The 144,179-nt window shown below is 43.1% G+C and overlaps 6 protein-coding genes across 8 annotated transcripts; 3 read left to right on the top strand and 3 right to left on the bottom strand.

The window, feature by feature from the left end:
- The first annotated feature begins 7,208 nt into the window (after positions 1 to 7,208).
- kcng4a (potassium voltage-gated channel, subfamily G, member 4a) lies at positions 7,209 to 21,682 on the top strand. Its single transcript, XM_018739256.2, has 3 exons — positions 7,209 to 7,936; positions 10,029 to 10,971; positions 19,779 to 21,682. The coding sequence occupies exons 2-3, from the start codon at positions 10,222 to 10,224 to the stop codon at positions 20,652 to 20,654; spliced, it is 1,626 nt and encodes a 541-aa protein (XP_018594772.1). The 5' UTR covers positions 7,209 to 7,936; positions 10,029 to 10,221; the 3' UTR covers positions 20,655 to 21,682.
- Positions 21,683 to 42,820: 21,138 nt separating this feature from the next.
- On the top strand, positions 42,821 to 57,851 carry LOC108926544 (monocarboxylate transporter 13). Its single transcript, XM_018739279.2, has 6 exons — positions 42,821 to 42,988; positions 49,300 to 49,399; positions 50,496 to 50,714; positions 55,143 to 55,286; positions 55,520 to 56,338; positions 57,631 to 57,851. The coding sequence occupies exons 1-6, from the start codon at positions 42,821 to 42,823 to the stop codon at positions 57,849 to 57,851; spliced, it is 1,671 nt and encodes a 556-aa protein (XP_018594795.2).
- An 8,280-nt stretch (positions 57,852 to 66,131) lies between these two features.
- Positions 66,132 to 83,662, top strand: wfdc1 (WAP four-disulfide core domain 1). The gene is made up of 7 exons (XM_018739272.2): positions 66,132 to 66,583; positions 77,758 to 77,953; positions 78,324 to 78,407; positions 80,151 to 80,291; positions 80,439 to 80,489; positions 80,665 to 80,750; positions 81,055 to 83,662. The coding sequence occupies exons 1-6, from the start codon at positions 66,482 to 66,484 to the stop codon at positions 80,718 to 80,720; spliced, it is 630 nt and encodes a 209-aa protein (XP_018594788.1). The 5' UTR covers positions 66,132 to 66,481; the 3' UTR covers positions 80,721 to 80,750; positions 81,055 to 83,662.
- A 134-nt stretch (positions 83,663 to 83,796) lies between these two features.
- Positions 83,797 to 95,425, bottom strand: utp4 (UTP4 small subunit processome component). The gene is made up of 17 exons (XM_018739264.1): positions 95,238 to 95,425; positions 94,501 to 94,672; positions 93,650 to 93,838; positions 93,432 to 93,516; positions 93,151 to 93,240; positions 92,680 to 92,891; positions 91,348 to 91,519; positions 91,035 to 91,126; positions 90,545 to 90,641; positions 90,267 to 90,331; positions 88,900 to 89,019; positions 87,651 to 87,807; positions 86,038 to 86,144; positions 85,809 to 85,904; positions 84,476 to 84,661; positions 84,186 to 84,296; positions 83,797 to 84,058 (listed from the first exon to the last, which is right to left on the bottom strand). The coding sequence occupies exons 2-17, from the start codon at positions 94,657 to 94,659 to the stop codon at positions 83,942 to 83,944; spliced, it is 2,055 nt and encodes a 684-aa protein (XP_018594780.1). The 5' UTR covers positions 94,660 to 94,672; positions 95,238 to 95,425; the 3' UTR covers positions 83,797 to 83,941.
- A 2,664-nt stretch (positions 95,426 to 98,089) lies between these two features.
- On the bottom strand, positions 98,090 to 109,208 carry has3 (hyaluronan synthase 3). Of its 2 annotated transcripts, XM_018739480.2 has the most exons (5): positions 109,111 to 109,208; positions 108,256 to 108,479; positions 105,419 to 106,021; positions 102,890 to 102,991; positions 98,090 to 102,475 (listed from the first exon to the last, which is right to left on the bottom strand). In XM_018739480.2, the coding sequence occupies exons 3-5, from the start codon at positions 106,019 to 106,021 to the stop codon at positions 101,546 to 101,548; spliced, it is 1,635 nt and encodes a 544-aa protein (XP_018594996.2). In that variant the 5' UTR covers positions 108,256 to 108,479; positions 109,111 to 109,208; the 3' UTR covers positions 98,090 to 101,545. The 2 variants fall into 2 exon arrangements, with proteins under 2 accessions (XP_018594996.2, XP_018594997.2); XM_018739481.2 differs by lacking the exon at positions 109,111 to 109,208 and having other exon boundaries at positions 108,256 to 108,745.
- Positions 109,209 to 116,190: 6,982 nt separating this feature from the next.
- tango6 (transport and golgi organization 6 homolog (Drosophila)) lies at positions 116,191 to 141,867 on the bottom strand. Of its 2 annotated transcripts, XM_018739468.2 has the most exons (18): positions 141,770 to 141,867; positions 140,484 to 141,133; positions 138,138 to 138,254; positions 137,900 to 138,056; positions 137,498 to 137,622; positions 137,021 to 137,180; positions 136,184 to 136,251; positions 134,397 to 134,509; positions 134,010 to 134,186; positions 133,197 to 133,323; positions 132,093 to 132,299; positions 130,029 to 130,163; positions 128,874 to 129,422; positions 127,764 to 127,821; positions 125,568 to 125,726; positions 122,240 to 122,391; positions 121,050 to 121,163; positions 116,191 to 116,828 (listed from the first exon to the last, which is right to left on the bottom strand). In XM_018739468.2, the coding sequence occupies exons 1-18, from the start codon at positions 141,819 to 141,821 to the stop codon at positions 116,652 to 116,654; spliced, it is 3,297 nt and encodes a 1,098-aa protein (XP_018594984.2). In that variant the 5' UTR covers positions 141,822 to 141,867; the 3' UTR covers positions 116,191 to 116,651. The 2 variants fall into 2 exon arrangements, with proteins under 2 accessions (XP_018594984.2, XP_018594985.2); XM_018739469.2 differs by lacking the exons at positions 116,191 to 116,828; positions 121,050 to 121,163; positions 122,240 to 122,391; positions 125,568 to 125,726 and adding an exon at positions 126,021 to 126,085.
- Between the last annotated feature and the right edge of the window lie 2,312 nt (positions 141,868 to 144,179).

The following is a 144,179-nucleotide window of genomic DNA, read 5'->3' as shown; positions in this document are numbered from 1 at the left end:
ATTTGCCAACACTATATATGACCTTCATAAAACCTTCATTGGCTATGTATAATTTATGAAGGTGTGTGTGTGTGAAAGCTATCATAAAGACCTAAAGTAGTTTCTTTCATGGAGTGCGCTGCCTTGTAGTCTGCGGTTGCTGTCTGGTATTTATGAGTTTTGAGATACATGACTTGAAAAGTCATTATATAAGACCCTTCATCTATAATTTATACAGAAGTACAAATATTCTACAAACACACACAAAAGTCTGTAATGGCCTAAACTGACCATTTTATGTATGATTGTAGAAAACAAAGGCAATGCAACATCTGATAAGAATAGTGACCCCCCCTCCTCCCCCCAAGGTAATGTTTTCCTGAAAAATCCATCGTAAAATAAATTTTCTTAAGTTAAAAAAATAATTACCATTAGTTGGAATGGCCAAAATTTCTGTGATTCTGAGCTCCAGAATCAGCATCCGTTTATGCAAAAATATCTCCAAATTCCATTAAACAGACACAGTTATTTCAACAGGGTTAGTTCTCACAACACAACATAACAACATACATAAAGCACTTTCCCTTCATTAATTACTCCGTAATGCTGCATCCCTGTCTACCTGCACTTCTTCAGGTCTTTCGTAGCCAAGCATGTTTTTTCTCTAGGTGCCCTCACTTCCCCCACAGTCCAAAGACGTGATTGTAAATTGCATGTAGTGTGTGTGTGAACGTGCGTGTGTGTTCAATTGCTGAACTGTTCACATGGGTGAATGGTTCTGGGGAGTTTAGTATATCTCGTCATTTTGGTCAAAGGCATCAGCAAAATACCAGTTAATAATCATGGTTTGTTCCTCTGGAAAAAAGCCTCTGAACCATTCTGCATTTTAATGTATTGTGCTGCTCAGCCACCCTGAGGTATGCAAAATCGAAACTTGGTCTTCGTAAGTACAAAGAAATGCCTCGTAAGCTAAAGTGGAGGTATTAAAGGAAACTCCTTGTGAAGTCAAGTTCTTATTTCTCAGATCGGTGTGTCTTGTGGGATGACTGTACTGTCTTCAGCATCCTTCTGGAAGTATTACATCTTTATTGATTTAGTAGACACTTTTAAATTCATCCATTTAGTTGACACTTTTCACCAGAGCAACTTACAATGTTAAGGTTACAATTATTTACCCATTTATACAGCTGGGTAATTTTACTGGAGCAAAGTAAGTACCTTGCTCAGGGGTACTACAGCCAGAGGTGGGGATTGAACCTGCAACCTTTAGATTTAAAAGCATTCACTGTAACCGCTACACTACTAGCTGTCCTTTTTGTTGATGTAACATACAACTCAGAGTAAACAAAGGTGCATTTCACAAAAAGTTGTACCTGCAGATGCAGACAAACGATAGACATACTGCATTGCTTACCGAAGTAAACACCAAATTTCAATCCTTTCATGGACATGACTTCTGGACTTTAAAGTAAAGTACTGTACTGTGGTTAGGGTCTCTCAAGAAACTGATTTAACCCTACAAAATGAAAGTTGTTTTGCTTTCCTATCCAATAAATAATGGCCTCACTTAAAGCTTGGAGAATTTAGGGAGATGGATATTGGATGTGTTCTCTTTGGTTGTAGATGACTTAATTGCTCCCATATGGCTCCGCAATTTCTCTCCATATGGTCAATATCCCCCGACCCCTTTGCATGTGTTTCAGGGAAGGAGTGAACGAAAGGTGTAAATCATTCTTGCCAGTTCTGCTAACTGCCTGGCCCAAAGTCATACGTAGCACGTGTGCTACACGTCAGAAGGTGAGTGCATGGCTCTCCTTGACCTTGGTGTCACTCATCAACCTTGCCTCCCCATCTCTTCACCCCTTCCTCTCATCAGCTGACCTCAGAGATCCAGAAGTAATAAGCACTGATAAGCACAAGACCTCTACGGTGGACCCCAGAAATGATACGGTCCAGGGAGTGGTAAGGTGGAGGTGGACAAGAAGGAAAGCAGAGACATGGTATGTGTCCACACAATGACTCTGAACGATTGCTAACAAACACTATAGCGTCAACAATTGGGGTGTCAAAATGAATGTATCGGAGGCAATGTAATGTAATGGCATATTGAGGTGTTCAACAAGCCACAGTGGAGAACATTTACATTTATTCATTTAGCAGAAGTTTTTCTCCAAAGTGATATACAAATCAGAGTAAACAAAGTACATTTCACCAATAGCTGGAGAGATGGAGATGCAGGCACATGATTATCGAAGTACAGTTGATTAGTCCAATACCACAATTTTTACTGGAATACATTATACTGTACATAGAAATGACAAGGAACAAGTCTTTTTTAAACAATTTATGAAGATTTATGGTGCACATAGGAGATCAGGAGACAAGTGAGTCCAAACAAATTTTGAGACTCTTGAATATTGAGAGGGATTCAGCAGTTCTGAGGGAGAGAGGAAGCTCATCCCACCACAATGGAGCCAGAACCAAGAACCTTTGCAGTTTATATGTTTGACTGCTAGTGTGTGTGACCACCAAGCGGAAAGAGGTGGAGGAGGGTAGTAGTCTGGTTGAGGCATACCATGTGAACAGGTCTTGTACATACAGTATTGGGGAGCAATCTCGTTGTTGGTCATTTAGGCCCTAACTACAGACTTGAACTTGATATGGGCAGCTACAGGAAACCAATGGAGATAGACAAGGAGGGCAATACATGGGAGAACTTTAGCAGGTCAAACACAATTCACACAGCAGCATTCTAGTTGTGCTGTATCTGACTAACAGATTCACACACAGCACCCAAACCCAACAGTTTTACAAGGCAATGGCTAAAGTTGGAGAACTCTCTACTGTTGGGCTTGGGGCAGGATTTCTCTCCAGTGTTCTCCTGTTACATGTAACTTTAGATGTGAAAGAAGAAGAGTGAGGACTGAAATAGGAGAAATGTAATTAGCCCTGGAAGCAATGGTGTAACCAGAAAGTATCATGGTCCTACCAGCAAAGCAAAGATAAAAGATGTCAAATAATTGATTTGAATGGAACGTTGACAGATTTAAATGACTTGCTTATAGCAGTTGAATATGGTGCTGCTGTCAGTGTTGCAGAAAATGTCAAGGGCTTAATGAGGGTTATGCTAAATCAGTTACATTCTGCACGAGTGATGCCTATTACAAAAATTTTTAATGGACATCATTCATTTGAAATTGATTTATTATACAATTTCCGGCAATCTGTCTGCAATACAAATGCATACAGCTTTCAGCTTGTAGTTGTAGTAAGACTATATTTTACATCTGAGACAAATGCATTTTATATGGAATACCATGCCTCATGCAGTGCTCAGACCGCACCCTTTAAATATGAATATATGATGCTATTTCTGATTAGCCAGCCCTGAAAAAGCTACCAGTAGGACTGTAAATTCCCTGTATCTGTAGCTAAATCTGTGATTTTCTACAAAGATACTACTTCAGCAATAGGCAGCCGCATTGTTCATCACTGAAATGAACCAACTTCTTCTTCCCTTTCAGACCTTCTTCACTTGTGTCCCACAGAGCTCCTTGCTCATGTATACTTATGGGATTTATGCCACTCAATGAGTTAAGGAATGTATTGAAAAACAATCTATTGCCGAGAGAACAGATCCTGGGTGGCAAGCAAGTCTCCCTGTCTTTGTCCGTGTCTTCCCTCTTTACCTACTTCCACTGGACATGGTGTACCTTGGTTTCTGCACGGGTGGACAGGTACTGCCCCGAGGCATGTCTGCTGAATGCTGAGATTCCGAGGCAACAGAGAAGCATTGCATTGTAGACAGTGGCAAGAGACCCTAAGGCAGTGGTGGATCCACAGTCATTAGAGCAATGCATTATTCATCGCTTACCAGGTGCTTTTCACCAAAGCAACTTCCAAAGATAACAATTTTGCTCTTCTACCGGTTTACGACTCCTAGATGTTAACTATTTTGTGTTTGTCCTTCACCTCTCTTGCCATCTAGACAGTTGTCTCTTGACAGGTGTCTCATTCGCAGGGGTGGAAAAGGGGTTTGGAAAAGGGGTTTGGAAAACGGCGAAAGCTAAAACATACCCTCGACTCCAAAATTTGACTTTCTCTCTGTGGTAAAATAATTTATTTATAAACTTACTTTGCTAACAACTAAACACTTAAGTTTCAACTTCAACTTTTTAAATCCATTTCTGTTACTTAGTCACCTTTGTGAATAAGGCGTGTGGGCTGGTAACACTACATAGTATCCATTGTAAGTCGCTTTGGAGAAAAGTGTCTGTTAAGTGAATAAATGTAAATGTTACATTTATATATATTTAAAATATTTTCTTTTTGTGTATTCTGTTACATTTATTTATTACCAGGTGCTTTTTCTCCAAAGCGACTTCCAATGAACTCTATGTAGTATTATCAGCCCACACACCTTATTCACCAAGGTGACATACACTGCTAGATACACTACTTGCACTGGGTCACTCATCCATACATCAGTGGAACACGCTCTCTCTGTCACTCACACACTATGGGGGAACCTGAACAGCATGTCTTTGGACTGTGGGAGGAAACCAGAGCACCCAGAGGAAACCCACACAGACACAGGGAGACCATGCAAACTCCACACAGACTAAGTGGGGGTCAAACCCACGTCCTCTCACACCACCCAGGTGCTGTGAGACAGCGGCGCTACTCGCTGTACCACAGCTGTTGTTGGGCATGTTTCTTTAGTTTGTGCTTCTGCAAGATTTTTTTTGGAAGCTGGAGGTCACAAGGGGAAATTTTCTGAATGTGGCCTACAGGGCTGTAAAAGCACGTGTCTGTCAGACGTGTCTGTTTTGTTTGTTAAACACAGCCCACAGCAACAAGAGGATACAAAAGATTCATGTGACTAAGGTACTCTTGGGACTTTTTTGATTCCGAGTAGAAGGGTAACATCTGGGAAGAAGCATTATGCAATGAATACCTCTTGAATCCAAGCCTCCACGTCTCATCACTGTGTCTCCGAAGAATTGGGATTCTACATTTGAGTCCACCATCCCAGAACGCAGCCCATGCCACAATCCATGTGCTTCATCAGAAGTTCATCACTTGATGTAGTGTCAAAAAGAAATTTGCAGGGAACACTGAATAATGATCATGAGGACAGAAGGTGACAGAGCACCTCTCTGGGCATCAGCTCCAGCATGCAGGTGGAACAGCAGCCACTTGCTCGTTGTAATCTGCGTGACACTGCTGCTGGAGAAACCGTGCCAATGAGACCTGCCGCTGGACCAGGCCACCTTCACTCAAAGTCAGCAGTGTCTGCACCCGCAACCAGCGCCTCGCTGTTTCGCAGACCCTCAGCATGCTCCCTGCCATCAACTAATTCCCCACCGCCAGGGATTATTGCTAAGCCCTCATCTGATTTTTATCAAATTGGGGATCTGTAATTCAAGAGTGTCACCGTAATGAGAGCTCACTGAGCCTGAAAAAAATGGAGCGGGCATTTTCATGCCTGAAAAAGCCATGGATGAGCTGTCACTAGCTTGTGCGTGCATCCGTGTAGCACGAGCTGTGTCAGAGGTTCAAGCAATGCCACACTTGCGCTCTTCTAACTATCTGTACACGGTGTGCTCCATGCGGCCTATCTAATGTGTGTACTTGACATTTACATGTATGTAAATGATATCATATGGGCTGTACTGTATGTGAGGGTGCGGAGTGGAGTTTGTCTAAGTGATGTATATGCAGGGTCACGTCTAGGGTGCAGCTGAAGTCAGATACATGTTGTTCTGGGGTAGCTGGTCCTCATGATTTACATACGTAAATGTAAGGTTTGTAATATCTCTAGAAATTCCAGAGCAGAACTTTGAATGCGAATGTAGGAAATAATTAAGATGAATAGTATCACATTTATATTTATTCACTTAGCAGACACTTTTCTTCAAAGCACTCTACAGGTATTACCATGTAGTATTTGTATACTAGTACCCCAGGCAGGCCCCTTCGCTCGTCTACTTCTGCTCGCTTGGTGGTCCTGCGCACGAAAGGTAAAGCTCAGAGGTTCTCGGTTCTGGGTCCGTAGTAGTGGAATGACTTTCCCCCTGTCACTCAGAACTGCGGAAACTCTGTCTGCATTCAAGAAGGGTCTGAAAACTCACCTTTTCCAGATCCACTTCGCCCAAGATCTCTCCAGCTCATTTACAGTGTAACTGCTCACGCATCGTAATTCCATAAGCATCCCCAGATACAACCTTTATTCAGCCACTACTCTGGCATTGCATTTGCTTATTTGTGTATCTTATAATATTTTTTAAAAAAAAAAAAATTGGTGGGAGGGTATCAGGATTTGTCTATTCTGTGTTTTATGCACCTACTCAATCGATGAACCTCGGTGCAGCAAGTGGTAGGTAACGAACTAGGTTTGCTTGAGACTTTCATGTCTGCAGCTATGTCTCCTTCTCTTAATGTAATGCATAAATTGTACTTTTGCTGATATGTGTGTCGCTTTGGACAAAAGCGTCTGCTAAATGAATAAATGTAAATGTAAATATTTAGCTGACACCTTTATCCAAGGTGACTTATCCCAGGTTAGATCCTACAGTAAACTCCCTACAGTCATTTACCCTTCTATACAGCAGAGCAGTGTAACACACACATACATAGGCCTACACGTGACACACAGTACATTGTGGTAAATGTGATCTCGCACATCCAGAAAAGTTTAAAATGAAAAAAAATGAAAAAAATTCCTATGCTATTAATATGACATCATCGTTAAGCATGAAGGCCCGTGCAATAAATCGAGTGTAATCACTTTCTTCAATTTTATTTATTATGGACATTATTTTGGGGGGGCTGGGGGTCCGTGGCTCACAAAAGGTTAAGAACCTCTGATGTAGATTCTGATGCAAGTATATGTATGACTCCTCCGACTACTATTAATAACACCTGGAGAGGTGTTACCTCGCTAATAGACTAATGCAAGTTTCAAAGCCGCATCTCTTCGCACATGAATAAGTCTTAAGGCGGACTTGATGAGTATTCAAAATGCAGCTCCCACCCAGGCTCCTCATTTTTCGAATGGAAAAATTCGAATCAACACCATGTGAAAGTATTACGCGTCTTCTGTTTGGAAGCAAGAACTGCGAAAAAAAAAAAATGTGCAAGATGAGAGGTGTAAATGTAGCCTAAGTGAGACGTTGTTCGTCACGATGTGTTTCCACGTAGCGCTAGAAATGCGATAATCCGCCGCCGGATACGAGGGAAAATCATCTCTTCGTTCGTGCGCGGTAAAAGTGCCAAATGCGGTGAGGTGGGGGTAAAAGTTTCGGTGTTTCCTCGCCTTCTTTGCCGTGTTCCGACCTCAACGGCTCCTCTGCAGGAACGGATGCGAGCGCAGCCCCGCGCGCCCCCGGAGCTGAAGTGGTTAAGATTCCTCTGAAGGGATAACGGCTCTGGCTGTGGACGGGGGGGTGGTTGGGGGGGAGAGGAGCGCAGCGGAGCCGTCCTGTTGACGCATCTCCTCGGGATGGGACTCGCTCGGGTTCGCCCAGCTGCCCATTCCGTGGCCGGTGCTGATGGGGAACGGAGGGGTCCGAGGAGGTGAGGATGGACGCGCAGCTGGACGCACATCTGGACACACCGGCGGCGACTGCCAACTTCACCCCGGCGGAGTAAACGGACCGTATGCGGACAGTGACCGCTGGACAACTTCTTTTATTCTCACAGAAGTCCTTGTTTCGTTACGCTCTTTATTTTATTCTTTTTATTTTACATCTGCAAATACGGAATGTTACTAAATCGGTCGATGCCGAAGAAGCGAAGCGGTCATAGGAACTACTTCCTCCTGAATGGACTCTCGTCGTGTGGTTGGACTGGAAATAAAAGCAAAGTAACAAACTAAATAAAAATATTTCATAACATATATTTCACTTCACGTGTTCGTGTGGCGGTTGGCGCGCGGAGCGCTTCAGCGCACGCGGTAAGAAATAACTTTCTTCTTCACGCACACCCGTCCCTTGCTTTTTCTGTTCCGCGACATTGATTCGCCTCAGTTCCTTGATAACCACCTCGGTACGTTTCCTTGGACGTTTTTCGTTCCAGACGAGTCGCTAATTTCGCAATTCCATCACAGCACGAAATATAATGACATAAACATCCAGCTTCACCGGGGAATTTAAAGGATTTAAATAGTGCAATTTGATTAAAACATCCGCGTTGTCTAATCCGCGGGGGGAGATTTTGTGTATTCGGGCAGCGATATTGAGTGGATTTGTGAGGAAGAACAACTAATAAAGCAGTCAGTGTGACACACGCAAGTGCACTTATTATATAAAGTTATGGTTGAGGAGTACAGAGTATGTGTGAGATACAGTCCCGAAATAAGAATAATAATCATCATGTCTCCTGTCGCAAGCAGGAGAACCAAGTCTTAGCGCTCAGTCTCACTAACAAAAATCATCATGTATCGACGGTTCGCCGTCGTCTAAGTGTTCAGTGGGGACCACAGTTTCGTCATAAAACCATATAGCTTCATGTTCAACATTAAAAAGAGATAAAGGGAGCACAACGTTACTTTGAAAGCGACGCTATGAATGTAGTGATGAAGTGAACTTAGTCAGTGCTGTGTGCTGTTTGCTCGCGAACGGTTTCTGAACACGAACTTCGTACTGACGAAATAGCGCTTCTCTCACACACAGCTCGCTTTTTCAGTTAAACTCAACCGGTTCTGCTTCAGCTCTAAACCCGCATCTGGAACCTGTGTGTTGAGAAATTACCTCCAAGTTTTCACACGCGTCAATAATATTTCTGAGCTCTTGGACACTGACTATGCGGCTCTCCTCGTGTTTGCAGTAGACAGAGACATGGGGCGGTACGGCTCATGACTAGTAGTTTATCCTGACCCCAACTCCTGGAAATGTGGGGGAATGGATGGAATTAAAGTCCACTCCTCATAGATGCCAGCATTACATTTATTTATTTAGTAGATGCTTTTCTACAAAGCAACTTCCAATGAACTCTATTTAGTTATCAGCCCACACACCTTATTCACCAAGATGACTTACACTGCTTGATACACTACTTACACTGGGTCATTCATCCATACATCAGTGGAACACACTCTCTCTCTCTCTCTGTCACTCACACACACTATGGGGCAACCTGAACAGCATGTCTTCAGACTGTGGGAGGAAACCCACACAGACACAGGGAGACCATGCAAACTCCACATAGACTGAGCAGGAATCAAACCCACATCCTCTCACACCACTCAGGCACTGTGAGGCAGCAGCACTACTTGCTGTGCCACCATGCCCTCCTTTAAACCTGCACTTTGTTAAAGGGTAATATTTGAGGGTGCGATTCCATTATTCCGTTAACTCCAAAGGGACTCACAATGTTAGGACATCAACTTTTACAACGATGAACCCATTTATACAGCGGGGTATTTTTACTTTACTCATTTAGGGTAAATATCTTGATCAAGGGTACAACAACAGTATTTGAAGGAGAAAAATTGTGAATGTTAGGAGATTACCTTAACCACGATCTGCTGCCCGGTGGTTTGTAAACGAAGCACAAATGCTTTATTCGGCTATAAAGCAGGGATCAGTTATAACCATGGTTATTGATAATGCCACTATTCTACTGCATGGTTTGTGGTTTTGTTAAATTTTTTTCTGTAGGTATGACCAGCTGTGGACCCTAACTGATACTGACTGATCTGGAACTTTGTTCTTGCCCAAGTCAGCCCTTACCTGTAATTAGGGTTAGTGAGATAAAACCATAACCTCATGTTGGCAGGACTTCTGGAGACCCTGTTCAATAATTCTGTTAAATCATTTATTCCATATGTGAATGACTAAAGGGTTTGATTTTCCTCCCCTTGAAAAATTAATCCGTATGACAGCTCAAAGGAATTCTGGAATTTAGCGCTACATCATCGTACCTGTGAAATGCTGTAACCATTTGCCCTTGTTTTATGTAGAGGGTTGTAGGGTTGTATGTTGTGACTCAGTGCTGTTCTGTTGTTCAAAAAAATCTTTATCATTTGTTCCTCTTTTTTCTCATAGGATCTTGATGTCCCTGTTTGCCTCTGTCACCGTTTGACTTCCTGGCTCCAGACAGTCCAAACGCAGAGCTCATTTGGTCACCCCATGGCACATTAGCCACTACTTCAGCTTCGCACCACCTTTGAGTTTCTCGGTACGCGTCCCCCAGGCGCTCCCTGCTTTAAGCCTACCTGCTGCCAGCTCTCATGACATCATGCCCATCATCAGCAATGCCAACCACGACTTCAGCAATCTCTCGGTCAGTGATGACAGCAGCCTCGACCGCATGTTTACTGAGATCCCTGAGACAGAGACAGTCAAGGGGGTCTACTACAAACGTGCCCAGCTGATCCACCGGCCCGAGGACTTACGCACCATTGACCATGGTCTGCAGGCCATCATTAATGTGGGGGGCAACCGGTACACCTTCCCATGGAGCACACTGGAAGAGTTCCCCCTCACGCGCCTGGGCCGTCTGCGTTTCTGCAGCAGCCTGGAGGAGATTGCGCAGGTATGTGATGACTACGATGAGGCGGCCTGTGAGTACTTCTTTGACCGCAGCCCCTCTGCCTTCCGCGTCATCCTCAACTTCCTGGCGGCCGGGAAGCTTCGGCTGCTGCGGGAGATGTGCGTGCTCTCGCTGCATGACGAGTTCACCTACTGGGGTGTGGAGATGGCCTACATGGAGCACTGCTGCAAGCGCAAGATGTACACGCGCCTCGAGGAGGCAGCTGAGCAGGAGCGGCGGGAGGAGGAGCGGCGGCAGAGGCGTACACAGGTGCGCCCCCCAGTGGATGAGACGCGCTACCGCAGGCTCATGAGCCGCCTGCGAGATGTGGTGGAGAATCCACATTCGGGGCTGCCGGGGAAGATGTTTGCCTGCCTGTCAGTCATCATGGTGGCAGTGACAGTGGTGAGCCTCTGCATCAGCACCATGCCTGACCTTCGGGAGGAAGAGGGCAGGGTGAGTGGCTGGGAGAGGAGCATGCATCACACTCAGCGGCTGATGGGTTTTTATCAGTTCTTTAAATAAATTATTTATTTTCATAGGTTTTACCATCTGTTGGAAAATATTTCAGGAAACATATTTCATATATTTCATACATTTCAGGGAGTGTTTCCAAAGACCAGTGTTAAGGTTTCCAGAGACTGTGTTTTAATAGTCTGTTTCGTACCAGGCAGGGGTGATTTGCTGTTCTACTAATCCTCATGAAACTGCCTGTATAAAATTCACCGTGTTCTGGTTTCTGTCAGTTAGATCAGTTCAGCAGAATAGTTTTCATTTTCTGGCCTCTGCATCATGTGAGGTTATTCGCTGATTTTGAACTCCATAACAATGACCACTAAAGGACCATGCATCTCTGGTTTTCGTGTCTGGTAGACTGACATTTCAAGGAACATGGTTTGCTGGTTTTTGTAGCCATCAGGATGACTGTTCTAGGAACGTTTTTTTTCTTGTTTTCGCTTTCTTTCGACAGCTGAATTATTATATTTCAAAGAACCACTGTTCTTTGGTTTTCATCTGTTAGATCAGCTATTGTAGTCCTATCGTTCTCTTGCTCTCTTCTGTGAGACCAACCATTAAAGGAACGTAACTCTGCTGTTTTTCATGAAAGCAAAGTGAAAGCTGCTCATGTGTAGTGCAGGCTTGACATTTGTCTTCAAGAAATGCACCCCAATGGTCTGAATCAGAATAATTAACCCTGGACCACTGGAATGTCATAAGTTCACAGTGGCACGATTCATCTCCTCAACTTAGAGTGCATCCTAACACCCAGACAGTGTCTCCTCCTTGGCCTCAAACTCAACAACATCTATTTGTTTCTGGCAAGAGCTTCTGAATTGTAATGCGAGCGAGTGCTTTAGGGTTGACTCCTCCATGCCCTTCGGCGCTGTAGATTCATGCAGCTGTGTGCATGCATCGGTGTGTGCCATTATTGTCCACGTGTACAGGAGCAGGTGTGCTCCACCAGATTCTACACAGTCTAAAGTCATCAGCAGTAGCACCATCAAGGAGCTGCATTTCCCATCTTAACCCATCTCATTTCCCATTCCATACACTGTAAGCCTTTCCAGTGTTACAGAAGTCCAGAAGTAATGGCAGCAGCTATGCCATCTTCTGGAAGCTCCTGTCTCTCCCATACATTGGACCACATTTCTTCGGTTGTTGCCAGGCTCTATTTATGTTCTGGGTGAGGCATGGTCAACAGAGTGTCCAGCTATGCCCTGGTGACCTGCCTTTACAGTCACATTTCCTTCCATCATTTGTTTGCTCGCTCACTTTGTGCTCCCATCAGCACCTAACAGATCGGAATCATGGTTCATGTGGAGCAGCACGATGATGTGACCCGCCTAGACACGCAAATATGTTACGGAATTCACGAGGAATTTCCTGCATCAATGTTAATGTGCCCGCAACATTACCCGTCTGAATGCATGACGAGACACGTTCGTTGAGGCTATTATCCTCACAGCTTGAGTACCTATTTGGCTGTTGAGACATATTTATTCTGAACTCCTTGTTTATTTTTTCCAATGAATCTAATTAAAACTCCATAAAACACTTTGATCCCAGCAGGCCTACATACGCTAATTGCTTACCCTCTGGAGTGCAATTTTCAATACAAATAATCACACAAAAAGGGTGTGAACATTTGAAACTAGATGCAGGGCACACATTCATTGCACATTCAGAGAGCGCAGAGTTACTTATAGATGCAGACCTCGTTATTAATCAGATTCCACCCTTTTCTCAGTAATCCTTATCTAGAAATGAAATGTATGTTTTCTGCATTCTGTCAAAGACTTGTGATGTTTACAGTAGTTTAAGAGGCTCCCAGTGAATTTTGAGACACACTAAGAGAGTTGTGGGAGTTCACAGTGACTCTACCTGTCCGCCAAATTTTCCCAAGCACCGCTCGCTGGATCTCGTGGCAGGAGGATGTCGCCCTGATTTTCAGGTGTCTGCGCTCCCTTGACTGCAGTTCAGCAGTGCAGACGACACCATCATTTACAATTTGTGTTTCTCACACTATGAGCACAGTGGAGTACAGTACCATACGGTAGTGAAACATATGTAAGAAAAAGTGCAGAAAAATATAAGTTTTGTGTTGATGGGTATACATCATGTAGCAGGCTGAGAAGCAGGTGGTATAGTGTTTAGAACCACAATTTTTTTGGACTGGAAGGACATAAGTTTGAAGCCCACATTCTGCTATAGTACCCCTAGGGAAGGTACTTATGCTTAACTGCTCCAGTAAAAAAAAACTACCCAGCTTTGTACATGGGTAAATCACTAGACTATCACTAAGATAGATAGATAGATAGATAGATAGATAGATAGATAGATAGATAGATAGATAGATAGAGTGTAAAATAAGATAATGAACTGGATTCTTGCCTCAAAATTCCTTTTGCGGACTAGCTGTTATGCATGTCTGGAAGTACAGTCCAGGAGCTGGGTGTAAGACAACACTTTGGTTTTGTTATTCCAGTTACTCTGGTTTGTGGCTCAGTAGCAATGTTCATCTAAGAGAGGATTATGTAAACACTTGTAGTGCTTAGTTCTGTCACATAACTGCAGATCTCAAAACAACCCTGAATCACACACATATGCGCACACATACTCTTTCTCTTCTATACACATCTCAGTCCTTTCCCTCACGCATAAACTGATATCTAGATATCTGATATCTAGTTCAATAACGGGGTGTGGTGGTGCAGCGGGTTTGGCCGGGTCCTGCTCTCTGGTGGTTCTAGAGTTTGAGTTCTGCTTGGGGTGCCTTGTGATGGACAGGCGTCCCGTCCTGGGTGTGTCCCCTCCCCCTCCACCCTTGCGCCCTGTGTTGCCAGGATAGGCTCCGGTTTGCCACGACCCCACTCAGGACAAGTGGCTTCAGCTAGCGTGTGTGTGTGTGTGTGTGTGTGTGTGTGTGTGTGTGTGTGTGTACTATCTAGTTCAGTGTTCTCTTTCTCTCACGTACTTTACACATCCCTCTCATACAAACTACGCATTGTCTCTAATTCAGACACACTATCACTCCAGCAGCCTCTGTCTCACACACACCCAGTCTCTCCCTCTGTCATACACCTACATACAGGCACACTCACACCCGCGCAGCTGCACTGGGACTGCAGATGTATAGAATAAATGAGTTAATGAGGTGACACAACCGGAGGAGACATAGCTCCTCTTCACTGGTCTTAACTCCACATTGCCATCAAATTTGCTGCAGTGACCTCTGTTTATCTCCTTCTCCACAATTCTTTGTGTTTCTGAAACACTTCAGAAACATCCACGTTTGTACATTTGAGTCTTTTGAGTGCATCTTTTGTGTTGTGTGTGTGTGAATGTGCATGACTTACATTATTACATTTTTTCACTGAAACAAATGATATGAATTGTTGTGCAAATATGAAAGGGATTAAGTTCCAGATTTAAAGACAAGTATAGACTATGGATTTATATACCCTGGCCTGATACATGATCAGCAGCAAGAAAAAACATAAAGCATAATATTTAGTTGGCTAAAATCATCAGCAGGCATGAAAAACAATCAAAGTGGAAAATCTGAATGCACCACAAAAGGCTGTGATCTGTGCTGTTTACTTTTTCCTTTTTTTTTAAATTTATTGCTTTATTTGTTTATTGATTTAGTAAGTTAGTTAGTTTTATTTTATTTTAAATCTGGGGGGGGTGCAGCAACTCATTGAGTTTGGCCTGTGCCTGCTCTCCTGTGGGTCTGGGGTTTGAGTCCCGCTTGGGGTGCTCTGCGCTGGACTGGCACCACCCCCGGGTGTGTGTGTGTGTGTGTGTGTGTGTGTGTGTGTGTGTGTGTGTGTGTGTGTGTGTGTGTGTGTGTGTCCCAGCCCTGCACCCTGTGTTGCTGGGTTGAGCTCCATCTTGCCACGACCCCGCTTGGGACAAGCAGTTTCAGCCAGTCTGTGTGTGCGTGTGTGTGTGTATTTTAAATCCGGGTTGGTTTTCCAAGGCAGGCTTCAGTCAGACACACTCTTTCTGTGCTGGGCTGTGCGCAGGTGCAAGCCCTTGGAAAGCCACTGTGTGCACACGTACAAATGACGTTGCGAAGCTCCAGGCAGCTCTCCGGTCGAACACGCAGTGCATTGCCAGGTGTGTGCTGGAGGCTCCCCAACCCCCCTGGATAAATGTCCCATCGCTGTCAAACAGAGCTAGTTTCTTAAAATCCTCTGTGGTGGAACGCGTATGAGCACAAGATATTTAAATCGAGGCATCCGTCTGGCAAAGAGGTTGTGTCCGTTCTTCTAGGCAGGACGTCTTCCACAGCCGAATGTGCTGGAGCCCACAGAGTGTGTTGCTGAGATGGGGGTGGGGTGGGATACTAATCTTTATTCATGTATCTCCTTATACAGGAATATTCCTCTGCAACCATGTTTTTGATACATTTTCTTACTGTGCAAAACCTCTGTCAGTTTTTCTCTTCTATTCCTTCATTTTTCAAAAGATCCTGAGATCATTTCATCAGTTTGTTTACCCAGACAGTCCTTTGTAGTTCAGATATATCTCTTACTTCCTGTACTATTTGTGCAGTATAAGACACAAAAGTGCGAAAGAAAAATTCCTGTATTGTGCCTTTTTAGATTTTGACAAGTCCTCTCACTTTCATGTCACATTTAGGCCTCTCTTATCTCTTCTCTTCATCACGACATCTTGATAATTGCTTTCTATGCAATTTGGGAAGTCGTCTTGTAAAAAGTATTTTGAGGATGGGGCGAGTCTGGCTAGTTCAGGCAATCTCCCTAAGGGAAAGAAGAAGACAGCTAAATGAGAGGACAAAATACAGTATTTCATTAAAAAACAATGACCAGAAAACCTATAATAGTTCAAGTCCTCCATAAAATCTCCTATATCTGATACCCTTTAAAGACGACTTCTTTGTGCTATAAATCCCATGTTTAATGTATTGAACCTGGAGAGAATAAGAAGTTTATATTGACTGGTAAAGAAAGTTTTAATTTTAAGATGATTTTCGAGTATGGTTAATTCTTGAACAGGAATTAGTGAGAGAACATCTGTGATTAAACAATGAATCAGAAGCGGCAAAATAGAACAGTGGCGTTTGTCCTTCCATCCATTTTCAGTAACCCTTGTGCTACAAGGTCGTGGTAGTCCGAAGCCTATCCCAGAAGCATTGGGTGTATGGCTGAGGGTGAGGACATCAGTCAGTACATTCGCTCACCCAGTTGCACAGTATGGGCACTTTAACATCACTAGTCCACCTGAACTGTATATCTTTGTACTGTAGGAGGAAACCGGAGAACCTGAAGGAAACCCACGGGACACAGGGAGAACATGTAACTCCACACACACTGAGCAGCATTTGAATCAATACCCAAATAGCCCGAATGGTGTGAAGCGGCAACATTACCTACTGCACAGTGACATTTATTATTATTATATTTAGCACTTTTCTCCAAAGTGTCTTGCTCTGTAAAACCATTTATACAGTTGGGTAATTTTTACTGGAGCAGTTTAGGCTAAGTACCTTGCTCAAGGGAATTACAGCAGAAGGTTGCATTCATACCTGAAACCTTTGGATCCAAAGGCAACGGTATGATCCAGCTTGCTGCCAGCTGCTCCAGCCTTGTAAAATGTTAAAAATACTGCACAACATATATATATATATATATATGCCTTTAAAATTCCACAAGAATGTTTACACAGTAGGGGGCGTGGTGGCGCAGTGGGTTGGACCGGGTCCTGCTCTCCAGTGGGTCTGGGGTTCGAGTCCTGCTTGGGGTGCCTTGCGACAGACTGGCATCCCGTCCTGGGTGCGTCCCTTCCCCCTCCGGCCTTCCGCCCTGTGTTGCCGGGTAGGCTCTGGTTCCCCGTGACCCGTATGGGACAAGCGGTTCAGAAAGTGTGTGTGTGTGTGTTTATACAGTACTATAAGTGTGGTTGGCTGATGAAAAGTCTTCTGTGATGGGCAAACAGGTATGAAATAAATGCAGATTACAGTGAAAAGAGGTAGTTCCCAACACAACACTCTGGGTGTTTTAGTCAGTCAGTTCACACTGAGCTCCGAACAAAGACCACAGCTTGACTCTGCTGGAGCAAAACCTTGAGCATCGTGTGCTGGTAGCAGTCCAGGACTCGCCCACCGTGCCTTTGTTTCCTGCCACCCAGTGGATCAATTAAAAGCATCATTTGCATTTTAAAGACCATGGATTGGTTTTTGCAGGTGCAAGTGGGCCATTTTCAAGTCAGCTGCTAATATTTGCCTGCGTAAGTCAAGTCATATTATATTTTTTCTACCCAAACAATGACTTCAGTTAACCTAGCTCCTAGACTGAAGAGAAAGGGCTTTACAGTCCATAGCAAGACTACACAGTTCTTCCAGAAAAATCCAGATGCAAAGAAAGGAAATACTACAGTTCAAATAACATCACCACTATAAGCCTGAGATAAATATTATGCTTGAATCTTAAGCTTTGCATGTTAACATTTGTTCCTAAAAAACAGAGAATCCAAAATGCTTTAGTGGGTATTGGAAGCGAAAAAAGACAAAAGTGTTTGGGATGAGGGTGGCCAACATACTCATGAATACGAAATTAAGAGGTAAACTGTTTAAAATTCGATCTAAACAACCTTTAATTTATGCACAGCAGGATTAACAGTATGTCCATAAATCACAGGATAAGTGCAATAATTGCAGCAATTAAATATGTTACAACAATGAAAATAAAACCTTAAAATTTCTTCTGTGATCTTGAGGTAATGAAACCATTAATGAAAAAGTTATTCAATGATTAGATTAGCTGTGTTATTCCGTCGAAAATTAGAACGAATAGAGCAGAAACATACCCATAATTTTTTATTTAATTCTAAAATCTGGTTTGCTAATAAGGGGGGGTGCGGTGGTGCATTGGGTTGGACCACAGTCCTGCTCTCCGGTGGGTCTGGGGTTCGAGTCCCGCTTGGGGTGCCCTGCGATGGACTGGCGTCCCGTCCTGGGTGTGTCCCCTCCCCCTCCGGCCTTACGCCCTGTGTTGCTGGGTAGGCTCCGGTTCCCCTGCGACCCCGTATGGGACAAGCGGTTCTGAAAATGTGTGTGTGTGTGGTTTGCTAATAGTATTTATTTTATTATCAGTCCCTTTGTTCAGTTCCATCCAAAATCCTAAAGACTGTTTGCACAACAGAGCTTTGATAAAATACGACCAACTACAGCTGTATTATGCAAGACATTTTCCGTTCCTTTCTCAATAAATGCTTTATGTTCATGCAAATGTGACAGCTGGTAGGTAGCAGTTGGAGTTACTGTCTTTCGATTCAAAGGTTGCAGATTTGATTCTCACTTCAGGCTTTAGTACTCTTGAGAAAGGTACTTACCCTAATTTGCTCCAGTAAAATTACCCAGCTGTACAAATGGACAAATAATTGTAACCTTAACATTGTAAATCGCTTTGGAGAAAAGTGTCTGCTAAGTGAATAAATGTTTTATTTTCAACTTTGCAAGCTTTTCCATTTTGGAAACGCAATTCAGTCCAATGAAGTAATGTCAGTTGAAAGTAGCAGAGAGAGCGACTCAAGGTGCCCTGACCTTGAATAACTTAATTTTTCTAGGAGAGATGAAAAAATGCACCACGGATAGCAAATAAACTGCTGAGTCTCAGGAAAAACAGGGATGTAAAAAATGTGGACAATGAAATAGGATAACAAAAGAAGCCATTCATAAAACACAATACATTTCTACAACTTAATCCATAAAGAATAATTCATCCACTCCCTGACATTGCTCTACACCCTGGGCCTCTGGGGGTACCACTACTAAAGGGCACAGAAACTCCTGGGTAAGCAAGGGCCAGGCAGAGTGTATGCTAAATTATGCCACACTGACACACACATTACTGGTTTATGAAATATGCAGATGTCCAGCCAGTCCTCACATTCTTCATGTTTATATGCTGTATAAGCATTCTGTCCCGAGGCCATCTGTTGTGTCACAAGGAACCGTTGGTAACGTTAGCCTGTGGAGAAGAAGAAAAGGTATTGTTGTCAGAGGAACAGATGTTTTAAAAGCGTGACACCAATTCCAGACCACAGCGGAGAAACAGAAGTGCAGTGGCAGATGGATGATGTTGCAGAATTGCAATACTCTGGATACCGGGTGGACCAGGGATGGTTTGAGTAACACGGTTCTCCCAAACCTTCAGCCCTCTGTATTGTGGAGCTGTTGTGAGGCCACCTTGAGACACACTCCTTCAATCAGTTCTGTGTTCCAGCAGAAATCCTGGCTTTAGGCTGCGTGTTTTCTGCAAGAGAGTTCTCGACTGTGGCAGACCCACCTTCAGGTCATATTTACTATGTCCAGGCTGCACTTGGTGGCCCCACAGTGACTTGCTCTGTCCAATTCCCGTGAAAAATCACAAAAATTAGCCTTATCGTTATGCACTATTATCACTTTGATAGCTCATAAGGTCATAAACAAAGTTATTTATATCAGTGCATTATAATCTTAAATATGCTTGTGTTTGTTTCTTCAGTTAATGTCTTTAATAGCTTTCTTCCAGTGAGACTTGAGGGCTCCAAGGAATTTTTTTTTAATTTCTGGCCCCTTTCCAGCACATTATCATCGAGTTAAACTTCTAGATCTGCCCAATTAATTGATTCTACTTTATTTATCTCCAAAGCAGCATGAGTAATAAAAGGAAATGATGTGATAGTTTGTTTCTCACTCTCTGTTTTTCTGTCGGTCCCTCTCTTTCCCAATGGCCCCCATCCACCGTGCACAGGGCGAGTGCTCTCAGAAGTGCTACCACATGTTTGTCGTAGAGACAGTGTGTGTGGCCTGGTTCTCCCTGGAGTTCCTGCTGCGCTTCATCCAGGCTCGGAGCAAGCTGGAGTTCCTGCGCGGACCCCTCAACATCATCGACGCTATGGCCATCCTTCCCTACTATGTGTCCCTGGTGGTGGAGGAGGACTCCCCTCTGGAACGGGAGCGCTCGGGTGGCAGTCGCGGGTACCTGGACAAGCTGGGGCTGGTGTTGCGTGTGCTACGGGCGTTGCGCGTTCTTTACGTGATGCGGCTGGCACGTCACTCGCTGGGCCTGCAGACGTTGGGGTTGACCGTGCGCCGTAGCACACGGGAGTTTGGCCTGTTGCTGCTCTTTCTCACCGTAGCCGTGGCGCTGTTCGCCCCACTGGTGCACCTGGCCGAGAGCGAACTTGCTGGCGCCCAGGACTTCAGCAGTGTCCCTGCCTCCTACTGGTGGGCCATCATCTCCATGACAACCGTGGGCTACGGCGACATGGTTCCGCGTAGCGTCCCCGGCCAGGTGGTGGCTCTGAGTAGCATCCTCAGTGGCATCCTCATCATGGCTTTCCCAGCGACCTCCATATTCCACATGTTCTCGCGCTCCTACCAGGAGCTCAAGCTGGAGCACAAACGGCTGCAGGAGGAGGAGAATGCTGCTGCTCTCACTGCTTCCAAGCACGAGGGGGAGGAGGAGGAGGCAGAAGAAGGGGTCAGTGCCCCGTGTTCGTCTCCCGAACGTCCATTCTTCCCTGATGTGGACACAGCCCTTTCCCAGGAGCGCTTGCCACTAGTAGAGAGTGGACAGGAATGCTCCGGGACCAATCGACCGGGCCTCCCTGCTGGACCCTTCTGACCCCAGAATGCTGCCAGACAGTAGCACAACTCCTTAAACTGTTGACAGCTTCCCTTCGGTCCAGGAACACTGGAGAGCATCCCCCACTTCTCAGTGAGAGCAAATGGTGTGGAGTACCCTGGGTAAAAGCATGATAGGTTTCAGATGGGAGTCCAAAGTTGTCCCACGTCCCTTCATGGGCCCTCTCACAGGTTCATTTCTCTCTTGGTGTGTTTCTGCTTGCACATCACTACATGAGGCAGTGGAGTGTCTTGTATCCACATGCTGCCAACACAGCAGTACCTCCAAAGAGTCCATTCTAGAGGAACTCAGGCAGAGTGAGTCTTTTCACTTGGAGACAAAACTGAATGTTAAGGATCCAAATAAAACATAAGCCATTGAAAACACTTGCATAGGTCTTGTGATCTTGTAGACTGTGTTCTTTGAAGAGCCCTTTAAATCTCTCCTAGTCCAAACATAGGTTTTTAGAGCGAGGTAAGGAGGTTGTTTCTTGCCATCTGCTCGGTGGATAACACAAAGAGGGCGGCACATGTTGCAGGTCCTCGCATCCATGGAACCGAGCAGAAACACTGCAGCAAGGCAGGTCTGCTAGCAGCTGCCGTGTGAAGTCGTCTTGTCAAAGAAGTGCAGGAGCAACACATGTTCCCTGTCTGTGGACTGAAAGAATGCCAATGCCACATGTCTGCAGATGAACATTCACATGTCAGGGATCGTGGGATCATCTTTAACTCCGAAATTAGAATGTGATGGTCAGGGGGCACAGCTCATCACCAGATGTCAGTGTGATGCTGATGAACAGGGGATTATGTCTAACCTTAGTCCTCACAGAACTGATATTTGCTGATTGCTGCCATGTAGCTGTAAAGCAAAACTAAAAATGCGTTAAATCTCCGTGATCATTTAGAGATCTTTTCCAGACCATGACTGAGAGTGTGACCAATTTAAATTTATTACATTGTCTTTAATAACCATAATTAGTGCCAGTTTAAAGGACTTTTACTGAGATAGAAAGGTCAGATGTTTAATTAGGGCCCTTTTTTATCCAATTGTAGTACAAACAATTCGTGAAGTCATTGGGAAAGTATTTATTCTTTACCTTAAAGTAAAACTACCTTACAGGTGAACACATATATCTATCCTTTTTGAACAGTAACTTATCCAATCGGAACTGTGTTTGGATAATTAAAAATAAATTAATAAATTACATTACTGTACATTCATATGTGTGACTGGTTGCATTTGTTTAATATGCAGTTTCTTCCAGCAGCATTAGAAACCTTAAACACATACATATATATAACTTTTTTGTTTTTTACTGAAATATATGATGTTTGTACTTTTGTGTAAACATGAACTATAAAAATGCATTATTACTGCTGTTAACATACAGAAGTCCAATCAGTCAACATGACAGATTCATACATGGACTTGCCTATTATGGACACAGTGGGACAGAAAGTAGGGTTTAAGTGTTGCTGTAGTTAGAGACTGGTTGACTTGGGTGGGGGGGGGGGGGTGGTACAGTGCATTATAGACATCCAAAGCACAAATAAAGTTAAATAAAAAAGACACGTAAAGACTGGGGCCTGGCAAAGCTGTGCAGGAGATGGAAACACCAGGAGTGGTGCGCAGACCTGCAGGTGCACTCAGAGGATTTCTTATGCATTTTTAATGTTGTGAAGCCCTAACGTCCCTCTTATTCAAATTCCACTCATGGTCTCCCCAGTGGGCGGGATGTGGACGCCTGGTACTGCCTCGCCGGTGCTCCTTTTAACATTCATGCATACAGTTAGTCCCAAAACAAATCATGTTCCCCGTGACCTCCTTCTCCCCCAGGGAGCAAGTGTTCTTTAAAAAATACGCTGGGGATGGGCTCGACTCGGCACTGCCATGTTCACGGTTTGTGGACATTGTGGAACAACGAGGAATCCACAGATCCCCTTGAGAATGGGTGCGCCCAGTGCCAACCAGCACCACCGGCTTACATGTACATGTATTCATTTAGCAGATGCTTTTCTCCAAACCGACCCACATCTCATAGAAAATACAATGTGTGCATTACATTAGCAGAAAGAGAGACTTAGATGCAGACACGTGATCCTTAAGTGCAGTTAGTTTCTTTCCACCATACGAACCAATGTTTAGCACAAGTATCTGCATAAAACTTTATCAGGATATCTATGATTCCTGACCACCTTCCTAGTAATAATTACTTAATTTTTTTTTTTTTTTGAGATATGTATAAACATTTATATTATATTACAGGATTATCTGTGTAAAGGTTTATCCGGGCATGATCTTAAAGTTATAGTGCAAGAACATTTACACCTTACATGAACTTGAGCGATCATGGGTGAAGTGAGTGTGGAAGAGGTGAATTTTAAGACCCTTTTTAAATGTGAACAGAGATTCAGTAGTTCTGAGTGAGAGGGGGAGGTCGTTCCACCACATTGGAGCCAGAACCGAGAACCTCCATGCTGTACCTTTCGTGCATGGGGCCACGAAGCAGGCAGATGTGAAAGAGCATAGCGGTCTGGTTGGTGTGTAGCAGATGATCAAGTCTTGTATGTAGAAAGCTTCCATCTCAGGTTCTGGTACAGCTACTCTCCCGGATTCTTTTCATCGTCGATGCTTTGTTCTTCCATTCAATATCCATGTCTGATACCAAATCTCACTATTGTGCCACAGTTGGTTTGCCCCATTAGTGATTTTAAAGATTACTGTTGGGACCATTCACTTACTCACTCAATAAACTCAATAAAGGTTAGCTGTAGATAATTCAAAACTCGGTTTTGGTACCCACACAGTTTTCCACATAGATTTCTTGGTGACAAAAGGGGGTTATTTTTCATTTCAGAACAAAGTTGTGTTTTTTAGGATGTGGGTACTGATGAAATAGTGAAAAGGATTTAAAAGGGTTCTGAGCTGGAGTAGGAAATGGTCATTCTCTTGAGATTTAGAAAACAGCCAGGATGGACCAGGTGGGTCTCCTCCATCAGTGTGGGTCCTCTTCCTCATCCTCCTGCACCTCCACACCTACAGGACCCAGCAAAATCAAACTGCTGGTGGGCTGTCAAGCCAATGATGATCTTACTCATACTGTACCTTAAATGTGCAAAGGAACCACATTCTGAACTGCATAATTTTTATGTTCTATCATAGTATAGAATACACGAACTTATAGCTGCTGCCTTTTTCCAGCATGTCATCCGGTTGTGGATTGTACATCAAGGGCGTGGATGTGCTTAAAGCTCACATAAAATCGACTTGGCAGACCTGACAAATTTTAAAGGCAGTGTAACTGTGACATGATGAATGTCATTCTCTGGCAGGACATAAGATCCATTTCTGCCTGTCTTCATTTCATATTTGTCTGTACTTTGCTTGTTTATGTTGACCATTTCTGCCACTTTCATGACTGGCATACTGACTGAGGAAATAATTAATTTTCTGAAACAGGGGCGTGATCTTTTTCTCCACTAATTATGGTAGTAGCTCCATACGTGGCACAATAATGTGGTTTAGTGACCTTCACTGAGGGAAGGTCCTGCTCACTGCAGATGGCAGACATGCCTTAAACTGGAACTGTGGATTACATGTGGATTTAATATGTGATCAGAGTCGAGATGGGGGAGTTAGTGGTTATACTCACTGCAGAACAGGCTGTGGCTTCCCATTGTCCACTGTGGGCAATTTTTACATTTCCAGCTCAGAGAAAAGCTAAAAATGTAAATGAATGAATGAATGAATGAACTTGCTCTTACACACTCACTTCTGCAAAAATTTTATCCTGGTCAGGATCATGGTGGACTGAACCCTATTCTGGAATCCCTGGTAACAAGGCTTCTGGGCCCACTCTGTATGGAACACCAGTCCAAAACAAGCTCAAAGTCCTTCTCTTTGTGCAAATATTTTTGCTAGAGCAGGAGGGGGCATTCGAAGTTGGTGCCGTTAAGCAGAAGGCAGCAGCTCTAACCACTACACGACATGCTCCCCCATCTCCTTTTGTCACTTTACTAGCATCTCTTACTACTGTATGAAAGCGTAATGAGACATTTTGGGAATGATTGTTTCGAATAATGTCACTTCAATAGCACAAAGCAAAGAGCGATTACAACGTAGGAAAGCACCAAGATCAATGTTTTACCAGTTCCTCATAGATCATTGCTTAGTGTCTCGAAAAGTGCGATACAGCATTTTGCACCAACCACGAGTGTCAGGGACTGGTGGTAAACATTCAGTCAAAGGCTGCATTTCATTTTGCTGTGCATTGATGAAGACGCAGGCCGCATGTAGGTTCTTTGTGCTCTCAGCATATTTACACTGACCCCTCGCAGTATCCTTGTTTCTCTCTCTCCTCTTGAATAGAGGTCAGTGCAATATACCATACCCTTCTACTTCCTTAATTAGCTGGATACTCTGTGGCACCACCACGGTAATTTGTTGGTCAAACAGTAAAGGACCACGATGTTGTCTGCCTTGGGCTGGGCTGCTTGCTTTTTCAGTCAACATTTCAGAGCCCCAGTGTTTTCAGGTATTCGTTGGTATACGATATGTACGCTTTTGTTTAAAACTTCCATAAGCTTCCTATAATATGCCATCCCTTTGAGTTGTCAAGCACAGTGAGGGTTTTGGTTTTCACTGATGCGCTACTGAAGTTTTTCAAGTCCACCTTTGCAGTGAGCAGTACAACGCTGAGTAGATCCTCCTCAATCCAACCTGCAGCCTACTGTGTCACACCTTCAGACTTCAGATCTGTCATAAGTTATATACATCAAGGCGGAATAATTCATTGCATTCTCAACAAGACTGGCATGAGGAAGGTAAGGTCCAAGAGGAAAAATGAAGGTAGTAACATTGTATTGACCAGTACCTAAGCCAACAAAGGGTGGGACTGTGCACTAAACAGTGTTTACTCTTTATACCAGTGACTACATGCCCTCAGACTCTCGTGAGTTTATCTTTCACTTTGTGGTGGATTTACATGACCACACCTGTGTGAACCGGATGTGATGTGTGTCCAGCTGAAGTGGACCACTTTGACGAGGGTTGCAACACTCCCCTGGGGACTGGATTTGCTTTTTGCTCTCAGCACTGCTGCCAGACAAGAGATCTTTTGTTAACTGTGTGTTCCAGTCTTCTGCAGAGAGTGGAGATTAACAGGAAGAAGACCTGGACCTGTCGTTCCATCTAATGGATGAAAGCAGAGGCCGTTCTTCCATTAGCCACAATGATGTAGCCCACAGGAGCTGGTGACCTGGAACTGTGCAAGAAAAATCTTTTGTAGAAACAGGTGAGAAGGCATATATAAACGAGCAGGTCGGTTATCATTTTTACCACTTTAATGTTTAAGGGCATGAGCTGTTTGAAAAAATACAGCGAGTAAATGGAAATACAGTTCACCCTCACATTACTGAGTAATAATGGGAGATTGGGGGTGTGGTCGTGTGATTTACCTCTCATTCCAATGTATAATATATGTGATAAACTGTATGTACCTTTTCAGATCATTTTAACATCATATTAATTTTGTTATGAGCAAACAAAATGTTTTAACAAAACACAGCATAAAATAAAATACAAAATCATTTTGTAGTAATCCGGTAATAATTAGCATTTACAATAACTTTATCATTAAAAAAAAGTGTATGTAAATCAGTCAGTTCAAAAACTGAAATAAAGTAATTTTTTGTTCCTATTTTTTTAATTCTGAAAGCTATAGTAAAAATAGCTCCACTGGAGATGCACTGGATTGTCCTTTCGCTCCAATTTCAGGTCACCCAGGGTGTGGTCGTGCACAGATGTACCGTAGGTAGCGGAATCCCTGTCCATTTGTTCTTATGCAATTTTATTCCCATTAATATAATTGAAATAATGATTTAATTCCCCTATTTCCCCCCTGTGCAGGCAGACACCAATGTGCGGCTTGACTGTCTTCCCAAAGGTATCCGCTGTGGGTGGCAGTTTAAGACTAGATCGGGGCAATGCATCAAAAGTCTTTTTTTTATTCAGAGCAGTTTAAGTGCTGTATACTTAGAGAGGACAGAGGAACCCTATAAAAGACCCATGTAAAAGAACATCATATTTAATCATCTGCCTATTCTACATTCACGCACCGTTAGATATGAGAGTACCATTTAGTAAGTACGCCACAGCAGGAACCAGTTTTATTTTTATTTATTTCACCAAAATCTCTGAATGTGCAAAATGGAGCTGGGCTGTGATTCAGATCAGAAAGAGTAAGTTGCTTAAGAGCACAACAACAGGACCATCCTGGGGCGTTAAAGAGGACTTTTAATGATTTCACCAACATAGAATTGTAATTATTAGATAATCACAATAATTGTGGGAGAATTAGGTAAAATCAAAAGACATCTGCTGTGAAGAAAATTATCCCTGTTGTGAAATTTTAATTTTAAATTGAAGGCTGATAATGATAAAAATTGTAGGGGATTTTTCAAAAACACTGATTTAGACTTTAGTCTAGTTTAATATTGAGAGCTGAGAACCTCAACAGAACATGCAGTTTTGGAAGATGGATGGATGGATGGATGGATGCATGGATGGATGTGACATGGGATGAAGGTGTGGCATGAGGCCGTGTCCAGTTAAAACTGTGTTTATGGAGCCCAAATTAAATTCTACACATTGCAGTCATTCATTATGTTTAAATGTTAATAAAGTGATGTGCATCTATACAGTGTAAAGCTGTAAGTTGGTAGTTTGGCGCAGTAGCACGGTTTCATGTAATTCCGACCCATTTCTATGCCATGTAATGTGGTTTTTGAGACAGTGTACATTATAAATGCGTACACCCCAAGAACAGCTGGTACTTTTAGGTTTATGTACAAAAAGCAACAAAATAAGAGTGCTTATATCTGTGTTTTCCTCTCTGCTGTGCTCGGACTACCAATGACCTTTATAAGCTACACACTGAAATCAAAATGTGCTCTCAACAAAATGGAACAATAAATGACAATGAAGGATATGAAGATGATAAAAATGATACAGCGTTATTTTCAAGCATCATTTTATATTTTATTTCTCATCAACATAACATTTTGTAAGTCTTTTTATTATTAGCAAAACTATTTGAATATTTAGAAAGACTAATTTTGAACGTTTTTTACTTTATAACTGAAGGATTGCATTTTCTTTTTTCTTTTGCTTAAGGGATTTATTAAAATCATAAGTTTTAATCTTGTTTTATAATGACAAAAATGTCATTCTTATAATCATAAATTATACTGAATAATTTTAATGTACAGCATTACATGAATGCTATTTGTATACAGTATGTAGCTCTAGACACACTTTAGTATTTTTTCCGCCACAAAGAACAAACCTCCATCCTCCCAGGAAATACTGCACTTCTATGCTGTCATTACAGTTCCAGTAGCTACTTCAACTTGGTCATTAAGTCCTTCATACACCAATTCACAGACTTTCATGGTGTTCCACTCCTCTTGGCTCAACAGTGAATGAACTGCCATGTGACCTATATGTACAAAAGAATTATGAGTTTGGAAAACACAAAAAGAGGTGGTAACCTTTTGCTGTGAGGTGGACGCTTTCGAAATGACAAAGAAAGTGCTTCCATTTTTTCCATAGCTGGTGCTAATGGGAAATTATGTGGTACCACACCCCAGGAACAGACCTGCTTATGTAACAGCAGCTGAACTGAGCAACACTTATGGTCTGCTGTGCGAAAAACTGAGAGATCAATAACAATTAAATCAGAAGTTGTGTTAATGAGGCATTATGTAAGGGTCGTTTCAAAAGTTGCTCCATTCGGAATGGCAACATTTCTCAGTTATGGTTCACACGTACTTTAATCAGGAAAAAATAAATGTTAATTGTGCAAGAAAGAATTTGGTAAAATTGCTTGCAAATTGCAAAACTTTGCCGTAACTGTGTGTTACAGTTTAAAAATTTACAATATGGTCAATATTAGATTGTCTTTGATAGCATGTTTAAACCAGCTTTTCCAGACTCCCCTCAAAGCTGATTTAACACTGCATATTGTACAGTATTCCAGATATACAAGTACAGATAGTATAATGTAATAACTTACTGTCAAGTGAGTTTTAAAATTATTAGATGACCAGAAGTCTGCATACGTACCACCTCTATGCATACAGTATATACGTGTAACAAACATGATGGATTACAGACAGGTGAGAGGAATGAATCCAGAGGTGTGCGGCTTCCTTCCTCACAGGTTGTAGGTTTTAGATTTAATTAACACCAGGTGAACCATTTTATTGCAGTAATTATATCAGAAAAGCAAAAGGAAAATGCTGTTTTGAGGCTATGAACCCAGCTTTGCCTGCAGCGGTACAGCAGGACTGGCATTTCACACCCTTGGGTTATTACTGTTTCTTTGTATAAGAGTCAGCCTTTTGTGTGACTGGGATTTTTTCATTATTTATATATTTTTCTGTTTAGAGATGGTTGCAAGCAATCACCACTTGTGTGTGGTGGTTTTTTAAGCCCTTTATCTCATTCATTCATAGCAAAGCATTGTGCTTTACATATCGCAATAGTTAAACAGCAGCCCAAAAGTATTGGTTCAGCTTATTCATTTTCTTTGGTTTACTTTATTAAAAAGTTTGCTCTCACTCTTTAAATTACTATTCCACTAGTTTTATAGAACTGTGTTTTATAAAAGGGAGGAAAAAACATCGGGAGGCGGTTAGCTGTCTTTAGTTGTTTCAGGCATGAAGGCATATAGGGGAGTCATTCTCATCATAAGCATGTTTGCAAGAACACAACTCTATATTCTTGTATCCCTCAGGAACACCATCCACTGAGACTGCAACAGTGAAATGTACATCATTCTCTCTTTCTATAGCCCTTATGTGTGCTAAATGAATAATATTTAAAGATTTTAAAATTGCTTGAGGTGTTAAAAGACAAATTACAGCCATTTACCACTTTTATGTACTTATCTACTAATTGCATAGTCCTAACCATTTGAACTCAGTTTAATGAGATGTTGAATGTGATTTCTTATCACAACGTAATGCAATGATGCTACGTAACAACATTTTTTAGCTTTCATTTTGCAATAGCCATATATTTTCCATGATATGACTGTTGTGCTTATAAAGCTATACTCTCAGCACCTAATGCCGTTTTACATTTTTTTGATATTAACCTTCCTGAGCACACTGAGAGTTTCTTTGTCAATGTCAGGGGAAGTCCTTGATATGCATCTCAGAACAGTACTGTTGTTCTCCTGCTCCCTCTGGCACCAGGCATCTTTACTGCTTCATGAATAACTGCTGTGAAGGAACATGGTTCACTCTTCTTCAATCAGAGGTCCCACTCGGCCCTGTGTTTCCTCTGCGTGGATCCTGGCCTCCTGTCATGGTCTCCACTTTCCACACCAAACATCACTCTTATTCTTTTGTTATTTATTTTCCAGTGCATTGCCTTTGGTTCTCCTGGCCTTGGCGATGAAGGCAAAAGAAGAACAGAGAGTGATACAGTATAATTGGATGGCACCTACATTCCACACACAAGGATGTAAACACTTTGTGCTGTTGGCCCTTTGTACATCAGTGTCAAATATATTTTTTGAAAGAAAAAAACTTTTCAGCACAACACAAACTTGCTGAATTGAAATGAGCCTGTGAGCACAAACTTTCAGAGGAGTCAAGGACAACCCCCAGGGATGAGGTGTTGGTCAGCTAAAAATTTTTAAATTGATGTAACTCCTAAGTGGACTAATGAGCACAGCTATTATTATCATGTTGCTTAGCCAACAGTTTATCCAGAATAGCTTACACTTTACCTGTTATACAGCTTAAAATTCAGGGCCAGCATTCTTCTTAGCAGCAGGGCTATGCCTGAACCCTGAGTGTCTACTTTCACGTTAGATCTCTGTGTCCATTTCTACCTTTCTGCCTCCCGTCCTTCTATATTAAAAGTAAGTACAGTAGTACGGGACTCTGCAGGATAGAGAAATTGGAGTTTAACGTAATTATGAAATCCCTTTTGGGGGCTGAGTGTTCCATGCACTAACATTCAATTTAATTCAATTCATTTTTATAAAGTGCTCTTCTCAACAGAGCAATGCACAGTGCTCAACAATAGAGCACCAGTAACACAAAGATGATGATTTGCAATGGCTAAAAAAGACAACTGGCAACTGAGGAGAGGAAAACAAAAAAAATCCCAAACCAAAGATTAAAACTCTGGGGGTCCAAGTACCAGTGACTGCTCACCTTTCCACTGTATTCCAGTATATTATATGGGAAAGATCATTGGAAAGAGTTTATAACAGGGCACGTATACAATATATTTTCCATTTTTAAAATCTATTCATGATACTAGTTTTTCAGTCGACTGTAAACTCCATTAAATAGAGTGACAGTGATTACATATTTCGACTCGGATTTTTCTTTCATTTTTTACAGGAAGCAAAGTAATTTTTCAAAATACACCTACTGGCTATGCAAAACTGAAGATTAAAAAATGTTTTTAATTCACCTTCTCAAAGTGCTCATAAAGATGTCCTGTGGCAAAAAAATTATTTCTAGTGTCTTGTATGACCAAAGTCTGCTGGGAGCTTGATGAAGTTAGATTTAATTAGTTCCAATGAATAGTTTCATAGAGCAGATATGATGAATAATATTCCACCCTTTTTTAACTACTGAGGTAGAGTGGATAAAATGGCTCATTAAGTTGACATCCACAATAAAGGCAGAGGCTTGACCAGTTTTTATGCATTAAACACTGAAAGCTTTTTTGTTTTTCTCATAACTAAATGCTTAAATGCATAAAGCGGGAGGTACTCAGTGGTGATGTCACTTTGGCAGATGGGAAAACAGAGCAGTATTTTTGTTATTTTTACTTAATCCACAGTGAGTTCAGTGTTGAGTAATTTCAACCATCTGCATTTGAAAAAACATGGAAAAACAAACATTCCTCTATGATGTAGATGCCAAAGATTGTGGCCTTTTAAAAATCGTTGTGTATACTTTCTTTCTTTTGTGCCATTTTCTTGATGTGGTATTCGTTTTGTGTTTTAAAGATAAATTTGAATAATATTTTTTCATTAACCCTTTACTGTTGCTATTTATTGGTCCTAGATTTTAAAAAGAACAATCTGCCTTCCATGCATGTCTACAGTGAAGAAATAGAATCCTTCTTTGACAAATGACACTTGTCAAGGTCTGAATTACAGCTCACTGACCAGAAAAGAAAAAAACATTTCAACAATGAGTTTCTGACATGTACAGAATATTCTTAATATACTGTAACGTCACAGCAGCACAGCATGAATGGTAAAAAGGCTTTCATATAGCATGCATTCTGTGACTCTACACAATTTAAAATGTGTGTGGGCCTGGTAAAGCCCACCCATACCTGTAGGGCAAAATTTAAGAAACCCCACGCATGCCTTTTAAAGTTCATCCATACCTCATCCAGCACACCAGTACCTGAGAATTTCACTCCAAAAAAACCATATCCTTTTACAGGTCATAATGCCATTTCATCCAGTAAAAGGTGTACTTTCCAATATGACTAACACACATGACAAAGTAGATTGTAGTCGCTGTAGTAGATTGTAGTGGCCTTCTGTTGGAAGTTCTATTCTGTATGCTCTCATCTTGATGACATATTGATCACATGACCTTTGTACGTGATGTGTTCTGATGAAGCACATATGTAAATAAATGTTCTTCTCTTCCGGTTTAAGGAAACCGATGGTGTGAGCATGTACTTTGTTACCTCCATTAGTTGTGATTAATTTACCATTTCTCTAACGCGTGATGGCTGCACCAGCACCTTCCCCCAAAACCGAGTGTCACAGTGTCAAGCAAGTTCCAGCAAGAGACCTCGAACAATTCTCAATGAGTTACATTGCTCTATGACAAAAATGTGTAGGAGAAACTGTACATGAGAGAATAGCATGCACAGTTCATAAATCTGGTTTGTATGGCAGGGTAGCAAAAAGAAAGCTGTTGTTTAAAAAGAATCATATTTCAGCAGGAGCTTAGCCAAAGGCTTGTGAGAGACTAAACAACTTACAAGAAGATTCTATGAACTCGATGCCAACAGCTATATTTGTCCCAAACCTAACAAAGAACATTACACTGAGAACACCATCGCTAAAGCGAAGCATGGTGGAGGCAGCATAATGCTTTGTGGATTGTTCTCTGTGTCAGGGACTAGAAAATTCAAAAAGATAGAAATAAAAGTAAATGGAGCAAAGGACAGGAAAATTCTGGAGGGAAAATGTGTTGCAATCTGTAAGAGCAACAGGACAATGACGTGAAACATAAAGAAAAAGCTTCACTGAAATGGCTTAAAATAAAAAAGGTTAATGTCTTGGAGAACCCAGTCAAAGCCTAGCCCTCAATCAAACTGAGCATCGGTGGAATGACTTAAAAGTTGCTGTTCACAGACGGTTCCCAGCAATTTTGCCAAGAATGGACAAACATTCTGCTGCCAACATATGCAATGCTGATAGAGACTTACTCAAATAGACTCACAGCTGTAATTGCTGCCAAATATGGTCCTACCAAGAATTTACTAGGAGGGGGAATGAATACTTGTGTTTCAAACTATTTTTGTTTTTTTTAATTAATTTAGTAAAATGTCTGGATTTTTTCACTTTGACATTTTAAAGTACTTTGTGTTGACGAATGTCAAAAATTCTGTCAATAACATAACGGTTCCTTGCTGTAACATAATGAAATGTGAAAATGTCCAAGGGAGTGCATACTTATTATGGGCACTGTGCATAAAGGAATTATGCTGCATGACAAAGCATGGAGAAAAATCGGAGTGTTTCCCAAAAAATGATATTTCTTCACCAGTTCTGTCAGAGAAAAAAATGTCATATCTGTAGCATAAGTTTATGATACTCACAATAGCTTTGAGAAATTTTCATGTTGCTTTTGTGCTTTTCTTCTTGTTCTTGTTACCCTTCTAAGAAAAATTTATTTTTGCAATAGGCAAAGGCCACAGACAGACTGGTGTCCCATCCTAGGTGTGCCCCTTACCCCCTCAGCCTTGCACCCTGTGTTGCCAGGTCAGGCTCTGGCTCGCCGCGACCCCGCTTGAGCAAGCAGTTTCAGGAAGTGTGTGTGTATGTGTGTGTGTGTGTGTGTGTGTGTGTGTGTGTGTGTGTGTGTGTGTGTCTGTGTCTGTTTGTGTGTGCGCAAAGACCACATTGATCAATGGATGTAATGGTATGAAAATTAAGCCTGTAAAAGCACATCTGTTGTGAATAAGATTTTAGCTAGAACAAAACCCTCCTTTATAGCTATAGACAAAGTATAATGAAGTGTGAAGTTTTAGATATTCAGTCTCACATTTCCACATTGTCTGGTACGTAGACCCAGTGTCGCCCTCGTCTGGTGTCCTCCTCCGGAACAGTCTGACAAATAGCTTAGAAAAGGGAATCGGTTCCTGGAAGAAAGGATTGCTGTGAAACTAATGCTGTAACCTAATCTGGCACATTTCACTGAGGTCAAATTGTGCAGGAAAATGTGTTGAATCACATAAGGAGTGTGAAGGAAGTCAGACTGTCAATGTCTATAAGATCTGTATGAGGCATCAGACCATCTTAACATCCGCCGGCGAGAGGAACAGACATATAAAAAACTTTAACTTCGTCAGATAGTCTAGGTCCTTGTTGAAACCACAATCCCTAGGAGCCCTCTACTTTGGTACTGGTCAGTCCAATGTTACTCTATTCATTTTTCCTCTTGGACCTTACCTTCCTCATGCCAGTCTTGTTGAGAATGCAATGAATTATTCCGCCTTGATGTATATAACTTATGACAGATCTGAAGTCTGAAGGTGTGACACAGTAGGCTGCAGGTTGGATTGAGGAGGATCTACTCAGCGTTGTACTGCTCACTGAAAAGGTGGACTTGAAAAACTTCAGTAGCGCATCAGTGAAAACCAAAACCCTCACTGTGCTTGACAACTCAAAGGGATGGCATATTGTAGGAAGCTTATGGAAGTTTTAAACAAAAGCGTACATATCGTATACCAACGAATACCTGAAAACACTGGGGCTCTGAAATGTTGACTGAAAAAGCAAGCAGCCCAGCCCAAGGCAGGCAACATCGTGGTCCTTTACTGTTTGACCAACAAATTACCGTGGTGGTGCCACAGAGTATCCAGCTGATTAAGGAAGTAGAAGGGTATGGTATATTGCACTGACCTCTATTCAAGAGGAGAGAGAGAAACAAGGATACTGCGAGGGGTCAGTGTAAATATGCTGAGAGCACAAAGAACCTACATGCGGCCTGCGTCTTCATCAATGCACAGCAAAATGAAATGCAGCCTTTGACTGAACGTTTACCACCAGTCCCTGACACTCGTGGTTGGTGCAAAATGCTGTATCGCACTTTTCGAGACACTGAGCAATGAAGGAACTGGTAAAACATTGATCTGGGTGCTTTCCTACGTTGGAATCGCTCTTTGCTGTCCGCTACTGAAGTGACATTTTTTGAAACAATCATTCCCAAAACGTCTCATTACGCTTTCATAAAATAGTAAGAGACGCTAGTAAAGTGAAGAAAGGAGATGGGGGAGCATGTAGTGTAGCTAAAAGGCACCACCTTAAAGGCACAAACTTCGAATGCCCCCTCCTGCAGCAGTACCCAAAGTACTTTGAATTGCTCCACTAAAAATTGCCCAACTGTTTACATGGATAAATCTTTGTAAGTGCCTTAAAACTGTAAGTTGCTCTGGACAAAAGGGTCTGCTAAATGAATAAATGTAAATAACATTCATAGCAGGAGCCCTTAACCTTTTCAAGGCGAGATAAGAATCCGGTGAAAGCTAAGGACACCTCCAAGAAAAATGTCTATCAATAAGTTCTGGGAAAATATTTCTTTCAGTTTATTGCACTGAAAACTGATTATGTTTTATATAGAATTATGTCATAGACAGTTGCAGTATAGTAAAATTTTAATTGTATTTTAATTTTATTTTAATTTGAGTCAGACAGCATTATTTAAATCAATCCTGTGCTTCAGAGACCCCCAGAAACTCTTCTATGAACCCCACACTAAAAATCTGTTGTCTAAAGTCTTGAATATATTCACGTATATTCATGTATGTTCATTATTTTTCTGTCCCCATGTTTAAAAAATACCTATTTCACAAGGCCTGTGTAGGTGAGAGAGACCAACAAGAAATGCTCAGCATATCAAAAGGTGAAACCTGGAGGGATGAATGTAACATTTCATCATTTTACTATTTTAATATGCCCTGAGGTGACAACACAATTTCTTGTTCTGTTATTTGGCATTAAAATGACATACTGTTTCATCCAGGGGGGAGCGCGGTGGCGCAGTGGGTTGGACCGGGTCCTGCTCTCTGGTGTGTCTGGGGTTCGAGTCCCGCTTGGGGTGCCTTGTGGCGGACTGGCGTCCCGTCCCGGGTGTGTCCCCTCCCCCTCCGGCCTTACGCCCTGTGTTGCTGGGTTGGCTCCGGTTCCCCGCGACCCTGTATAGGACAAGCGGTTCGGAAAATGTGTGTGTGTGTGTGTGTTTCATCCAGGATATCTCTTTCAGATTGCGCATAACAGTCTCAGTTGCTTCTCTTTCTTCTGATGCGGAGGGGAAGACGGGGGGGAAAAAAAATGGTTGTATGAAACTACTGCTGGTTACCATCTAAGTGTGCCTGTCAGGAGGAGCTCCTCCTAGATGACCCTGGAGATCCATTTATCTTCAAGGCAGAGAGTAAAGGAAAGCGCCTTTCTTCCGTCTATCTAAACCACGGCCCCGGCGATCTGAGCCACGACAGCTGGGATTGACTCTTAATTAGGTGAACTATCGGAGCAGATTGTGAATAAGCCTCCGATGGGGTTTAATACCCCTCGGTGCAGAATGAGACTGTCCGTCTGTGCTCTCCCCTCGCTGCACTCAGTGACAAGGGTGAGCGGGGCTCGCGGAGAATCCCAGCGGGAGTGTGAGCACGGCGGCCAGTCCTGGCCGGGTTGGTGAGTCGCTCAGCTCCAAAGTCACGTGACAAGCCTGGATTGACGCAGATGGATTCAGAAATCACGTGGTGAGCTCAGATGGAGGTAAATTGCTGGCCTTTTCTGAGGTATTTTGTGGCTGTTTAGGGCTTAGCATCACTTATAGCCATATAGTCTTGGAAAATGTGTGCATCTTGTTCCCCATTTATAGTTCAGCAGCATAATAAAACCCATAAGGAAGGACATGTTACTCCTTGCTTCAATACAGACTTCAATGAAGCAGCAGATTGAAGAAGAACATCTACACTTGTTTTATGTTTATGTGAATATGGGTTATGTGAAGGTGAATTTCACATGAGGTTAGGATACAAGTTTGTGCTTTAGGATAGGAAAGGGTCGTTAAAAAATAACCTTTTACCAATTCACTATTGTGTGTAGGAGAATCTGATGTATTTCTGAATGTTGCTTCTGTATCATATTCTAACAACGGACAACTCATGGAACCAGCGTTTGCTGTCTTCGCGCTTTTATTCATGCACCAGAAAGCAAGGTCTAGGCACAGGCACTAGTTCTCCTACTGAAAAACATATAAACCCAGGTATGACATGAGATGCAACATAAGACCTACACACTGTGAGAAATCAAATCAACTTAAAAGGAAATTACAAAAACAATATAGAATCTGCCATGCAGCCAGACAGAAAGTGAAAATAATTTTGTTACCTTTCTGAACCGTGCAGTAATTACCTTGCTGTAGTCAAGGAAACAATTCCCAGATACACACACACACACACATTTTCAGAACCGCTTGTCCCTCACGGGGTCACAGGGAACCGGAGCCTACCCGGTAACACAGGGCGTAAGGCCGGAGGGGGAGGGGACACACCCAGGACGGGACGCCAGTCCGCCGCAAGGCACCCCCAGTGGGACTGGAACCCCAGACCTACCGGAGAGCAGGACTGCGGTCCAACCCACTGCGCTACCGCACCCCCCAATTCCCAGATACTTTGCTGGAAAATGTGTTTGACGGTGTAACTTGCAGCTTCTCCCACTGGGAGCATAATGCTGCTTGTTAGGTGGTCGAAGCCACTCACACACCAATCTCTTCCACGTCTTTCTCACACAACAACTGCTTTTTTCTGAAAAATTGAAAAACTTTTCCAACTCTTCACATTCATGTACACTTATTATTATTATTATTATTATTATTATTATTATTATTATTAAATGAATACAATAAATAAATGTAGATAACTTAATTGCTCACTTTGAGTGGTTAGGTGGCACATCAAATACCTAACAGCTCCTGCGAATTTGAATCAAGCTCAGGGCATGTGGACTTTGCATGTTCTCTCCATGTTCACATAGGTTTTAATGTGGTTTCCTCCCACAGTCTAAAGACATGTGTTTCAGATGGAGTGATGATTCTAAATTGTCCCTTGTGTGTGACTGGGTGTTTGAATAATTGCCCTGTGATGGACTGGCATCCTCTCAAGCGTGTACCTGACCTCATACCCCATGTTGCCATAATAGGCTCCATAATGAGTGATTATTGATAATGGATAGATGAATACATAATTCCTAACTTTGTAACAGCCTAGATGCTACAGAGGGAGAACAGCCTCCTTCTAAAGACTGATATCATCTGCTGAAAGCCACATTCCCACATGGTCCATCAGTTTGTGGGCTTGTGGGAACAAACCCAGTTTATAAATGGTACTTTGTAAGTGGAACTTCTCCCTACCCCGGTAAATGCCCACATGGCTCCACAGAGCCATGTAACTCCTCTCTCAGTGCTGTAGTTAAAACTGTTTCTCACTTTTCCATTTACGTGTGGACCTGCAATGTAATGAGAGACCCTCCTCCCTCCTGTACAGGATCAACCTCATCAGGCCTCATCCATCACTCCTGCTCCTTGGTCACCAAATGCTCCACACACCTTGCTCTCATTCCTACTCTGTAGTGGCTATAGGAAGATATTATGATTGCACTTTTGAACCTCTGATCTCCTATTCCTCCGCTGACCGCTGATAATTTGTGAAGAATGTGTTAACCCTTCCTGTGTGTGTTCTGTGTTCAGACATCTGTTTTCACAGTCAAGACATGTCTTATATTGCATTCATATAATAATGACTATAAAATGGATACAATTTAAAAAATCAATCTAAACTATAATTTTATGTATTTTATTCTTTAAAACTGGTATTGTACTCCAAATAATTAATATGCTTTAGTGCTCGTGTAAGTGTTAATCCATAAAACATTAATCTAAGTAACATTTTAAATGAGCCTTGAATTATCTTGCTTTGAAAAAAGAGTCTTAAAAGTAAAGCTTGAGGTTAAACCCATTTCATAATGATCCAGCCAAGTGTGTGATCAAATCAGATCAAGACATGCTTTAAGGTGTGTCTAACATGGTGATTTAAGCTTTGAATAGTGCTTTTTCACACTCTAATTTCTGCTCTGTTCATGTATTTTACATCGCGTTTTAAGATCGGAAGCTTTTCTGCCATCTGTTTAACATGATAACTTCAGTGCTGTTGTCAGGTCTGGAGAAGGGTGATAATGAGACTCTCAACGAAGCTGAGATCCTCAAGTGCCTTAATTAAGACCCAAACCTGTCTCCCAGTTGTTTACCTGGGAAACATTCGCAGAGTGTAGCAGAATTACTGCCAAACAGACAGGCAAGCCTCCTGCAGGTAGGATGCGCTTATTTTCCATCACTGTTGTGCAGCTGGGCCCGCTGTGAGATCTACTGATTCTGTAGGCTCGCTAAGCAATGTCAACTGGTTACCATCTACTGAAGAAATCACGTGCAACCAGTTTTGCTTTAAAATGCCTTATAATTACTTTTAGTTTTTACATGGTTGTAATCTATTAGGAATCATTTAATATATATAGCCTTTTTTCCAAGAGTTATCCTAAACCTTTTTTCAATAATAAGCAAAGGAATCATTTTTAGATGTTTTATGCCTTTCTTGAAAATCTCTGTGATTTAAGAAGTGAATGTGACATTTCATGTATTTTTACAGAATGATTGTTATGTCCTATTTAACTGTATTATACTGTACATCTCAGTCTTAAATTGCCCATCGTTTGGATTTTTTTAATTCACTCCCTGATAAATGGTTTTCCTTGCCATTAAATTGTGGTTTAAAATGACTCAGATCACCAAGCTGCTCATGATGGCCCTGTGATGTATTTCTGAAAGAAAGTCAGTTAATATTTTAAGTGAGAGGTAAAGCATCGTTGAAGGTGAATCCACCATCAGAGCCGAGAGACGGGGAGAGTCGCCATGGTCACATGGCCTTTCTTAGTCACTCCTTCACATGTAACATATTTTCGACACATGGCCTGGAAGGAAATATACATCCTCATCCTCTGACATTACTACACTAAAATTCTTACAGAAATATGGCACAACTGAGTTTTCTGCTGTTGCAAATGTGCTATTCCAGCCCACTGCTGCTGAGCATGCTATCTTGAGCTTACCCCAAAAATGTGTAATAAGAAGAGGATAAGAAAATGTATCAGTCATTTTTCAAGCAGGGACATTCTTCTCCACACAGCTAAGGTGGATTATTGTTATGCCGTTTACTTACATTATTGGAAAAAAACGAGATACACCGGTTCTTCCTATAAGAGAGTTAATTTCTTCTGTGAAATCACCCTGTTCGTCAAATTTCCGTTGTTGGGGATTTAAATTAGCATTATTTCTTACAGGAGAAACCAATCAATGGAAGGGTAAAAATGTGAAAAATATTATTTGTATCTTGTCTTTAAATTAATTATTAAGAGTCACGGTTGTCGAGTCCGTCTGGACAACACGGGACAGGAGGCAGGGCCCACTCCGGATGGAGGTATTTTCATCATTTTGCTCATCAATGTTTATTACATAAAAAAGTTCACAAGATCACCCCGTATATCTTACAGTCTATAAAGCACTTATACAGTAGTTTGATTTTGTTATGAAAGTGTGAATGTGTTAATAAACTGCCTGATGGAATAGCTGTCTTAATCCAGAGAGGAGTCCAACCCGTTCCACTGAAGCTCTACTGGTACACAAGCAGGCATTGTTTTAAGGGTGTTTTAGAAGTTAATACATTAGATTTAGGCAGAAAATGCCACAGTGACACCACTGAGAGACAAAAGACTTTTGGGTTTGAGACACCAAGTATCTATCTCTGTTCCAAAATGTATGATACAAGCCATTTTAGAGAATAAAGTATCCACTTTGGAGGCAAAATGACCACATAACAGTCAAAAATGCCGAATTATAGGTCCATTTGATGAAAGAGAGTATACATTTTCCCAAGTAATTGTAGTGGTTTTTCATTGTATGACAAGCGTCATAGTACGCTATAGAAAAGATGAGCATTGTAGGTTAAAACAGCACTGTAACATTGCTGGATTCTATATTAATGGAAGTGGGATTTGAATCTGGAACCTTCAGATTAAACATACAACAGACCTAAACACTAGACTTCCTGCCATACCCATAAAAGAGCAAAGAGGGCCAAGCCACACTTCAGGAGACCAAAATTAAAACTGGCTTTAGAAAATGATCAAATACTATAATACATCTTCAAAAAATGTTGTCATAAACTGCTTACAATAATCTGGGGCAGTTGAAAGCACAGTGATGAAAGCCACAGCTGTAGTACCCTTGAGCAAGGTACTTGCCCTAAATTGCTGTAGTAAAATTTACCCAGTTGTATAAATGGGCAAAGAGTTGTAAGTATCCCAATGAGAACTTAAGTTGCTTTGGTGATAGCCTCAGCAAAATGAATAAATGTAATCGTCCAAGACAAAAAATGCGTAAAAACCCCAGAACAGGTGAGAAAAACAAGGAACGTGGCCTTGGACCAAATGCCTTCTGCCTTCTGAGGGTGGGAGTCAAGCTGGCGCAGTCGATCTAAGCTCAGAGGTGAAAATCAGCATTAAGCCTGGCTTAATGTTTACACAGGGGAATGTCTGAGTCTGTTTTCTGAGAGATGCTCGCTCTCCGTGGGTGTTCTCCAAGAGGGACAATCAGCAACATTTCTGATAGCTGTTGTGAGCAGTTTTGTCAGCAGTTCCGGACTCCCGGAGTTTTGCATATTAATAATTCCCACTCAGCTAAAAAAATGACCTCATAGGAGGATCACAATGGGAATGTGTGCTGCAGTGAAAAGAGGAAGAATATGACGCTGTTTGGTTCTCTATCGATTTTTTTAAAACCCATGACCTTTTTGGCATCCTTGAGGGACCAAGGTGTTGGCTCAGTATTTCTGCGGGGGGATTTAATGTTTGCCCCGTTTTCACTGCATCTCTTACATACCCTTCAGCAAGGACAATTTCATCACAGGCAAATTAACATGGTAATGAAGCTGGAAATTAAAGCAAGCATCCTATTGCCAAATCTTAATGTTTCAGAACAATCCAAGGGTGAATGCCCATCACACTGCAAATCATTACACTGCAGATGTACTGCATAGACTCTGATTAGCCTTCAGGGCAACCCTCTATTGCACACTTTGCCATACCCTTGTCATAGCGATTGGTTTGAGTATCGTCAGATTTAGTGTTTACCCCAACATCTACTCTAGCTATCCTATTGTAAAAGTTATCCATACAACAGCCACATGTTCAGTACAGGGCTGTGGTGGTCTGGAGCCTATCTCTCAAACATAGTGTGCAAGGTCGGGTACATCCCGGACGGGATGGAACACAAGGGCAATCATCGGTCAAAGGGCAATCATATGTACAATCATTCACTCTCTCACACACACACATACACACACAAAGGGCAATTCAGAGTAACCAATTCACCTAGAATACATCTTTGGACTGTGGAGGGAAACCCTTATGAACACGGGGAGAACATGCAAACTCCACACAGACTGAGTTGAATTTGAACTCATGTCCAAACCCAGAGCCCAGGAGGGTGAGACACTGACACTAATTGCTGTGCCAGTGTGCCACCCTTGTATTGTGATTATCACAATGATTATGATTTTTGTTGTTGTTGACTGTATGTGTCATGGTGAACGCAGGGAACCAGGCGGACAGACTCAAATGCAGCTGCTTTTTTGTATAACACAAGAGTCATAGTCACACACAAAACAGAGGGCCTCAGAAGGCAGGTGAGGAGAATGTCTCTCAGGTTGAGGTTCGGCGGCCAGGTGTCCGGAATAGTCACGTGGGAGGGTTGCGGTAGTCGTCCAGCATGCAGCTGTTAGGTGCACGGTTGTCAGGCATGTGGTCATCAGACATGCCAGTGGCAGTACCCCCCCAGGGCGCCAGCTGCCCTACGCCGGGAGAGAGGATACCCCCTGCGACGGGGCGCTGGCCGGTCCAGATGGGTCTTGTGGAAATCAGTGATGATAAGAACAGGGTATAGAACATCACGTGCATACACCTAACATTGCTCCTCCAGGCCATAACCCTCCCAGTCCACCAGGTATTATAGGCCCCCTTGCCGCCGACGGGAGTCTACAAGTGCCCGGATGGTATAGACCAGGGTCCATCAACCTGAACCGGCTCAACCGGCAGGGTCATCAAGCACGTGCTCTCCAGGCATGCAAGTGACAATATGATATTTGTATATACTGTCATCTCTCGCATAACTTCCTATATACATTCTGAGAAATAGGACATTGTACGATTTGGACGTTGCTCAAACAACTCTTTTGTTGTTATTGTACGGAAATAGTAAGTTCAGTCAATACCTGTACAACTTTATATTACTGTACAGTATTGTAATTAAGCATGGTAATAGAGATTAAAAAGGATAAAAGACATCATCTACAAGTTCTAATAACAGTATGATTTAGTAAAATTATATACATTACAGCACAGTAATACAATACAGTATACAGTACACTACAATAATACGAACAAAATACCTTTCTTTTTTAAGCTTTTCATTTTTATTTCACTTAATCAGATTTTTAATTTGTTTCACTTGAAATTTTTAAACATAAAACATTGTCACGCCCGCACCACAATCAACAGCATGTAAAGATGATCAAGCGCCTGATAACAATTAGAACAGTCGGCTTTAAAAGGCCCTCCTCGGCTCCTTCACACTCGCGGAATCTCAGTGAGACAACTGTCCTCCTTAGCGCTCATGTCCCGATTGCCTTTGTTCCCAGTCCCTGTTCTGCGTTCCCCAGCTTCTGACCATTCGCCTCATCTCCTGACTACATCCATGGATCTTCGCTCCCACTCTGACCACCGGTCGACCAACTCTTCGCCCATCCCTGATAACGAAAACCGACCCCCTCAGTTTCTGACAAACGATCCTGCACTTGGGTCCAGCCGTTCCCACGTCCTTGGTTCCGCGTGACAAACATAAAACACTTACATTAAATATAAACCTTTAAAAAAAATTCTTCTTTAATTTCTATTTTCTTATGGGACCACGGACGTATAAGCGAACGGGGGGAGTTCAATAGGACTTTATGCAGGGTATGACTGCACTCCTAAGTTACTTTTCTGTTTTGTTCCTAAAAAGAAATTTTGAAAGTGAAATACATGGTTCCTGCCTTCAGACTGCAGTGCTTCTTGAGGGGACAAAACATGGGCTCTCACCAAATGAAGCGCATGAAAGAGAGAATTATTTAAGGATATCTCACTATTTCATAAACGTATAATCAATGCAGGGTTTCACTGGTATAATCTATTATTTAGTTGAGACACTAGAAGTGGAAATATAACTGTGTAGTCTTACCCACAGTCACAGATGGAATTTATGCTTGTGAATACACAATAAGATTGTACATAAGAAAAACAGAGTTAGATCATTTTTTTCAGTAATTACAATGAAAGCTGATGGAAGAAGCTAAAGATATAATTAGGAGTTTTTTTTTTAACATTGAAAGAGGTAAAAAGGGGAACGACAAGCATGTTTGGGGTTGGTACTGAGAACAAGCGGGATGTTTGTAGGCCCATATTCGCAGGCCATGTTAAGCAAGAAAATAAATGCAACAACACAAGCCCATCCAGGGGAGTTGTAGTGTAGTGGTTGGGCCTGTTGTCTTTGGCTTTGAAGGTTATAGGTTCAAATCCTATCTTCTACTACAGTGCTTTTGAGCAAGGTGCTTACCCCATGTTTGCTGCAGTAGAAATCTTCAAGTTGCATAAAGGAGTAAAACAGTGCAAGATGTTTTGGAGAAAAGTGTCAGATAAATGTAATAGACAATGAGAGCAGTAATGACTTCTGTGCTCCCTGGCTAATATGAATAAATCACAATGCCATAATTAACATGACAACGTGCTCTGTGAATACTTAACAAAGGAACACTATCATGGGTTCAAGTTGGGGGTCTTCCTCAGATTGAGCTCCTGTGCACTGTTCCTTTAGAATATCTGAATCCTCACCAAAGTTGTAACATCAGTCCTGGGGGGTGATGTATTCTGTTTCAATTCCTCTTTTACCCGGTGCATGTGACCGCTGGATACTGTGTGGACCCTGAGCCTGTAACTGTAGTTCTACTGTGATGGAACATGATGCTTGCTTTGGGCACAGTGAGAAAAATACACGCACACACTGCTCCTCCTGAATCTATCGCCATTTCAGCCTTCAGCCACATTTATTACCCTTCTTACACCATTAATTGAATCGATTCCCCCACAAGCTCATGGTCCAACAGGCAGGTTTGCAGTGTACCATTGACACTGTTTCTACTGGTCCTTCTGTGCTGTACTGAGCTCTCAAGCTGTCATCATCTTTATTTATTAATTTCTCATTTTTGTCTCAGGTGACCTACAATGTAGCAGCTTTAGAATGTTTTACACATTCATACAGCGAGGTACTTTTACCATATGAATTCATGGTAAAAACCGTGATCAAAGGTAATACAACTGAGCCACAAACACCATACTCCCTGCTGCCACTGATATGTTAAAATGCACTTTTCTGAGAATATTATGAAGATGTTACATAATACACTGCAATTAAACAGAATAAACTTTATGTGTACCATGACTGGATCCTTGCCCAGAAAAAATATGTTAGGCCTATTCTCATTTAACCTGAAATATAGAAAAACCTGGTCTCTAAAACTATTTAGTAAGAATTTTAATTCCGTTCCCTTAGCATAACACTGATGGTTACTTCAAGACAAATGCACCTGGCCAATGAATAAATGCAAATGTGAATGTGTTGACTGCTTTGGATGACTGGCAGGAAGTGATCAATGAGGGCTGTGTAAGACACCGACAGCATGCGGCCAACATAGCCATCCATCAAACACGGGAAACCATTATTCAGTACAGCTACATTTTCACACCCACTGTATAATCTGACTGAAACACCTCACAAGAACTGAAGGAAATGAGTGCTGAAATTGATCTTTTCAGGCAATTTTAGGCTCCTTGGAGTATCAGTAACGAGGTAAAAATAAGCTTAAAAATGGTTTCTTATAGTTCTGCTCAGTCTCCCCAGATGTTACCCCATGGCAAATGACTGTGCGACCATTGTCACCTCATAGTGCTAGTATACCTCCACCCTCCCTTATCTGCTGGTACCCATAGGAAAGACCATCCAAGACATCCTAAACCGGGAAGCTTGGTATTCCAGAATTTTCCACAGCAGCCGAAGATAAAAGAAGGCACCAAGGATAAGGGAAGGTTTGGAGGTATTATATAACGGAGTCAAAAACAGACATAAATGAATACACATCATGAATAATATGACAAAGATCAAGCAAAAAAATTTAAAGTAAAAATGATACAATAAGAAGTAAATAATGAAACTGTGAAACAGTGAATACATTCCAGCACCAGTGAGTCTTGCATGTTGCTTTTGGTGAATTTACATTTATTCATTTAGCAGATGCTTTTTTTCCAAAGCAACGTACATCTCAGAGAAAATACAATTTGTGCATTACATTAAGAGAAAGAGACATAGTTGCAGACGTGTGATTCTTAAGTAAACCTAGTTTGCTACTTTCCACTTGATGCACCAATGTTCATAGCATGAGTAGGTGTACAAAACTCAGGATAGACTAATCCTGATCACCTTCCTACATTTTTTTTAAGGTACGCAAACATTTACATAGAATACAGGAGTAGTGGCTGTGTAAAGGCTTATCTGGGCATGAACATTTACACCATACATGAGCAGGAGAGATCATGGGCGAAATGGGTCCGGAAAATGAGTTTTCAGACCCTTCTTGAATGTAGACAGAGTTTCTGCAGTTCATAGTAAGAGGGAAAGGTCATTCCACCACAACGGAGCCAGAACCGAGAACCTCCACGCTTTACCTTTTGTGACCACCAAGCGAGCAGAAGTAGACGAATGAAGCGGTCTGATTGGGGTGTAGCGGTTGATCAAGTCTTATAAATAGCTAGGAGCAGTTCTACTGATGCATTTGTAGGCAATAACCAGGGTCTTGAATTTGATCTGGGCAGCTATAGGAAGCCAGTGCAGAGAAACGAGTAGAGGAGATACATGGGAACGCTTCGGTAAGTCAAATACAATTTGGGCAGCAGCATTCTGTATTAGCTGCAGAGGTTTGACGGCAGTAGCGGGAAGGCCACACAAGAGATGTTCCAATACATCCTATTTGTTCGTATCCATTTCCAGTTTTCCACTAGGGTACAGAACTCTATCCTACAGATGAGGAATGCATACATGAAGACTATGCATCTTCTCTGTTTTAAGCAACCTATAAAATTTGCATTTAGTTACCGCAAAGCATTGCAGCCTTACAGTGTAAGTGTATTCAACACACCAGTGTCTTCCTCACATTCAAAAAAATGTTTGAGAAAGTCTGGAGTTTGGTGAAGTTTATGAAGATGTTGCATAGAGAGAAGAACATTTTTATGATCCAGATTTATACAACTGTCACGTACTGCACAGCAAACGTCACCCGCAAAAGACTTGCATGGAATCTTCTTTGGTACCAAAGTACTGGTGGATTTCAATGTATAAAAGAGCAGCGAAATCTCACTGTCACATGTGAGCCACAGCAAGTGTACAGTGCTGCCATGGCTTCACACAGCTGGTGGCAGTACTTTGGGTGAAGACCAGCTGAGTCAGCAAACGTAGAGATGGAGTGCTCTTGCCAACCCCGCTGAGGAAACTGAAGAGATCTGTCAACAGGAATCAGTCTCGGCGCGTCTCGGACTGGCAGCGCTCCACATCATCAATAAAAAGTACCAAAGTGGGGAAGAAAGCTTGGAGAGTGGCAGCTCTTAGTTCCGCATGGTTCTTGCACTGTCAGTGGTTTTAATAGATGGTATTTACCCTAACGAGGTCAAAATTTCTGCTCCTTCACACAATAGCCATCGTCTACACCAAGAGGCATGATGGAACATATAAACACGATCCTTCATCCCACAGACTGGCCAATACTGTATGTGTGATGTCATGGACATATCAAAGGATTTCTTTTCGCCATATTTTGCAGTCCCTTCTAGATTGCTAAGAACTCATGGAAATACATTTCTGTGGGAAAGTAAGAAATCGTCCTTTGGGCGTGTGATCTGGATAAAAAAGGGCACGGACACCTACAAATGCTATCTGAAAGATAAGAGCTGTAATGACTCTGGGATGTAAATATGAAAATATACATAAAGTATATGCGGAGAATGTATGAACAAAGCATACACACACCCGAAGGACCTCCCTAAATGCATTATGTATTAATAATAAAACAACTAAATGCAATGTAAACAAAGCAGATGCTTTGTAGTGACTGCCACAAGAGCGTGGTCTGAAAAGCCCTAATGGGTTTTGGGTTCCAAAAGTGTGAGTTCTCTCAATAACTTCTCCAATTCCTTTATTGCATTCACTGTCATGGCCTCTGTGTTGGATTTTGACCCCCTTTGTTTCATGACAGCTTAAAGATGAGGCTGTGCTGCGAAACATTAAACCGAAAGTAACGTGAAAGTTCATCCTTATTGTACAATTCAGGTTTAAAAAGTGTGAAACCAGAGTAATTCCTGCACTCTTTCATTGCAGTTATTGCTACGCCTTGAAGGTTATGCATTAACCCTCTTTGTTCTGTGACATATAAAAGATACGGCCACGTAGAAACTGTCCAAACGAAAGCGCCATCATTGTTTGCGCTTATTGATCGACTTATTCCCTGCTTTGCGTAGGTAGAGATGTATCCCCCACCCTTTCGGTGTCATTTGAAATGATCCACAAACTACCCTGAAAAGTTTGATCAAAGTGAACGTAAGAAATATTGCTTTCTTGCCATATAAATAATGACCAACCTTGGCTTTAGGTGTAAATGGAAATTGCAGTTTTTGAAAATTGCTCAGATTCATGGTACAGATTATTTTCTCATGCATAAACTCATGTTCCCTTGCCTCACTGGTCGAGATCAGGTTTTTATGTGTACAGATGTCCATTTTTCATGTATATTTCTGAACATAAATCTCATAAATCCACTGTGGCAAATACAATTGTCTATGCAGTGAACTTTACTTTTGTAATAATGTACTTCGACCCAAGTGCTGTATGTCATATTATTCATTATTATCATATACACACTGAATATGAATTATATATCAGCCAAAAGTCATATTTCTTTAAAGATGAGGGTGGGGAGAACTTTGTCCCGCCTGTGACCTTTGTATTTAGGAAGTCCTTTAATGAGACACCACGAAGGGAGTGTGTTATTTTCCTCTGTTTCTGCTGCCTGCTCACTTTCTGGAGATCATGGACAGGCTCTGGTGCCCTTCCAGGCTGAGGACACACTGAGCATGATCACCTACCAGCGCCAGGCCACCATGACAGGTAACACCCCACTGCGTGACAAGAGGCTGCAGTTCCTACTCAGGAAGAGTGAGACGAAGGCACAGGAGCCTTTGTACTGCTGCTCTTCGTCCAGGAGGGTCACATTAGCTTTGGCGAAGGACATCCAATGGGGTCTGGAGCGTGTCAGTTGTTGATTGACGTGTTACACTGTCTTTCATTCTGTCATATTAGCTGATAGCCAATGACAGCCATGGAAAGTGTGGCTAATGGAAGAAATCCTGTCTTTTTGTGTCCTGTGATTCTCTTCTTTCTATTTCAGTCATGTTACTAATTGTAGAAAGAAACTCATGTGGAAACATCTCTATTAAAGAGTCCAATGCAATGCTTCATGTAACAAAGACCTCATTGAGTCCTGGAAGACAGAGCAGCAGCATCAGCACTATGTAACAATGATGGCATATTTATAGTTATGTTTAAACCCATCAGTTATAGCTATTGACAAATAAACTGATTTCATATACAGTTTGTCTCCACGTGACCCGACCTGAAGGGATATTGGAATGACAGGGCAGTCCAGTGCATTGCGTTATTATTATTGTTATTATTATTATTATTACTATCCTGGTAGGGTCTCTAATGGTGAACAGGTCTGAGAGGAGGGTCTGGTCATGTGAGAGTTAGCTGTATCAATCAGTTTAAGTGGAAAAAAAAAACTGATTGGATTGGATTTGACGGACTGGCATCCCGTCCTGGGTGTGTCGCCTCCCCCTCCAGCCTTGCGCCTTGTGTTGCCAGGTTAGGCTCCGGCTCGCAGCGACCCTGTTTGGGACAAGCAGCTTCAAACTGTGTGTGTGTGTGTGTGTTTGTGTGTGTGTGTGTGTGTGTGTGTGTGTGTGTGTGTGTGTGTGAAAAGTTAACTAACCTTGCACGCAAGGGTTGAAGTGCTTTCCATCGGTCTTCCAGAAGAAGTGTGATCTGATAAGCATGTGTGCTCAGCATCTGGTAGAATTCCAGTGCCATACAGGCTTGTTTGTTACAAAATGAAACATGCAAAAACACTTCTATAATGATTAATAATTGACTATTACCCATTGTTAATATGTGATTTAGTATAATCTGCAGCAGCGTCTTCTTTTTTTCACAGATGTGACATACGGCACATCCTGCTGACGTGCCTAAATAGACTCACCCATGGAAAAAAGGTTCAGTGCACAGGGCAGCGCCCCTGACGGGGGCTACGGGTGGCTCGTGTTAGCCTCTGCTTTTTTTGTCTTTGGACTCACGTTTGGGATTGTTAAGGCCTTTGGAGTTTTCTACGTGGAGATCAACCAGTATTTCGCCACCTCTGCGACAGAGGCATCTTGGATCACATCCATTGCCGTGGCAACCGTCCATATTGGTGGTAATGACCCTGTCGACACCACTGGCCATTGCAGACCCCCCTCAGACACATGTAATTACAAACACATAAATATGCTACTGGTGTTACAGAACTTTCCAGAAAAGGTGAAAAATGGTGGGACAGCCCACTCGAGGTTAGAGAGATAATAAATAATTTGTACCAAATACGGATGCGTTTTGGAAAGTTGCCTTCATCAGTGAGAATTTAAATTACGTAAGGAGAGACATATGTACAACGCATAGACCACACGACAGGTTATGACATCGTTGATCTGGGACCCACAAAAATACTTGGTAAGCATAACACAAAGGGAATACAAACAGCCTGAGAATTAGGACTGCAATAATTTTTCTTTAAATAGTTAATATAATAGGACAACCAGTTAGGGACATTTATTTAAAAAGACAATTGAAAAGTAAAAAGTAGTCAAAAAGGACAGTGATTGTAAATGAAAACTGGGTTAAGAAAATACAGTTGACAAAGAACTGGGTTACAAAAAAGGGATATTTCTTCATTGAGCCCACCTGGCAATGAGGTATTTAAATAGTGAACGTACCACGCTTTCCCCTGTAACAATTGTGTTTCCCTGTCGCCTGCTCTTCTTGAAAACTTTAGTGGTTCAAAACCCATAAATTGGAGAGCAGTAACTGCATGTGTGTGAGAGAGAGAAGTACAGAGACTGACAAAAATACTGTTCAACATAATTTTTCTGAAGTAATATATGTAAATATGAGCATGTTGATTTTTATTATCATAAAAAAGGGTGGAACAATTTTTTTTCTTAACTTTGCTTTGTTGACACTTTCATCCCTAGTGATTTGTCATTTTTACACATTTATGCAACTGGATATTTTACTGATGTTTAATGTCGGGGAAGAAATATAACCTTGTTCTTGATATGTAGAACTTGATTTTTTTTTTTTTTTTTTTTTGCTTCTACACTAAATCAATATGTTTCACTGACATTCCAGCTGGATGTGTCAGGAAAGGGGGGGTGTGGTGGTGCAGTGGGTTGCACCGGGTCCTGCTCTCCAGGGGGTCTGGGGTTCGAGTCCCACTTGGGGTGCCTTGCGACGGACTGACGCCCCGTCCTGGGTGTGTCCCCTCCACCTCCGGCCTTATGCCCTGTGTTGCCGGGTAGGCTCCGGCTCCCCGCAACCCTTTATGGGACAAGCGGTTCAGAAAGTGTGTGTGTGTGTGTGTGTGTGTGTGTGTGTGTGTGTGTGTGTGTGTGTGTGTGTGTGTGTGTGTGTGTGTGTGTGTGTGTGTCAGGAAAGATTGGCTGGTTTCATGACCTGTCTTAATATGTTAATGGGTGGCATGGTGGCACAGTGTCTGGGTGGTGCAAGAGAATGTGGGTTTGATCCCTGCTCAGTCTGTGTGGAGTTATCATGTTCTCCCTGTGTCTGCATGGGTTTCCTCCAGGTGCTCTGGTTTCTTCCCATAGTCCAAAGACATGCTGTTCAGGTTCCCCCATAGTGTGTAAGTGACAGAGAGTGAGTGTGTTCCATGGATGTATGGATGAGTGACCCAGTGTAAGTAGTGTATCTAGCAGTGTAAGTCACTGTGGTGAATAAGGTGTGTGGGCTTATAACACTACATAGAGTTCATTGGAAGTTGCTTTTGAGAAAAGTGTCTGCTAAGTGAATACATGTAAATGAAATGTTAATGTTTCTCTTAATGAGTTTGATTGTTTGCACAAGTGTCTGGGGTCAGCAAAGGTGTGTCAGGGTTTAAGACTTGAACCAAAAGGTCAACAAGTCCCTGGAGGAGTCCTGCTCATGTATTCTCAAATTCCTGAAGCAAACGTATCCAGCTGCTCAAATACATAAAGTAGTACACTGACTCCTTAAGTTACGAATGGTACATTTACACATTTCTGAAGATACAGGCACTTTTATAGGGTGTATATAACTGTATTTTATTCTCATATATTTAGTGGTGCAAACATGCCAGTAATGTGCACACAAACAGAACAGGAGTTTAGGAATTCCTATTCAATTCACTTTCACAGTGTTTACAGCTCCAATCTGGGGTTTATGTGTGCAGTACTGGTGGTTCTAATGGTGAGAAGATGGCAAAGGTTAAACGTGTTCATGGAGTGAATCGTCAGCAATCAGTGTTTAATTTGAGTCAGTGGAGAAAACTTATTTCAATTTTCAGTCACTTTAAATGAGGTTTAATTTTGATGTAACTCAAAGCTATAAAAAATAAGAAAGTTTTACTCAGTGTTTTTATTTATTATAACTATAGCCAATGTGGGGGGGCGTGGTGGCGCAGTGGGTTGGCCCGGGTCCTGCTCTCCGCTGGGTCTGGGGTTCAAATCCTGCTCGGGGTGCCTTGTGACAGACTGGTGTCCTGTCCTGGGTGTGTCCCCTCCCCCTCCAGCCTTATGTCCTGTGCTGCCGGGTAGGGACAAGCGGTTCGGACAGTGTGTGTGTGTGTGTGTGTATCCAATGTATCAAGAGATGCTAATCACCAGATACACTGAGGGACATCGGTAAAATTAAACTTTTTGACTGTGACTTATTAGTGATTTTCAGTAACAAAATAAATTATGAACAGACTTCAGGTCCCCATTCCTAAGCTGAAGAGCCAGTATATCTGTTTTGAAACACCTTAACAAACTTGGTCTTGAAAAAAAGCTTAGTTTTCAGTGCTTTTTCACTTGTTGAAGTTTAAATTTGCTCTATGCATATAAAATGTTCAAATATGTGTTATCATTAACAATGACATAAAAAAAATAACTTAGTTATAAATTCAAATTACATTTAGTCATTTAGCTGACACTTTTTTCCAAGGTAATTTACAGTGTTAAGCTAATTACAAATATTTATCCATTTATACAGCCGGGTCATTTTTCTGGAGCAATTCAGGATAAGTACCTCGCTCAAGGGTACTGCAGCTGGAAGTGGGATTCAAACTTGCAATCTATCATTGCGAAATCAGGAGACAAACTCGGCAGACTCAGGTGCTGCTGCTTTATTACAAGGGCAATTTAAGAGAATGGACAGGAACGATCAGGGTCCAAGCAATTCGCAAACATCATCCAAAAAGGGGTAGGCAAGAATCAGGGTTGAGAACTGGAGCACAAGTCGGGGAGCCGAGGGAGCTGTCAGAAGGGGACAGCAGGAGGAGGAGGAGGAGGAGGAGGAGGAGGAGGAGGTGGTAAGGGAACCGCAGACAAAAGTAGCAGAGAGCACAAGGCACTGCTTGTGGTTGCTCAAAGGAAGTTCCACGGTCTGCTCTGGTCTGGTTACGCTTCTTTATACCAGCGTGCCCTGATGCCCTGCAGCTGCGGAGGCTGATTGCGTGACTGCGGGCGTGACACAATCGGTGGGTCCAAAGCCAGCTGCTATAAGCATTATGCTACCAATTGCCCTACTGCTTGAAAGCGATATATATATATATATATATATATATATATATATATATATATATATATATCCACATCTTAAATACAAATCATTTCTGTATATGTATGTGTTCCTTTATTCATTTAGAGATAGATATGTAAGGTGTGGCCAGATTGACTCTCTCCTAGGCGTCCCAAAACCCATAGCCCTGGTCCTGTAGACATACAGTAAGTGGATAAACTGTCTAAAAAGAATCTATGTGCACAACACAGCGTTGTGTACACAATACTGACTTGACCATAACTGAGGAAGAAAAATAATAAATTAGCATACATAAATAATTCTTAATCTCACCAGCAAGGCTTCGGCTTCATAAGGGACCTTACTACTGGCTCATCAGCATGAAGCAGTAAATGTTTATTAGGTGGCAACCAGATCAACGCAAGGAAAAAATTCTTTACACACAGGGTCCGAGGGTGGACAGGGTCTGGAACATACAACCTAATGGTGCAACGAATGACTCCCATGCTGTACATGATGAAGGGGCAGCAGGGTTCACGGTGTTTAACGTTGTCTCCTTGCCATTCCAAGGCTCCCTGGTTGGAATCCCCAACAAAGTAAAAAAAGTAAAAAAACAGCAGTTTGTAATATGCTCCCGTTTGCAATATTCATGTTATGATTTAATACGTGGGGCAAGGATCACAGAGGAGGTGAATGAAAGCAAGTATTAACACCACTAGGTGGCAATCACTGCGCACCTTTCTGACACATATTCAGCCTTATCCCAGCTACATGTGTATTGTGCTATGTGTGTAACGGAACACTTCAAGATAAAACACTCACATGATCTATATATTCTATGGTGTACACCTCACTAATGCTGCGTGTGTCATCTGTGCTTTTTCCATCTTCCTCCATCCTCTTTATCCACATGCCGTGTTCCAAAGGGTGTGAATGTACCCATCGCTCCCTCCCCCTCACAATAATTCTCCTTCACTGATCTCCCTGTCTACTCAAACACAATTCTTCTTCACAGAGTCATACATGTGAGTCCCTGTGATCTCCTGTCCAGCTCCAATAGGGGCCGTGCTGAGCACACGCTATGGACACCGTGCCGTGGTGATGGCTGGGGGACTTCTGGCCGGGGTAGGAATGGTTGGCGGATCCCTTTCCCAGAACCTGGTCCAGTTGTACATGACTGTTGGGTTTCTGTCTGGTGAGTTAACATCTGCAGGGCACAGAAAACTACTACTATTATTATTATTCTTATTATCACTGTTGTTGTTGTAAGGCTGGAACGGTGCAGAGATAAACCAGGCTGAAATGTTTTTGTGTGAAAACACCTAACCATGAACACCGAATGCTTTTGCTCTCTGCTCTCTCACACACACACACACACACACACACACACATACATACAGAGGCTGAGCAAACCCTCTGCACCCACAGGTTTGGGTTACGCTATCTGCTGGACCCCAACAATGACAATGCTGGCCCTGTACTTTGAGAGGCGGCGACCCATGGCCAATGGGCTGGCCAGCGCAGGTGAGTGCATCATGACCTTCCTCATAACGCCCTTCTTCCAGCTCCTGGTGGACTGGTACTCCTGGAGGGGGGCCATGCTTGTCCTGGCTGGGCTGGAACTGAACCTGTCTGTGTGCGGGGCACTCCTGCGTCCCCTGACCCTCGCCGGAGATTCCCCTGGGAACAAGGCCTCGCCCCAGGAAGCGGCTGCACCCTCTGAGAGGCCCACCACTAGCCAGAGTGGAGGGGCAGTGCTGCAGAAGAAGGTCTTGCACTATGTGGACTACACTCTCATAACCAACAAGCGCTTCATCATCTACTCCCTGTCTGGGGTTTTCGCTGCCCTGGGCTTCTTCGCACCCGCTCTCTTCCTGGTGCCCTACGCGCGCAGCCGGGGCGTTGAGGAGTACCAGGCGGCGTCACTCATGTCGATCTCAGCAGCGTTTGACCTGACGGGCCGACTCGCCTGCGGCTGGATTGCTAACCTGCGGCTGTGGGAGACCATCAAGCTGCTGATGGGCACCATGACAATGCTGGGGGCCGTGCTGCTCATGTGTCCGTTGGCCAAGAGCTTCAGCGAGCTGGCCATCTTCAGCGCAGCGTACGGTCTGACCTTCGGCGCCACGGTCTCCATCCACATCACCGTGCTGGTCGAAGTGGTGGGCGTGGCCCAACTTGGCAGCGCGCTCAGCTTCTTCATGCTCATCCGAAGCAGCGGGGGCCTCCTGGGACCCCCAATAGCAGGTACACATGTTACAAACACTCTAGTATGAGCCCTGATCACAAGTGTGCTATGGTTAGCGTCAGGCTCAAGGCATCTTTCCGCCTAAGCTACCATCCTGCTTCACTGCTGATAATACTGTATTATCCCACTGAAGGTAACCTTACCCCACCCCTACAACATCACTGTCACATTACCTTGTCAGGGTTATTATACTTTCTCTGAATTATTATTATTATTGGGTAGATTTTTGTTATTGTTGCTCTTTGCTGCTGTATTATTTATTTTAATCATTTACTTTTTGCTTTCAGTATTTCAAAATCCACTGTTGGGGGACACAGTTTAGCATGTGCCATTAGTCAGTGTGATATTGACTGTTTTTCTTAGCAAAATAATTCAGATCAAGAGTTGCTTTAGAGGTGAAGTTACATCCGAAAGGGTGGAAAGTGGCTCAGTCATGCACAAGCTTGATACATTACTAAAATAAAACATAAATATGGCATCACTTAATGATGAAAGAACCCAGTTTAGTTTTCCAGAGAGCCATCTATAATGTTGACTAATTTTTTGGGATTTGAGCCATTTTGTCTTGGCACTTAAAATGGTTTTTTTAGCAAAAATCCATTACAGTGTGTGATTTCAACCAAATACAAATGGAATGTAATCCATAGCAGACTGATACAAAAGACAGAAAAGTACATAAACAATCACAGATTTCAAACAAAAAGGACAACAAGAGAAGTACGATGAGTGCCAGGTGCATCACAACAATTGTAACACACAATAAACCGGCCCAGAAATCCCAGTACAAACAGTAACGGCGCTTCCCAGATGGCATGGCGATGGGTGCGAGTGTGGCCTGCCAAGCCGGAGCGGGACGCACACAGAACAAGGCCCGAAGCCACCAGAAAGCATCGAGTCATAAATCAGCTCCTTTGTCAAGCGCTGGGCTGTTTCGCAAAAAGCCAAACAACTTCACAATGTTTGCTCATCGATGTGTGGCGAGACATGCTCTTCATGTTCATTACACCGTATTTTGCAGTTAATGTGAGATTCGCTTTTCATCCAGTCTGTTTCATGTAATCCATAAATTACAAACAATTACAAATTGCAAACGTTATATTTAATTTATAGAAATTTCACGCATTCACAGCCATTTTTCCACTGTCTGAAATATCAACTCTTAGTATACTTAATATATTATTCAATTTCTGAATATTTTTTATTTTTATACTTAATATATTATTCAGCTGCATATCACTGTTATACTGTATTATTATAATAATGCTATAATGAAATTCTTTTGTTCCCACAGGAGCCTTTATAGACAAAATGAGCGACTATGGGATGGGCTTCCTGATAGCAGGCGTGGCCCTCATTGTCTCCGCCCTCTTCCTTCTGCTTTTGCAGCAGATAAACAGTAGAGGGCAGCGTAGCTCCAAAATGGGTCACCTACCTGTGGAGGATGAACGGGATGGACTGGACTGTGACAAGACGGAGGGCACTGAGGACAGAACTGACGAAAGTTCCCACTAAGAGAAAGGGTGGCTGGGGGACCCTGGAGAAATAATGATAGAAGCGAGTTGGACAGACAGGCCTTGTGGTGGACCAGTACCACTCAGGGATCACTATTGAATACTGCTCTGGGAACACCCATTAAACCATCAAGATCCTACAGGAGAAATTCAAATAGGAGGATGAGGAGGAGGAGGAGGAGGAAGAGGAGGAGCCCTGAAAGAGTGCCCCCTGCTGGCCAGGACAGATGCGGTCCTCCCACAACCACCACCCCCAGTCTCACTAGCGTCCAAGACACAGTAGCTTTAGGAATGCAGAGCACTGTAAACTCAACCAAAAGGGAGTCTGTTTCTGTGCCAAACACACCCCACAGACAGTTTGTCAGTCCTAGGACACAGCAACACACTGACAAGGATACATCCCTAACAGCCCGCTTGTCCCATACAGGGTCACAGGGAGCCAGAGCCTAACCCAGGGCAAAGGGCTGGAGGGGGAGGGGACACACCCAGGATGGGACATCAGTCCACTGCAGGGCACCCCAAGTGGGGTTTGAACCCCAGAGCCATCAGAGAGCAGGACCCAGTCCAACACACTGCACCACTGCACTACTGCAGCCCCTCTCTCTAACAGCCCTTTCACCATAAATCAGAATGCATCCAAGCAGCTGCGGTACCGGGCTTACCGGGTGTAGTGGTGATGATCGTGGTTTTACCCCTGCATCGCGGAGCATTCCAGTACAATCTCTTGCTCAATTTAAAACACACTTCCGTGGGACTCCCAGTAAACTATAATACAAAAAAATGACCACCATGAAACATTTTCATTGAGGATAAAGGGGTCTGTTATGCAATTAAAGAATGTAAACCAAAGGAAATGTTTAGATATCTTTTTTTAACTATTTATTCTGAGCCAACGAACAAGATAACTGAGTGTTTTCCCAGTTCCACTTGAAATGCAGGAGACAGCAGCCTGAACTACACTCTCACCACCTCATAGTGACAGCAGCTACACTGAGTCTGAGCTTCACTGTCTTGCTGTTTATATGCTCTACCTCAACTGTCGCCTTCCCATGAGGGAGTGGGCTGACGGGGAACCGGTGTTTGCGCTGTGCTTCACCGCTCCCTCCTTGCGATGGCCCCGGGTTCGATCCATACGCACTCTCTCTTTCGTGTACTCGTGGGGCAGTTGAGGGACACTGACGTTTCAGGGTAAAGTCTCATGCCATTGATCGTAGAGCAGTAACGGAGGTGATGAAGAACCAAAGGAAGGGTTTTGTTGATCGACTGATTAATCAATCCACGGACACCCTATTGCTGTCCCTGTGACAGCTGCCTGTTTTTTCTGACCTATCTACACTCTCTCCTCAATTTGCAAACACAACTGGGACTTGTTTATTAACTTCAAGCTACATCAAATTAGAAGGGGTACGGTGGCACAGCAGGCTTGGCCAGGTCCTGCTCTCTGGTGGGTCTGGGGTTCGAGTCCTGCTTGGGGTGCCTCGCAATAGACTGGTGTCCCATCCTGGGTGTGTCCCCTCTCCCTCCAGCCTTGTACCCTGTGTTGCCGGGTTAGGCTCTGGCTCACCGCAACCTCGCTTGGGACAAGCGGTTTCAGACTGTGTGTGTGGGTGTGCATTAAATTAAAACAAGCTCAAAATAACTGAAAGGACAAACACATAGTCTCCACAAATTTTTATTTACTGCTGTTGTTGACTGACTGATCCCATACACATGTGCAATGTAACAGTGAAGATAATTCAGTTAAAAATGAACAAATAAACTGGAAAATAATTATATATTCAAAAATGTGTAACTTTGACATTTATAGATGGTCTAGAAAGTATTGAATATGGCAGTTCTTCCAGGACAAAGCGCTTCAGTTAATGACTTGAGCTACCTGCTTTCGAGTTCTCGTCCTGTTGCTCTTCTCAAGCTCCCTGCTCCTGCCATTGATCAACCATGAGCAGACAATCAAAGGTGGGTAAAAACATGCGGGCATGCAGTGAATTTTAAAAGGAAAAGCTTCTTTATTTATTGTGTTTAGAAGGCCTGTAGAGTTCTGTTTACCTAGCAAGTACCAGGTGAATAAATAGGTCAACAGCCAAGATGAAGATCCCTTTCCCCGTTTAAAATAAACATATTAACAGTTAACACAAGTGGACTTCTCATAGCAGGTCACCATTCACAAAGCGATTGCGGATTAGAAAATTCACGTTGCAGCACGTTGTTACCATAAACTGGTATAAAACCTCAAGGGAATAAATAGACAGAAATCCGTCTCCACAGACAAATCCCCAAAGTTTCAAGAGAAGCGGGAAATGTGTCCATGTGGGCTTTATGAAAGCAGAGTGTTTTCCCCAGTCACTATTAAGAGCTCTTTTTTAAAAGAATTGCAGTATCTGAGGCCTCCGCTTCCTGACGGTGATGAACAGCCTGATAGTACCAGCCTGGGAAACGTGGTTCTCCGAATTCACCCCAAATACGTCTGAGTTGGACATGTCCTCTATAGCACAAATCTTCAGCTTTACATCTCCATATTACATATAAACTATAGCTGGTGAGATTCTTTCTCTAGTGGTGTTCTCTTCTCTCTCCACACACACACACACACACACACACACACACACACACACACACACACACACACACACACACACACACACACACACACACCAGGGCATGAGGCCCTTCTCAGGGAAGGCACAACTGCTTGCTGTGGGAAGAGCCCACCTACTATCTGATTGGAAGAAACGTTCCAGATCAAACGACCAAATTGCCCCCACATTTCCGTCTCGCGGAACTAAGACTCCCATCCTGTCCATAAAGAGCCCTTTCTCCTTCTCAGCACTATTTGTCTTCCTTGTTAACCCCTTGTATCTCCATGTCTTCTGCTTCTTAGAGGTCTGACTGAATTGATCTTTTCTTAATTGAACTATAACAGAACAGAAGTGCATCACAACGACACAAAGAGAGAAATCACGAACATAAAGCAAGGGGAAAAGGTTACTGTATTTTACTGTGGTGATTGCAGGGCACATGGCCCTTGTTATGAATGATGTACAGACTTTCTTCCTGTAGAGTTAGATAAAGATTGAGTTTACAGCTCAAGTGCCCAATATCAATCATTTGTGTGAACATACTGAGAGTGCTGTTGCTAGCACAGTTTGGAGAGGGAGTGTGAATATCACTCATACATGGCAAAGGTTACATTTATTAATTTTGCTGACACTTTTTTCCAGAATAACTTACAACAATGCACTCATTTATACAGTCAGGTAACTTTACTGGAGCAATTCAAGGTACATACATTGCTGAAGAGCAGTACAGCTAGATGAGGGATTCAAACCCACAACCTTTGGGTCTAAAGGTAACACCTCTAACCACAACACTACAAACTGGGTTAAGAAAAATACCTCTGTGGAAGGTTAAAATAAAGCACCAAAGTACTAAAAGTTTGTATATTTGATTCTTTTTTCAGTGTTTTCACTCTGCACACTTTACTCTTTAAAAGAGCTGAGCGAACCCTAAATCAGCCGTGAAGAGAGACGTCGCACTCCAGACCCTTTCCAACCTGTTTCAAGTTAGTCGTAACTTCAGCTTGGAAGAGGACGCACGGGAGCAAGGAGCCTTTTCTCCACAAGCCTTCCTAAGACATGAGACTCATTAACCACGTGGGGTCATCGTTCACACCGAAACGTCTCACCGTTTCCCTCGTGAGTGCGGTCGGTTGAAAACTGTCTCTCTCTTTCAGCCGTAAATTATATAATCAGAGGGGGCTAAATTCCAGGTTCTTGCCCAAACCAGCCCACTGACGTGGAAACAGGCTAGACGGTGAGTTTTCAGAGCACCAAAAGTGGACCATGTGACCGGGATCATCTCCCTCCATGTAACGTAGATGGACAGGAGCTCCTTTGAAGAGCTTAAGCAGAAACAGTTGACTGACCGCAGGTCAATATCTTCATAGGACAGGGACTCCGGGGTCAAGTGTCGCTATAGTAACGGAAAGTTTGAATGGTTTCTCACTGACCTTTTCTCAGGGGTCACAGTGTGGAATCCTGCGCAACTACCTGAGCTAGTTGTGCACAGTATATGGTCTTATGTGGGTTGGGTGGAGGGGGTCTGAGGTACAAGATGGAGAGGGGAGGACCAGTTGGAGGCCTGTCTTCTGGGGCTGCAGACAGACAGCTGGATCTGTTAGGGAGGCACAGGCTGGGAGAGAGAGAAGGGGCAATGAAAGGGAGGTCCTGGTCGAGCGAGGGGAGGCTGGGAACGGGGTCTCAGACAATGAAGAGGAGAAGACCGAAAAAGGAGGGAAGAAAAGAGGAGGGTAAACAGATAACATAACCCCAGTGGATGAGGCTTTTCCTCTCGGGGGGGCAACAGGAAAGGAGTGGACAAGGATGTGGGGGAAATTACTCCATTAAATTAGCGCTCTGAGTTTGAATGACTCAGCTGTTCAACATGTGTCCATACGGTTCATACACAGTTCTTCCCCTCTTTCGTCCTGTCATGCAACTGAGCAGGCATCACAATATCATTGTGATTTCTTAAAATATTTTTGGCATGACACCATCCTGTTATGCATAGAAAATGCTTTAACTAAACACTGCATAATATGACAAAATGAAACAGTAAAACGTATATTTCTATGAACAGTATTCCTATTGTGGGTGGTGCAGTGGGTTGGCGCAGGTTCTACTCGCTGGTGGGTCTGGGGTTCAAGTCCCGGTTGGGGTGCCTTGCGATGGACTGGCGTCCTATCCTGGGTGTGTCCCCTCCCCCTCCAGCCTTTCACCCTCTGTTGCCAGGTTAGGCTCTGGCTCCCTGCGACCCTGTATGGGACAAGCAGTTTCAGATGATGTGTGTGTTTGTGTTCCTATTGTATTGTCCTGTGACCCCTGAGAAGAGGTCGGTGAGAAACCATTTAAACTTCCGTTACTATAGCGACACTTGACCCTGGAGTCCTATGTCCTACAACTCTTCCTTACCAAACACTCACTTGTAATATTTTTTTGTCATTATCAAAAGCTGTATGCAAGTAAATCACTTGAAAGACTGAAATTATGATTTTTTTAAAAAATTCTAAATCTGAAAAGAAATATATTTTAAAAAAGTATTGTGTTACACTGGACATGTCAGTCATACCAATGACCAGTTAGACACAGTTATGGCATGGGTGAACTGTATAATAAGGCAAAAAATGTAAATCCACTGTAAACGAGTAGCAGGTTATGGAAAGAAGTGTGTGATGAATGTTCCAGCAAATGAGACTGGGATAGGTGTGTGTTGCCTGCCCTGAGCACAGCATTCAGTAACCCCACACACACACACACACACACACACACACACACACACACACACACACACACACACACACACACCACTATACCCTGTACTTCTGTTGTCTCCACCTGCCCTCTTCTCCTCTCCATCTGCTAAAGCTTTCATCCAGCTGTCAGAGCTGCTTCTGCTTGTTCCCACCACATCTTGTGTGTTTATCTCTATCCTAAGATCGACATTAGGTGATTACCGAGACTGCGGGAGAAGAAAATTGTTGCAGCACAGACTTATTTACGGTCTCTCTGAACAACCTCGATGAGACCACAGACAGATATTACATCCTCCATAATATAGTACTGGCTGCTTTACATGTTTGCTGTACGGTCTAAGCCCCATCACGTGTCACACACAGGCTGAAAATAATCACACCCATGTCAGGCATAAGACTCGGACTTGGACTTGGAAACTTGCAAAAGTCACAAATGTTTGAAGCATTGCAGGGGCCTGGATTCTGTCACGGAACCATCAAGCCATTTTTTTAAACCCAGTATAGTGGAATGTTCTGTTAATACTCAAGAGAAGTGTATTTTTGTCTCAGAATGAAGGCAGAAATATCCATCTGTCAGTCAATTTAATACCCTACCCTGGAAACTTTGAGCATAAGGCTTAGGGAAGAACACCCTGGATGGGACACCAATCCATCACACACACACACACACACCAAGGCAGGAATATACCATGTCAAGTTGTCAGGAGATTTTACTCAGAATTAAAGGACTTTCACTTACGGAGTTCAACTGACTTTTTTGGTGAAAGTGGGTTTCATCTCTGCTCTATTTTCCCCATACCGTCTGTTATCTTTGACTTCATTAGGTTTTTTCAGTAATTTTTCACCTCCTTTTCATTCTCATAATCTTACATTCTTTTCTTGACGTCTTGTAATTCTGCACAGGTGGAGTGAAGCGGTCCTTGTGCAGATTTCATGGAAATATCTCTGTTTCTAGATGTTACGGCAGTAGACAGCTGACAGGTCAAATGTGTTTAGAGCGGAGGCAAAATCCCTTCCATTAGAGCACGAAGCACGTGATGCACTTCCAGTCCACTGTGAAGGGACCCAGGGAAGCACAGGGCCTCAGTCTGAGGGCTCTCCCTTTCTCCTCCAATGAACCTTGTAAAAAAAAAAATAGAAAAAAGAAAGAAAGAAACGGTCAAAGCCTTTCCCGCCTGTTGCCATAGCAACGATAGCGCATTGCTCCCAGGATGGGGTGCCTCAACAGCAATGAAAAGCCCGACCTTATGTGCGTGTCATTTGCTTAATCACGCTAATGGTAGGGTCACCGGGAGTAAACAAACAGTACCGGGACAACCTGCACTTTCAGAGTTCTTGTTCAAAGGCAATGCTTAGGCAAATAAACTGTGTAAAGGCAAGGTAAAGCAACAGTAACTTTTTTAAACTTATTTTTAACAATGGCTTCAAGTTCCAGAGTATATCTCACTTTGTATTTCTTATTTTCGATCATTTCTTTTTATTTATTCTTATATACTTGTCTAGATGTGATTATTGATGTAGTTCCATGGTAATCCCAATGTCTGTCACCATGTTGCTCTTTGTCACAATGTTGTATGTACAGCATGATGCTTTGGTATTAATCAAGGTATGGTCGTTCTATCTATCTATCTATCTATCTATCTGGGTAAAAATTGAAAATGTAATCTGTTCAATCCCCTTTTGTTGAAAGCCTTCACTAATAATGATTCGTTCTCATTAATTCCAGCTGCTGCCATTACAAGTGCAGCACCTCAGAAGAGCTGACTTCCAGAACCTGACATGTGTTAAAGAAAGTCCCAACACCCTCATGTGTGTCTACAATCTGGAAGCACTGTGAGCTCCTTAGATCTACTACTCTAAGACACTCACACACGCACAAAATAAGGACTGTGTCTCGTACTGGTCATTGCGCTCTCGGAAATTTTCGGAAGAACATGGCCCCTGTACATTTGTTTGACACTTTTCGCCAAAAGCAATGTAAAATACAAATATTTAGCCATTCATGCAGCTGTTGTGTTTTTTTAACAGGAGCATTTCATGGTAAGTAGCTCACTCAAGGGTCCTACAGCAGAAGGTAGGATTCAAACCAGGACCCTTTTCGATACAAGGCAGCGGCTCTAACCAGTACACTGTCTGCTTCTGTGCAAATCCTAAAGGTTGTTGGTTCAAGCCCCATTCCCTGCTACTGCTCTAATACTGCCGAGCAAGGAATTCCCCACCAGATTCCAGCTGCTTAAATGTGTAAAAATACTGCAAGATGCTTTTGATGAAAGCATCAGGTATACAACAAAACAGTAACAGTATGAAAGCTTTCAGTCCACTGATTCTGGTGGATGTGTTCCAGTCAGTGTGTGTTCTTTAACTTTCTCTCACAGCCACACTGCAGCGTGGCCAGAACAAAAGTGAACATACAGTACATTAGTGCTGGGGGTGGGGGTGGGGAGGTTACGTGAAGACAATCCTCTTATGAACATCTGAGAGTGGGCTTCAGCACTAACGGCTTTGTGCGCCTGTTCTTGCAAGCAGATGGAGGGTGGGGAGTAGTCAACCAACTGGCCGAGATCTGGAGCAGCATCAGGGTTATATCCCAACTAGGGGGACTTTCTGTTTCAGGAATCATATGGAATGGGGGGTGAGGGGTTCCCCTGCACAATTAAGGTCAGAGACAAGTGGCGGTACTGAACTGCCACCACCCCAGCCAACTCACATATACACACACACACACACACACACACAGTGTCTTAGTGATTTCTTTGCTGCACCCGGAGCTGTTCTGTGCCCCTTGCCACTGTGCCTCTCCCTCTGTCCCTTTGTCCCCCTTTCCCCCTCTCTCCCCACCAAGTACCAGATGTGAGGGCCAGAGAGGAGGACCTGTAAATATCTCATTCTCTAAATCTCAGTGTCTTTTGCTTTCTCCCCTCCTCCACTCCCTCCCTCCCTCCGGAGGAGGAGGAGTGGCACACATGTGCTTTCCGTGCCGAGTGCGTGAGCTCTCCTTCTGAGACAACTTGATGCGCTTCGCTGCCCGCTCCTCACCTCGTCTCTCCCCTTCTCGCCTTGGTCATCTCTTTCCCTCCCTCATGGGGAGACAGCATGCTTCTGCAGGAGTGCAGAAATAATATTTACATGTAGAGACGTGTGAGAGCAGGCGACCCTGCCACAGTACTTTCGGAGCACAGGGGAGAGAAGGAAAAAGAAGAAAGAAAGTGGAGACGGAGAGAAAGAAAAGAGAAACGGCACATCGGACTGTAATAATAACAGTGGAAAGGGACAGGTGGAGAAGAAAGACGTGAGTGAAGATCATAGCCGGAGGAGACCACAACATGAAGATCATAGAGCTGCAGACTGCTGTAATACTGATGCTGGTGCTCGCGCCCGGACCGCAATGTGCCCGTCTGATCAGGAAGAGGGGACTCAATCAAAAGGTGAGGAGAAGCCGGATGTCGCGGGTTGAACTGTGCAAAAACTGAAGTGAACAGGTAATGATTAGAGAGCAAAGCTTCAGGTGGTGCAAGTGTGTGCATGTAGCTCTGTGTGTGTGTGTGTGTGTGTGTGGTGGGGGGGGGGGTCACAGCACTCTCCCTGCTGTTAATTCAGTCACCGCTGGTCCGACTGATCAAAGCTAACGTGCCTTCAAAGCCACTCTAATTGGAACATGCTGGGCATCCCGTGCCCATGTAAAATCTACCAGATCTGTGACCATGTTCCACCCCTCTTCCCTTGGCACTACGGGACAAGATCTTCCCCAGTCAAAGCGGAACAAGTGACCTGCATCTCTTAAGAATGACGAGTGTTCAGATGGTGACATTTGCAGGGCACGTTGGAAAAAAGACTCAGAAGTTCAGAACTCGCTAACTCGGATTTTCTCACCACAGATTTTACTCACAGCATTCAGGTTCAGCTCAGGAAATTAGTTGTACGAACTTAGATGCCGATCGAGAAGAAAGCATCAGCGGAACTGCAGCCACCCCTCTTGTGATCTGCAATAAGTGCAAGCTGGTAGGAGTGTGTGTGTGTGAGCAAAGGGTTACTCCTCAGGTTCGTCTACACCTTCCCATGTGCCAGCTCTGTTTAGTTCCAGTCTGGTTCCAATCCAGCTGGGCTCAGTCCCCGTCTCATTTGTAATCAGCTCCGCTAATTGGGCTCTAAACCTCTTGTTCAGCAGTAAATGTTGCTTGACTTTTCTTATAAAGCTCTGTAACGATTTTACGCCTTCATCCTTGGATGGATCGTTCCATGCAATAAAAGTTACACACAGAGTTTTGACATTGGCAGCTTGTATCGCGTAGGACATCTTTGTCTAGTAAATTTGTTCGCAGACCAAACATGCGAAATAGGAAAAGCTGGCGTGACAACTTGGAGTTTGCAAAAAACAGCTTAAGATTTCTTGGGAGAAGTGAAAAATGCCCTTTCGCTCCAAGTGCACACATCTAATGAGACTGGGCTGTCAATAGGCATTATGGCCAAGGTAGAGGACTGCCTGGAAAGGCCAGTCGCCCTCCTCAGTGCTCTGAAGGATCCAGTCATTTATCACTTGCAAACTTACCCTGAGTATGAGTTTCTGTACCCATGTGCAGCTGATGCAGGTCCCACAGGTCCCTCAGGAAATGCTGGACATGGAGCTGTTGGCAGCAGCAGCTGAGGTTTATAGAGGTTAATAGAGCTACCTCTATTAGTGTAGTTAAAAGTTAAAAACCAGCTGTAGTGTCAGAGACCCATGTGTGTTACGTGAACATGTTCCTCTCCTGCCACTCAGATGCTCATCTTCATTGTCACCTCAGCTACCTCTACATATCTCCATTAAATTGCCCAAAGTGCACAATTATTCAGCCTCAAAAGAACATTACAGAGTTAGCTGATACCTCTCTCGAAAGCAACTTGAAAAAATGTAACCAATTAATAGAAGTGAATCATTTTAAGTGAGCAATCTTAGGGTACAGTACCTTGATCAAGGGTACTACAGGCAGAGGTGAGATTCAAATTTGGGTCCTTTGGGTTCATAAGCAGCAGCTATAACCATTATGCCACCTGCTGCCCATGGCTCCAATTAGACAACCGCTGAACAGCATAACAAATCAAAACATAAAACACAGAAACACATGATATGACACCTCCAACGGGAAATTAACTTGTTCCACAGGCAGACCTGAGTGTGTAAAAACACCACAACCATCAAACATTTTTTAACATTGCCAGTTAGATGGTGTGAGCATGTTCAGGAGAATTAGTATAAAAATTTCAGCTCACCTCAACGTCAACCTTAACGATTAAGGAGATCTTATTTTTTGTGATGAATGACTTCATCAGATTTCCATCACTTCTCTCCCAATCTTAAACATAGACATACATATAAAATACATACACATATGAAATCTGCTTAGTATTGTATATGTCATGTACATGTTAAATCTACGGTACATGTAAGTTTGTACCGCAGATTTAACATGATGAGCGGAAATGAGCGGAAAGTAGCAATGGACAGGGTGTGAGTAAAATAAATTGATGCTACACAAACAGCTAAGAAAGAGAGAAAAATAAAAGAAATACTTTATTAACCAAGATATTTGGACACCTGTACGCACAACACAAGTTCCACAGTTCTGAAACTTGGAGGTGAAAATTGACCATCCCAGTCAGATCTCACGGAAAGATCTAGAAGGGTGGAGTGTTCTGCTCACCCCCAGCAGCGCCTTCCATGAGCTCAAAGCTTTGTTTGCTTGCTTAATTTTCCACACTGCAGAGAAATGTGAAATTCAATGCAAACAAAGTAAATGCATTAAACAGCAGCACAAATTAGCCAGAACATCCTAGCGATTACGCTCCAGACAAACAACAGCTTCCTTCACTGACTCTGGGGCTCATGGGAGATCTACAGAGATGCGATTCCCTGACCCTGTGCAGAGAGTTCAACAAGTGACTGATACACATCATGTGTCACCAGGCATCGCGTCCTAGGCTTTATTAAATGTTCTGTTACTTCATTTAGCAGATGCTTTTCTCCAAAGCGACTTCCAATGAACTCTATGTAGTGTTACCAGCCCACACACCTTATTCACCAAGGTGATTTACACTGCTAGATACACTACTTACGCTGGGTCACTCATCCACACATCAGTGAAACACACTATCTGTCACTCACACACTACGGGTGAACCTGAACAGCATGTCTTTGGACTGTGGGAGTAAATCCACAAAGGTATGGGGAGATGTAAGAAACACATCTATATCACAGCCCTCAAACATGCAGAGGGTATCATGAGATAATGCTGAAGCATCTGAGGGAAGGTACTGCTTTTGGGTGCCACTGTTTATGGAATAAGCTCGGAGTAGATGTCGATTAAGCCTGTAGCGTAAACACACACATACAATGTCGAAAACTGCTTGTCCCGAGCCGGAACCTAACCTGCCATACAGGGCGCAAGGATGGAGGGTGAAGGGACACACCCAGGACGGGATGCCAGTCCACCGCAAGGCACCCCAAGCAGGACTCAAACCCCAGACCCACCACACGGCAGGCCCCAGCCAAACCCTCTGCACCACTGCACCCCACCTTGTAGTGTAAACAAAGCAGTGTAAATAGTGTGAAATGTTACAGTGGGCAAAGAGATCTGGCAATCTGCAGGGTCACCCCCATTTACCACGAAGTAAGAGCCTGTTCGCACTGCGTGCAGCACGGACCGTTAACTCCGCAAGGTCCCGAATCCCGGCCCCCCGTGTGCTCCTCTTCGGTCTTACATCAGCACGGTCATTCTGTGGCAAAGTGTTCCTGGAGACATTCTTCTTCTGTCCCCCACCCCCCACACACACAAAGTGCTTGTTCCAGCACGCTCTCTGAGCATGGGGAGATGGCGCGGTCGGCTCTTGGTGAAGCAGACTAATCTCTACTGCACACATGAACCCCATCAGCCCAAACATTTGCTTTCAGTTAAATAGCAGCGTGTTTGGATGTGCTACAAGTCCAGCGTGCCAAATAAACAAAACTGCACTGCGACTGCAGTCACTCCACAAAGCTATCATTAAATTAGTCAAAGAATTTAAAGAAAAGAAAAAAAAAAAAAAAAAAGCTTTGCAGGAATGTGGTCTGACACATATGCTAATGTGGAAAGACATGGAGCACAAATCCAGTTGAGTTAAAATTAACAAACTCAGTTTCTCATAATGCTTTACAAAAAGAGACAAGGACAGGCTAAAATTCAGTTGCGCTCGAAACTTGTAAGAATTGGAGATCCATTTTTACACACCAAACCCTGACCTGATAAATACCAGGTGGAATATGGGAGTTTCTCTTCAGCTCCTCTCTACACATTGTTCTGAAAGAAGAGAAGTCGTCACACGTGGTGTACAACTGATTTCAGAAGCATTGCAATGCTTATACAATTTTCAAGAACTGCTTATTTCGTTTTATTTTCCAGTTTGCCTTCCAAAGCTGTGGGCCCCTTGCAAACATTTGTGTTACACACCGTGGACATTCCAAATCGTAAATTATCTTCTTTTAAACATAACAGATTGAACCGCTGTCTGGGTTGAGACACGAAAATGTACAGTCAGGGAGAGAAAACATGACGGCACACAGCAAACTCTCCACGAAGGTGTAGAAGGTGTATTGTATCGTGCAAATACACGTGTTAGTTGTGGACATCGTAACGGACATACAGACCAATCCCTGAGAAAGTGTGTGGCATTAAAGCTGTGTTTTTGTAAGGAGGAGAGGTACAATCTCTAGTCTTGTCTTAATGTCAGCCCACGAATCTTGTTAGCGGACCCTTGTCTAGTGACCCCTGGCCTCTAACATTGGTTGCCCTTCTTACCCCACTCTCAGACAAGGGTGCCTGATTGGGAGTGAACTGAAAAGTGACAAGGAGACCAGACGCAAGTTAGCATATGACCGGTTCTGGTGGTGACTTTTTTTTCTTTATCTTTTGACCCTTTTGTCAGAACCCGAGGTTCCTTACCACTGCCAGCGCCACCTACAGGATCTATTATTGAACAGTATTAACACACTGGTCAATTATGAACTGTTCTGCAACAACTGAGTGAAATGCGAAAAAAAGAAAAAAAATGTTTTCGGGTGCCATCTCTTCCCTTTTTTCATTCAGTTTTGAGCCCACTACTCTCTCCCCTATTTTTCCCATGTTCCATGTTATCTACTCTATTATTTCTTCAATAAGTATGGTCATGACAGTAAGAACAGCATGGATGAATGAGCATAGGGTAGTGGTAAGGGGTGTGAAGTGTGCACCAAGCTGGGATATACCACAGTGACTTCACTTCCGCTCTCCACGGTCTGTATGATGGCTGGCCGAGGGAGTCATAAGTAAGTACTTCCCTAAGCCTTCCAATCCTTTGAGATCTCCTTACATTCCCTTCTGTTTCAGTCGCATCCATTCCTGGCTGCCCACTTTAGAGCAAAAGTATGGCTGTATGGTTTCCCAGTCTCCCAACTGAAATTAAACAAGTCAATAGGCAATCGTGGAGCTCTGCCATAAAGGAGAAAAAATGGAGAATATCCAGTTGCTTCATGCCTTGTACGAATGTAGGCATGCACTATATGGGGTAGGGTGTCTTTCCATTCACTTTTCTTCCTCTCCTCTAAAGTCCACAACATCTGAAGAAGCATCCTATTCAACCTTTCCACCGTATTGCCCTTAGGACGATATGGAGTAGTATGTGAGCAAGTAACTCCTGACAACTGTCGTAGTCTTTGAAACAGGCTATTCTCAAACTCACGTCCTTGATCGTGGTGGAGTTTTTCAGGGTAGCCAAATCGAGGAATGAAGTCTTGGAACATCTTTTCGGCAGCTGTCTTTCCAGACTCATCCTTTGTTGGGTAAGCTTGAGCAAAACGTGAAATGATCAGCTAGGACTAGGGCATATTCATATCCCCCTTTACTTGCTTCCAGATGCAGATCGTCTACGCTCACCAACTGAAATGGAGCCCATTGGTGCTCTGTGCTGGGCATGAGGGTGCTTTTGTTTTATGCAAGCACATTTTTTGTCACATCTCTTTCTGCATGAAGCACCAGTAGAACATTTCTCGGGCAAGGTGGGTCACTTTCTCTACTCCCACATGCCCCATGTCATCATGCAGATTCTTTAGCACCATGCCTTTAAGGTACTGGGGGAGCACTAGATGCTTGTGTTGTGCTGTTTTCCTGTACAATATTCCATCCTCCAGTTCCAGTTTGTTCCATTCATACAGTATTTGCCTAGTTTCTTTCTTCAGGTGTTTCCTCTCCTTTTTATTCAGAATCCAACCATTTTTCTTTTATTGAAATGATTTAGTTGATGGCACTATCTTCTCTTTTAGCTGCTTTAATGTTCTCTGGTGTAACAACTGAGAGACTTCCTACCACTAGAATACCTTCATCCTCAGAGTTCATTTCCAAGGCTGTTGCCCATGGAATATTGTCATCTCTCACCTCCTTACAGCCTTGCCACACTGCAGACACCATTTCTGGGGACAATGTTTCTATATACTCATTCAAATGGTCCTGGAGTTTTAGAGGGTACCTTGACAGTGTGTCCACATCTGTATTCATTTTCCCAGGCCTGTATTTTATGTCAAAGTGAAAACCTAATAGCTCACCAATCCATCGATGACCCACAGCATTTAATCTGGTAGTGCTGAGGACATATGTCAACAAATTATTATCTGCATGAACCGTGAAGGTTGGAGCATAGTAAAGGTAATCACAAAATTTGTCACAAATTGCCCATTTTAGTGCCAAGAATTCCAGTTTACCCAAGTGTAGATGGTAATTTTTTTTCTACTGGCATTAATGTCCTGCACCCATATCCAATGATGTGTAATTTGTTATTCTGCCATTGGTAGAGTACAGCTCCTAGTTCCTCATTTGAGGCAGAATCTGTGTGCAATGTAAAAGGCAGTTCAAAGTCTGGATAAGCTAGTATGGGTGGATTAGTCAACATGTCGACAAGTTTTGAAACAACACTCTGATGTTCTGTAGTCTATGTGATGGCAGTTCTGGAATGTAACTGCCCGTTGTCTTTCTTGTGACCTTTACCTCTCAAACTGTTGGACTGCATTTCGGTGGTTCTAGCCATTTGTATGTGATGGGCTTTGGGGCAGTTCGAACAGAGGCTTTGCCAGCCAAAAGAAATCTTGGATGACTAAGCTGTAATAGCTGAAGAAGCCAAGCAATGTGCGAACCTCTCCAACTGTGCAAGGTTTCTTGTCCTTCAGTGCCATCCCTTCTTCCAGGTCTGTTGGATCAATCTGAATTCCTTCCTCTGACACCAAGCGACCAATGTACCTCACTTGCCTTTTAAATAGCTCACACTTCTTTGGTCGAAGCTTTATGACATGTTCATGCATACAATGCAGTACTAGTTTGAGGTGGTCTAGATGTTCACTAAAGGTATTTGAGTAGCAAAGCACATCATCTAAGTATGGGACACAGCACTCATCTCTAAGACCCTCCAACACTCCTTCCATACATCTCTGAAATGCCACAGGGGCATTTGTCAATCCAAAGGGTATGCGGACCCACTCATACAGGCCCCAGGGTGTGTTAAAAGCTGTAACATGTCTGGATTCTTTACTGACAAAGCCTTGATGATAGGCACTACCCTGACCGAGAATGGAAAACCATGTGTTGCCACCCAAGCTATCCAGCAGGTCTTGTGTCCTTTGCAGGGGATGCCAATCAGGTATGGTCTTGCTATTCAGCTCTCGAAAATCTACACAGAGGCGTAAACTACTGTCCTTTTTCCGTACACACACCACTGGCAAGAAATAAGATGGTACAGATTTCTTAATCCAACCTCTTTCCAAAAGATTTTGTACATATTCTTTAACTTCCTTATACAGAGGTTTTGGAATAGCATTGTAGCACTTCTGAACAGGGGTGTCATCCACAAGGTTGATTTTCAGCTTCAAACTGGGTATGCATCCAATGTCTCCATCTTCACAAATGAATATGTCCGATTCCTCATAAAGCAGTTGTCTTAAGACCTCCTGTTCACGCTCACTGAGGTGACCGACGTCAACAGGTGGGTGCCATTTTTCTGTGGATCCACCTTCACTAGGTGGTTCTTTTCTCTGAGAATCAACATCAGCAGAACTGAGTTGCAATGAGCACAGCAAAATGTCATTGATCTGGTCCTTTGGTCTTGGAGCACTAGACTGTGCGCTTACCGGTCTGGCTTCTACAACTGGCTCAATGCTACCCAACACGAATCTTGGAGGAAGGTAGATGTCATGATGCTTTGCATTCTGAACAGGGATTCTTACCATTTTAGAGGCACCAGGAGGCACATCCACAAGAGCCGGAAACAGTTCCAACCGCTCTGGGCAGCCTTGGTCCAGGGCCAGCTCAAACTTCATTGTGCCTCCATCTGGCCAGGACCTCCAACGACACTTCAGCTCCTGTATTTGACCATGGTGGATAGTAACTCCTCCTTTCCCAGTCTTCACAACACAGCTTGTTGGCATTTTCTGAAGAGAAACTACATTCACAAGCAAAACTAGAGATTTAGCAATGTCCTTTTGTACATTCATAGCTTCAGATCAATTAGGCTGATGTTGTCTGCCTGATTACTGTTCCCTCTGATGACCTCTTCGATTACATTGAAACCCAGCAGTGGGTAGTCCACACAACTTTGAGTCACTAGCATAGGTACATGCATTGCTATTTTTCCATGTTTGCTGCTAATGATTTCCAGCAGACTTTCAATCCACCTTCAAATGGCATAGTGGTCCCATCGGATGCCATGACATGGAGCTGGCTGCCAGTTAACAGGCTCTCAAGGGATTGGATTCTGACCTCTGGCAAGGCTTGCTCAACCCATAACCTTCCTACAGTGCTAACCTGAGCCCCAGTGTCTAACAGCATCTGAACTTTGAAGTGACATGTTGTCATACACTTACTGCCAATTAACTGGGCAACAAATTTCTCTTTGGTTCCAGGGCCTTGTCTTTGTGGTCTTCCTGCTTTTAGCATTTCCTTCTGGAAACAGTTTACCATAGCATGGGACACATGGTGTACAGCAGTCACTGGTGGTCCCTCCCCAGCGAACTTCCCAAGTTTAGCGCTTGACTTTTCTTCAGGAGGCAACCAACTCCCCTGTGACCCTCTTGGCCACATATAAGACAGTGAGTGCAACTGCCCTGGTTCCGAGATATACACTCCTTGTACTTTCCCTTGGTTTCAGGTCTGACCAACTGTCTTATGCTTGATGAAGCCACCAGAACGTGTTCTGGTGCTCTACTTACCAATGGAGTGACGACAGTCTCTAGATTCTTAGCTAATGCAGACACTTGTGAAGTCAGTTCCTGTATGGCAGTACGATTGCCTTTAACTTCTACTCGAGTCTAGAGATCATCTTGCCATTACCATCATCCTGTTGTGTTGAACTAGCATTAGCTACTTTGAGCTTATGGGTCAGGCTTAACCATTTTTGTCTCTCAGCCTCCTCACTGACTGACTATGTTATTTGCTCAAGGATGAAGTCATCTGTAACATTTGGATTTGATAGGAGAGACCTTAAATCTGTTCTAACAAGCACATTTTTCATTCAGGCCCTGATACAGGGAACGAAGAAAAACGCCTTGAACTAGTTTGCTGTCATATTGAAACTCAGACCCACTTTGTTGTGAAGCAAACAACACTCTCTAATTTACTCCCACCAGCCTATACATAAACTGCTGAGGAGATTCCCTGCCTTGCTGTTTTGCATTGCTGAACTCCTGAAACAGTTTACTACTTTTGTCTTTGAAATGTGCTCGCAAGAAACGCTTTAACTCCACCACAGTAAGGCCATCCTTGGTGCTAAGCATCTCTTTGAATGTGCCAGGTGTAATTATCTTAAGCACCATTCTAATGATCTCTGTCTCAGTGAATTTCTCCTCTAACCCCTCATCAATCTGTCTACATGGTTGTAGTAACTCAAATCAGAATCAACATCAGAAGTTTGACCACCATGTATCTTAAATTCTCTGCAGGGAAACCATGATACAATATAAGACATTTTAACCACACCTTGTATCTGTTTGGTTGCCTCTGACAGTGGTGTCATCGGACCAGTCCCAGAGGTTGCTGCAACTCCTGATATTAATTGTACTTGTGAGCTCGCTGCGGGGGTGATCCCACTGGCTCTATGAACTCCACTGACTCAGTGTTCTCATTTCCATGGGACAGAGTCTGTAGTTGGAGCTTGCAGTACGTCAATGAGATCACGGAAGGCAAGCAAGCTGGCCATCCCTTGGTCCTCCAGACTCCGCAGTTGTTCACTTCTCAAAAAGTCAACAAGGAAATCAAAGAGTTCCATCTCTATCGCCTCTGCCGTTGGCAAATCCTCACCTACCTCTTCCTGACAAGAGACTGCAAGTCTATACAGCACATTGGTGTTTGCAGCACTGACCAGATGATGAAGTTGTCTCTGGATGTCCCACCATAGCCCAGGTAGTGCAGCCATCACTGAACATGTGAAGTCCGTCGCTTAGCTCGCTGATCTTCGGAACTTGCTTTCAGATTCCAGCAGTTCTGTGATTATTAGCAACCACCCACTATGTGGCGCTAATCCCGGACAAACCCCCAAATTGTTACTCTACTCTCAGACAAGGGTGCCTGAGTGGGAGTCAACTGAAAAGTGATAAGAGACCAGATGCGAGTTAGCATGTAACCAGTTCTGGCAGTGACTTATTTCTTTAACTTTTTACCCTTTTGCCAGAACCCGAGGTTCCTTATCACTGCCAGCGCCACCTACAGGATCTATTATTGAACAGCATTCACACATTGGTCAATTATGAACTGTTCTGCAACAACTGAGCAAATTGCAAAAAAAAAAAAAAAGGAAAAAAATGTTTTTGGGTGCCACTTCTTCCCTTTTTTCCCCATTCAGTTTTGAGCCCACTACATCCTCAAACAGAGGGGAGATGTACACTGTGAAGCAGCACAGAGCAATGGCTTCATTGCACAACTGACCAAGTAAGGACTTCTCAAGTCTCAGAAGAGGCCATTATAGGCAACCGTGAAATCTGAGTTCACCAAGGGGTCAGGACATTTGGTCTTCGAGTATTTGGTACATGCTGAACATTCTGCTAGAGCAGGAACGTTATAGTGTACACCCTGTACACGCTGTTCACATTAACAGAGCACTCCTCGAACAGCGACGGAGAACAAGGCAAAGCTGACCTCTGCTGGCTGGTGGATATCAAACTACGTCTTTATCCGTAGGTCACAAAAACTGGTTGGTTGGTTGGTTGGATGGATGGATGACCTTTATTAATCCCAGAGGACAGTTGCATGGGGCATTATAAAAACAGTAAGATTTAATATTTACACACTGAAATTTACATTAAGTATATTAAGTCAGCAATGCTTAAACCACTTCTTCAGACTTTGTACCTTAGCCTATGCATCACACAACTTATCTACAGAACAAGTTAGATCCCAGGGGAGAGTCCATGTCTTGGAAAATGGTATGATCTGCATCCCAGCACTATACTCTCCTATGATTCAATCCATCTGTGCCCCTCTCAGCTTTCAAGACCTGAACCTTTCACATTCTCAGCATTCTAGCCTACAGTCCATTTCCTCTCTGCTTCTTTCTCATCTGTGGCCCTCCCTCCCCTCAGGACTACGAGTACTCGAGCCAGCTGCAGTCAACCCAGCACCAGAAAAATGACCGCTGCCCACCACCGCCCCAGATGCTCCCAGAGCGGGCCTGTGAGGTGGCCGGTTGCCATTCTGACTCTGAGTGTGAGCGTCACAAGCGCTGCTGCTACAACGGCTGTATCTATGCCTGCCTGGAGTCGGTGCAGCCACCCCCAGGTGAGGAGTTCCACCATTTGGAGTAAACCACAAACATCCTGTGAGCAACCGCAACCATCATCCATCATTTATTAAACCAAAACTGATTTTGCACAGCATATTAGGCTGTGGTAGGAAAACATGTTACAGGTTATACAGAGAATGTGTGCAAACCTGAACATATGTATATGTATCATACACAATATTTTAGATATTGTATATAAATAGAAAAATGCAGGCATGTGCACACAATTCAACAGTACAATGGCGCTGTGGCGTATCAGCTGCATAACCAAAACATGCTTTTGCAATGCAGTCTGTTTCTGTATGGATTACAATGGTGTCATCCTCACACTCTGCCATGTGTTAACCCTTTCCATGTTTTGGTCAGTGCTGGATTGGCTGGTGCAGCCCAAGCCCCGGTGGCTTGGAGGCAATGGCTGGCTGCTGGATGGACCAGAGGAAGTCCTACAGGGTGAGGATATCGCACCACTGGCCCAGTGGATCTCACAGACAAAGCAGTTCTCAACTTCCTGTTGATCGGTTTCTTCATTCAGATTTTGGGGAAACTGACGATCATTCCAGCATCCAATATATGCAACCCTTTATCAAAATAATCCTTGTTTATGTAGTAATACTACAGAAATCTCTGGACTCAAAATCAGTACAGAATTACAGAGCAGCTAATCACTTACCCACATTCCTCTCCTTAATGGATAGCAGTCTGGATTCAAGACTGGTCATTCCAGCAAGACTTCTCTCCTTATATAGTATCAAAAGCTCTCCAATCTGCCCCCTTCTCATCAGTTCTCATACTTCTCATCCTCTCTGCTGCATCTGACATGGTCAACCACTGCACTCTTCTTACTAAACAGAACAGCTGGTTGTCAAAGGATCATCAGTGAAAGGGTCTGAATCTGACCAGTCAGGTAGATTCTGCCAAGTTGTTTGGTCCCGTTCCCTCTCAGCAACTCAGTGCTCCTCAACAGGCGTTCCACAAGGCTTGGTGCTGTACTGCTTACTCTATCTTTACAACTTCCTGTGGCTTGATCATTGCCTCCAACAACTTATCTTACCTTTGTTATGTAGATGAGACACAGCTCCTTCCCCTTTTTTTCACTCCAGCCTCTTGCACTGCTGCATGTCTCTAATTTCTCTGCCTAGATGGCCAATAGTCATCTACAACTCAGCTCTTAGAGTCAGATCTTCAACTCCTTTCTGGGCCTTCCACCTATTGCAAAACTCTCTGTGAAGAACATAGATGTCCATCTTATCTGCTTTAATAGTCAAGAACATGCGAGTAACAGCTGACTCAAGTCTCTGTTCCTCCCAAAACAATGAAGGCACCCGAGTCCTGGCATGAACTGGGTAGTTGGATGCCAAGGACCTGCTGGTGATCGAATTGACTTTGTCTCTAAAGAATGAGGCAAAATTGTGGCAGTGAGATGGACGGAGGAAAGAGGGGAAGGACACTGTAGTTTATTCTGAAAAAGAAAGTTTTTGCTGAGGAAACAGCACAGTAAAAGGACACAAGGAGCTCATTATAAATTTCTGTAAGACTTATAGATTTCTGCCATTCTGATGAGAAGCGCGGAATTTGGTTCTGTTAGTATGGAATGTGTCCGATAACCATGGACTAAACTGGGAGATGTAGCAGCGATGGCTTCCTTTGGTAGACCTCTTTGTCTTTGCACCATGAGGGTGGGCACATTAAGAAGCTGGCTAATCAGCTGAGAACCGATCACCCCCTACATGCCAGTAAGAGAGGTGTGCTTGTCTATGTCTAACCACTTTCCCATCCCAGTTACGAGGGCCCCAAAAGTGAAATTCAATGAGTTCCCAGTTTTGGCTTTGATGTGGTGGAACAAACTCCCCCTGACCTTCAGAACTGCTGAATAACTCCCAGCATTCAAGAATGGTCTCGAAACCTATCTGCTTCAGACCCATTTCCAGAAGCTATACACAGAGTGTTCAAAATCTACTAATATCTGCGTTTGCTATTTGAATCTTAACTTATAAACGCAGTTACATGGCAATATATACCAGCAAAATTGTGGTATCAAACAAAGAGGCTGTACTTTAATAATCACATTTCTGTCTAAAGCTCTTCATCTGTTGTCGATGCACATTTTTTACTTAAAGTTATACACAGATTTATGGAGAAAAGTGTCTGCTAAATTAAATATAAATGAAATGTTGACGTGTGTGTGTACCTCAGCGGAGGCATGCAGCACAACAGAAGATGGAGATGAGCCTTTGCACTGTCCTACTGGGTACGAGTGCCACATCATACACCCAGGCATACCTTCAGCTGGCATCCCTAATCGTGGACAGTGCATCAAGCAACGCGGCAACTCTGGTCAGCCTACTTCAGGACACATGGCACTTCTCGATTTCTGTTCCTCAAACAATCATTTACAAAATTAACTTTCCATTATAATATGTTATACTGTACATATAATACACAATTCTCAGTCAAGTGACCAGTCGTGGATCTTCTATGCAGATGGCCGCAGCCTGAGACACAAGTACTTCAAAGATTACAAGGACTACACAGGTAAGGCCATGCTGACTGAGTGTCATATTCCTTTGTGTACAATATATATAGGTCAGTACTTCCCACTTTTTTTGACACATATAGTTGGCTGAATGACTATGTATGTATCTTCGCATCTGCTGCTTTAATAAGATCTTTTCTTAAAAAGCATTTCATTCTGTGTTCACGCCTTCAGGAAGCAGCTCCAATAATGCAGTGAGGTATGAGGAGCACCATAAGCATCTGGGCTAGACAAGAGGGGGACAAAACCCTCAGAGACTGGTAAGGGGGTGATGATCGAAACCTCTGTCTGAAAATTGGTAAATTGAAACCAAATTTATAGAAAGTTAGCTATCTTAAATACAATCCCAGTGTTCAATATTCGTTTTGGACAGTTCAAAATTCAATTTAAAAATAATCACCAAAAAAATCACCAATAGCATAGATTATTATATTATACATCATTAACCATATCAAAATATGCCACAGAAGAAAGTGTTTTGATGAAATTGAGTGATCTTGAAAATTTCATGTTCCACCACCAAACAGTTCATTAAGCTTTTTCTTATTACTTTACTTCTCTTAGAATTTACCTCTGAGGCAGCAGACCCCTTCCTACAATATACTACCACCAGACCCAAAGAAAATAAGCCCAGGACCGAAGGATCCAGGTATCGGGCCAGATTCTGGAAAAAATGGAGACAAAAAAAAAGAAAAAGAAAAAAAAAAAAAAAAAAAAAAAAAAAACCCACACACACACTTTCCCATCTTTCCCAAAGTCAATAACAAATGCAGCTAAAGGCTTTCCGAAGGTCAGGCTTCCATAAGCATTCAAAACAGACACCAGAAACCAAAAAACAGTGCAACTAGCCGGAGGGAAGAGGAGGCTTGAGATGTGGGAGTGTTAGGTGTGGGGCATGAGAAAAATGCTGAGGTCTCACACCTCCCTCCTTCCTGTTGTTTACAACAATAACAAACATGTTCCAGTCACCCCCCTTTGTGATCCTCATGAAAAAGAAAAAGAAAAAAAAAAAAAATAGTAGCGCTGGGCTGCAAGGTGAGATATGGGGGGGGGAGTGGGTGGGTGTGCTGCTATGGCCAGCAGGTCCTGAGCAATCCCACAGCAGAGCCATTTACATAATATGAGAGGATCTATAAGAATACAGAACTACAGGGGCCATAAAATGGTAAAAAGGAGAACAGGTGTGAGAGTGCGTCTGTTTTCGTGCCTTTGTCATGGTGCTAAAAGAAGCTATAGTCACAGTCAGAGTACAATAAGCTGTCACAAATACCAATCTCAATTTCATTAGGCTTCTCTAAGAGGTATAAAGCAACATTAAAATAAAGTACAGGCTTTCCTCGTATGAATGATCCTTTCACAAAAATTCAGACTTCTGAACAATGTAATTTTTACCCTAAAATTTGCATGCCAAGCTATAAAACACGCGAGAAACACCTCATGAGAAATGGAAATTTCAACTCAAAACATGAGCCGTGTCACACCCAGCACAGTACGCAGCAAGCAGTCCCCACACTCATGCAAGCTTTCAAGTGTTGAAAGAACTTGATAAGGCAAAGTAAAGCCTTACCTCTCAATTTAAAACCTAAAGTGATAACATTCATAGAATTCTCTTGAAAGGCAATATAACCGATTTGATTCGCTATTCTTTTATTCCAAATAATACTTTACAAACAGCTCAGCTGAAAGGAGTAATCAGTGTTTGCAGAAATTTAAAGAAAAAGTGCCTTGTTAGGTAGAGTTCTAATAATAGAATTTCTTCATGCAGTGTTTTAAAGGCACTTTCGCCAAGCACGGCCTGTGCAGTGCAGGACTGCAGTGGTCCGGAGCGTATCTCAGAACCACAAGGCGCAAGCCAGGGTACACCCTGCATGGGACGCCAGTCCTTGGCAGAGAGCTCACACATTCATTGACTCACTTCTACATACTGATTCAGACTCACTAGTTTCCCCAAAACACGTATCTTTGGACTGACGGAGGAAACGGAAGCACCAGAATGACACCCACGCAAACAAGTTAAATCATAAGACAAAAAGGAGGAAGGCTATAAGGGGAAAAAAAGGAGCATACTGATGTGTGACATAGGTGATTAAGAGCTTATATTACAAGAATTAGCATTATGAGAAGATCTTCAAGAACAAATTACACTCATTCTGCGAGGAAAGCCTGTACAATAAAGTATAACAGCAGAGCATGAAATTCAAAAAACACCACTCAGCACTTTGCTATACAATAACTGTAGGTGATGGGGAAAAAAATGTTCTCAGAGCATCGGTCCAAAAGCAGGTTCCAAGACAGATTCAAAGGGAACAGGGAATGAGAATGACTGAGGCGTCATTTAAGCTGTCACATGGATTACAGCCTACCTCTGCATAAGCTCTTTCTCAACCGCATTCCACACAGGACCACATGTATGCAGACTTTTTGCACCATCTATTCCTTTTTATCAGGCAGTTCAGAAAAAGCTATTTAACACTGAACAGGTTGTATTTTTTAAAGATGACTGCTAGAGCTTTTGTGACACATACTACGTAAATGCTACCTTTTACTTCAGCGATAACTGATGAGCAGTTAAGCCAGGGAACGGGTTGGAACGAAAACCAGCATATACACAGTGCTCCATGAAATGTGTTTTGAGACACAGGTACCTCACATTTCCACAAACAGCAGGAAATCCACAAGCTATCAGTCTTCTAACTGAAGGACAAATGGAAGTCTCATACCAAATGTTCAACAGGTGCTGTTAAGACATATATTGCAAAATAAAGTAAAAAAAAATACTGTAAAAGGTGTTTTTCTTTTTACGGGAATGACAAACTATTCTGAACTTGCATTTACCCAAAACATGGTTATATACCGGAATACACATTCACAGAGAGAATTTGGTGAAATAAAGAAATTAACAGAGCGGGAAAAGTGCTTCACTCCTGGATCAGTCAATAAAAAATTTAAATTAAAAATGTATGTAAAATCCTGCACTTTTGTGTCATGTGCCAGCAAGCACTGGGTGAAAAACAAGTGTCTGTAGTAAAATATTACTATCTGCCTCACTGATGCAGCTCAGTAGTAACCAACAGGCTCTGAAAACCAGGTATGACCACTAAGGTGGTAAAGGGTTTTACCAAATACGAAATGCAAACTGCGATTATTATTTAATATAAGGTACTGGCCCAAAAGATCATTCCATTTTGACAGCTTTCTTTCTGACCCAGTGCTGTTACCGTAATGGCCATGTAAAATTGCTTCCCCAGGCAATTTCCTCATGTCTTTCCAGCAGTTGCCTCAATCTTCCCACGTTTCATAGAGGAAATTTTAAAACCATCTCTACAAAAACAAAGAGTGTTAATTTTCATAGTAAATACTGTCTTTATTTCATGTTCAAACATACTGATCTTTATAAAGAAAAGGGGAGAAAGGGGGTCCAGACACACACAGGCGTGGAGGGGCACGCTCCTTATGTGGCGAACTTCTTCAGCCTTACTGGTGCCGGCAACTGGGAGGCAATGTCCGTGAGGGGGCGCTGTACCACAACCAGAGATTCGTCGTCCAGCAGGCCCAAAAAAAGGAGATGCTGGAAGCACATCAGGGACCATTAATAATATGTGAGGTACAAACAGGTTAAGTGTGTTTCAGGCCATCAGAATGCAATTAAACAGTACTTTTAAACAAGTATCTTCCTAAGAGACGTGGACTCCTACTTGGTACTTTGTGCACATCTTGAAGGCATGAGCATGGCTGAGTCTTTCTTGTTCTGACAGGCTTTTCAGGGTTATCTGATTGTAGAACTGACACTTGTTGTCAGGGAGTGGCTGCAGCAATAAGGGTTAAATAGTAAAAGAAGGGATTCAGTCTACAGTAAATCACAGCACCAATTCTGTGCCACAGTTCCACTACCACCTCCATAAACAAACCATACACAACAAGGAGGTTCTAATGCCAAACAAAGAGGGCTTGTGGAAAAGCAATAGAACAGCTGCAAAGGTCTCACCAAGCTTTGGTCAATGATGCAGAACATGTAGGTGTCATGCAGCATGAACTGGGCTGCATTACGAGGGTTGAAGGTCACATGGGTGACAGGCGTGTCCCTCTCCAACCACAACTTGTGGAGACCCTCCCTCTGTACTCGGCGGCTCCAGTCTGTGTACTGCTTCTCCACTATGCTGTACTCAAAGATCTACATGCAGGAACACCACACCGCATCACTACGCAGCCAACACAACCCTGTACTGGAGTGTCATGTACGTATTCGTAAACACGGTGTTTTAATGCATGACAACAGAAACACCAAGTTTTTATACATTTTTAAAATTTGTTAGAAACCAATTCTAGTTTATCTTTTACTGCTATATTTTCATTCATTTTCTTGTCCAAAAGCACGGTTTCAAAGAACTGGAGTCTATCCAGAAAGCACACTTTATAGCTTTAATAACTGCATGGATAATGAATATTACTCTAGTATACAGTGAACTGTCTTACTTGTTTGTATTATGTGTTTGTTCAGCACTGTGTCACTGTGTGAGAAGAGCGCTCTATAAAAATAAGTTGAATTGAAGCCAAAGTTAAGTGTTAAATTTGCCATAAGACAGTATAAATGTATATAAATATACATGATTTAGTTAATAGTGGTATGTTTATAATGCATTTCTAAAAGCTTGTATTTGAGGGATGGAACGGAGCAGTCAGCGGATCTGCCTTGCCCTAAAGGACGCAGGTTTGAATTCCCGTGTAATACCCTTGATCAAGGTATTACCCAGAATTACTCCAATAAGAATAACCCCATTACATGAATTAATAATTACATGTAGTAATCCATACATTACTTGGGGAAAGCTGGTAATGTAGAGACTAGAGCTACTGACTATGGACCCAGTAGTTGAAGGTTCAGTTCCCACCACCAGCTGTAGTAGCCCAATGCAAGGTACTTACCCTAAAGTTGTTCCAGTTAAAAAAAAAAAAAAAAAAAAAGCCACTTGTATAAATGGGTAAAATAATTGTAAGCACCTTACTATTGTAAATCACTTTAGAAAAAAGCATCAGCTAAATGAATAAATGTAATTTAATGTACTTTTCACTTTAGGAAAAAGTACCAGCTAATCAAAACCAATAATAGCAGTAGTAGTAGTACTGAATCAACTAATTCAGTTATTTATATTTACCTTAATCTTTGGTTCTGTCCACAGATGTGATCGTTAGGAAGCAGGAAGTTCTTTACACACCAGTTGGTTTTGTTATAGAAGTGTGACCGTGTTAATAAAGTGCCTGATGGACGCACAGGACCCACTGACCCACCCAGGTAAGGGAAGAAGCAGAAAATAACCCACCTGCCGGTCTGCATGAACCATCAGCAGGTTATTGGAGGTGGGATGGATTCCCATTGCAGTGGGGCAGGAGCCATATATTGGCACCGTGCAGTGAGGCTGAAAAGGAAAGGGTGAAGACAGGAGCAAAATGTGGTGAGAAATGCACTGTGCACCTGGGAAAAGCAGACACAGGCACACGGGGTGAGACTTAAAAACATTTGCAAAACTGCAACACCATGCTCGACACTACCTTCAGTTTGTGCAAGTTGTATATGTGGATCTCACAGCCCCTATTAGCTGCAGCCAGCCACTTCCCATCTTTACTGGCAGCCAGCAGGTGAACAGGCTCTGTGGACCCTGTTGAAAGACCATGGCAATATGACAGCTGCTCCACACAGGAAAGAACTTCTCTACACCAAAACACTCGGACAAAATAGAACACGTGACAGCTAAGCAGCAGTCAGTCGCCTTCTCAATCACAGCACCATAACACTGCTGTGCACATGAGACAAAACAATGTGAAATCTGGAGCAATAAAGCTGATCAAATGGCAAAATCATGATCTAGCCATCGGCCTCAGCCAGTTGGCTACAAACAGTGCGCGGTCCTATCCTGGACCCATAAGAAAAGAAAAATGGCTCAAAGTTAATGTAAATAAGCAAAGATGAATCAACCACAACCTTATTCAGCAATATGTACAACCAATGAGTAACCAACATCTTCAACAACATCAAGTGCTGTGGACTGAGGAGCACTTTGCCAAATACACGACAGAAAGCCTACAGTCTATAGCAGTTTCGTAGTATAGATTACACATAAACATTAAGACACATTTTACCAAATGGATTTAAATAACCAAAAACCTTTTTAAAAAAAAAAAAAAAAAAAAAAAATGAAAATCCATGTTTTGTGAGGTTCATTAAAAAGTTTACATAAAGAGTACAATTGCTTTTGATGAGATCAAACAGCTGATGTCTGAATCCAGTTGGAGAGCATTAGCTTCATGTCTGGTGTAATATTTAGTTATTTCCTCTTATAATATTTTTTAATTTAGGTTGACAGCCTGAAACTGATGCCAGAAAATTAACTTTTACTGTGACAAATCAGATTAAAAGTGGTTAGTGCATGCAAAAGAACACATTCATTGAGCGATTTTTATAAGAAACTAAAAAAAAAAAAAAAAAAAGGAGAAAGAAGAAATCTTTCAATGAAACAAAAGCAGAGTAATGTTACAAATAGCATGCACATAAAAAACCTCAATGCCTTTGAAGGACAGACCACAAAGGTGATTCAATGGTATGACTCTCATGCTGTGACATATTTCATTAGCAAGAGTTTGTCACTGAACAGTAGTCTTGTTTACGTTTACATTTATCAGTCCACACACCTTATTCACCATATCATCCATACATCAGTGGAACACACTCTCGCTGTCACTCACACACTATGGGAACCTGAATAGCATGTCTTTGGACTGTGGGAGGAAACCCACGGAGGGGAACATGCAAACTCCACACAGACTGAGCAGGGATTGAGCCTACATCCTCTCGCACCACCCAGGCACTGCGAGACAGCAGCACTACTTGCTGTGCCACCCAAAATTTAAATTGTTTAAATTTTAAAATCGTGCAAGTCCACAATGGACTCACATATCTGAGTCATTTGAATGTCACTTTATCAGACATGACAGCTGTTAGTTTGGGAATCACTTTACTGACACGGGTGAAACACATACTCTGAGAGCCGTTGTTCTAGAGCCTATTGAGGGACAAACTTCACTGACTACAAAAGCATGTGGAAAACCTGTTTTACTTTTCAAGAAAGAGTTCCCTGGACATGGCGCTCCAAGGACGATATACCAACCTGACTTGGGCTTGAACGTGTGCAGATGCTTGCACTCCGACTGGCTGAGAGAAATCACGTGAACCATGGAGTGGGTGGAGGCTGCGAACAGCTTGGACGAATCATCTGAGAAGGAGAGCTGGTGGGCAGAGCGCAGAACCTTTGGCAGCTTGGGTACCTGGGAGGGCAAAGGTACAGAGGAGTGAAGCGGGTGTCAGCTGAAAACAACTGACAAAGCTGATTAACTTTATGAGAATTTTTTTCATTGCAATTACTGTGGGAAACTGTGTGCATCAGCAGCTCCTCACCACTGACGCTTTAGGGCTCATGTACCCTGAACGTTTCAACTTATTGCACACCATTTGGCCCTTGCAGTAACCTGCCCAGACATCCCCTGGACTGAATCTATACAAATGCTAGCACTTTGAATTGCTGAGAGCGCAGATGGTCGGTACGATGTCCTTAGTCACAAAATACACCTCCGCTGAAATGTCAGCCATTGTTCAGGCATTCCTCTGTGACGTTGGAATCCCAACTACCTAATCTTTTAAGGTAAAGGGGCTACGAAAGAGTCCCACGTTACTAGGGGACAACTGGTACGTCTACTTTCTGAACATCATATCGCCCAAAGTTCTGAAAGAGGAGGTATCTTTAAACAGTTTTTTTGCACCATAGTTTGTTTTCCATCCGTTTATTCCTTATATTGCTACCCTTCTTATGCGCTCTTCACATTGTAAATGTGTCTCCTGATGTAGCGTACACCCACACTAATGAAGGTATTTGGCCAAAATTAATTTGTCTATTGTGCAAACTTTGCTGTTGACCAAGTTTGAGAGTGTTGCTCCTTTTTATCTTTTTTAAACTTGAAATTTCATACCCATTATGACAGTTTGTTTAGGAAATAGTACTTATGGGGAAAGGCAGAAAACCCAAGCATCTTCACCAGCGAATAGTATTCTAATATATCAATAAACAATAAATATATAGGTCTCAGCGGACTGGACACTTCCTGCCAACATTTGGCCTTGAATTTGTTCACTGACAGCAGTCACAAGGACTATGAGAATGATGTCACAATCAATGTATCTACACTAAGATGTCAGCTGACATTCAGGGATATTGTTCTGAAAGCTTTAAGTCAAAAACTAGAGATTAAGCTCTTCCAAGGAAATCAAAGAAATGTGGGACCACTGAGGAGGCTCAGTGAGTCAAAGTGAAGAAGGGCGGTGCGTGGGGCACGTGTTGAACTGCAGTGGCACAGACCCCCCACCTTGGAGATGCTAACGTGTTCGTCGCACTGCAGCCGGTAGACTCGAAGGCTGGAAACGGTGGAGTAGGCCAACCACCCCCCACAGGGAGAAATGGCGCTACAGCTGATGTGGTCTTCACCCTGAAACGGGATCCATTTTTCACCTTTTAAACAATGGTGGTTTGACAAATAGTACACAAAGGCCCAAATTCTGGGTCTTTTCACCTCTATACACATGTGGTCCTTGACTTATGAGGGGGTTCCATTCTAACAACCTTTGCTGCAAGTCAAATGAAGAAGGGGCTCAAAACACCTCTTTTGGACACACTTTTTCCGCTAAACTCTTAAGAGAATCATAAATGCATAAATGTTTAATTTTGTGATCAGAAATAGTTGCATAATGGATAAACCTATATGCAGCTACTACTCTGATATATACTGGTTCATATGGTGTGACAAATTAACGGTTCTTTAGTTACAAGTCTGCATCCAAATCTCTCCTCCTGTTGAAGTAATGCACTCATTGCATTTTCCTCTGAGATATACATCGCTTTGGAGAAAAGAGGCTGCTGAATGAGAAAACGTAAATCTTACAAATAACGTTACATTGTATTATATAAACCATAACAACATGTGAACAATTAATATGCATGAATGCTAACATTGTATAAGAGGGCGTTAAGACTAATGATGTACTGTATCTTCTCACACACACAATCATCTGAAACCGCTTGTCCCATATGCGGTTGCGGGGAGCCGGAGCCTAACCCGGCAACACAGGGCGTAATGCTGGAGAGGACACACCCAGGACGGGATGCCAGTCCATCGCAAGGCACCCCAAGCAGGACTCGAACCCTAGACCCACTGGAGAGCAGGTCCCGGTCAAACCCACTGCGCCACCGTGCCCCCTGCTGTATCTTCATGCTGCCCTATTATTTTCAATTTCATTTCTAAATGCACTTTTTCTAAGCTGCACCATCAAAATGTTCACTTTTTCCACTTGCAAGCTATTGTGTAAAAAAAAAAAAGAAAAAAGTAACTTGCTGGGAATCACAAATAGAGCAAAACAAGAGTTTTGTACATTTAAAAAAAAAAAAAAAAAAACAGCCACAGACCGATTCAGACACACTGTGTTAATAACAAATGTGGTGCCTTGCAGCAGCATGGTCAGCCAGTGTTACCGTACAGTAGATGGAGCACTCATCATTACATGCTGGACCCAAATGTCAGGACTCAAAAATAATATAATAAGATTGATTGAACAGCCAACATAAGTCAGTCGTCACACGTCACATTCCTCCCAGTAAATGTTCTAAACTGCCAGTTAAACGGTTTCTGTGTTTAGCGAGAGGTGCGCCCCGACATCGCAGACAGCACTTAAAACCTGCCTTTCTCTTCAGCTGCAGAAGTTTCTCTGGATTTTTCTTCACGAACAAAGTGTCGCCAGGCTTTCCTACAGAAACAGACAACCCAAGTGACTTATCACAGCCTGCCATGCTTTCCCAAGGAACAGCCATCCTGAAGGCAGAGTCACCTAGCAGAACCACGACAACACCAGAAACCCTTATCTGCCCTTTCTCTAGCAGATATTTTGATCACAAACCAAATATAGAGTAGATCAGTAACATATTAGCCGCAGACACACGTGTCCCCAGGCAGAACTCACCACGGCCTTCGCTCTCTCCCAGCCTCCACACTTCCAGCTGGGCAGGGAATTGGAACAGCAGCATTCCTGCCTTTTGGGCACATGATACCAAGCTCCGCTAGTGTGAGACACAGGGAAAGTTCGTTGTGTTAAGCTTTTTTTTTTTTTTTTTAAATAACTTGTTTTCCTAGGCTCTGTAAGACAAGAGGGCATGGCACACTAGGGGAAAAGCCAAAAATCAAGTAGTACCAGAGGCTCAGCAGCAAGTAATACTGGGAGACACATCTGACACCTGAAATGTCAGTGTTTCAACATAATATTTATTTCCCCGTGAGTTAGTGCTGCTTACAAAACTCAGACTCGGATGTATTCTGTACACAGTCTTTACAAAGAGAACTTTACATTTTTTGGGAGAAGACAGTTTTGCTATATCAGGCTTCACATTAACTTGCTCCTCTGTTTTATATTTTAGAGATGCTCAGTAAAACAGGCGCTTCTTTCAAGGACTTACATGGGGAAAGTGGATCTTGTGAAGCACATTGTCGTAGGACATGATGTCCACCTTGTCCAAGAGGGGCCGCACCACTAACTGTGTGTCCAAACCTATGGGTGGGATGGCAGAAAATCTGAATTCAGAGCTCACTTTTAACCATCTCCAGTTACTTAAAGTCATTTTGGTCATCTCCAATTCCATAATAACTGAATCAGCAAGTGAACAAGATGACAGCCTTATTTCATACAGGATTATTGAAATTGTTCAATGTGCCCCTGTCACCGGTCCTTTCAACAGAAGAGCAGTTGGAGATCCTGCAGCACAGACTGACCTCCTGACACTACGGCCGTGCCAATCTCAGCCAGCGCACGCACGTCGTGGGTGTGAGGCTTAAACGTCTTGGTTCTGACCCACGCTTTCTCATCACCACCGAGAATGTTGGCCAGGAACTGGAACTGCACCACAGTGCCTTCGGACGTGCCCACCACAAAGCTGCTCTCATCCTGTCGGAGAGAAGGACGCAGTCTTACAAAATAAGCAGATAGTGAATTTTAATTATGACATAATGGCAACTAAATATGTCAGACGATCAAAGTTGATTTTCTTTCTAGGCTGACATCATGACTCATGTCCCCAAACATAAAGAACTCACCTGTACAATAATTGTGACAGAGACAATTTAAATCAATAAACCAAACTGGTCAGCCACTTTCCTTGCACTACTAAAGTGCATTCAATAGAATAAGGCTCACTGTATAACACTGTGTGTGTATATTCCTGGGCACTTAACAAAAAAACCTTTTGATAATTGTGACTTTTAAGCCTTCATGCCTGTTAGCTTAATGGTTTACATCCAATATTTTAGAAAAAAAATCAACAGAATTGGTTCAAACACTGCAATTAAATACCAACAAACCAGTTGGAATTATCTCTAAAGCAATGGTCTTTCCATTGCAGGTTTCTGTAACATCCATCCTTAACACAATCAAAATTTCGCTGATGTTTAACATCTCTCAAATATGCATAAATTATATTTCCCAGTTTTGGCAAAGTGGATGTCAGAGGGAATCTAGCAAGAACAGTCACATTACAGCAAAACCATTATGCAACAGAATATTTACTAGATGTTTTTCAAGTAATATTTTAACAAAGAAAAATCTCACTTCAAAATGCACTGTCTTTTTGTCACTGTGTATATATGTAATGTTGTAAAATATGTAAGTGGCATCAAAGACAAAGCCTGCTTAAAAAAAAAATTTTCTGGAGTTGGAATGAACTCCCGCTGTCCCTCAGAAGCGCTGAATCCCTTTCAACAGTCAAGAAGAACTGAGAATATCTTTCAGACCCACTTCTCTCTTGATCTCCTATTTGCTCCATAAACTTACACTATAGTGTAAAAACAATATAAATTGTATGCTATTAATTGTATACCCAGCTACTTGTGTAATTCTGGTTGGTTTCGGAATAAAATTGACTGTACTTAAGAGATTTGGGTGACTGCATCTATGTCTCTGTGTCAGTTGGTGAAATGCACTTTTTTCTGAGCTGTGCATCACTTTAGAGAAGAGCATCTGCTAAATAAATAAATGCAGAGGAAATACCCACATTCCTCGGTGCACATTCATCCTTGGAGGTACGCCATCGACAAATCAGCACCTCTCACCTTTGAGACAGCCAGCGAGAGCACGTCCGATTTGGAGACCAGGTGAGTACTGCTGAGGATTCCCATGGCTGCATTCCACACCTGAACTTTCCCAGATGAATCGGTGCTGATAACAGTGAGATCTGACAGGAAGGCCACGCACCACACCACACACTCGTGGTTGCGCATGCCCGACACACCCCGGTCAACCAACATCCTGTGCGTCGCATGCCCTAAGAGCAAACGACAAGGTCTAAATTGGTTTCAGCAATTCCACACAGCTCCACGCTTAATTGTCACAAGACAGCATGGAAATTTTAGACCACATGGGATCTTTCACAGTGAGATGCTGTAATTTGTATATACATGTATTAAATGTGTTCAGATTTCAGTGTAAAGGTACCTTGAGGAGCCTTTTTCAAGGGTTTCTGAAAAGATTAGTTATATTCAAGATGGCAATGTTTCACACCTGCAAGCAAGTGCACAACTCACCTGACTGAACGTCAAAAATTCGGATCATGTCGAGCATCCCTGCCGCAATCCTCGTGCCCGACTCGTGCCATGACAGAGAGAGAACACGCCCTGCATGGACAGGAGAGGAAGGCACTGAGTACAGGTGCAAGATTTAACATCAAATGGGAGGTGGCAGCATCATCTGAAGGGGAAAGGCAAGACACAAGATTCTGTTCTTCCAGACAGAAAAAAATATCACAGTTCTGGCCAGTCTCTTTGAACCATTCACTTTGTAAAATTTTGTCCTTCTCACACCTCACCTTTCTGTCTGTCCAGATTTCTCTCGAATCGGATCTTCTCTGGGAGGATTTCAAATAATTTTATGGATCCATCTTCACATCCAACCTGAGGGACAAACACCAATGTCACAACACACACATTTACACCCAAAAAAAAAAAAGAACTGTAAACATGTGCATTACCAGAAAATATTACATCGTTGAAAGGTCAGGATAGGAAGGCAAGCTGCATGACTAACCGCTAAATGTGTCCCCTGGGCATTGCAAGCTACTGTCCATATGGGTCCCCCAAATGCATCCAAAGAGTACTTTGGACAGAGGTTCTCCAGATCGTACTCCGTTATTTCCCCATTGAGGCCAGCAGTAAAGAGTCGCTCTGCAACCCAGCAAACTGCTTCAACAGACCGCGAATCATTGCCTGGAATCACCTGCAGTAAAAGCAAGGTAAGTATGACCTGGTCAACCAGTATGATCAACATGTAGAGGTTGTACATGAGAAAAATACAGTATATGCTGAGATAAAGCAAGGAACCGCTTTTGTGATTTCTAGTCAGAATATTATCATCAACTTTTATTCATCTGACACCTCCACCCAAGTCCAAGTGCAATGAATGGGAAGTGGTTAGAGCTGCTGCCTTTGGACCCAAAGGTTAGAGGTTCAAGCCTCACCTCCAGCTGTAATACCCTTGAGTAAGGTGCTTAACCTAAATTGCTCCAGCAAAATTACCTGGCTGTATAAATGGGTAAATAATTCTAAGTATCTTAACATTGTAAGTCACTCTGGAGAAAAGCATCAGCTAAATTAATAAATGTAAAGTGAGTTACACTGTTAGACATTCACTTTACAATGACAACCATTTACAGGGCAAGGAATTTTTATAGTGTGAATCAGGGTAAACACACTGATCAAGGGCACTACAGCAGGAATGGGATTTGAAATGTGAACTTCAAGATTACAAGAAGAAAGCAGCCCTAACCAACAAGCCACCTGCTGGCCCTCGGCCCTTCGCAGCAGGGCCTTTCTGAACAACACACTGAACAAGCAGGTCCCCGTCAGCTTAAATCCCATCCTTTCCGCATGATCCATTACCTTTTCCTGGTAGAAGCTGTCCTTGAAGTTGAATATCTCCAGAGTGCCATCCAGCCTGCCTAGAGCCAGTCTCTCTGCCCGCTCATTGAACGACATGCATCGGATCCCAGAGGGCATGTAGCCGAAGAAGCGGACGCGGTGCACCTTGAACTCCCCCATCTGGCTTCAACAACTAAAAGTAGTAAAGCAAAGCAGAGAGAACACGTGACGTGGAACGAGACGTTACACCACAACAAGTCAACACACAACAGCCTGAGGCTGAAGAGGCTCAAGAAGTCAAAAGGAAACAGTGTCTTCGTCCCCGGCTTGCACTTTTCTTCACAATACTCAGACTGGTGGTGTGTGTGGAACTGTCCTTACAGTTACTATCAAAGAGCCTCAAGCTGAAGAGTTAGAGACTAGTGAACCAGGAAAAAAAACGAAGCTAAAAACAAACTTAACTAACTACTGGGCAACTGGACTTGCATGGCTCGGTTTTTTTTCTTTCAAGAAAAAACTCGTGCAAGTCCAGTCATTTGCCTTTGTTTTAGATACACCGTGACCTGGATGATTGGGAATCTTCAGACATTCAGAGTGAACGATACATACACAGAGACATGCACACGAATTGATACACTGACTGACTGACCACAGCACAGTAAGCTAACACGAACATGACAACAAAAAGTCTACAAATTAAACTATTCTTGTCAAATTGGAAGTTTCGACGGCGAAACGACAGACAGGCTTATCCTAACCTTCCGCCTTTAAAACAGACTGTCTATTCTTCTATTATTCCGACTTTAACGCTCCAAATTTGTCGCACACGCCTGCTGCCATGGAGCACCACGTTGAAGACTTTTCATCCGGATGTGAAACGGAGCGGCGCAAGCAGACCGGAAGTTGTTCAGCCGCGGGTACTGCTGGGATATGTATGCAAGACAGCGTGCGCAGGTCATGCGTGGTGACAAACGTTTGATTTGCACATTATGTTGAAAGTAAATCTGCTAGAGTCACATGCTATTACTTTCAGTCATTTAAAATTACTTTTGATGAAATTAAGAAAATAGTTAAAACTCTAAAAACATATATTTTATTATGGCTATATTTACATTTATTCATAGCAGCGACTTACAATGTTAATCTATTTTACAATTATTTACCCATACAGCTGGGTAACTCTTCTGGAGCAATTGAGGGAAAGTACCTTGCTGAAGAGTACTACAGCCGGAGGTGAGATTCAAACCTGTGACTTTTGGGTCCAAAGACAACAGCTCTAACCTAGTGGTTAGATCACATATTAAAGATTTCTAAGGAATCTACCCACATCTGTATTATTCTGCTTGTATCATTTGTATGTATAATATACAAATTGGCCAGATGCTGACAGATGTTGCTTCAAGTTACATGTATTTATTTAGCTGATGCTTTTCTCCAAATACAAACTCATTAAGAGTAACATTAACATTACATTTATTCACTTAGCAGACACTTTTCTCCAAAGTGACTTCCAATGAACTCTGTGTAGTGTTATCAGCCCACACACCTTATTCACCGTGGTGGCTTACACTGCTAGATACACTACTTACACTGGGTCCCTCATCCATACATCAGTGGAACACACTCTCTGTCACACACACTATGGGGGAACCTGAACAGCTTGTCTTTGGACTGTGGGAGGAAACCAGAGCACCCAGAGGAAACCCACACAGACACAGGGAGACCATGCAAACTCCACATAGACTGAGCGGGAATCGAACCCACATCCTCTCACACCACACAGGCACTGTGAGGCAGCAGCGCTACTCGCTCTGTCACTGTGACACCCCCTGCTGTTTCCCCACATATTTTTAAATTGAGTTTAAAGGCAGATTTGAGAGACTGATATTAGCCAAGTGCAGTGGGAGTCCAGGTAAACAATGTAACAACAGACATCTGTGGCAAGGAAGTTCAGCGAAAGGTGTTATTTCTGGCACATGTGCGCCTGCACTAACCGAGCTGAGTCAATGTAACCGTGATGCTTCCAGGAGGAGATGTGGTGTAAAAGTGGGGTAATCAGTTACATCAGACCAGAGATGAGGGAAAAATTCCTGGGAAGAATACAGTACAGCTGGAGTGGTTTTAAAATCATATGATATATGTAGAATAAAAAGTCCAAGAGAAGCATCACCTTACTGTCAGCAGATACCATAGTGGTTGAAGCTGCTGGCCTGAGGACTGGAAGTTGCACCTTCAAATCACACTTTCCACTTTAGAGTCCATGGATGAGGTACTTATCCAGAATTTCACCTGTGTAATTGTATTTATTTTTACAGAGCGCTTTTCTCACACAGTGACACAGAGCACTGAACAAAGGATCAGGAGACATAGGACAAAAGGTAATACATGGATTAATGTACTACAATAAATATATTAATTATTAAGGCTATAAGTAAGCCAACTGGCCACGGTGGAAAGGAACAAAAAAAATCCCGACCAAATGGCAAGGATAAAAAATGCTCTGGGGATCCAATTACCGGTGGCTGCCTAACGCTTCCAGGAATTCTAGATGAAAAATTACTTTTAAGACAACTTAAACAGCTATTTATAACGTTGTTGCTAGATGCTAGTAAACTGGTGTCCCAGTTTGCACGGGCAGGTCTCGTCCACCATGGCATGAAGTCACGAGCTTTCGTTAACGCGGAGCGCTGGTGTCACGGCCGGCCTCCTCGGGTCTCGCCATCGGAAAACAACGCTCAGCAAGAAAGAAAGGGTGAGAAACTGATGCCATAACAAGAACGGAAAGTTTTATACTGAAAAAACAATACAGCAAACAGGAATCACTTCAGTCATGGATACGCCAGAGTGACCGGTCTTAAATGGGTGTATAAATTGGTAAGTAACTGTGTAGCTTAGCATCACAAATCAGTTTGGATGGCAATTTGGATGCCAAGATGCCTATGAACTGTAACTGAAACACTAAACTTTATTTTGCCTAGCGGCAATACACAGCAGGAACTGTAGAAGGCCATGCTGGTGAATACCTAGAGCTTTGACTGTGTGTTGTTTATCTGCATTGCTGTTGTAGAGCAATAGTTTTTTTAATGTTAAAAAAAAAAAAAAAACTTGTTGTCTTTTGTAAAGAATTTGTAATTTTTAGGACTGATACAGGGGATAAGACTCGTGCAATTCTCTTTTTGGCCTGTGGGCGGCACTGTGGTTCATATTTTAATTTCCTGCGCTGTCTGCCACAGTAATAATAATAATAATAATAATAATAATAATAATAGGACATAAATGCATTCAGAAAGTAAAGACAGCATATACACAAAAACACTTGTGCTCAGGTTGTCTCCCTCACTTTTTTGAAAACATATTTAACCTTTAAAATCCAGTGTAATCATATATGTGTGATGAAAGGTAATGTGTCATCTGCTGCAAAGAGGTCTTACAAGAAATTCAATGGAAAAAACACATCGAAATGACTTTTTTTTTTTAAATAAAAATGTTTTTATTCAGCCATTCATAAAGGGCATTAAAATGCTTCCAAAAATAATTAAAATCTGTCAATGTAAAAAATACATATTTAAATATATATCTAGTAACATATATATTTAAATACATACGCTTAATTTCAAACCTAAAAAAAAATACTTTAAATCACATTTTACAGACTCTGCCCCGTCAAACTCATAAACACCATTAAATAGACAAATTGCATTAAAATATTGCAATATAAAAATATATCTATGTACATACAGTGTGACACCGAACTTTGTCCCTATTGTAAACCTAACGTGTGTCTGTGCTGCAGTGTTTGAAAGTTGAAAAGCCACTTGTTTCGGGCCGCACAAAAGCGCCACAGTGCTGCTGTTGTCTATGAAACGGTAAGGTACGAAGCTAGGGTCCGTCCCTCTCCGGATGGGATCGGTCTTCAGACCCAGCTCGCAGCGGGCAGTTTCATTTCTGACTTGGGAGCCAGGAAACATCCAAACGAGGACCTCGTCCTACGGCTCGTACCAGTTGGAATTGAATCTGGAAGCGATCCTTGTACAGCCGCGCAAGTGGCTTTTGTGAAAAGCGGTTAAAACTGAGCCCCAGCCTTGATCCCATGACATACCGAGAAGGGACATGACGTCCTGGAGAGGAAGTATTCAAGCGTACCTGCAACGTACTGCGCGACTGGCACAAACTTCCCCGTTTGCAAACCTAGGGAGTGTAGTAAACAAGGAAAAACACCTTAAATAAAGAGACATTCTTTACGAGCGCGCACGGTTCGTCCAGCTGGACAGGGAATCCTACTGAATTCCCCAACCGTGCGACAAACATGTCAGCAAAACACCGCATGGGTGACACGTTTATTCATTTCGCCGACGACACCGAAATAATATTCCGCTGCCTCCAATCGCACGTGGTGCGTTGCTCTTCCAAGAGACCGCAAGAGCCGAAGCCAAGGAGAGGCGCGCAGCTCCGTACTGAAGTGAAGGACGCCGGCGGAGGGAGGAAACGCTGAGAATGCAAAGTGCGACAATTAGGAGCCGAAGACAGATTTAGTACTTTGTTCTAGAGCAGGTGCACGCTGCCGTAGGCCGTTCATCACGGGAGCGTTCCTGCCGCGCGGATCACTTCTCTTTTTTCCCCCGGTGGACAGAGGGGATGCTTGTCCTGAATGTACCCCACCATTCGCCCCTCCCCTTACCCTCTGTGACGCCGCCGCACGAAGGCCAAGTAGCGGCTCCAAAACGAACATCGCGATTTTGCAGAAAGCGCTCGCATTATTATAAGAGACTGGCCTGCAGTCCGTCTGCACCTAAGGACCCGGATCGGTGTGCCCACGGCCCTCCGGAAGAGGCTCAGAGTGGCCCCTGTCTGGGCTAAGTGTTCGGAATGTCCGCCTGCCGGCGTCCTCGCGGAAGCGGAACCGAAGAAGGCAAACCTTTGTAGCGTGAGCGCTAGCAGCCTGGGGGGAGCCATGCACCTGAAAGGGCCGATTGAGATTTACCGCAGATTTACTCCACTGCAAGTCGCCTCCGTCCTGCTTGCTGCCAACGCTGTGCCTCCCTGAACGTTCGAGCAAATTCCCACCGCGGGGTTAACCTCCGAGGCGTCTGTCCAGAAAGCACTAGCAGCTCTTCGACGACGCTTGATTTGTTAAATTAAAGAAAAAATCAATAACTTACCACCTTGAACTTTGTCTCACATCAACACAATACTTCACAAAAAACAATGTTTTAGGCAACTGTCAACAGTGATGCAGCTGTACGCCATCAAAGAATATTTTTAAAGTTCAGATAAAAATGAGAGATTGTGGCACATCTGAGGAGAGAAGTGAGAATGTCATTCTGAAGGGATTTGTGAATTTCATGTGTATATATGATCAGTCAAAACAACGTTCTTGTCTGTCGGCATTTTAAACGTTCAGGTTGCTCGGTCACCCTTGTTGCAGCCTTTTGCACTACAAGAAAATGTACCGTGTAAACTAACACTGAAACTCTAATTCACCCTTATAAATTGTTTGTGAACAGATTCTTTGCTATTTATAGCAATTGCTTGTTTACTGCCAAATTACTGCACATACCATGCTCTGCATTGCCCCGTTTTTACTCTTTCGCTTGCGCAGAAAACCCGAGTGGATCCAAGGTGAACAATCTCGAATACAGCGGATAAAACAAACTAATACAGTATTCGAGCTGAAATGTCCTTTAAAACAGTCCGTAACTGCTCGGGTCGAGTACTTAGTTTGTGATAAAGTGACAATGCAGAACACATCATTTTTTTTTTTTTTTTCATTTGCATTGATGTATAGCAGCTGTGTGCATGGATGTGTTCCACTTGTCATGGTCAACACGTGATTTTCCGATCTAATTTCGTTAATGGTATTAAAGACGATTCAGCATTATCACCAGTATTAATAATCATACTAGTGATGGGAGACCTTTCTTAAAACCACACCATGCCGGTCTTTGGTTGTCACGTACAAATGAAATGATGCAAAGGTTAAGATGGACTTCTTGAAGATCAGGCTTCTTAGCACCGACGTACACGTATTGTAGCTGAGGGTAAAAATCGAGTTTGGACAGTCTCTCGGGTGTGTTTGGCAGCGGCTGCACCGGTCCTGGATTATCTCCGTTGGCAGCTCAGACGTGGCACGACTGGCTTTTGGTGCCCCGACCCAACCTTCAGCTACTGATGCCCACTCGTTGCCCTGAACGCATCACAGAGGTCAACTTGTACTGTGTACCAGGCACTCAAAGTCCGGCAGGAGATTAATCTGTAGAAACGGAGGTTCGCAGAGGAAAGAGTTAATTACTGATGTTCTGTCCTTTTCCCTGTTGTGTGTTCAGTCTTCCAGTGGAAGAGATTCAAAGTTTTGCGAAGAGCTGCACTGTTTCATCTGATATGATGCTCAGATTTATTTCTCAGTGACCCCCGTATAAATTAATCGTTTGATTAATCAATGTGGAGCGCATATCTGAGACGTAGAAGCAGCGGCATTTTAACTAAGATTGTCGACTTTGCCGATTGTTGGACTTTTGTTTCAATGCACCGGAAGATATATTGTGACCTGATCGACAGAGAGAATAAAAAATGACTTGAAGTGAATTTACTGGGCTGCACCAGGCCAAAAGTCAGTGGTAGTGAGGAGATCAGTGTTTCCTTTATCTGTTTTAGCTGCACTCCTAGTAAAATGCTCCGGTCCTCTAAATCTGGTACTCTGCTGTAAAAGTGTAAGACTTGCTAGAGGGTCGTATGTCGAGGAGGAATGCACTGTTACACCCTGCCTCTTCCGGCTGTGTGATATGTGCTCCAGACATGACCTTCGGAAAGAACTGTGCCGGCACACAGGCAGCAGTTAAATCCCACAGGGCTGCAACATCTGAGTGTCTCCAGTTCTCACGAAAGCAAAAACGTAAAACGTCAGTTCCCCAGCAAAGCAAATTCCATCTTGCAAGAGCGTGAGGTCTCGTCAGACTTTTGCACCGAAGGAGCCCTGCAACAGCAGGACGTTTAGCACCATGGGGTAAGGGCAGGGCTTCGGTTGTGTCAGGTGTTTCAGCAGCACCAAGAAGGGTGGGTATGTTGTGTCCTAGACCTCTGCATAGGGCAGATGGTATTGCTCCTCCCTCTTGTTGCACCGCTTGGCCACGATGGCCAAGTACAGCACCAGAAGGACGATCCAGTAGCAGCCGTACAAGATGGCCCCTGCGATCAGCAAGGCCTTCTCCGTCTCGCTGAACGGGTCTTGCGTCTCGCAGTAGATGGTGTACGCCATGCCACCCAGTAGCACGGCTGACCATACAGTGACGGGCACGGCACCGATGAAGTTTACCACGATCTTCCGCCGGCCTGAGGTGCCCCAGCCAGCCTTGTTGATGGTAAGGAGAGCGAAGATTTTGGCAGGCAGCAAACTGGACATGTAGAGTAGGGAGTATAGAGACATGAAGATCATGACCACGTTGCCACGTAGGAAGCAGGCATAGGTGGCCTTCACCATGCCCACTAGCTGCACTGTGAGTAGAAACAAGAGGATGTTCCAGAGGCGCCCACGGTAGAAGAGGTGGATCACTGTGGCGACCAGGAAGAAGGGGAAGAAACCTGTCACCACCGACTCGTAGGTCATCCAGAGGTTGTGCTTGTGGAACCAGAGGGCGTTGTAAAGCCACTCGCGGAAGTACGACTTGCTCCAGCGCGTCTGCTGGTTCAGCCATCGCAGGTAACGCGTGGGTGTCTCCGTCTGGCACTGGGAGCGGGCTGTGAACTTGGTCTTGTACCCCAAGCTGAGGACGCGGTTGGTGAGGTGGCGGTCGTCACCGAAGCTGCACTTGCTGCCCAGGAACGTCTGGTGGTACCAGGGCTCCAGGAACTGCTGAAGCAGGGAGTTGCGGTACATGCCCAGGGGTCCGCTGATGCACTGCACACAGCCAAAGTAAGACTGGCAGGCTCGCTCTATGTTGAAGGCCATCCAGTATCGCACACTGCTTAGGAAGGAGATCCACGAATCGTACTTGTTCAGGATCTGCAAGCGCGAAAAATCGATATTTAGTGGATGATTATTACTATAATATGTTTCAGAGGGAATTTATACTAAGAGTAACCCTGTTGATGCGGTGGTTTTTAAAATTACTAATGATGGGATGCATGAAGCACAAAGCATTAAAACCGGTTGCTGGTATTACAGCCGTTTTCCATGTGCGTTACATTTTATTTATCGAGCAGGCGCTTTTCTCCAAAGCGACTTCCAATGGGTACTTCTTAGTGTTCTCAGCCCACAATTTAGCCCCCATTTTGAAGATTGGAACAGAAATTTAATGAATGAAATGTTAACATTAGAGCAGCTAATGAGCATAATACACATTCTGAGTAATACACACACACACACAATACAGGGATAGGCAAAGTGACACATACCAATAGAGTGAAAAAAGCCTACCTGTACATCTCCGCCCACTCCGCCCACCTGTGGGTCCTCCTCTAAAATCTTCAGCATCTCAATGGTGCACGCAGGGTCCAGAACTGTGTCTGAATCGCATACCTGAATCAGCATTACAGAAAAGGGATTTTTTTTACCGTCATGCGCTGAGGTTTAAATGAGCATCAGGTCTGAGACCAAAAGAGAAAAGTGAGCATATCCTCATCCACACAGCTGTCAATATTGAAGCAAAACTATGCTATGAAAACCAAGACTGACTGAAGGCTTTCAAATGAGTTCTACAAGGCCATCAGTAACATGCTCACTGGCACCAACATCTTGAAAAAGTGCATGAGATATAATGATGGGACTTGAAGACTTTTGTCTCATGCGAGGCCACATTGACACACGATGGTGACTCTCATTTCAACAGTTGTTAATAAAGCTCAGGGGAGGACAAAGAACTTTTGACAGCAAATGAATGCGCTCAGGCACGACCCTATAATATCAATGGACTTTTATACAGAGATAGACATGTTTTCCCCTCTGTGAAGCTCATCATCCTCCAAATTCTCGTTGCTGAAACATCAGGAAGATGAATGTCAAAATAATTTCTATATAACTGGCGAAAAGGAGAGCTGGGTGGGTTTAGAATAATAAGAATCGCGCGTCTGCATCTATGTCTCTCTTCCTGCTAATGCAATGCACACATTGTGTTTCCTACGAGAAGTACGTCGCTTTGGAGAAAAGCGTCTGCTATATAAATAAATGGAAATGTAAGAAAAACAGCATTGTTTGCATGGAAGACTGAAAGACCCTTCTGTAGGAAACATTTTCATTGCAACTACGCAGCAGGACCGTTCTGTCCGGTCCTTCATTTCACAGCAAGTGGGCTATTCATTTATACATAGTGGAGTTTTAATGGGCTACACCATCACACTTATTTTGAGAGACCGGGACTAAGGGATCACTGACTCTGTTGTTCTCAGTGGAACATCTGGGCTGGAAGGAGCAGCTTTAATCTGCACCTGGTGGCAAAGTAGTGCGCAGAGAGGATCTGGGGGTGGAGGACAAACCCACCTGCACAGAACATATCTGCATTCATATGGACATTGTGAAAGGGGCATAACTAGCAATTTCTGCAAAGAGGCACCGTGGGTTTGCGTTCTGAGCTTCAGGAGTTTATCTGCTCGCTGAGAGAAAAGAGGCAGCCTGAATTTCCACTAACTGCCTTTAATGGCACTCGATTATACCAAAATAAAAGGTCTGTCCGTGAGATTCCAGGTGAGGCCCAGTCGGCCTGGGAGACTCACAGTAGGGTTGAATATACGAGTACAGTCAAACTTTAGTGTTTCTGTTGCCATATGGAGGCAACATGACAAAACTAAGATAGACTACATTTACATTTATTCATTTAGATGACGCTTTTTTCCAGAGCAACTTACAATTTAAGATACGTACAATTGTTTAAATGTACAATGAGCCGTCGTGACACAGCAGAAGGGTTTTAAGACTACATGGGTATCAAATAGGTCAGCACAGGATCAAGAAAAATTTGTGCACTTCCTTCCAGCAACTGTGGACAACATAAAGCACCCATGACATCACGTCAATGATGTCAAGGTCACACAGATGACATCGGAGAATTGCAAGCTAAGGCCAAGTGACGCAGATTATGCCCAAACATTGCAAGCTAATGGATGGGGTCCCTCCATGGAAACTCCTAATCACAGACCTTCAGGGTTGGACACCCAAGAAAAACTGAGGCATAACCAGTGCCCTGGGTTCATCGATTCATCTGGGCACAGCTCAACACTGGATCTAAGGAAAGACTACTTTCCTTAGGAGGAGATCTCAGCCTTCTTAACTCCTCTTAGTTTGTGCCATTTTGTCACTCTCCTGTTTGGCCTTAACAGGGCCCCTGCAACGTTTCAGTGCCTTGTTGGATTGAATTCACTGCCGTGGTGCAACCAATGCTGCAAAATTTCTAGATGACACTGTGGCGCACTGCGCTCTGGGTTCCGATGGGGCGAAGAAGGACGCACAGGCAGCGAAGACCCCGTTTCCTCCATGACCTGTGTCCCCCCAGGCTCTCTCCTCTTTCTCCTCCCCTGGAAAACGCAATCACCCCCTTATGTTCCCCGTACACCACCCAGATTCAACCATTTACAATTATTGCGTTCTCCCACTCAGACTCGGGGTAACACGGGTCCTTACAATATCGTCTTTAGTAATGATTGGCAAAGGCATTTCATGCATTCCACAACCTTCTTGAAGGCACCGAAATGGTCAGGGCTCACAGCAAATCGGGAACATGTGCAAACGGAAGGCACGAGTTTCAGTATCTGGGCTTCCGAGTGGGCGGAAGCCAAGTTTGTCCAAAACAGAGAAAAACTGAACCCATTTCAGCCTGTGCTTGACCCTAATCCAAGAAGCAGATGAGGTCCTTCCTGGGATTGTGCCAGAGTGGGGCTGGGCATTGGCAAACGCTGTATCATTAGAAAGAGGCAGTTCAGTGGACCGGTACAGCGTACCAAGAGACTGACTCACCTGCACATAGTCTACGGTCTCTCCAAGTGCTTTGAAGGCTGTGTACATGACTTCTCTCTTCCCTCCCCACTCCTGCATGATGCAAGAGTACTGAGAATTCCTCACAATCCTCACCACACGTGCCGCCTCATCCTCCCGCATGCCCTCTGAGTGGTAGTTCCCTTTCCACACCATCCTTCCCGTCTCCTCCGTACCCATCACCTCTTGGAAGATGTCCATCATGTACGTGTCCTCAGGCCGGTTGCCGTCCACCACCAGCACCACTTTGAGGCCAGGGAAGGAGATGCGGCGGATACTGCGCAGGCACTTGCGCAGGTAGTCAGGGTCCTCCTGGTAGGCAGCAATGCAGAGCGCAACTGTACGGCTTAGGTGGCGGGGCTGGGAGGGGCTACGCATGCGCTGGTGCTCCAGGTACGCAAACAAGCTCTGCAGAAACAGGTGCAGCATGAGGAAGGCCCCATACAGGCCAAAGGAAAGATAGTGCTTCTCCGTGTGTATGAACTGATAGCCTGTCACATAGGCCAAAAGGATCCCCAACAGGACCGCTGCGGCAAAGAGGGTTGTTCCCACGATTCGTAAAGCCGTCCCGCATTTAGAGGGCATCTAGGAGAGAGAGAAGAAAAAAAGAGAAAATTACAGTTTATGAATTAGGAGATTAGCGATTAGATGAATCAGGAGGAAGGTTGACTCAGCTTGGATTTCTCAGGTCAGATATTTACCTGTTCTAACAAGTCCAGGCTAGTAAATCTTGACACAGTTCAGAGAACAAGATATCAACTTTTACTTTTAAAACTTTGTTTTTAAAGCCGGCATTTTTGTCCGAAGTGACTCAACACGTGTTAAGCCTACCTACAGTCATTGACCTACCGATTTATACAGCTGGGTAAGTACCTTAGTCAAGGGCGCTACAGTGAGAGGGGGAAATTCAAATGCCCAAAGGCTGCAGCTCTAACCACTATGCCACCTGCTGCCCTTTTAAATGCTTCAGTCTGAGCTTTGAAGAGTCAGATAAAACTCTTAGCCTTCACACCTCCTGTCACATGCTTCACTTGTGCATAAAAATCCCCAGTTCCCATGTCCCTTTCCTCTTTCATCACATCTCTGCTGTCATGATTTCAAGACACTAATATATGTATCGTAAGAAACTCAGGAATACATGTATAAGTACTATATCTAACATACATATGTATCATACAGTATACTGTATAAGATATACCAATATTTTAAAAAAATGACACAGTATATGTTAGAGGAACCAAGACACAGTACGTTCGTTGAATAATAGATTTTATATAAATATGGAAGAGGATTGTGTGTTTGTTAACCACTGGAGCCGAAAGCTCACTTATCTGTGTCAATTCCTATCCCTTTCACTCTTCTCTTTCTTCCACTACCTCTCTCACCATCCCTGCCCCCAGGTAAATGGTTTTAATTTAAGACTGTGTTCCAGCTTGGCCAGCACCCAAGGCTGGAATGGAGAGCTGAGGCTGTGGACAGAACAATCTCCCTCTTTCATTCATTACATGACCGCCCCATATCCCCTTGCTTAGTAGAAGAAAGAGCGTCTTCATTAGCTGACTTCATATCATAACAGCCTTTTCCTGGGGAGTGATGGGAAAGCGGAGGTGTGCTCTGAAAGCGCATGCCACCATCACTAACACAAGCACACACCCCTCATACATGACTCTACACATTTATTACATTATATTCAAGTGCAGAATTTAAAAGCCAATGCACCACTGGAACATGACTTCATTCCATGTTCAATTCCATGTGCAACACACAGACACACTTACTTAGCTGATGCTTTTCTTCAAAGCGACTTACAATGTTAAGCCAATTACAGTCGTTTGCCCATGTTCACAGTTGGGTCATTTTTACCATAGTTTTTCTTATTTTTTGCCGTGTCAGTTCAGGATAAGTACCTTGACCAAGGATACTATAACATGAATGGGATTAGAAGCTGGGTCCTTCGAGCCAGAAATTTTCATGAGCTGTGATGAGCTGGAGGCAAATCCACTGACAGAGAGGAAACGGTCCTTGAAATAGCAGTCAAAGAGGCAAACTGACTGTCTATCAATAAATCACTGCTCTCCTTGCGATACTAGTGCACATAAACTCTGATAGTGTATTTCCTTAAATAGAGGGGACACGTTCATTTTATTAGCAGAGAGGATTGGAGCGGCGAGTCATTACCGAAGAACATAAATTCTGAATCATGTTTGGCAAAAATCACGACCGATGAAAGACTACGTAGAAACAAGAAACCCGACTGGACGGTATTGCTTTCACTACATTTTCTGGTCTCTGTTAGTGTTTCATTCATTCCCTAAGGACGTTGCTGTCATGAGGAAATGAAAAATAAGCATTCTGTTCAAAGATGCGTCTTAACCGTATGAATAATAAAATCAAATTGAGGTACCTGAAAGCGAAAAACTGAGATCTGCAAGAAACCCAATCACTATAAACATATTTAGCTCTCAACACCTCACGTAGCATCGAAACAAAATTAGACTGAACAATTTAAATACTGGTCATTTAAATTCTTGATTTCCCCATGGGGATCAATACAGTATCAACCAATCAATCAATCAATCAATGTAAAATCTGACTGACGTGGTATAAATACCATAGTGTAAGATGTGTTTCCAGAACTCTGAATTTCCTAAGGCAGCTCAGCGACAGTACAGAAGAACTACCTCTCTTCTAACATGCTACTCTCATATACAACCACATAATAGCTCCACTAGCTATGTACCCCGATGCTTAATGGCACCGATCACTGAGAAACAGAAATTGTGGCATATCCCATTGAGGGGTCAGAGGTCAGTACTCACTGTGGACCCGCGGAGGACGTCCGCCTGGTAGCGTAGGGACAGGTTTGGGGACGGCCTGGGAGGTGTCCGCCGATTCGCAGGTGAGCGCTCTGCACTGTGTGTGTAGCTGAGCCGCTTCTCAGGTGCAGCGTGTCCCTCCTGCTGCGCTGTATCCTCAGGTGAGATACAGGTACGTCCTTATTCTCAGGTGTAGTGCCTCCAAATGGCTGGAGAAGCCTTTTTGACTGACAAAGTGGGCACAATTACCAGCAGCCTCCTCCCTAGATCTGCCATGGTGTGGGTGGGGGGTGTGTGAGCTCTCGGAAAGAGGGAGGAGCCCGACTCCCTGGATCTCCGGTGCATTCACTGGTGTGCTCCTGTCACACGTGCTTTTCTAGCCCAGAAATCTCTATTACTTCACTCCTTCAACCACTAACTCAGTTTTGTTTAATCAGCTGCGTAACGCACAACCAAACAAACATATACAACCTGACAAACTCAGTGAATGATACACACGGTTACACGCTGCATAGCCACTATATTCTCTGAGGTACATATACCAAATAATTCTGAGCATCCCTCTTTCGTGTGGACGTAGTTAAGTAAAAAAAAAAATATTCAAAGTGAAATATTTTATTAAGGAAAGAGCGTTCGAAGTGATTTCACATTTACGGGCTTGAGACGCCCGCAATGAGGTCAGGCAGAAGGATGGAATATGATTTGTGTGGCGAGGAGCTCGTCTTTCCGACACTAGAGGGCTCCGCAGAGCCCCTCCGCCTACTCATGCAGTGAAAGCGCTCGAATCTGATGAAAGAGAAATTCTCCCGAAATTCAGCTCGGGAAGATAAGGGCATCAATGAGCCGTGCCTGACTCACGCTGGTGACTCCCGGGGTCCGTCACAGCTCATCCTGCGCAGCCGTCCGGTTCACACGTTCAGCTTCGGAAGGCCTTTCCTCGGCTCTTCTGGAGAAAGGTCCATTTCCGCAGCTGCCACGTGGGACACGCTCTCACCCAAACACACATATGACATAAAAGCATTAATAAGCAAATGAGCGACTAGGTCAAGTGATTTTCCAAAGCATGGCAGTATGCAGATACACTCCACAGGCACCTATTTTCCAGGACTTATAATAAGCGCACGAAGCCCTGGGGAATCTTGGAGAAGCACACGGGAGCTACGCCGAGGATGAACCAATGATCAAACCAAGCAGGGTGAACTGGCTTTTCCTTCTAGAGGACACACTTGTTAACCAGGACCTAAGCAGCAGTATTTCGCTTTCTAGAGGAAAACGGCTTCTCCCAACAAAGGCTTGAGTGAGGAAAGACGCACATGAACATCCTCCTGCAATGAAAAATCACTCCTCCCACAAAATCTTCCTGAGATGTCATGTCATGCTTTTTTTTTAAGCTGTCATCTAGAGAACACTTTTATCCTTCTTTTGTGCACATCTTTTAAACCCTATTCATGAGTGTAAGAGAAACTTGCAGTTCTGGGTCTCCTCACGCACACACGCGCGCACACACACACACACACAAACTGCGGCGTACCTTCTATCTTCCCGGTCCAAGGGATGCCACGGACACCTCTCCACTTCTGGTGCTGCTCCTGGACGGATGTGTGGGGGTCCGTCGAGCCGTAGCCCGCGCCTTTCCTATCACGGCGACTCGGCGCACTGCAGCACAGCGCTGTCCTTGTTCTGCTCCCCGCTCACACTACATCTTTATTTGAGATCCTTTCACTCCAAGGATTCCTTCTCCAAAATATAGCCCCCTCCTCCCTCCTTGTCAGCCTCCTCCTCTCCTCCGGGCTCTTCTAACCCCCCATGCTGGGGGGAGCGCCCGAACCGTCCCGGCGCATGGGGGCCTTCCAGTTCAGACCGAGACCTCGGTCGCTCTGAGCATAAGCACCCTTGCCATGGAGCGGTCAGGGATCCTAACGGACCCCCAGGGGGCCGAAGAGAAGGCGGCAAGCGGTAGCCGAGGAGCCGATTCCCAGTTGCGAACAGGTCGGCCCCCACGGTCTCGAGCGTGTGGCAGGAACGCCATGTCAGCAGCGATGGGTTACTCGTCTCTTCTCCCCTGCAGCGAGGCTAGGAGCTGTCACCGCATCCCGGTCCCCCGACCTCGGCCCGGCACCCCAAACCCCCTGCTGTCCCAGCTACACGGAGTGCAGCTTCCGCCGGTGTCACTGCCCCCCTCTCCCCGCTCTCCCTTCTCCTCATTACATCCTTCATGGGCTTATTTATCTACCCCTCTCTGCACCACATGCTGCCAGCCTGCAGATCAGGGTTGGGAGGTAGAGAACAGGGGAACGGGGGGGGGGGGGAGGAGGGAGGGGAGCAGCTGGGTCCTGATCAATACAGCGCAGTACAAACCCAGGAACTGTGACACTCTTTCAAACCTCCAAGCATCAGAAACAGCATCAAAGATCCCTGAGCAGCAGATGTAGTGCCCAGCGACACATTCTCTCACCTCGTTGCTCCTGCACACGCATCTTCTTCTTCCTCCTTCGGTGACGCATAGTAATTTCTCTGATGGCTCCTTCACCATTTTCTCGGGGAGTAGGGGTTCTGAGTCAACGGGACGAGTTGCGGGGCAGGGACGCGGAGACACGGCAGCGCACGTTCAGCCTGATCCCTCCACCACAAATTTCCTTGGCGTAGCGCTGCAGGAGACGCGCCGAGACGAGACGGACGGGGCTGACAGATCGCATCGAGCTCCTCGCCACAAGCTGCGCCTTTAAAACTCGGCCTCGTCCGCTAAAGGGAACTCGGAATCTTCTTCAAGCCGCGCGCACGGAGATTCTCGGGCTACGTGTTCTCCCTGTGACGCAAGGCTTTTAAATTGCCATCACTTTTAGCGCTGCACAGTTTACATGCTGGAAAAACGCCAGCAGGTGGCGCAGTAGTTAGCGCTGCTGCCTTACATTTGAAAGACCAGGGTTCACATGCCCCTTCTTACTATAGTATGCTCGAGTAACGTACTTCGAAACAGTAAAAATTACACAGCTGTTTAAGTAGATCAATCACCGTAAGTAGTAACATTATAAGTTGCTTTAGAGAAAATGAATAATGTAAGTGCAACAATAATGATAAGACACTTGGCTTTGTATGAGACTTAAAGCATGTCGGTGTACGAAGTAAATCCCTGAGATGTGATGGTGGATTTCCCACTGCAGCACTCCAAGCTGCTCTCCTTCAGATTACATATGACACTTGGTGTGCGATGGCTGCGTTCCCCTCTAAATGAGGACACTCGGAGTCCTACTTGGAGCACGACTGCGGCTGCTGTCGTGTTTCAGTTCGGTAATATTCATTTTCAGTTCAATAACGCTGTCGGTCCAGTTCCACCCACCATGAGAGCCCTGCAAGCATCAATAGATGTTTTTTGCATGCTGAACATGTTCTAGCCAGGACACGCACACAAGACTCAAGAAATAAACGTAGGTATTACGGCATGTTATGTTTCCCAGTTTTAAATTACGATTTAATTCATTAAACCGACAGTCTTCACAGAGCATGAAAATTGTCATGTTTTACATTTACATTTATTCATTTAGCAGACGCTTTTGTCCAAAGCGACGTACATCTCAGCAAAAGTACAATTTATGCATTACATTGAGAGAACGAGACATAGCTGCAGACATGAAAGTCTCAAGTAAACCTAGTTTGATCCCTACCACTTACTGCACCGAGGTTCATCGGTCAATGTTGTATTAAGGGTATATGTTTGGACTCAGACTGCGTGAAATCTTAGTGTTCTCTGTGTGGGTTCCCGCTGGGTGCTCTTGTTTCATCCCACAGTCAAAAGACGTGCTTCATGTGGACTGATGACTCCCAATTGCCCTTAATGTGTGCCTATATGTGAGTGGCTACCCTGTGATGAACTGGTGGCCCATCCAGGATGTATCCTTAACTAGCCTACCACCATATGCTTCCAGGATAGGTTCCAAACCACTACAACCCTGACTTTTGCATCTTTCCAAGAACTCCTGTGAAGTTGCTGGTGCCACACTATATCAGCCTGCTGTTCCTCTTGATCCATCTGTGATGTTGAAAAGGGGATCTGTTGCATGGCTAATAGGTGATTTTGACTATCATCATGGTGAGGCCCCGGCTCTGGAGACAGCATATGGAGACAACATTCCTTGTGCTGTACAGACACAACATAGGAAATAGTAGTTAAGGTTATAGCTCTTCTGCTCAACATAGAATGATGGACCAGAGGTTGCTTCCGATAATGGGTAGAAATCTATTTGGTTCCACTGGACAGCAACCACCTGGCTCAAGGTGGGCAGCCCACAGTCAAAAACATACAAGGGATTAAGGTCTGTGTCTGACCAGTAAACTAAAATCTGTGCACCTGGAAAAAACAGAAATAAAATAATACACTTAAATACATGGTTAATATTGGTATTCTTACTGCATTGTAGGTAATTTTAAATATGTTTTTGATGAAAAAATAAAAAGACAACAGCTCTAGCATAAATACATACTGGTGAGAAGGGTAAAGAACTCAGGTGTGACACACATCAATTTCCAGATTAAAAAGTTACTTTGAGGAACAGTTCCAAAGGAAAAGATTTAAGATTTTATGGCATAACTAAATAGCCAACGTCTAACCTAAACTCGAGTTTCTCTACATGCTAAGCATTAGTGCATCTTAACCAAAGTACCTGTCTTCACTATTAACACTGAAGTCAACCGTCATTTACCTTTTCTTATGGATTAAAAGGCATAATCCTACATAAAGAAGCATGAGGGTGTGAGCAGCAATATTTGATCAAAATTCTGGTTGCCTTTCCAGCTCCAAAAAGGAATAATCTTACAAAGAAAATGTGTGTACAAATGAAGACCATATACACCCATTCCTCACAACACGGGGTTAATCCCATGAAATCACCCCATTAAGCAAACTGAGGGGCTTGAACTGTCTTTATTTCTTATGGCAAAAATATATATATTACCCAAAATTTATTAAAATACCAGAACAAAATATATTTTAAGCATGATAATGATAACACCATCATATGTATGAAATATGTGACAAAAACTATTTTTCTTTGTTATATTCCATCCAGTATAAACACTTGTCTGTGCAGGGTCATGGAGGTCCAGAGTCTATCTGGGAAGCATGGGGTATGAAGCAGGGTACACCCTAGATGAAGATACATACCTCTATGGCATTTTAAACATGGTTTGAACACCAGTACAAGAAAAAATTTAAGGAGCTTTTTTCCTTTCAGGAAATCCCATACTAAGAGAGGAAAGCAGTTATTTTTAAGATGTCTATTGTTGTTTTCTTAAACTTATTCATATCTTTCTGTGTTTTGAAGAAAGCTGTTTTTTTAATCTGTTCCTGGAGAGCTTGTGTGTTAAACACAAGAAGTGCTTCACCAGTGAGTGTCCAGTTTTCTTTTTTTTTTAATACATTAAAAACGGTGCCACTAAATGGCTCTTATTCTACAGCAAATGTGGAGCATCAGATGTATTTTATCACACTCACTTTTACCCATTTTAAACTGAGTTTTTGAACTCAGGGAAAGCTATTACAGTGGCTATTCAAGGTGAGTTGTGTTTGTGAACTGAACAGCTCTGCAAAAACCCTAAGTAGAGGAAAATCTCAGCAGCACCAATACAAAGAGTCTTACCTCTTACTTTTTCAAAAACCTTACATTTAACGTTTTAAATTAAATGGTGTTTTTATTTTAACTGTTCTGTGGGTTAACAGTTTTATGCCAGGTTGCATGACAGTCTGAAAGCTGTGTACCAACTGTGCTGTCCAGAGACTTGACTTTTTTCATTAAAAACTATTGACTCAAATATTTACATGTATTCATTTAGCAGACACTTTTCCCCAAAGCGACGTACATCTCATAGAAGATACAATGTGTGCATTACATTAGGAAAAAGAGACATTTAGATCAGACGTGTGATTCTTAAGTGCAGTTTGTTTCTTTCCATCATATGAACTAACATTCATCACACGAGTAGCTGCATAAAACTTTCTCAGAATATTCACGATTCCTGACCACCTTTCTAGTACAGGAACGTGTCATACAAGAGGTGAGCGTATAATGATGTTAAGGCAGGTATGGTACAGTCTTCCAACGATCTTTGAGGTTATTGGGACATATTATTAAGACTTAGTATGGCAACATTTCTGCTTAAGTATCAAAGAGATAAAAGGATAAATGACTTAGCATTTAGGATTTTTTTTTTTTACCTGGTAATTACAAGAAATGCCCTGCAGGCAAAATTTTTTAACTGTAAAACTGTGTGCCATCATGAGGGGAGGAACACACAGAGTCCAATTACAATCAGAGCAGTCACGCAAGCTTTCGCAGAACTTCAGTTCTCCAGAATCAGGGTATGATGGTCCCTCTAATTTCTAACAGACTATGGATGTCGCAGATCTTTTTTTTCATGCAAGATTTTCTACCACATTTAAATAATCTGATACAATTGTTAAGACTAAAAAAAAGCATCAGTGAGAACAGTAAAATAAAGTAACAGTCTACACTGTTTAACAAAATTTTTCACTGGAAAACAAATGCTTTATGCGTGCTTACTGTATTGCCATACGTGTGCACTTAATGGACCTTGTGCAGAGCTTAGAGGGAAGGTTGCCCATGTAACTCCTAAGTGTCAGATTTAGCTTATGAATTTATTTGAGAAAACGTTCAAGAGCATACAATGTTAATGTTTCTTGTTAATGCACATAGTGTTTATCCTTTTTCTGAAAATCATTGTTTTGGAAATGTCAGAAAAACTGCAAATCCTTGAGGACAACTGCCTTCTTAGCATTATAACCACCAGAGCTACTGAATTTTTTTCCATGTTTATGTAGTCAAGTGATAGATCAGGTTTCTCTTTTAAATTAATGGTACTTCAAGCCTTACTTTACAAGAATTTTTCAGGAGCACATTTAACAACCTATCATTAAGTGGTTTTAAATGTACTTAAATATTAATGACATTTACCCAGCAAGAATATACAAAAATGTTACATAGAAATTACAATTATTAATATGAAAAATCCATCCATCGTCAACAACCGCTTGTCCTGATCGGGGTCGCGGAGAGTCAGAGCCTATCCCGGAAACACAGGGCGAAAGGCTAAGGGAGGAGGGGACACACCCAGGATGCAATGCCAGTCCGTTGCAAGGCACCCCAAGCAGGGCTCGAACCCCAGGACCACTACACAGCAGGCACTGGCTGAACCCACCCAGTAATGACTTAATTCAAAATGTTGCAAATTCAAATTCAGCAGATAATTTTAAATGTTAGAAACAATGGCACTGACACATTCTGTTTCTGTAAGGTTACACAAAAACTGAGGTTTAAATGTAACATAGTATTATAATATCAGATACAGAAACTTCTTAAAGATCAAAAAAACAAGAATGAACATGTATTAATATTTAAATTATTTCTGCGGTACTTATTTGTATCTATAGTGTCCAGGAAAGATGAGTAATATCTTAATAATGAGGTTTCAGAAAAGCAGCCAATAAATTGCTCATAAGTTGTAAGTGTATGTTAAAGAATCTGTAAAGCTACGGCCTCGGCAGAGCAAAGAGGTAATGGGTTTGGGCAAAAGCTAGAATTTCCTGCCGTTTCAATTCCTTTGATTTGCATTCATCCACATGGCTTACTCACCATGCCTAATGCTGTGAAGAGCCTGTTCCCCACTAGCCTCTTCATTAACCAGCATGGCCTGTAATAAAAGAACCTTGCACACAAAACATTTTTCACTTATATGTTAAAGTACAAAACAGTCCAGCTTGTTCACCACATTCCCTGATTTTTGCTGTTCTGTTTCATTTCTTAGTCCCAGGTGTTGAGTCATGTTCACTGAGCATTAAGAGCAAGCTGCAGATACAGATATATTGATCAGAAAATTTCATGGACAATCCATTTTATTTTTTACTATTTTTATTTATTACACAAAGACTTCAGGACATGGCTAACAACTTTTGAAACCCAATGAGGCCTAGCCAATACAAAAATGCCTCCTAAAAGGTAAACCTTAAAAAAAAACATTATTATTATAATATCCCTGTGAGGGACATCTACTGTACAAATTTCATGATCATTTAGCTACGAATTTCATGATTTGCTGTGGATGGATGCACAGACAATTTTAAGCAAAATTTCAAGTGCCACTGAACATCAAAACACTTCACTTTTCACTTGGGATTCTAGAACTGAAATCAATTTCTTTTTGATTAAAGTCAATCCCAACGTGTCACGCAGATGATCCATTAACCAAATTGTGGACAGATTAAGAGGGGCATCAGGTGCTTCTGAAGACCTGTTTCTGAGGAAAGCCTATGGTGTCAGGGAGCAAAAGTCTCTGGTAGAAGCAAGTTTGAAGTAAAAACCTCCTAGGAGAAGACTGTTGACATGAACATTTCAGGGCAACACAACGATCTTCTTCTCCAGCTTCTGCGCGGGGAAGATAAAGCGCCTCATAACATCGTCCAGCTCCTCAAGGGCCAGCTGGGCATGGAGCACAGCAACGTCATCGGAATCAGACCGGACTACCCACTTGAGGGTTCGGTAAAGGTCCAGCAGAACATCACCAAGGACCTAGAGGGAGTGGACAATTGGAGAGTGGAGTGTCATACAGAGAGGAACAACAGGTGTCTAAATTCTACTCTTCCCTAATGAGATTTCCACATTTAACCATCCTTAATCGGTCAGTGCTGTTACTCTACAGTTAATCAAATAGTATTCACTACTTTCAACATTTCAGTTTCGTACGCAATTTGATTCAACAGCATCTATTTGCACTACTCGATTTGCTTTGCAAACATGCAAACTAAAAGGTGTTGAAATATACACTTCATCCATTTCGTGCTCCTAGGTCCATTTTGTACAATTCATATACTTTATTCAAAACGCTACAAGAACTCAGAGAAGCCGCATTCGAATACCAGCCCTGCTTAAGTGCCCTTAAGCAAGGTACTTTCACTGAATTCCTCCACTAAAAATTACCTGCTGTATCTACTGTAAGTAAATCATTGTAAGTAGCTTAACATTGCAAGTTGCTTTGGACTTAAAATGAATCATTATTATCAGTATTATTATTGTTGCTGTTACAGTGTCTTCTCTCACTATGTTGCTGAATGTGTGCTGGTGCAGCCCTGGGGAATTTCCTTTAGTGTTCATAGTTCTAATGTGATCTGAAAACAAATTAAAACAGAATAAGAATGACTTGTTTAGAAAACATGGTTAAAATAAGTTTTGGAGAATCTGGAGAATTTATTTACTCATATTCTGTAAGTGCATGGTCTCCATAAATGAGGTTTTAGGAGCAGGGCCCACATATTTGTGGCCACTGTTCAACGGAAACAGTGACGGCCAACACTGTCAGTAACAGAAATGCTTTTTCCTGCAACGTCAGAAGAGCAAATGCAACAGGTATCAGCATGCTGTGGTGAAAGGAAGCAATAACAATGCTCTCACGATTAGTCAACCTGTGGGCAGGAAACTGTTCTGTCACTCAGAGTGTGTGTGAAAGGCAGTCCCGGGGTAACACTGCCAGTCTAAACGGGCTGCTTCAGTCAACACAGTTTTGCAGCAAGTTACACTGCTCCTTAAAGTTCACTTTTAGCTTTTTCCAAAGTCAGAAACATCCCACATTCCTTTCATTCCCTTTGGACACATCTCCATTTCTCCATGCAGCAGTGAGAAATGAGAATGAGTCCAAAGGATGATTGACTGGTGGCGTCAAGAAGCCGAAATGTATCATCACCGCATTCATGTTGCTGCGACTTCCAGAGAGGAATCTCAAAACTGGTTAGTGGCTTTACTGAGCTTCCCTAAACACCGTTGTTTTTCTCAGGCGCAGACATACGGAAATCAAAATGCAGCATGTGAACGGCCCAGAAATTCCCCATCTTTCCACCTGGCACACAACATGGGACGCTTCAAAAGTGTTCCTCGCCTTCGCATCACAGGTCCCTTCCTTGTGCATTTCCGCAACACCGAGATGGCCCACAAGTACTGGAGGGCTGCAATCCATTTTAATATTTTAATTAGCATCTGATTTACATCAGAAACCCAAGATGACTTCACTACCAAAATAATTACATAAATAAAATACTTCACAGCTGAAATAAACCAAAAGGCAACATAGTAGTCCTTGAGTTAGGACATATGCAACTTTAGATGACCCAGGCTAATGACGCCCATCCCATTAACCTTGTTAAACTGATTATGAGTCCCAATGTTCGATCATAACATCTAACGACATGTGTTGTACGATAACATTGACTGCCCATGCTGCCACACCACAGCTATACTCCTTACTGTTTGGGTCTTAGTCACTGTGTGATTTCCCTAGCAACAACTGCTTTTCATTAATGATTCTCTTTAAATCAATTTTTATTTAAATTAGCAAGTAAGCAAATAAGTAGGCGTTCCTTATTCGGGGGGGTGGCACAGCGGGTTTTACCGGGTCCTGCTCTCCGGCGGGTCTGGGGTTTGAGTCCCACTTGGGGTGCCTTGTGACGGACTGTGGCCTGACCTGGGTGTCCTCCCTCCCCCTCCAGCCTTACGCCCTGTGTTGCCAGATTAAGCTCCTGCTCGCCACGACCCCGCTTGGGACAAGCAGCTTCAGCCTGTGTGTGTGTGTCCTACAGCATTCATGAATAATCACCTGCACTGTATTCCATTTAATAATTACTGAATTTATATTATTCTACATTAGTATTATTTTAACATGAATAAACTGTAATGCAAATGTAACAAAAATCCTATAATACCACATAGAATTCATGGGTGCTAATATGCTTATGGATCACACACTGTATACAAGAGGATGTTTGACTAACAACAAAGCTGACTTACAAAGGGTTCGTTGGAACAGGACAACCTGTACATTACTGCGGCTAACCCTGACTCTCCTTTGCTTTCCATCCCTTCCGTGTATCGCTCCCAAAAACGTCAGGCATTGCTAAAGCCAGCCCTTTCTCCTCCATGTTTAAGGGTTACAGAGCAGCGGTTCTCAGCCTCAGTGATTGTGTAATTGCATGCACTCGCATGTTCACCGCAGAAACCTGTGTGAATCACTGCAAGCAAGCAAGCACCTTTTTCCAACCTCCTCCCTGCTGGCACATATTCCCTTTCTTTACTACACTTTCAGTAGCGTCAGCCAAGTACACCAACATGCCACAGCATACTTTCAGCTATATAACTGTTAGCTATATAAACAACAGGCTGCAACATATACCCCATTAATCACCGAGTTCTTAAGATTTGATTTCCTGGTTTCTTGAAACTGAAAGAAAGCCAGCAGGGGTTATAAAAAAAAAAAGGAAAAAGGTTAAGATTTCACCATGATTTCCACGTAAAGTAGGTGAGGTGTTAGACTGCACATGCTTGCAGCCACAAGAAGCAGTGGCAAGGAAGCCGTGTTGTAGCTCTCAGGAGACCGAGTTTCTCCTCGTCGCAAAATGGCTAAACCAGTCCTACGAATGTAACGTACGGTAAATGTTTCTAACTATACTTGAGAATAACTGTATGATCCTGTTACAGTTTAATGGCCACCTGGGTGTAAAGTCACCGCACCCAGTTAAGCTTCATGAAAATTACCCATATAAGTTTCATGTAAGAAATATCACATATAAATATCAATTACAAAAAGAGGACAATTAATCAAGGATTGTGTAGCTACATGGCAAACCTGTTCAGTGAGTCACCACAGCTGAAGACCAGCAAGATATACAGAAACCTAGGCCAACAGTGATTTTTATGCCATTTTATGCCATATTAAGTAGTAGCTACCTTGATGATAAAAAAATGTAACTGAAACATCAAAATATGTACATGTATACTTATGCAATATCAAAATTATATCATGATAAATGTTCTGGAATTTACAAAAGTAACATGACACAACAAAAAATACATTTAAAAACTGGGCAGAGAATGATTTGAATTGCTTTTGAACTGCTCATTAAAACAGTAAAGCTGCATGAAACAAGACACTTTTGATAAACAAACGGTTTGAATATTTCCTTTCACAACACCTGCTTCAGCATACATATGACAGTGTGCTTATAATTGCGGTTAGAATTTGGAAGCCTGACCTGGGGAATGCCATGTCTGTTAGAAATTCTGGGAAATGAAAACCAGGTCTGTAGCACGTGAACGTACTCTGACAGGTGGGAAATGCGTGTGTGGTGTTGGGTGAAGCGTGTGAAACATCCAGTCTGGTGAGATGGGTTACACCAATTTGTGTGGGGTTCCCACACCAGAGATCCTAATGATAGAGTAGGAAATTACAGCTCCCCTTCTGCCTTTGTGATCTCCGTTCCAATTGGCCCCAGAATTGCATCCTTTACTCAAGCACTTGGCCCAAGACCCAAATTTCACATCCTCCCTGATCACCTGTCACTTTTCATTCAGGCACCAGCCAAAGGGCTGCAGAACTAATGAGAGGATCACAGAAGTCTGGTAGATATTTGTAGATTTCAGAAATTATGGACACAAAGGTATATTAATAGTGATTTATTATATCTGAAATAGACTTCCTGACTGTTTTTTTGTAACCAAAAATCATGGGCATTGTCAAAGTGCCCCAGAAACTGAAAAAAATGCCTCCAGCAGCACAAACAAAAGACAAGTCAAGAAAATCAATGGTGAGAAATTGGCACTGAGGGAAGAGTGAGAGAATAACCGTCTCATCCAGGATGGGGGGTTGAATGTAGCAACCTGTGGAAGCAAGCAGCACATCCTGCAAGGAGTGATATGGATGAGGTGGTGGGTTCACCCCTAAGACAGGATGAGGGGTGGGTGTCTCACCTGTGTAGTTCTGTCACTTAGGCCCCTTAGCAGCAAGGCAATGACATGTACAGCAGCCCTGCGTACCTCCTTCTCCTTCTCCGTCTTGATGAGAGCTGTCAAACACGAGCTCAGCTGGGAGGAGAGGAAAAAAAAGCGGGGGTGGGTCTGCTTGCCCTGAGATCGATAGATGGAGATTAGAATGGTGCTGAGCAGTCCTCTCATGAATACACATTACGGACACTGCAGTTACAGAGCTCCACGTGTAACCCCGCTGGCAAAGATGACATTTCAACCAGGCAACTTTAAATAGAAACACCGCCTCCACGAATGCTTCTAAATGTGTGACTCCAGCTTCTGCCAATTAAGCGATTGTGCTGGTGTGCATTTGTGTGGGAGGGGGGCAAGATACAAAAAAAGGATGCACAAGAAAGACTGATCTCAGCATAGGGGGAGGGGCTTGTAGGAGAAGGACTACTTAGCTTAGTGTGTCAATATAAAAGAGAAAAGACAACATTCACTGTGAGCTCTCACCTATCACTGCAATGTGGTCCCTCTCTGATCTATACCTTAACCACAGGCTCTAAACCCTACTTACATTTATTTTATTTATTCATTTATTTAGCTAGCTATGATTTTCTCCAAAGGGAGTGTCATGCCGCTTTATTTAATTATTTTATCGTTTATACAGCTGCGCAGATTTTACTGGAGCAATTTAGGGTAAGTACATACTTTGATCAAGGGTACAACTTGGACTGGAAAGTGGCAGATCTAACCCCTACACTACCTGCTGCCCCACTACTGCAACAATCTGTGCACAGAGCTAACTAAATTAGATCTTCCCCAAAAATGACTTCAGATGCAAAAAGGAAGAGGCACTTGCAAGGAGAACAGCAATATCTACAATACATATATTCATTTAACACTTTTCTCCAAAGCGACTTACAATGTTAAGGTACCTACATCTGTGTACCAATTTGTACAGCTGGGTAATGTGTACTGGAGCAATTCAGGGTAAGTACCTAGCTTAAGGGCACTACAGCTAGAGGTGAGAATCAAACCTGCAATCCAAAGGCAGTGGCTGTAGCCACTATGCTACCAGCTGTCCCTGAGGGAACATTTTAATGTAACAATATTAAACAGAGGGTCACAGTGTATGAGCCCACTGACCGGCGAGTTGGTGACTGACATGGTCCCCCACGGCCCCTCACCTCCTGGACCAGTGGCCCCAAGGAGAACTGCAGCCTCTGGCAGAGTTCGCCCAGGTTCGAGAGGCTGCTGGTGCGAATGCTGCTGTCCTCATCTCGGGTTCCTCTGAGAAACACTCCAATCAGGGGGTGCCCACAGTGGGGAGCCAAGTCACCTGAGAGGAAGAGAGTAGAGGGTAATGATGGTCTGATGGAAAGTATCCTTTGTTAAATTCAATTCAGTTTCACAGCAATCCCCTGAACAATGTGACAAAGCACTGAATGAGAATACAGAGCCATGTCACTAATTATGAAAACCATTCATACAGTTGGGCTTTCAACAGAACAACCGACTACAACAATGCAAACAGAATGCAAGAATGCGAAAAACACAAACAAGATCACCATCAATCAAACACGGTGCCTATTTGGATCTTAACCTGATCACTGTTGTGTGTGGAGCACATGATCAGATTTTTCCTCTCTTCAGCCAGGATGGCATGTCTGCCCATCCACCATCTACATGAACTAATGATTAAAAAAATGAACGTGATTAGACTTACTGGTTCATACATCCCAGGATTGTGCTGGCTTCCTTTTTTAATACATCAGTGACGATTAGTGAGATAAATCATTTTTCTACCTATATGAAACCTCCTGGATTAAACCAACCATGTGACGGTCTTTAGCTTCAGTAATCTCCCAGAGGGTTACCGTGGTGACTCTAGGGGATGGGGTGGTGCAGTGACAGACGGCACAGAAAGGCAGAACCTGCGCCGTGTCTCTGCAGCTGAGCCCCCTTGTGCTGCCATGAAAGGGTGTGAGAGGAGGACAACAGAAGTGTTTGTGCAAATCTGTGTGTGTTAATGAGGTTGCAGCTGTGAACGTGCGAGTGCAGGATTGGTACGCTGGTACTTCAAGTTGCTAACATTCAAGTTACGAATTTACAAAGATACAAACATTGTACAGCTTATTTTTAATTGCATTTTCATCACTGTTGCTTTTCCAGAAATTTCTATTGTGGCGTTAAAATGACCCGCCTTTCTTCTTGTTGCCATTAGTTGGCAGCAAAATGCACTCGGAGAATGCAATAGCGGTAACAGACCAACTGCATTCCACATCGACCTACAGCATTTACTCTCTCTGGTGTTCCTGATTTCAAAAATAAGTTACAAGAGGAGGAACACTGCACGTTTTTATGGAATGAATTGGTCACCATTTTTCAATGAATATAAAATACGTAAAATGAAGAGTCTTTACTCTTTTGAAGAGTATTTTATTTTCTCAAGCTACATCTAAGATATTCACAGAAACTACCAACAAATAAACTGAGGGACATCTGTTTCATTAAGTTTTAATTGGTTGTGTATAAAATAAAGCTGAGAACAGCCCATAGCTGAGGAACATCCAACGTTTGTGCCATACAACAGCATGGAATGGAAGGTTGTGGATATGGTGCATTTTAAACCATTTAAATGTAGTTTTGAAGTTAATAAAATGTAATCGAAGTGTTTCATTGCAATGCAGTGGTGCTACTTTGGGGCATGTAACTCATCTCGCGCCCTGTTTCTGGGATTGGCTGCAGACACCGCAACTCGGCACTGGACGAGCAGCTTGTGATAATGGATGAGTGGAAATGCTGGACAGTACTTTGTATTTATTATAGTTTTGTCCCAGGTTTTCACTGAACCTAAACTATTATAAAGTGGACAGGAGTATATATTGTTCAGCTTTTATTGATTACAACATGGCAAAAACAAAATATGGGTTATAAACAAGTTGTGAACAGATTTACGGTTCTGTGTTTGGTACACTGATCTGGTACACTGTAAGATTACTGATGCAGACCCTTGAGGGGAGTGTGTCAGAGCAGTGTAAGGAAGTGTAATGGTGTGAGGGTGGTGTAGCCAGACACTGGAACCAGCTGTTGAGACACTGAGAGCCCATCTCTGTCTTCAAGAGTGGAGCAGAGCCAACTGAGGACAGGAACTGGTCTACACCCAGAGACAGACAATGGTGGGGAGGCCTGCATGAAGGGTGCTTGCTGAATAACCCCTCGCTTGTCTGGGAAGAATGCAAAGAACAGATACGTAGAGACTTGGCAGTCACGACTGGAGGGCCTGCAATGCACTACAAAGAAAGCAGAAGAACATTCCCTACAAAAGCATTTATGCATGAGATACATTTCTAAGGGAAGGACCGAATTTTAACTTGCTTTCCCTCAACCCCCCCACTCAGCAAAAATATACTGTCTAGAGAGGAAAAAGGGACTGTATTGTTTCCTCTGTGACTCAGAGTGACTTTCAGGGGAAAACGGCAATGAAAACCCCACGCAGGCATCGTGAAATCCCGGGTTAACGGTGAATGCAGGTGCTGCGTCACTGATGCATCGCTGTGTGATGCCATCGTAGTCAGAACGTCTACAGGAAGTTCACTAATCCGTGTCTCAACACTTTCTCACAGTGTTTCACACTGCCTGAGGTAGGAGGACATAATGTTTCCTCTGCAGTGCATTGTTATTATACCCTTTACCCACATGCCACTATTCCAGTTGACTTCCAGAACACATTTTAATATTTACATGTTTTCAATATTTGTAGAATTTTCAAAATTGTAATTTTAAACTTCAAACTAACATTAAATTTACAAAAAAGACAAATGATAGGTAATCAGCTTCTTTTGCTCAGTTAGACGTTTGAAAGTGCCACATTTTGTTTTTGTCCTTCATTAGCCTCAACACCACCTCCACTACAGTGCTTGCAGTCTTACTAATTAAATTTGATCGCTGGCTTGTTTTGAGTTTCTTCAATGATTACTAGTATTAAAATTGCATCCAGGGTTGAATTTATCTTAGCAAACCATGCTGTGATTCAGCCAGTGAATACACAGGGAGTACACAGGAGTACACTGGTCGTAGACAAGGAGTACAAAGGGAGTAGTCAGAGTAGACAGGGAGCAGACGGAATGCACCTGGAGTACACAAAGAGGAGACAGGTAGCAAACAAGGTGCACACTGGGAGTAGACATGGAGTACAGACAGAGTACATGGAGAGTGTACAAAGAGTCCTCAGGAAATACACAGGGAGTACACTGGAAGTAGACACTGAGCATACAGAGAGTACACAGAGCACATAATAAGTACATAGGGAGTACACATATAGTACACGGAGTAGTCAGGGATTATGTACAGAGTAGACAGGGAATTCAAAGGGAGTACACAGGATGTACACTGGGAGGGCAGAGAGAGCACATACAGTAAGGAGTAGACTGGGACTGGAACACTTTCGGGGTAGACATGGAGTAGACAGAGTGAAGAGGAGCTGTGTGTGCCTGAGAAGAGGGGGCGGCTCACCCATGGCCCGACTGGCCCTCATCAGCACCTCGCCCATTTTCAGGCGGGTCTCCAGTGACCTCGCCTTCTGGGTGGCACCTTCAGTTGGGCTGTCTCTGTACTCCTCCAGCAGCCTCTTCAGGATTCTCTCTGGGAAGGTGTCAGCCAGCACTGCCAGCCCTGGGGGGATCGGATTAGGGACACATGGAGTAAATTCCACAGTCACGTAGCTGCCAATATTCAATCCATACTTTTACAAAGGAAGTCTTGGATTCACAACTTCATAAACTGCTTGGGCACAAGTGAGCAGAGGATGAGCCCATTTACTCAAACCCTAAAAGCCCAAAGTCATTGAGCTGTCATTCCCAAAGCAGGAGTTCACTCAAGGAAGCTGCAGAGAGCCAGGATTAGGTGCGAAGATAAAAGCATGAATTAATGCAACCCCAAAATGGGTCTAAAGCACCTACCCTGGTGCAGAGGGAGAGTTTCCTGCTGATCCTATGATGCCACGGTCGCGTGGGGCTCGTCGGCATGGCTTCCTAACAGCCATGTGAAAGGAGAGTTCAGACGGCGGCATGGAGGCCAGCCTCATTTCCCCAACAAGGGCCACAGTGTCTGAACACAGGCGCTCTCTGCTAATGATAGGGCTGTGCAGCCCTCAGCCCTAATCTAGGCCTGTGGGAATGGAGCCTGTTTATATGAGACTAAACACAGGTTCGACATGGTCCCCAGGACTTTGGACCACCTGGGTGATTCTACTTGGTGCCACTTAACACTGGATCCCACAGGCTGCTGGTACATCAGCTACCTACTCCTTCTACAAATCTGTGTTTTAACTGTTATTGCAATTGGTTAAGGACAGTGGAAATTTAAAGAGCATACAATTTTACTCATTTATTCAGCTGAATACAGACTGATACAATTCAAGTGCAGCACTGCTCCTCCTTGGACTTGAACTAGAAACTACCCTTTCCTTAATTCATCATGAAAGAGGGCTGTCCATAAAACAAAACAATCTTTCCAGTTAACTTTACTTAATAGCTCTAATTATTTTTGGAGATTACTATATTTCAATAATTCCCTCAATAAAAATGACAACTTCTTACGTTCAATTAATTTGCACTTTGTGTGTATATCATTTAGTATAACATTGATATATGTTGCCTATTATAATATTTGTATCTATTATATATTTTAATAACTTAATCTAAGGGTAAGTGTCTAAAAGAACCATGGAATGTTTTGTGATTTTTTGGATCTGCGTCACAGTCCTGGGGTGTCGATTAGAAAACCATGATTCACACACTTGTACACACACACAGTCTCACTTCTGTCTGGCAGAACCCTTTGTACGAATCTGTCCCTTCTTGTCTGCTTAACTTAGCTTGTTGTTTGCTAGGCCTGGATCTGATATTGATGTCAGAGACACACCCATCAGCAACTCATGTGGAACAAACCCAACAGCCCCATACATTCAAGCTCAAATGTGGATTATTTATACTTCTTTTTATCAGCTCCCGTTTTTCCTCCATGAACAAGATTTCCAGAGTAAAAGATGGATATCTTATACCTCATGATTTGTGACTATGCGCTCGCTGACCTGCATCTCCAACCTTGGCAGGTACTTGCCTGTTGCTTTTTTAGATTCTATTCACAACCAGATCAGCAGAGCAAATCATATCAGCATTGGTATGAGTTTGGCACTTCTCAGCACTGAGAAAAAGGCTGGAAATCAGGGAAAGCCAAGGAGGAAACCAAAATGCTTGGGCTCTGTTATAAAACCTACTAAATTAATTCTTAAACCTTGTACAGATCTGTACCAAAGAGAGACAAACATATTGTTACCATGCCAGTTCAAATGTTCTATATACTAAGACAGTCATTTCAACTGTAAATCTGCAAAAATGTCACACCACCAACGAGATACATTTTGGTATTCAGGTACATTCTCCATCCTAAATTGTTGCAGCTAATACTGTATAATGAAATATATTACTAACAATCAATATTTTTGTTATTATTGTGCTTATGTATTCCTTGATCTTGGAATTTAAATGTAGAGAATAAAATATGTTAATGCTGGTTAAAAATAATAATGAATGAATGAGTGAAGAGCACAAATCTCAATACAAAGTCGACCCAAAACACCATAAATACCCCAGATCTTACTGCCTGTCTTCACTGAGATTCGTGAGTAATCCCCCTTTGACGTCTTACCTTCAATGGCTGAGAGATACACAAATGAGTCGTCATGTTCCAAATTGTCCAGGAAGAGCTGTAAAGAAAGTTGGGAAACCGAAGTAAGAATACTATACTACTAATTCTTCTCTGAATATTAAAAAACAAAACAATTCCAGGCTTTGAAAGATCCAGCTAACATCACTTTAAATGCTAAGTCCATTATCAACCACAGGATACAGGCAAAAGTTAAATCAACATTTATGTAAAAAGTTGTTACTAAGCATATATATATATATTTCTCTCATAAGCATGAATAACTGTGGGGTGATTCTATATGAGAATTATTAGCCATTTGTGACAATATCTGGTACACATTTCAAAGTGCACACATAGGCCCTCCACTGGAAAAAACTGTGATCAACTGTAATACTAGCATGGAACATTCTGGAAGGTTCAACATTCTACAGCGTACACTTGTATCATGACAGTCCCTAGCCCTGAGCCCAAATGCACAGACACCACACACGCACCAACACAATTAGGCTCACATGAAAGAGTGGGGAGCTCTTGAAACACCCAACACCCCACCACACTCACAGATCCCCATCATGTCTACATTCCCTCAGGCTGTGTGACATGTGGGGGGGAGGGGGCTGTCACAGGGAATATTAAATGAGACAAAAACCAGGGGAACCCCCCAATTAACACCCCCTTTTGAGTCCCAACAGACCCCAACACAATCTGCCTTTCTTGCACATCACTACTGCCCAAATACAATAAAGCCAGAATTAATAGCTCCATTAATGACACAATAGATATTATTCATTTATATAATTTATTACTAATTTAATTTGCTGAACAAATCTCTTCTAAGTGTCTTTGCCAAAATCTGAAATCTGACTCCATTATAATAGTCGGAAGGAAAACAATTCACAAAACGCTAAAACACGTGACAGAAAAGAACCACCCTAACCCAACCCAAGCGGAGGATCAAACAATATTCCAGTTCCAACTGAAATGAGGCCATCCAAAGGACATGCTTGGTTCTTGGACTCATGCTAAAAACGTTTTTATTATTCCACAAAGTCCCGAGAGACTTCTGACCCCCTCTCTTATACCACACAACAAGAGCTGCTCAATCCCTACCGTGAGGACTTTATCCTGGAACCGCAGAGTCTCGGCATCCCTCTGACGGACCATGCCGGTCAGCACCCGCAGTGCCATGGCTTTGGTCGGAACGTCTGGGTCGCACGCCTCCAGCAGACACTCGGTGAAGGCCTTGCTAGGCAAAGCATCATGGGGTTCACCTGTGCTGGATCCACATGCCCTGGGCCCTGGGGTCTGGACCTCTGGGGCAGGTGTGCGGGAATTCGTGTGGTCAATGGGTGGACCAAAACTAGGCTGGGTTGTGGGCGTTCTTTCCATGGCTGCTGTTTGGCTATGTTTAGTAGGAACATTGTGGACAGTTTGGTGGGGGTCTTTACTGTGTGCTTCTGGTACACTATGGCTGCTTTTGGTGGGTTTCCATCGATGAGCTGCCTGGGTCACAGTGTCAGGACAGTAGGCCCCATGCGTGGCCAGAGTGGCCCGCAGGTCTGAGGCCAGCTCCTGGATCACCGGCTCTGGGTGCTGTTTGGAAATCTGATCCAGGGGCTGCAGTAGATGTGACATGCAGGAATAGTCTTCTGCACTCAGCTGTGGAGAACAGGTAAGCATCACGCTATCATCCATCAAAACAGTCGGTATCTCATGACTCATAAAGCCTTCCAACACCACTGAAAGAAAGAAAGCTGTGTTCCAACAACCTTCACTCAAAAGAACGCACTCAGCCTCCTCCCTGATTCACACCCAGCCCCACCCAGTTTTATTCACTGTTGATTACAAAAAAAAAAAAAAAAAAAAAAAAAAAAAAAAAAAATTCTCAAACCGCTGTGCTTCAACTCCAGGAGCCAAACAGAGCTCAAGCCACAAAAAGGTCAGTCAATACAAATGTCACAATAATAATGACAAAAGATATCATTAATTTTAAAATTAGGATAGAACAGAGGGGCCCATGAATCATGGTAGTTTCCTGCTTGAATCCCTCAGCTAGTTTCTACAACAAAACCTTCTCTTTAACCTTCTGTAAAAGTGACTGAATAGCTTCAAAAAAACACAAAGCAAATATGAGCTCAGTCTTAACAGAGTCAGCCTATGCATGCTGGCACATGGCAACAGGAAGCATCGCCCACAGATTTCCAGGTTATGAACTACTGGGAATTAGGGAGAAACTATCAGGGGAAAGTAAGGGTGGTGGTGTACCTCCATGGCTCCAGTCAGCATGGTCGCCACAAGACCCATGCCCATGCTGAGAGACTGGGTCTCCACCGTGCCCCCAGAACCGTGGGCCAGGCCCACGCAAGCTCTCTGCAGCATGGCCTCGACAAACTCCACCACCTGTGGACAGGGAAAGTCACAAATTGCATCATACGCGCACGTGCACACCCACACATGTGCTCTTACACTGTGTACTTTTTTGTTATGTAGTTGCAACCAGACACACACTTGCTGATTCAAAGTTCACACTTCGCTAACAACAAGAAATTATCTAAATTTTGGTACGGTGGCACAGCGAGTAGCGCTGCTGTCTCACAGCACCTGGGTGGTGCGAGAGAACGTGGGTTCAATCTCCGCTCAGCCTGTGTGGAGTTTGCATGTTATCCCCGTGTCTGTGTGGGTTTCCTCCCACAGTCCAAAGACATGCTGTTCAGGTACATTGGTGACTGTTGTCACCTATAGTGTGTGAGTGACAGAGAGAGTGTGTTCCACAGATGTATGGATGAGTGACCCAGTGTAAGTAGCGTATCTAGCAATGTAAGTCACCTTGGTGAATATGGTGTGTGGGCTGATAATACTACATAGAGTTTGTTGGAAGTCACTTTGGAGAAAAAGCGTCTACTAAATGTATTAACTGTAAATGATATTTTCATTACTATTTATTCATTTAACTCATAGTTTTCCCCAAAGAGATGTCCCATATTAAATTGCTTTACCAGTTTATACATCTGGATCATTTTTACTGGAGTAATTCAGTATATTTACTTTGCTCAAGGGTAATACAGTAGGTTTAAATCTGGACCATCTAGAACAAGGCAGCAGCTCTAACCACTATGCCACCTGCTATGCCTAAATATCCTAAATGTACCTATCTAAAATTAAAGCATAGCTATATCACAAAATATGATCTCAAGTGAATTATCTGACTCTTATGACTACCAATGTATTTCTGATGTAGAACACAGTAAATGACAGGTAAATCTCAGAAAAATCTTGCCACAAGTTTTCAATCCCAGTGAAAATAAAGTATGCTATTGATAGGTGTAACTCGTCATGTCCTCAACTTCCATAATAAGGATTCCGAGGAGAACAAAATCTTCTATCATAACTAAGTAGAGGTGTCTTCAAAAACATATAACATTCTTAAAAATTATTTTTAATCACCAAAAAAATAATACTTTTAAATTATTTGACAATTTACTTATTGTTAATCTGGGGTACGAGGTAACTGCAGATTTGTTCTCGATTCACTCTGCTCACAGTGCTAAATGACCCAGATCTCCAGACCTCATAGCAGACAACACAGGGGAGATGATACAAAATGCTGCTGAAAACGTTGCGTTTGACCTGTCAAAGCTTTCCCCCATGTCTCCCCTTCTTATGTCAATATACAGGAAGCTACAGGAAACCAGTGGAAAGTTCAGCACTCTGGTTACAGTGTACAGACCCGATCATTTTCTATGCCCCAAGCAGGTTGGTATGCTCCTTCACCTCTTGCTGCTTTGTGGTCCCACACCCACACACACACACACACACACACACACACACACACACACACACACACATACATAACAGGTCCAAAATCAAAAGCTTGAAGTCTTTCAGTTCTGGCTCCTACGTGGTGGAATGAGTGCTCTCCCTCCCTCAGAACTGCTGAATCACTCTTAAAATTCAAGAAGGGTTTCAAAACGCATCTCTTTCAGATTCACTACTCTCCTGATTTCCTATCTACTCAATAAATTTGTGCCACATTATATGCTGAAAAAAAGTATTCCCTATCAATTGCATATGCAGCTGTTCGTGCTATTTATGCTGGCAAAAAAGCGGCACCCTACAAACTGACAGTACTTCTGGAATTCTGTGTCTGCATCTCTCCCTCTGTTGGCAAGATGCACTTTAGTTTACTCTGAGTTGTACATCACTTTAGAGAAAAGTGTCAGCTAAATAAATACATATACAGTATATGTGAATGGATGAGAAACATGACAGCACACGTCGTTGTGAGGGTGATGTTACTGGGCCCAGTTGAGCTGAAGAGGACTGGCTGACCTGCACTGGCCTGCGTAGCAGATGGGTGTGAGACAGGCGCTCGCACATGCTGGCGAGCACCTGCAGGAAGGCCACCCTCTGGCCCTGCCCTGCCACGCGTCCCCACAAACGCTCCTCCAGCTGCAGAAGGGTCGAGGCTGAGCTTCCCGTTCCCTCCTGCTCAACCTTCTCTTCATCTTCCTCCTCCACTGCCCAGCTAGTAAGCTCCTGCAGGACACATGAAACGCTCATCACTGAGATCCTCGCACCATCTACAACACAGAGCAAAGACAAAGAGCAGCAGTGGAGCCTGACACAAAGTAAGCAGATTCAGCGAAGAATTCAGGAAAGAATTTATATGGGTAGTCCTCGAGTTACAATATATATGACTTACAACAGCTCTGACCTACACCGATTGTCGCATTAATATTATTATATTATTTATCCTGGCAGCTGGCCGGCCGCATATTTGTTACTGTTGGGGTCAGCACAGTAAGCATTTAAGCGTCTAGCAGCAACCGCGTTTTATTTACAAAAATGTTTATTTTTCATTTGTAATTCCATGTAAGTTATATTATTGTTTAAATATATAGCAAGCAAAAAAAAAGAAAAAGAGTGTTCTGGTGGCACAGCAAAGAAAAACTGGAACACAATATTTAGTTACGAAACTGAATTGTGCAGCATGAAAATGATACTATACTATAATATACTTATATTACAGATTCTGCAATAGGCTCCAGACCACTGGAGCGCTGACCAAGACAAGCAGTTAACAAAAGTAAGTAACTGAGAGACCGAGTGAACATATCAGTGTTATTTTAATAAGAACAGTATGTGAAATTAGTAAAAATAACAAAACATTCAAACATAGGAACTATTTATACGTCCTTATGGTTTATATAAAGGCACCTTTTTCCACAAAGTCAACTTATGACAGGGTCACAAGAACCAAATCCAGACGTAAATCTAGGAATACCTGGACATCCAACTCTTAAACCAAACAAAATGCTGAAAAAAAGCCCTATTAAATGCTGTGTATGTGAACGAGCGAAGCAGCCATTGTAGGTGATGTCATGAGCCCGAATGCGGTTTATCATGTGATTTGAATACGCAGTAAAGCAGCACCTTCAGTAGCTCCAGGAAGAAGCCTCCAGGGAGATCACTGTCCTTCAGCTCAGCTAGCAGCTGAACGAGACACTCCACCCTCCACTGCTCAGCTGCCAGTTTCTCATAGAGAGCATCGTCTTCATCGCTGACAGAGAGAAAGAGAAAAAAAAGAAACATAAAAGGCAAGCCCTGTACATCATCGCTTCATTTTATCTGATGGGTTATTTCTCATTCAGACACACTTTTTTCATTGTTAAAGCTATTTGTATTTATTCGATCTTTTTGAAGAACTTCAGTATTCATTATGAACCATTGTCTCTTTTACTTTGCCATTCCGTGTTCCCAAAGTTACACTGCCAATACTATCAATCATACAGTCGTGTCAATGACATGTTGCTAAATTAAGGTGAAATACCACAGAGACAAAAGGCAAGAGAGCGTGACTGGGAAATAAAGATGGCGTGGAAGTGATATTAGCCGGGAGCAAGACAGTTCCTGCAAGTGTTACTCTAATATTTTAGAGGAAAAATAAGCGACAAACAGTAACGGCAGGGTAGCAGGACTGCAGTGGCTACAGTTGCCCTCTTTGGACCCAAAAAACCCAGGTTCTAATCTCATCCCCACTATTTTACCCTTAATCAAGGTACTTACCCTAAATTTTTATCATAAAAATTACCCTGCTGTATAAATGGGTAAAAAAAGGTAAGCAGCTTAATACTGTAAAACACTTTGGGCAGCAGCATCACCTGAATAAATTAATGCAATGTAAAGTGGTGCTGTCATTCCAACTGCTAACAAAAGACATCAAGATGCGAATCGTGAGTTAGTCACCTGCACACAGCTTTTGGTGCAAGCCTAGCCCCTCCCTCACTTCCAGGTAGGAACTCAAACCCAGGTGATACCCCACCAGTGGGGCCACTCAGAATACACAGACGTTTGAGGGAGCGCAAAGCTTCTGGCGACTCAGCGTGCGACAGGTACCACAGCAGGATCTCCTGGCAGGGGGTGCTGTGGAGCATGTGTGACAGCAAACAAAGTTAAACCACCATTTCAAACAGCTGTCAAGCGACAGTAACGTTATTAAAAAACACTTTCCTTTTACAATTATTCTGTAGTTATAGGAATGGATTTGGTGTGATGGGTCAGAGTATTATAATTTTTCCAGCTTTTTCAATTACGCTTTTTGCCAGTATTTCATGAAGATCGATGTGGACTGACCGTAGATGAGAGACATTCCGCTTTGTGAAGCAGTACAGCGAGAAAAGGACGGGGAGGATGTCCTCCAGGGACGTCAGCAGAGCGGGACACGAGCTGTTCCCCACCACACAGACCTGAGACAGCAAACAGGGTGTCGTTAAAGGACATCAGGGATGATTTTCCAGTAAGAAGCACAACTGGAAGGCCTTCTGTCCGTAGTGTGTTTTAGAGGAAGATCCAACTAAAGTGTCTCTCCTGATCACCATCTCCAAAGCTGGCGGTATTAGTTCCTTGGGGACAGAAGTGCTTTAATAAAACATACGCTCAGCATGATTACTCAGGGACTTGTGTTTATGTGTGCATGTGCATGCGCGCTCGTGTGTGTGCTTAGATGCTAGGAATGTGGAGTATGATGCAAGAAGGCTGGATTACAGCGTTGGAACAGCCCAGGCCTTTTCACAAGCACCCCCAGACATACTTCATCTCGGTGAGTGACTTCAAAGCTGCCTCCCATGTCTTACTACAGTGCCCCAGGCTGTTTGTCCGTGGTCTCGTCTCTGTGATCGTCACACCGCATCCCTGGGTTGCGCAGCAAGTATTGAGGGGTGAAACTGCTTGCCTGAATTGTCCCTCCGGCAATCTCCCTTTGCTAAAGTGTTACACTCCAGGCACCTACAATAACACACTCGCCAAGAATGTATGGAGCATACTAAGCTGTCCTTGTATATTTATATCTTTAATTTTCCTCCTTATTTAAGCTAAATAAGGAAAGAAAATTGAAAATGTTCTTTGTCATAGCCCTGTGATTGGCTGATATCCTAACCAGGACGTAACCTGTTTTGTACCCTGCGCTTCTGGGATAGATTCTGGAGCTCCTTGGACCAATATTCTAAGAGCCACTACTGATAATGGATGAATGGCTGAAGAATTTTTGTTGTTTTTAAACACTGTATCAAAATCTAAAATTGGGTTGGCAAAATAAGAATGTGCCTTAAACTCAAAAGTGAAGATGAAAAGTCAGTGAGGTTCATACATGTGAGAATACATGCTAATTTATCCTACCGACCTGCTTGTTATAATTTACGGAAACAACGCTGTGCATTTCAGATCATTTTATTAAAGCCAATTTAATAACAAATTAAAACTGAAAAGGAGGCATGACAAATCTGTTTACTACATATAGTACATTGTGGAAAAATATTTTAAACTCAACAAGTAGCACAGGGGTTAGAGAAGCTACCTTCATATCCGAAGGTTGCTGGTTTGAATCCAACCTCTTGCTGTAGCATCCCTGAGCCAAAGTACTTACCATAAATTACTCCAGTAAAAATTACTCAGCAGAATAAAAAGCAAATAACTGCAAGTTGCCTAACACTGTAAGTCACTTTGGAGAAAAATGTCAGCAAAAGAAATAAATGTAAATTAACATCCTAAATGCCGCCAAAATGTTCAAGGGGCACAAAGAATCGAAGAGCCAAAGAACACTGACCTTCTTCACAGATGACCTTAATCACAAAGTATTATGATAATGAGGATAACATCAGTACGACAGTGGTAAAAATATAAATGACAATGACAGCTTAGGTGATGCTGATTGATGTCAATGACCTTATTAATATTAAAGTGAAAGTGAAGATGAATTTCGGTGGACTGACACGCAATGTTCCAGGGTTGTTGCTTAGAGCTACTTGCTCTCACTGCATATTATACGGGTTTCCTCAAGAACAAGCTCGGTGTGAGAACACACAAGTTTCCTGGAACAAGGCAACGTTAGTCTAAAGAAAAAAGCGAACATGGATCTTACTCACCTTGTACATGTCCTCGACGCAGCGTGTCAGTTCCCATTCCTGCACCGATGATGGGTCCTGGCCTTCCGCTAAGAGGGAAGGGCAAAGCTATAAATTTCCAGGTACTGTCACATTTACATTGCAGTTGCACTTCTCCAAGTGGAGAAGAAATAAGAAGAAATTATGTAAATGTTGGTGTTCTATTCACTATGTTCATTTAGCTGATGATTTCCTTCTAAGTGAGTTACAGTGTTAAGCTACTTACAACACAGCTGGGTAATTTTTACTTCATCAATTCAGGGTAAGTTCCGTTATCAAGGGTACTACTGTAAGAGGTGGATTTCAATCTGGGTCCTTCAAGTCTACTCACTCACTTTGTTATGTGTTGAGCTTATTTCCATCTTTTTCCTCTTTTTAAAGTTGATGTAGCACAGTTTTCACGCAGCGACTTCTTTTTCTATTATATTTCTAATTCTGAACTAAATGAATACCATGGTATCGCAACGTAACACAGAATCCAACAGTTTAACACTTGATTATTACACATTACAATGATTACCCATAAGTCTGCTTGACTTCAAGGCAAAAAACAAAAGGAGCAAAGGCACCTCATAATAACCACTACAAAAATTTAACAGCTACGCAGGCCAATTTATCTAATTCAAGCCATTAAATGTTGAGCCCATCACAGCGGGACCTGACCATCCAATAATCAGAATAGATTATTGCTTCTGAGGCGTGAAGAAGCAGGAGAGCAGATGGAAGAGCAGATGACATGACAAGGATTCAAGCACTCAACTGGTTTTTCAGTATGCTCTGAACAAGTATATAGGCTGTATTTATGTGTTAAGTGACCACCTGAGTCCCTGCAGCGGACCAAAGGGGCGAAGAGGGGAGCAAGCAGGTAGCGGCGCCCAAGTTCAGGTTGTTTCTGCACCATGGTGAATGCCGCACAGGTGGCCACGCGCTGGAACTGCAGGGCCGTCAGCTTGTCTCGGAAGTGCAGCAAGTCAAGGACCTGGGCAGCCAGAGAGACGCAGTCACTAGCACACACAGCCTGCTCATACATACAGTACATTGACATTTATTCATTTAGCCACTGCTTTCCTCCAAAACAACCTGTTTTAAATTATTATTAAAATGTAAAAAGGGGGTCTGCAGTGTGACATACCAGGCAAAAGTTCAAAAAGTGTTCAGGAGCATGAAAATAAAGAACTGTGTGATAAAACAAAATACCATACTCATATGTGTGCGTACTCATCCATCACCATCTTTACAGAGCACATGGCTTCAGTATCCATGTTGTCATACCCAGTGGATGCGGTACCTCCATACCTGTGGGCACACCTGGCTGTAGTAGCTCTCAACTGAGAGGGACTGCTGGGGACACACTGCCAGGATTCTGGCCACTGCATCGCACTTCTTCCAATCTGAGGCTGCTGCCTGCACCCCAGCACTCCCTAGCGGCCCCGTTTGAAATGGTTCAAAAACAAATTCATTCATTCAGAGGCAGGGAGGACTACAAATCATTGAATTTCTGTGCTTGTCTTACAGAAAGTGACTGACACTGTCTCGGGAGACCTGCAACATATCTTGTACAGAGCAATTACACTGCAAATCAATCTTCCCTTTCCACAAACCCAAAACCCTGCTTTCTCGTTAACTACGTCTCACCCTCCCCAGCCAATGGCTCACAAAGGGCTCGGAGCCCCACTCCCCTCTGGTCCATCCACACACCTCCTGCTCCTTCGAGGATGGCTCTCACTACGGCCTGGACGCCGTTAGGCTGCATTAGTCTCTCTGACAGCAGCTGGCCACAAAGCCGTCGTAGCCAGGGGGGTGCGTGGGCCAGGGGAGTCCGGGGAGGCGCTACCCCAGCAGGGGGTCCGCGAGCCTGCAGGGAGCAAACACAATGAAACACATGACACTCTACTCTGACATGCTCTCCTTTCTCTAATACACCTGCTCTTTGTACCTGCTTGGGACCTCCTTGAAGAATCAGAAGCTCCTTGATGACAATTGGCTGGTAGACCTTTCCCAGCAGGCTTTGCAGGGCTTTCCTGCACTCAGTGCGTTCCTCCATACTAACAACCTGCGACACAACAGAAAAATGACAAATGGCCTCTACGTATCAGCCACAATCTAGACAATCACACAGTCAGCAACCCCTCACAGGGCAACCACCTATACACACATTCTTGGGAGCACGTATAAGAGAAATCAAACTACACACTTTCTATACATCTATTTCCTTATAGATACTTCCCAAAATACACACCTTACTTACAAAAACCTGTGAAAGACCAAAAAACCTCAATGGAAAGTGCAGTAATTCTGAGGACTAAAACAAATGCTCAGTTATTATTAGAGAAACACAATGCACGTTACCTGAATTTCTAGAAAAATTTTTATAGTAGTTTCTGACAGTACTCTGTTGATCTTTGACTGTAGAGACCTGCGCAGCAATGAATGAATCTTACTTTTCTGTACCTTACTATATTGCACCACCTAGAGACACAAAACCATCGACAAAAAACAATACAGGAGCCCCCTCCTAGTGTCCTTTTCCTGTGTTTGTGGTACCATTTATATTTACTAATTCAGCTGATGCTTTTCTACAAAGCAAGTTGCAGCGCTACTGATAATGATGTACCTATTTACAGAACAAGGTAACTTTTAGTGCATGAATTCTGGATAAGTACCTTGATCAAGTATACTTGAGCAGGAGACGGGATTTGAAACCAGCTCTTATGTACAAAGCAACAGCTCTCACAACGAAAACAAATTTACGGAAATAGTTTCTTCACATCTGTGTGTCCAGGATGGCACTGACATATGTTTACTGAATGTAAATAATATTACTATTTATTATAATATGGGGGGGGCACAGTGGGTTGGACCAGGTCCTGCTCTCCGGTGGGTCTGGGGTTCGAGTCCCGCTTGGGGTGCCTTGCGACAGACTGGCGTCCCGTCCTGGGTGTGTCCCCTCCCTCCTCCGGCCTTACGCCCCGAGTTAGGCTCCGGTTCCCCGCGACCCCGTATGAGACAAGCGGTTCAGAAAATGTGTGTGTGTATGTGTGTGTATTATAATATGGCTAAGCCAAGCCATACTCCGAAAAAAAAAAAAAATTTAATGAAATACACTACTGTAGTATTTTATTAAAGTAAGATTTAAGAGATGGAGCTCCATTTATTTATATGTTCTAATCAGCCCCTATTTTAAGGATGCTCTCAATGGCAATATTTGATAAAGCCATGGAGAAATGTTTATGTTCTAGATTTACATCCATTAATATTTATGGTTTTGCAAATTTTATTTTATTCTACTGAATTTTATGTGGAGGTTTTCATATTGCACTGGGTCATCATTTTACAGACATCTGAGTTGCAAATGTTAGACATTGCAAGTGTATTTCCATTTAGTTATTTAATTTTCTTCACCTGTCTACTTTCAATTTTTTTTTTGTTTCAAAGCAAACATCACCAGCTTTTCTGCACCCAGCCGTGATCTGGCAATAAAAGTAACTCAAACAATGTAGAAGTGTATAATAGTGCTGATTAATAACAATATGGCAAACCTGTTTATCAATAAATCATAGAATATCATGAATTATATCATCAATAATATCATAAATTCAGTCAACAGCTGCAATTAAATATAAATTTTTTAAAGACAACTTTTTTATTTTCAGCTATTTTATCATACCTCAAAGTAAATAAAAATGTTAAAATAAAAATCTTAATGAATACATTTTACTTATCGCAGGTATATTTAAGACTTTTACAGAACTCTCCCAGTGAATAAAATAAAACTCCTTTTGACAGACTGGGTTCCCATTCTTAATGTTTGCAGCCTGAAGGATAGTCTCTAGAACACAAAAACCCTGCATAAGATGAGCGATTGATGAAACTGGCATAAATACTGTAAATAAGTCTTACAGAGAATTTTAAATTCAATTGAGCATTAATTGAGATTTTCACAGAAATAAAACCCTAAATGAATCGAGAGATGTCTGTATTATTAAGCATTTATTGACGTATGTTGCGGTTGAATTTAGGAACACATCAAGTTACAAACAGATTTTTGGTCCCATCTGTGTTGCTAAGTTGAGGACCCAGTGCATGTAAATTATGGGTTGTATTGTAATGAACCAAGTAATGTTGATTTTTTCCCCCCCAACACTAAGGCTGCTGTCTGAGGAGACCTGGGGGCACAATGCCTGCAGGATAAGATCTCTTTTTTGATTTAATTACCTTAACACTTGACAACAGTGCAACATGCCCTGCTTCTACATGACTGGTCCAGTACTAGACACGGTACCTTACTGTGTTCAGCTCTGCCCTCCTCAGGATGTTCTGGGCAGTACCCCAACTGACAAAGTCCAGCCAGGATGTCACCCAAATGTCGTGTGAGGACCAAGGTGGCCACAGACGATGCTTCGGAGATCTCCAGCATAGCAAAGGTTGTGGTCAAGAGCCGTCGGTCTGGGGGAGGGGCCACATTTCGGTCCACCGCCGCCGCTACCGCTGCACCAAATGTTGACCTGCACTCCAGCGCTATGCCCACCCCCGGTGAGAGGTAAGGACAGAGGCCTAGCGTGACCACAAACTGAAGCGCAGCGCTGACCGTCTTTTGCTGGGCCACACTCAGAACGTCTGGGGGCAGCGGCGGGGCAGCCTCGGGAGTGCAGGGCTGCGATGGGTCTCGCTCTGAGCGGAAAGACTCCAGGAGATGCGTCAAGTGACGTGTCAGAGCAAGCAAGAGCACCAGGCATTCCTGCACAAAGGCCCAGGTAGGATCCTTCGAATTTCCACACCATTCCAGATCCTGTCGCACCCGATGCTGGAACCCGGGCACCTCCTTCAGCCTGGGCTCGCCCCGCAAGCGCTGTTCCAACTCGGCCAGGTTGGAACGCAGGGCCGCCACCAAAGCCCCACTTTGAGTGCACCGTGTAGCTTCGGCGCAGGCTTCTGTGGGGTGAGAGCAGGTTTTGCTGGACTGTGCGTACTTACTGAACTCAGCCAGATAGCAAATAACAGACATCTTGACTGTGATTATAGCTATTGTCTTTTGTTTAGTCACAGCGATCGTGGCCAGTGTAGTCAACCTAATTCCATTCTGTGCTGCCTGAGGACAATTTCACTCTGGACTCCCATCATCTGATCCCATGATCATGTGACCCTGTACACACTTTTGTTTTGTCACCAATCCACTCCACTGCTCAAACACGTGTCTTTGGACTGTGGGAAGAAACCCACTTAAACATGGAGAGACTCACTGTGCAAACTACACACAGATTGAGACACAGAGAGAGGAACCCACACAGTTGAGGAGTCAAAGTATCCTGGAAAATGTGTTGATGCGCAAGCGGCAAGGGGTTATGGTAATTTTTCCCTTACCCCATTTATTTCAAACCCTCATTTCATGTCCTACATCCAGTGCAAAATCACAGAACAACAACAACGGCTAAACTATATCCAAAGCAAGGAAGGGGTCATCCTCAGTGAGTGACGATAAAAACAGTCAATTAGATGAGCTTGCCTGTGTATTTAAGGAGCTAAAGTTAAGTTCAGTTGTACAGTACCAAAATTAAGGTTATGACTCACCGCCGACTGGTTTCGTAAGGATTTGTAATGCATCCAAAATACCTGCAGACATTATCGGGCCTGTTAGAAAACTGTTTACAACAGGCTACATCGACTCGACAGGCTCGCTCCTACAGCGAGTTCAAGGCAGCGCGGCGCATGAAATACGCGTCATTGCTGCGAACCGTCATAAGGCGGGCGCCATCTTGAATGAGGCAGGCAGAACAACACGAAGAAGCAACACTCAATCTTTATTGAAGCTTTCAATAAATAAGCACCCAAATAAAATAAAAAGATTAAAGTATCCGGGCCCCAAAACTATATGAACACTTTATTTAAGCAAATAATGTTTCCCCACACAAACAGTGGCCGTTGTGAAATAACAATTAGCTTCATTTATTCATCATTATCATCACATATGATATACATTTCAGTGTTTTGCAGAAATAAAAACAGCAAATAAATAAATAACAAAGTGCATATAATTATGCATGAAAATATGTTTTTTAAAAAAAACTTAAACCAGTACGTCGCCCTTAGTATTTTTAAATAAGTAACATATTTAATATGCTACAGAACTTACAGTTTTAACTAGGCAACAAATGTGACTGTTATTAAAAATCCATGTAAAACCATGATTTTTTTCTGTGTTTATTCTGCTTCCATCACATAAATATGACTTATTTTAAGCCTATTAAGAAAAAAAGATTCACCCTTACCGCAGAGTTGCGGTGATTTGGTGTAACGTCAAAAGTTGCAGATGCTGCTGGTCAGAAAGTATGTTTTTTGCGGAGTCCAGCATACAGAGAGTCTCGCGCGGAATAACGGCTAGCGTCACACCTCCTGACGTCACACACGTGGTGACTGACACTACACACAGTCTTTCAGAATCAGAACGAGAAAGAGTTTTATTGGCCAAGCGTGCTGAGTGGGGGTGGGCGATGCTGCAAAATTTGGTATCGATCCGATATCAAGTAAATACAGGGCCAGTATCGCCTATACCGATACTTCTTAATTTTAAAAGCTTGCGCTTGAACTTACATGTACTTTCCTGTAGGGAAGAGCAGTGTGTCATGATTTATGAGGTGAATGCTGCATCATTAATACACTAAATCTGACATTTCATGACATGACCACTAAAAAAATTTAGTGATTTGTGCTCTCGGCGCGCCTGTAATTAGTCATGTGTATGTTAAAACCCAGGACAGATTTTAAGCACTTTGAAGCCAAAATAAAAAAAAGAAAAAAATGTATTACTGCATTTTTACTGCAAACTGAATTTGCACAGTTAACACAAAAGAGATACTCATCCATTTCCATATTTCAGGTTTGAGGCATATATTTTTCAATTCCAATAAAATAATTTATTTAGATAACACGTTTCAGTGTGCTGATTATTATTAATGTCTGAATATAATATAGTATATATTTATTCAGCCTGCTAAATAAACTGTGATTACCAGTTACACTTTGAAAATTAGCATTAACTAATGTCGAAGATGTATGACTAAAATATTACTTCACCCCTATGGCTACCTGGATATTCTTTGCCTCTCTGAAAGACTCTGCCAGCGATGTTTTCATTTAGCCGTAAAATAACTCCACACGACGCTCCTCTTTCTTTCTGCCCCGCCACGTCTCACTCACTGCAGCCAAAACTGCCTGCTTGCGCTTGGCGCCACTGAGTCACGTGATGGCAAGACAACAAAACACAGCGGAGCAGGGGAGGAGGAGGAGGAGGAGGAGGAGCGGCGTATGCACACACAGATACGTCTACTCTTTGATGAAATAGGAGCAATGTACGGAGCGTAGAGGAAAGCAACTTAAACTAAAGCATCGATCTCATCAGGCTAGTATCGATCCAATACCAGCAGTACCAATGTTGGTATCGATACTATCCCCCCACCCCTAGTGCTGACGCACGCAAGGAATTTCCTGTGGTTCTAGGCTTTCTTGTCGGGCCAAGGAATCATAGGGTTTCAAGACAGAACAGACTTCACTTCTTTGGCAGGAATCGACACCCCGTGACATTCATACAGTCCGCGAGAGACTGAGAGACAGAAAAGAGGTTCACGTGTGAAGACCCATGTTTCCCACCCGTGTGGGATGTCCCTCCGTTCCTACCTTCATTCCCTTCCCTGTTTTGCTGGTTTTTGTTCCAACTGCGCTGATTACTGACTCACAGGAATTTCACTACCGAATAAAGAGCTGCGCGCAAATCACATCAAAAGGGAACTGACATCTGACAACAAATTGCTACCTTTCAGCCACGATTAAAAAAACGAAACCGGCGCAATTCGCAGCAGCGAAGAGATGCGGGTTGCGCTAATAAAGCACACGCTTCATTCAGTTGTGAAAGTGAAACCAAAATAATATGATTATTAATTATCAACGGATGTAACAACTTATTGATTCACGTAATTTCAGTTCG

This window comes from Scleropages formosus, chromosome 7 (genome assembly GCF_900964775.1).
Source record: "Scleropages formosus chromosome 7, fSclFor1.1, whole genome shotgun sequence".
Classification (NCBI taxonomy): Eukaryota; Metazoa; Chordata; class Actinopteri; order Osteoglossiformes; family Osteoglossidae; genus Scleropages; species Scleropages formosus.
This window is presented reverse-complemented; position numbering and strand designations above follow the sequence as displayed.

What these genes read in the sequence shown, in the direction of transcription:
- kcng4a (XM_018739256.2), top strand. Translation starts at nt 10,222, where the DNA reads ATGCCCATCATCAGCAATGCCAACCACGACTTCAGCAATCTCTCGGTC. An exon ending in TTCGGGAGGAAGAGGGCAGG is followed by an intron (nt 10,972 to 19,778) that starts GTGAGTGGCTGG and finishes CACCGTGCACAG; the next exon opens with GGCGAGTGCTCTCAGAAGTG.
- LOC108926544 (XM_018739279.2), top strand. Translation starts at nt 42,821, where the DNA reads ATGCAGCTGTTAGGTGCACGGTTGTCAGGCATGTGGTCATCAGACATG. An exon ending in TCAGTGATGATAAGAACAGG is followed by an intron (nt 42,989 to 49,299) that starts GTATAGAACATC and finishes GTGCCCTTCCAG; the next exon opens with GCTGAGGACACACTGAGCAT. An exon ending in CCTGGGACCCCCAATAGCAG is followed by an intron (nt 56,339 to 57,630) that starts GTACACATGTTA and finishes TTGTTCCCACAG; the next exon opens with GAGCCTTTATAGACAAAATG.
- wfdc1 (XM_018739272.2), top strand. Translation starts at nt 66,482, where the DNA reads ATGAAGATCATAGAGCTGCAGACTGCTGTAATACTGATGCTGGTGCTC. An exon ending in AGAGGGGACTCAATCAAAAG is followed by an intron (nt 66,584 to 77,757) that starts GTGAGGAGAAGC and finishes CCCTCCCCTCAG; the next exon opens with GACTACGAGTACTCGAGCCA. An exon ending in CAAGCAACGCGGCAACTCTG is followed by an intron (nt 80,292 to 80,438) that starts GTCAGCCTACTT and finishes TCTTCTATGCAG; the next exon opens with ATGGCCGCAGCCTGAGACAC.
- utp4 (XM_018739264.1), bottom strand. Translation starts at nt 94,659, where the DNA reads ATGGGGGAGTTCAAGGTGCACCGCGTCCGCTTCTTCGGCTACATGCCC. An exon ending in CCCAGGGGACACATTTAGCG is followed by an intron (nt 93,517 to 93,649) that starts GTTAGTCATGCA and finishes TTTGTCCCTCAG; the next exon opens with GTTGGATGTGAAGATGGATC. An exon ending in TCTCGCTGGCTGTCTCAAAG is followed by an intron (nt 91,520 to 92,679) that starts GTGAGAGGTGCT and finishes TCTCTCCGACAG; the next exon opens with GATGAGAGCAGCTTTGTGGT.
- has3 (XM_018739480.2), bottom strand. Translation starts at nt 106,021, where the DNA reads ATGCCCTCTAAATGCGGGACGGCTTTACGAATCGTGGGAACAACCCTC. An exon ending in AGACCGTAGACTATGTGCAG is followed by an intron (nt 102,992 to 105,418) that starts GTGAGTCAGTCT and finishes ATGCTGATTCAG; the next exon opens with GTATGCGATTCAGACACAGT. An exon ending in GAGTGGGCGGAGATGTACAG is followed by an intron (nt 102,476 to 102,889) that starts GTAGGCTTTTTT and finishes TCGCGCTTGCAG; the next exon opens with ATCCTGAACAAGTACGATTC.
- tango6 (XM_018739468.2), bottom strand. Translation starts at nt 141,821, where the DNA reads ATGTCTGCAGGTATTTTGGATGCATTACAAATCCTTACGAAACCAGTC. An exon ending in CCTTACGAAACCAGTCGGCG is followed by an intron (nt 141,134 to 141,769) that starts GTGAGTCATAAC and finishes CTCACCCCACAG; the next exon opens with AAGCCTGCGCCGAAGCTACA. An exon ending in GAGGGCCAGTCGGGCCATGG is followed by an intron (nt 122,392 to 125,567) that starts GTGAGCCGCCCC and finishes TCTTCCTCTCAG; the next exon opens with GTGACTTGGCTCCCCACTGT.